The 144,179-nt window shown below is 35.7% G+C and overlaps 3 protein-coding genes and 1 pseudogene across 3 annotated transcripts; 2 read left to right on the forward strand and 2 right to left on the reverse strand.

Moving 5' to 3' along the window:
* Positions 1-18,114: 18,114 nt before the first annotated feature.
* On the forward strand, positions 18,115-24,425 carry LOC120071498 (ethanolamine-phosphate cytidylyltransferase-like). The gene is made up of 10 exons (XM_039023813.2): positions 18,115-18,313; positions 18,954-19,383; positions 19,760-19,995; positions 20,524-20,678; positions 21,652-21,723; positions 22,494-22,561; positions 22,723-22,843; positions 23,063-23,125; positions 23,228-23,350; positions 23,928-24,425. Exons 2-10 carry the CDS (start codon positions 19,022-19,024, stop codon positions 23,997-23,999), a joined length of 1,272 nt encoding a protein of 423 aa, XP_038879741.1. The 5' UTR covers positions 18,115-18,313; positions 18,954-19,021; the 3' UTR covers positions 24,000-24,425.
* Positions 24,426-31,096: 6,671 nt separating this feature from the next.
* LOC120072359 (DBH-like monooxygenase) lies at positions 31,097-32,802 on the reverse strand. Its single transcript, XM_039024842.2, has 3 exons — positions 32,427-32,802; positions 32,048-32,336; positions 31,097-31,825 (listed from the first exon to the last, which is right to left on the reverse strand). Exons 1-3 carry the CDS (start codon positions 32,520-32,522, stop codon positions 31,470-31,472), a joined length of 741 nt encoding a protein of 246 aa, XP_038880770.1. The 5' UTR covers positions 32,523-32,802; the 3' UTR covers positions 31,097-31,469.
* Positions 32,803-38,626: 5,824 nt separating this feature from the next.
* LOC150037603 (uncharacterized) lies at positions 38,627-41,268 on the forward strand (annotated as a pseudogene).
* A 19,644-nt stretch (positions 41,269-60,912) lies between these two features.
* On the reverse strand, positions 60,913-74,203 carry ISA1 (isoamylase 1). Its single transcript, XM_039023323.2, has 18 exons — positions 73,555-74,203; positions 72,928-73,110; positions 72,665-72,766; positions 70,841-70,993; positions 70,207-70,298; positions 69,711-69,852; positions 69,520-69,627; positions 68,646-68,731; positions 67,601-67,672; positions 67,388-67,514; positions 65,835-65,921; positions 65,436-65,528; positions 64,378-64,536; positions 63,774-63,857; positions 62,385-62,465; positions 62,218-62,300; positions 62,010-62,127; positions 60,913-61,344 (listed from the first exon to the last, which is right to left on the reverse strand). The coding sequence occupies exons 1-18, from the start codon at positions 73,951-73,953 to the stop codon at positions 61,075-61,077; spliced, it is 2,439 nt and encodes an 812-aa protein (XP_038879251.1). The 5' UTR covers positions 73,954-74,203; the 3' UTR covers positions 60,913-61,074.
* Positions 74,204-144,179: the final 69,976 nt, after the last annotated feature.

Consider the following 144,179-nt stretch of genomic DNA (forward strand, 5'->3'; position numbering starts at 1 on the left):
ACAAAGAAAAAAGAGAAAAGCCACCATGGACGTGAACAAACCAGCTGGAAATAAGTGGTCCCTGAATATCATATGATCGCAATTTATCAGGGACGCAAGTTTTGGGAAACATCGATTCTTCAATTCTTTTCCACTATTTGAAATTTTCACTTTATCCTTTCAATCTTTACCTATCCTTATTTTACTATTTCTAAAAAAAAATGGAGATTGTGATGACAAATTTTGTTTAAAATAATTTGACCCTCTCTTTGTCTTTCTTGCAATGATCGCGCTGGATTGCGGAGATATTACGCGAAGAAGCACTTATCTTACTCCATCACCGCAACCTACAGAAGATAAATAGCTGCAAAGTTGGATGCGTCAATACACAATGCGGGCGACAACGCAAAATTTGGGGGTGTATTCTTCCTTATCTTTATTTCAAATTTTGCGCTATCACATTGTATTTTAGTCTTCAAAGTTTTATCCCCGCATCCTCTTTAATCACCACAATCATTTGACATAGATAAATTTAGTAGTTTATCGCATTTTGTTTCTTTGCCAGGTATGATTTCAATGATGAAAAATATGCTTCTATTTCTTTCGTATATACTAGAGTCAACTTAGTCTTAAGATAGTCACCTCATGAAATATTTCTAAAAGTTAGGAGTTTGCTAGCTTTCTTTCAAACTCTCTTTACAACGCATTCTATGACCATCACATGACTTATTTTAATCTTTTGGCAATGAGGATATAGTCATATTTTAAATTTGGGGGTGAGGTATTTATTTTCGACCTTGCTATTTCTAAAAGAAAATTGAGAATAACAACTCCACTGTCAACACAATGGGAAACCCATGTTGATAAGAGTTAAGTTGTGAAAGGCACTTACCCGTAGTTGGATGACTGCATGACACACGTAGGGGCAAGCCAAAACGAAAGTAAGTCACCAGGATCAACGCATAAATCAATGACCGCAACTCCACTGCCAAATCGGTATGAGTTTAGTCTGAGAAAGAGTGCATTGCTTGTAGTTGGATGTCCGCACTACACCCGTGGGGGTAAGCCAAAACGAAGGCAAGGCACTCGAATCAGTGCAAGGTCAGAAAAAAAATAGCAATGAAGAAAATTTTTGTGCAAGGATAAAATCATTTGACACCCCGGTAGAAAATTTTCTTTTTTGAAATAAATCATGCGATGTTCTAGAATTTAGTAAAATCCTTTTGAAAGGTAAGCTTGCAGTCCCTAGGTCTTAGAAATATTTTAAGAAGAGACTTGAATAAGACTTAAGGAAATTTTGGTATATAGGATTTGAATAAAGTATCCTTGAGAAGTCTAGGGAAAGAATTGTGCGGTTAACTTGCTAAAGGAATCTTTTGCTTATGCTTGAGGACAAGCATTGTTTAAATTTGTGGGTGTGATAACGGGCAGAAATGCACGTTATCATAGTGCTAAGTTCTTAAACAATGTTGGATTGCGTTGATGAAATATGTTAACTTGCGTCCATTAAGCATCAATTTCGTAATATTGCGGTCGCATGTGTTCAGCGCATTAGAACAGTTGATCTTTGTATTTTTGTGCAGAATATGCGTTAATGCAATGCAAGAATTGCGATCATAGGAAATCAGTGGTCGAGCACAACTTCACCGCAAGGATTTGCGTTGATCGTGCTCACAAACATTCGCCCGAGAAGAATCACCGCAACATGGTGGACGCATCTGGGTGAAAGGATAATTAAGAGCAATGGGACCGAAAGCTGATGACAGTCGAATCCAAATTAAGTTAACAGCCGATAACGGTCACAAACTATATTCAACTTTATCGGTGACAATTATCCGGCGCATCAGTCAGGAATTAAAGCTGTCTCATCTCTACAACCAAGAGAGAGAATCCGCCTTTCACCATGGATGCTCTATAAATACCAACGACATTCTTCAGAGAATGGGTTAACCAATTGATTAGTTCATCGTTTTTATAATCTTTTGTTCCACAAGTTCATGCCTCTGTCCATAGTTTAAGGCGGAGCAAGAGAAAAGTGGTGGCGTAGGAGATCGCTCAGGGCAACTCGAGAGAGAACCTTAGGGCATAAGAGTCGAGAGCGGGCTGACTCTCGCAAAAGTGAGATTATATTTTGAGCACGAGTAGAAACAGTGTAAACGCCTGGCAGCAAGAGATTGCCATCAGGCTCTTTATGCTATACTTGCATTGTTATTCTGTACTTCATCTTCATACTTATACAATGGAAGTTCTATTTCTACATCTGTTCACTCTCTTAATATGCATGAGTAGCTAAACTAGTCGAATGGGTTGAGAAGAACTAAGCTAACATGACCTAGGAAGTTCTTTGCTTGCGATTGTCTTATTTTATGTTGTGCAAAATACCCTTTAGAGTTACTCGAGAGAGAGCTTAAAGAAAGAACCTAATGTCACGAGAGAGCTAGGTTAGAATCTGGACTCGAGAGAGCAAGATTAGAACTGCATAAATAAGAGATAGGGACTTAGAGATAAGCTCTGTTTGTCAACCTGCATCGCATGCATCCTAGAGATGGGAATGATATTATGTGGTCACATATTTTTGTGGATGTCATGTTGTCATCGCATAAATAGAAATAGAGGTTTATGTATAGACCCTGTAGACTTATCGCATATATCGCATGCGTTCTAGCCTTAGAAGCCGTGGTATTCACACCGAGAGGTGGTTTACTGTTGTATGCATGTTGCATGATCGCATAGCATGAACACATTCTAGGGAGTGTTAGCCGAAACCCTTCTCAACCCGTTCACCGCATATTCATCGCATCTCCTATTTACCAACTCTTTTCAAACTCTGTCGTATTTATTTACTTTTCATCAACGCAAACAACAAACCTAACACTTTATTTATTTATTCAGTTACCGCAAAGTGTTTATAAAAATTACCAATACAATCTGTTTTCACAAGTCCCTGTGAGGAATTTAGACTTGAATTCCGCTGGGAAAACTTGAGTGCACAATGCAATTCCATCAACGCATATCATCCACATTTCCACTTCATAAAATACAAGCATCAATGGCCATTGACGCATGACTATCAACACATATCTTAAGAACATGCATCACATACCGCGTCCAAGGGATTTTAGTTGTCGAGTAAAATTGACTTCTAATTTCCCGTCATCACCTATACAAAGAGTTTGTATAAGATCTGAACCACGAGATGACTAGACTCTGTATATAACGTCGTTGATACTAGAGACTTACATCTCACCTAAACGACCATAGGTGGCACGACTTCAATCCTCAGTGTTTTGGGAACTCCTGCCTTTGAGGGCGGTTCTTTGATTAGTATAGGTAAGAGTGGCCAGATTGCCAACTCAACATGTCTGCCTTTTTGGGGACTTGTCTAATCTTGGAGCTGGGAACTCAATCCACAATATAGAATTCACTCCTTTCCTGAGGTAGGGATAAGTAGAGAGATTGCTCCCTTAAGGGCTGATTCCGGGGCTTGAACATAGTGGCCACAACTTCTCTTTGGAAGAGAAGACTCAGTCATAGTAGGACTATGATTTATGTTCATTAAAGAGATCAATGGTACTTAAGGAGATAGATGTAACTATAGGGGCATAACGGTTATTGGCTCAGCTGTACAAACAAGCGATCTGTGAAGCTGCTGATTGGTTAAGATGGACACATAATATATCTATAGTAAGGAGAGTTCAGCTATCGGTCTTTAGTGGAGTGTTTGGCAATTAACGGATGGTAGATCCCATGACTAAAGAGTTTAGTCAATTATTCACGTACCGTTAGAGCTTCAGAGCTATAGGTCCATGAGGTCCTTTGGTAGCTTGGATTCTGTTGAGGATCAGTTCTTGGTGTTGATTTGAAATGTTCAAATTGACAAGAGGTATTTTGATTATATATGATATAATCGGTATGATGTATGAGATACATCTAGTGGAGGATTGATGTAAATGAGATTTACATTAAGTACCATGGAATAGAAAAAGAACTATGGTTTATATGTTTAATGAGATGAAATATTAAAACTATAGGTTATAAATATAGTATGATAAGTTGGTTATCATTTATATTTATAACAATATTAATTATTGGATAAATAATACTTCTTCTTTTAAATAACCAAAGTAGTGGGTGGTTATTGGATCATGGTAACCATGAGTTTAAAAGGAAAGTGGTTTCCTATTTTGAAAAAGAAGTTTTACAAAAAGTTTGAAAAGGATTTTGAGTTTTCTCTCGCGAAAAAGAACTCACGAAGTCATCAAGTAAATACAGATTTACTAAACGACGGTTGGGCGAGCTAAACGGTCGTAAAAGTGCAAGCTAAATGATCCTGCAGTATTTACTAAACAATCATATAGCTTTGCTAGACGATCACTGGCCCAAGGTAAACGATCGTGTAGAGTCTGTACGCGACAAACTGAGCTAAACAGTCACATAACTTTTGCTACATGATCGCATAACTTTATCTAAACGATTGGGCATCGACCTATATGATAAGTCTCTGCCATCTCCCACTTGCCCAGTCGAGTAGGAGCCATTGTTCCCTCCCTTCGTCTGCCTCATACCAAGTCCGAACAAAGCTCACCCTCTGGATTCTCACACCGAGAATACCAAGGTCGCCTTGTTGGTGGTCAGACTCAACTCGACACTGTTGAGGTTTTCTGGAGGCCGTTCGTGGTGTTGTGGAGGTTGTTTTTGTTGCAGAGGAGTTCGTGACTGAGGAGATCGTTGAGGACAAGCGCGAAGTGTTCGTGTGGTGTTGCGGTCGTGTAGATCTAGCACTCGTGGTTGCTGTTGTTTGATCAGAGTCACGCAACGAAGCATGGAGACGTTTCCTCATATGTGCATAGAGTTTGATCTCTGTTTATTTGTTGTCCATGCTGTAATTTCTACATTGTAATTTGTATAACCGTTTGTATTCAAGTCGACTGTAAATATATGTTCATTCATGATTGTAATTTGGAATAGTCTTGTTCCGCTACTCATGGAAATCGCGCTTCCGATTTCCTTCACATATAAGGGAGCACAGTCCATGCAGTAAAGTCATGTTACGTGAGCTTTCCAGCGAAACTACTGAAAGTTCAACAAGATTTGTTGAAGGGTCTACTTCATCAGCAAGAGTTATTGATGATAGTTCATCTAGTAGATCGGTTCCACCTCAAGAGTTGAGGGAACCTTGACGTAGTGGGAGGGTTGTGAACCGCCCGTTCGCTATCTGGGTTTCACAAAAATCCTCGCTATGGTAGCAGATGGCGACTTGAGGATCCGTTGTCTTATCAGAAGGTAATGGAGGATATAGACCGGGATGAATGGCTCAAAGCCATGGATCTCGAGATGGAGTTGATGTACTTCAACTAAGTATGAGATCTTGTAAATCAGCCTGATGGGGTAAGACCTATAGGTTGTAAATGGATCTATAAGTGCAAACAGGGTGCTGATGGGAAGGTGCAAACTTTCAAGGCTCGACTTGTGGCAAAGGATTATACCCAGGTAGAGGGAGTCGACTATAAGGAGACTTTCTTGCTTGTTTCCATGTTAAAGTCGATCTGTATCCTCCTGTCCATTGTAGCTTATTATAATTATGAGATCTAGAAAATGAACGTCAAGACAACCTTTCTGAATGGCAATCTTGAGGAGATCATTTACATGGTGCAATCCGAGGGATTCATTGCCCAAGGTCAAGAGCAAAAAGTTTGCAAACTGAATCGGTCCATTTATGGGCCGAAACAAGCGTCTCGATCTTGGAACATTCAGTTTGATGCTGCGATTAAATCGTATGGCTTTGACCAAAACTTTGATGAACCTTGTGTCTACAAGAAGATCGTCAACGGTTCAGTAGTTTTCTTAGTGTTGTATGTAAACGATATCCTACTCATTGGGAATGGTGTAGGTCTACTGACTGTAGTTAAGAACTGGCTAATGACCCAATTCCAAATGAAAGATTTGAGAGAGACTCAGTTTATTCTGGGTATAAAGATCTTTCAGGATCGTAAGAACAAAGTGCTAGCACTGTCTCAAGCATTATACATTGACAAGATGTTGCTCAAGTAATCGATGCAGGACTCCAAACGGGGCCTACTACCGTTCAGGCATAAAGTCACTTTGTCTAAGGACATGTGTCCTAAGACGCCTCAAGAAGTTGAGGAGATGAGACAGATCTCATATGCATCTGCCGTTGACAGTTTGATGTACGCGATGCTCTATACTAGGTCAGACATCTGCTACGCTATGGGAATAGTTAGTAGGTATCAGTTTAACCCAAGCCAGGGTAACTGGACCACAGTGAAAAACATCCTCAAGTATCTTCGAAGAACGAAGGACTACATGCTCGTGTATGGATCTAGGGATTTGATTCTTACTGGATATATGGACTCTGACTTTCAGACTGATAGGGACTCTTGCAAGTCCACTTTAGGGTCAGTTTTTACTCTCAACGGAGGAGCTATAGTATGGCGAAGCACTAAGCAGGGGTGCATCGCCGATTCCATTATGGAGGCGGAGTACGTAATCGCCGATTCCATTTGGCTTAGGAAGTTCCTGAAAAAGCTGGAAGTTTTTCCAGATATGTCTAGGCTCATCACTCTCTATTGTGACAATAGTAGTGTTGTGGCGAACTCCAAGAAGCCCAGGAGTCACAGGCGCAACAAACACATAGAGCGGAAGTATCACCTGATTTGCGAGATAGTGCATCGAGGGGGCGTGATTGTCATGAAGATCGCTTCGGAGCACAATGTTGCTGACCCATTTACGAAGGCTCTCACAACTACAGTGTTTAAGGGTCACCTTTAGAGCATGGGTCTATGGGACCGCCGCGGCTGGACTAGTGCAAGTGGGAGATTTTATTATATTTTGCCTTTGTGCCCTAGTTTATTGTTTTGTACTAGTTTTTGTACATCCCACTCGCTTTAGGACAAGTGGGAGATTATTGGGAATGATGCTCTAAAGTCTCATGTCTTTTAGTTTGTAAATAGTTTGAACCAATGCTTGTGATGTATAATATATGATATTTACTTCACTTCTTGACTTTGCATATTGGATGTTTTATTTGCTTTACCACAAACCAATAAACTAAAATCCCTGATGGTCTTTATGTAACTTAAGCATGTATATGATGACTGAAGGAACTCTTAATGAAGAGCATCCATAAGCGCATTCGGTTATTTCCAATTTCATTGTGACCGAAATACAACACATACATTCTAACAGATAGTTATGCAATTTAACACTAATTAACGACATGCTCTTATAAATAAAGAACAATGGAATGAGTTCTCATACCAGTTGAAGACTCTTTTCAAAACTCAAACTCAACGTAATAGAATAACCTCTATGCACTCTATCGCCCAACAAATTAGTTGGCTACGACAGCATGATCGTCTACACGAACAAACATGAATAAGTTAGAAGTGGGGACGACACCACTAGTTGGAGCCTTTGGTAGAGTGAGAATCCAAAGTGTGGTCTTTGGTGAATTTGGTAGAGGTCGGAGGAAAAGTTGATCGTGTAGACAATAAGAAAGTGAGAGATACGAAGACAGCTATCGTATAGCAAGGATGCTTATCGTTTAAACAAAGCTACACGATCGTATAGGTTTTACTAAGCGATTGTCTAGTAAAAGGTATACGATCGTTTAGAAAACACAACATGCTAGGCGATTGTTTAGGAAAGCTAAGCGATGGTTTAGGGAAAGGCGTGTGATCGTTTAGACGCTGGTGTGCGATCGTTTAGACGATGAGACTCTATCGTATAGGCTCTCAAGCTAAGCGATCATTTACGTTTCCACATCGATTGCGAATTTTCAAACTTTTTGCCAAATGAAACAAATTTTCATTTTATTCTTCGATTACTATAACCGAACACGGCTGCTCCCACTAACGCATGATTGAGGAGAATATGTCGGTCAATTATCCCATTATTAACCAATTTAATAATAAATGAATATAATCATATTATATTCTTATCCTATAGTTTAATATCACATATTTACTATAGTAATTTCTCCTCCATTTGATATAAATAACATTTATATCTAATTTCCTCTAAAAGAATGTATATCATACATTTAGCCAATTTTATCATATATAATTAACCAGTTCAATTATATCATATATAATCGAACTCCCTCTTGTCAATTTGAACATTTCAAACTGACCCAAACACTGATTCTCGACTTTATCCAATGGTTCGTAAATAGCTGACTAAACTCTTTAGCCACGAGATCCACCATCAGTTAACTGCTAGGCATTCCACTCAAGACCAATAGCTGAACTCTTCTTACCATAGATATATTTCTGTGTCCATCGGATATAACCAATCATGAAGATGATGCCCCTTCATAGATGCTCATAAGTACAGTTGGGCCAATTTACCGTTTAGCCCCTATAGTTACATCTCACTCCTTAAGTACCACTGATTTCTCTAATGAACAATACAACATAGTCTAACTATGTGTGAACACCTCTCGAGCCAAGAAAAGGTGTATGGCGCCACATCGTTCAAGCCCTGGAATCAACCCTTAAGGGAGCTCTCTATCTACTTACCCTTGCCTCGGGGAAGGAGAGAATTCCATCTTGTATAGCTGAGTTCCCAGCTCCCAAATTAATCGAATCCCCAAAATAGTAGGTTTGAATCGGCGACCTGGCCACTCGCACCCATACAAATCAAAGGACCGCCCTAAATGGCAGGAGTTCCCAACTCATTTAGGATTGAGGTCATGTTACCTATGGCCATCCTAGTGAAGTGAAGTCTCTGTCATGAATGGTGTTATATAACGAGACGTTAACACTTCGTGATCAGGTCTTATACAAACTCTTTGTATAGGATGCCCCCGCTCGCATGTCCCCTACACGAATGATCAGGATCAGATCATCTGTGACAAGTCACAACACTTGTGATCATTCCATAAAGCAAACCACATTCGTAGCGTTATCAGGATAAGGTTTCCCTCATATATCCATATACTACAGACCATTTTGGTTATCACTCAAGACATGATCCAATTGTATGTCACCACATACATGCTTAAGTTAAATACAGATAACTAGGGATTTTATGTTTATTGGTTTGTGGTAAAGCAAATAAAACATACAACTGAGCAAAATCAAGATGTGAAGTAAATATCATATATTATACAACACAAACGTTCGTACAAATAGTTTACAAACTATAGGACATGAGACTTTAGGGCATCAATCCCAACAATCTCCCACTTGTCTTATAGCAAAGTGGGGTGTACATAAAATTAGTACAAAACAATAAACTAGTCCATAAAAGCCCAATACAAAAAAATCTCCCACTTGCCTTAGTCCAGTCACGAGCGATCCTATAGACCCGTGCTCTAAAGGTAACCCTCAAACACTGTAGCCATGAGAGCCTTTATAAACAAGTCAGCAACATTGTGCTCCGAAGTGATCTTCGTGACGATCACGTCCCCTCGATGCACTATCTCGCGGATCAGATGATACTTCCACTCTATGTGTTTGTCGCGCCTGTGACTTCTAGTCTCTATGTGTTTGTCGGTCTTTAGTGGAATACCTGGAAGTTAACAGATGGTGGATCTCATGGCTAAAGAGGTTAGTCAGCTATTTATATACCGTTGAAGCTTCGAGCCATAGGTTCATAAGATCCCCTTGGTAGCTTGGATACAAGTTGAGAATAAGTTTTTGGATCAGTTTGAAATGTTCAAATTGACAAGAGGGAGTTCGATTATATATGATATAATTGAACTGGTTAATTATATATGATATGATTGACTAAATGTATGGATACATTAATTTGGAGGAAATTGGATATAAATATAATTTATATCAAGTAGAGAAGAAAACACTATGGTTGATATATGATATCAAACTATAGGTTATAAATATAATATGATTATATTTTTTTATTTTATTAAATGGACAGTTATGGGATAATTGCCCGACATTTTCTCCGTAACCATAAGATAGTGGGAAGTTCAATTTGGTTTTCGTAACTGAAGAATAAAATGAAAATTGTTTTCATTTTGAAAAGAATATATGCATAATTACTCACGGTGTGATTTGCAATCGATCGCATAGTAATTCAGAGCCTATACAATAGCGCATCATTTACTAAACGATCGCACACACGCATGCACATTCTATAAACAATCGCTTAGCGTCTGAGCCTTACTAAACGATCGTATAGACGATCACCTAGTTTTTCCTACATGATTGTGTACCTTGCCTAAACGATCAAGCACCCTGACTATACGATAGTCGTTCCCTTCTCTCATTTGCTTGATCTTTGTACACGATACCTTTCCTCCTCACCTCTACCAATTCCCGAACAAAGCCCACACTTTGGATTTTCACTCTGAGAATACTAAGGGCTCCAAGTGGTGGTGTCGTCCCCATTTTCCTGTTGGTCATTGAAGTCGTTCGTGGTAGACGACCGGGGTGTTGTTGAACGATTACCTGACGTTTTAGCAAGAGCGCAAGGAATTCGTTCATGTGAGAGCAAGATTTGTTCTAAAGAAAGTTTTCAACTGGTAAGTCCTCGTTCTCTTGTTTATTTATCTGAAAGCATGCCAGTAATTTAGTTGTTAATGCATATCTGTATGTTTGAATGTATATGTGGAAACTCTGTCACAGTGAACTGGAAAGATCCGCTTTCACTCAAAGGTACTCTTGTATAAGAGTTCTTTTAAAGATTATCTTGGTATTCTCGGTGTGAAAATCTAAGAGTTATGGGCTCTGTATGAATTTGGATAGAGGGATGGAGGAAGTAAACAATCAAGTATGCGATGAACAATCGTATAGAAGAAGAAGTATATCGTATAGACTTGATACTCGATCGCATAGAGGAAGAAGTCTATTGTATAGATTTGATACTCGATCGTATAGGCTCTGTAAGACTATCGTGTAGTAAAACTCCTTTTACTCAGTAGAATTATATGAGATGAATACTTAATGATTTGAAGAGCAATTTTTCCTTTTTATCTCATAGTTAACATAAAACTGTGTATAACCACCCACTCAAGTCCGTTATTATCATACAATAGCTAACTTATCATATTATATTTATAACCTATAGTTTTAAATTGCATCATACGCAATATATAAACCAGAGTTTTTTTTTCCTATTTTATGGCATTTAATCTAAATCATATTTATATTAATTCATCCAATCAAATAATGTATCAAATACATCATATCAATTATATCATATATAATTGAATTAATTTAATTATATCATATATAATCAAATTCCCTCTTGTTAATTTGAACATTTCAAACTAACCTAAAATCTGATTCTCATCTTGAATCCATTGAGCTACCAAGGGGACCTTATAGACCTGTAGCTTGAAGCTCCAACGGTACGTGAATAACTGACTAAACTCTTTAATAAGGATATCCACCATCCGTTAACTGTCGGACATTCCACTAAAGACCGACAATAGCACTCTTCGCACTATAGATATATTTTTGTGCCCATTGGATATAACCAATCAACAGTGCGATGACCCTTCATAAATCGCTCGTAAGTACAACTAGGCCAAATTATCGTTTTGCCCCTATAGTTACATCTAACTCCTTAAGTACTACTGATTTCTCTAATGAACAATAAGTCATAGTCCCACTATGATTGAGTTCTCTCTTCCCAAGAGAGGGTGTGGCCATTATGTTCAAGACCTGGAATCAGCCCTTACAGGAGCAATTTATCTACTTACCCCTATATCGGGGAAGGAGTGAATTCTGTCTTGTGAAGCTGAGTTCCCAACTCCTTAATCAGACAAATCCCCAAAATGGTGGGCTTGTTGAGTTGGCAATCTGTCCACTCTCACCCATAGAAATCAAAGGACCGCCTTCATGAGTAGGAGTTCCCATCTCACTCAGGATTCAGGTCATGTCACCTATGGTCATCCTAGTGAAATGTAAGTCTCTATTATCAACGGTATTATATAAAGAGACTAATCATTTTGTGGTCCGGTCATATACAAACTCTTTATATAGGATATTCCTACTCACATGTCTCCACATGAATGATCAGGATCAGATCATTTGTAGCACTTTACAACATTTGTAACTCCTACAAAGTGAGGTTGTACCCAACCTTATCCATCTACTACAGACCATTTAGGTTATTATTTAAACAAGATCAACCTGTATGTCTTTACATACTTATTTAAATTTACATAAAATAACCTCAGATCTTAGTTTATTGGATTGAGTAAATGATTATAAAATAACACTTATTTTATTAATAACAATATATTTATACAAATTACACACTACGAGACTACAAGGAGATTTAGGACACCATTCCTAACAGCCCCACCCTTGCATTGGCCCGAAAGGGGCTCGGTTTAGTGATTGGATCACAAACCAGTTGTCATTAGAGGATCAGTGGGACTTAAGGAGCAAGATTTAATCTTGAGGGTTAAACAACTTTTGACCTAGTCGTCATTATGTGTGAAGGGTTGACTTACTTATCATGGTTATATCAAATAGATACATAATATATCTACAGTGAGGGGAGTGCAACTACAGGCTATAGTGGACAGTCCTGTTAGTTAACGAATGTTGATTAACTAGGTTAAAGAGTTTGACAGGTTAGACTCAGATCGTTGGAGTCCATGATCTGTATGTCCATCGGGTCTCCTTACTAGCTCAATACGGACAAAATTGAAGAACTAGGTGAAGTAAGAATTTGAAATGTTCAAATTCGGGTTTTAGGGAAAATTGTATTTTATATGAGATATAACTTACAATTAAATAATTAATTAATTATTTTTTAGAGCATACTTGATCATAGTATGAAAGTGCTTTTTAAACCTGATTAATGTGATTAATCAAAACTAGGTGTCATAAACAATTTAATATGTGATATTAAATTTGTTTATTTTTTTTAATTGAAATTATTTTAATTAAATAATTTCTTAATTTGAAAAATTGTATTTCATTTTTTTAATAAAAAATTAGTCAGTGGAAAAATCCAATTGTTGGATTTTCCTACTAAATAAGTGGACTTTGAAGTGACAATTCCCATGCTTGACACCTAAAGTTTACATGCTAGTGGAGTTTGAGGTGGAAGACATGCAAAATGGGATTTTGCATATGTTTTATCTATAACTGGCTTTATTTTTTAAATTTACAAGACTAATGCTTCCACAACTTTTGACCTAAACTCTTCCACCTCAACTCTCTTTTACTCTCATTCTTTCTATAGTGAAATTTCCTTATTTTCACTAACATAATGGTCCCACCACCGTGTTCTTCAACTGAAGAATAGGAAGATTTTTCGTTGGTGGTGTCGATCGAGCTCGGGAGAGGAAGTTTGCGGTGAAATCTTTAAAGGTAGTATTTTCTATCCCTTTTGCATGCTTATTCTTGTTTTTATTACAATTAGAACGTTATCAATTCTTGCTTCCGATGTTCATGTATTTTTTTTATTCCATCAATTAATAGACGCACCCAGTAGATGGTCACACATATGCTTATTATCAAGTTCGAAATCTTGCATTTGCAAGATTACTTGCTCAAATAATTAAGTTAAAAGCACAATTTCCTAATTAAGAACATTCGTCTCGATAATGCTGGTGAATTTATATCTCAAGCTTTTGATGATTATTGTATGTCAATTAGGATAAGTTTGAACATTCTGTAGCTCATGTTCATACACAAAATGGTTTGGCAGAATTATTCATAAAACTTTTGCAGTTTGCTAGACCATTGCTTATGACAACTAAGCTTCCTACATATGTATGAGGACATACTATTTTGCATGCAGCATCACTTGTACGCATTAGGTCAGTAGCTTATCATAAGTACTCGCCATTACAATTAGCTTATGACCATGAGCCAAATATTTTCCATCTGAGAATTTTTTATGTGCAGTCTATGTTCCAATTGCTCCACCACAATGTACTAAGATGGGTCCTCGAAGGAGGTTAGGAGTATATATTGGATATGATTTCCCATCGATTGTCAAATATCTTGAACCCCTGACGGGTGATGTATTTACTACACGATTTGTTGATTGTCATTATAATAAGACAAATTTTCCAATATTAGAGAGAGGAATTAAGAAGTTGGAAAAAGAAATTACATGGAATGCATTGTTATTGTCTCATTTATATCCCTGTATAGATCAGTGTGAATTTGAAGTTCACAAGATAATTCATTTTCAAAACATAGCAAATAAGTCACCATATGCATTTATAGATAGAAAGAAAGTAACTAAGTCACATATACCAATTGCACATATTCCATTAAAAATTGATATCCCAACACAACAAGTTGTCACTAATAAGTCTGGAACACGCCAGAAGCAAGGTAAACTAGTGGGTTCCAAAAAATAAAAAACCTCGAAAAACAAAAATAATAAATAGTCAAGAAGACTTGGTTGAAGATATAAATACCTATGAAAAAAATATTTGACATGACTACTGAAGAATGTGAAATACTTAAAGATAATAATAAGATTTCAATAAACTATATCATGATAGGAAAAAGATTGAATAGAATTAATGTAGTTATTGACAACATTTTTGCATATAATGTTACTCTTGATATTATATCTGAAAGTGAAGATTCTGAACCAAAATCTGTTGAAGAATGTTGACATAGAAAAGATTGACGTCAGTGGAAAGAAGCAATTGAGGCATAATTAAATTCATTTTCAAAATGATAGGTTTTTGGACCAGTAGTCCGAACCCTAAAAGGTGTCAAACCTGTGGGATACAAATGGGTATTTGTGAGGAAAAGAAATAAAAATAATAAGGTCACAATATATGAAGCAAGACTGGTTGCATAAGATTTTTCACAAAGACATGGTATTAATTATGAGGAGACGTATTCTCCGATGGTGGATGCAATTACATTAAGATGTTTAATTGATCTGACTATGCTTGAAAATCTGGACAGGCATCGTATGGATATAGTCACAACATATTTATATGGATCTCTTAGCAATGATATTCATATGAGAATCCCACAAGGATTTAAGGTACCTAAACATATAAATCAAATTCCTGGAAATTGTATTCAATAAAGTGACAAAAACCGATATATGGATTGAAACAATCAGGACGAATATAGTACAATCGCCTTAGTGGATATTTGTTGAAATAAGGATATCAAAACAATCTAATATGTCCATGTGTTTTTATAAAGAAATCACGACCAAGATTTGCTATTATAACTATATATGTTGATGATTTAAATATAAGTGGAACTCTTTAAAAGCTTTCAAAGGCAATAGAATATCTTAAGAAAGATTTTGAGATGAAAAATCTTGAAAAATAACAAAATTTTGCCTTGATTTGTAAATTGGGCATTTAGCAGATGAGATATTTGTTCATTAATCGACTTATACAGAAAAAGTTTTGAAAAGGTTTTATATGGACAAAGCTCATTTATTGAACATTCCAATGGAAGTTCATTCACTATATGTGAAGAAAATATATTTCGACCTCAAGACGAGAAGGAAGAACTTCTTGGTCCTAAAGTAACATATCTTTTGTTAATAATACAAGATTAGATATTGTATTTTCATTAAATTTATTAGCAAGATATAGTTATTCTCCAACAAAAAGACATTGGAATGGAATTAAGCATATACTCCATTATCTCCGAAGAATGATTGATATGAGTTTGTTTTATTCAAATAAATCGAATTTTGATCTAGTTGGTTATACAGATTTTGGATATTTATCTAATCCACACAAAACTAGATCTTAAACAGGTTATCTATTCACATATGGAGGAATTGCTGCATTGTCGCGGTCAGTGAAACAGAGCATAACGGCTACTTTCTCAAATCATGTTGAAATTCTTGCAATTCGCGAGGCTAGTCGAGAATGTGTACAACTAAGATTAGTGACTCAGCACATTCGTGGAATATGTGGTTTGTTTTCTAGTAAAAATCTTCCAACAATATTATTCGAAGACAACACAGCATGCATATCTCAAATCAAAGGAGATAGAACAAAACATATTTCACCAAAGCTTTTCTACGCTCATGATCTTGAAGAAAATGACAATATCACTATACAACAAATTTGTTCGAAAGATAACTTGGCAAACTTATTTACAAAGGTATCACCTACTACAATCTTTGAAAAATTGGTGCACAATTTTAGAATGCGGCGACTTAGAGATCTCAAGTGATGTTTCTATGAGAGAGAGTAAATATGTTGTATTCTTTTTAAGAATATTAGATTATGAAATATGTATTCTTTTTCCTTTACTAAGATTTTTTTTCCAATGGGTTTTTTCCTAATAAAGTTTTAGCGAGACATATTTCATATATATAATAGACATCTAAAGGGGAGTATTATAAATATTATGATAATAGATGTCCATCAGACGCTCATGCTCAGTGTCTATTAACTATGTGTTATGCCTTCATTTCCTAAAATATTGTCTATGTATCTCAAGATTACACATCACCAAATTACCTATAAATAGTGGTATTTGGTGAGTTTTTTAAGACATGGGTAAAGTCCATTAAAATTGGAGAAAGTGGAGAATTTAGAAAATTTTTTATTTTTTATTTTGTTAATTTATATATTATGTTTAATTATATTAATATTTATCTATTTTATTATTATATTATATTTATTATAATATTATATTTTATTCGTATTCATGTTTCCGTTGTCTTTGTCAAGTTCACAACAAAATAAACTTATTATAAAAAAAATGATTAAACTTTTTAGGACCCGTAACACGCAAAAGACACACGAACGTGGCTTAACCCTTAAGCAAAGTCGACGTCATCAAGTCAAGTGGAAATATCAAATATGCAATATGCATCCACATAAAGCGTGTTAAATGAGATGGCGACACGTGGACTAACGGGAATGTAAACAAAAATAAATCGAATTTGTGAAATTTAAAATGATAAATAAACATTAGTATCATTTCTTACACGACAGTAGATGCCCCAACCCCAACCGCCTAGAGAAAACGTGGTGCACGGAGAAATCACGTGAAATTGCTGAAAATTCGTCCAATTACAAAATTGCAATATATTGATTTATTTTAAGATACAATTTTATAGTACTTGTATTATTTGAAAGTTGCTCGTTCAGAATTATTTTTATTTGTTTTTCATGGAATAATATTAATTTACCCCTAAACTTTCTTTTTAATCTTTTTAGATTAAAATAAGATTCGTTAAATTTTAATAGATATACATTTTACTTTTTATTATATATCAATATTTTTTACTATAGAAATTAGAAACGTATGCACACACAGTATTTTTTCCCCTAAAATTATAGTTATTATTTAACTAATTTTCACAAAAAAAAATAATTTCGAAGAACTAAGTTTAAGATTTATGTAAAGTATAAATACTAAAAATGAAGAAACTCTAAAGTATAAGGACTAAAATGACATCGAAGATTAAAAATCATTCATGTATTAATCAAAACCATTAATATTCATTTGATTTTCAACATTTATCACTAATATTTTTTTTAGCACAACAAATGTGAAGATGAATGATCAAATGTTCAACTTCAAAGTAAGGACTATATTTCAATTACGGTCGAGTTAAACTCACTCTAACCTCCCCTTAATATTACATTATTAATTTAATGAACTACTTTTTTCTATTGACAATATATGAGGTGAGGGAATTGAATCTACAACTTTAAGATTAGTAATATAAATACTATGTGAGTTGAACTATGCTCCTTTGACGATTTAATGAACTTTAATAAACATGTAAAAACGGTTAACAATTTAGTTTTCATACTATGAAAATTGTTCAAATTTTAATTTCTATATTTTTAATTATCTGATTTTATTATTCCGTATTTTCAATAAATATTAAATTTAGTTATTCAAATTAATTTTTATCAGAATTGATTAAATAATAATAATAATTTTCATAAAGAAAATAAACTATGTGCACATATTTTCAAACTTTACAGTAAAAATGCTATAGATAAACTAACAACTAAAATGGAACATTATATTTTAACCTAACAATTTTTAAATAATAGAATTACATTTACTCGAATGAGGTTTTAAGTGGCAGAACCCGGAGTTTGGGTTTATTAATTGATTTATTTTCCTTTTTTATTTTCGATTTTTGTTGGTTTATTTTTGTAAAATAATTTTTGTTTTTATAAATAAAGAAATATATATATATATATATATATATATATATTGGGAGCTCACCGGCAGATCTCATATCCCGTTGGGACAGGTGACAACAGCCGGATATTTTTGGGCGTTGTCCATCTTGGGAATTGCGAGCGAACGAACGAACGAACGAACGAACGAACGGAGAGTCCCATTTCGTTCTTCTATTCTGAGCTCACCATCAATCAACCAAGGGGAGACACAGAAAAGAGGTTATAGATTATTTCTAGTAATTTATTCTTTTAAATGCATTTCTCTTTTTATTGATCCTCTTTTCTTCTTTCTTCGTTTTTTAAATTTCTTGATCTGCTTTTCTGCTGATTCTCTGACGCATCTGGAACTATGAGCTTCCATTTCCCTCCATAGATTTTGTTATATCAATCACCTTCCTTCTTCACAGGTTTCGTTGTTGCTGCTTGTTTTAGATCCCAATGATTTCGATCCATTTTTGTTTTGCATTTGTATTTGTAACTTGTTCAGATTTGGGATTCGATTAATCTGGAAATTCTGGGGTTTCTACGCGCTATTTCTTTAATTTCTGAGCTTGCTTGGCCAGCATTCAGACGAATCTGCATCATTATGTTATCAGAATGTTGCGTTTTCTTTCCATATTCTCTATGTTTTGGTTGGTATCGAATTTCGTTTGTACTTTGGATTTATAATTACTGACTAGAAGATGCTCGACGGTTTATATATGTAATTGTACTATATGTAGTCAAGAATTCGACTATCCATTGACGACTATGTTTTTTGTTGATTGCTAATTTGATTCTTGCTGAAAACATAACTAATTTGCAAAATATTTCCCTTATTAGAATTAGTTGTTGATGAAGTTGATTTGCTTGTTGACAGGTTGCAGTTTTTGTGTCTCCTCTTCGAAGCTTAAAAAGGAAAAAGGTGTTTAGAGAATTTAGAAGCATATGGGACCGATGGATTACGAAAGTAACAGTTGGATATGGGATGGTGTATACTACTACCCACATTTGTTTGGTGGTTTAATGCTCACAGCGGCCTTGCTTGGATTTTCCACGAGTTATTTTAGTGGGATCGGAGTACCATCTTTGCCATTCTTCTGGTCTGATTTTGGGATTTTCCACAAAAGAAAGAGTGAAAAAAAGCGCATTAGGGTTTACATGGATGGTTGTTTTGATCTCATGCATTTTGGTCATGCCAATGCGTTGAGACAAGCTAAGGCTCTGGGAGATGAATTGGTGGTGGGTGTTGTAAGTGATGAAGAAATCATAGCAAATAAGGGCCCTCCAGTGTTACCAATGGAAGAAAGGTATTGGCGAAATCTTAATTATTTTGTTCTACCCATCTCCACTCCTTATAAATTCCAGCAAAGCATATAAAAGATTGTGCTCTTTCCTGCCAGTGTAATCATGGGCAAGATACTAGATGATCAAAAGAAAACACGTTATGAATTTGTAGGTTGCCTTGTTCTACTTAAATCTTTGGCACATTAGACCCTTTACTGAGAATGTTTGGGAATGGGTTTTGTTTTATTTTTGTTTTCTGTTATTGGAATTATTTTTAACTTTTCATTAGTTGCCTCGTGCAACCCACTCTACTGAAGTCACAAAATTTAGAATGTGTACAGAACTAGAAATTTTCCTCAATAGTTTGCTCAGTTTCTTCTAACCGAAGGCTCCTTTTAGGCTGGCTCTTGTTAGTGGTTTGAAGTGGGTGGATGAAGTTATTGCCAATGCCCCGTATGCAATTACTGAGCAATTCATGAACAAACTCTTTAATGAGCATAAGATTGACTATATTATTCACGGAGATGATCCATGCCTACTTCCAGATGGAACTGATGCTTATGCCTTAGCTAAGAAAGCTGGCCGGTACAAGCAGATCAAGCGTACTGAAGGAGTCTCCAGCACCGATATAGTAGGTACTGTGTTTCTCAGTCTTCTGTAAGCAGTTTCTGGTTCCCCCCCCCCCCTTTTTTTCTTGCCATTCTCTCTCTCTCTTGCTATCCCCATTCATCTCCTTGGTGCATATGTAGGTAAGTATCATGAGAAGCACATGTTATGATATATAATTAAATATGCCTTTACCCATGAACTTAAGCTTTTGGATCAATTGGTGATTTAAGATGGAAATCAGAGCAGGTTGGTTTAGGATGTTCTGTGTTCAAGCCCCTACGATATTTGTGTCTTCCTCAATTAATATTGATTTCCACTTGTTGGACTTTTTTCATATTTCAAGCCCACAAGTGAGGGGGAGTGTTATGATAAATAAATAAATATGTCTTTACCCATGAGCTTAAACTTTTGAGTCAATTGGTGATTTAAGAGTACATACTAAATTTGCTTGCTTTTTGAGTTCTTGAATGTAATTGGGTTTTGCATTTTCTTATACTTCATTTTAAAAAAATTTTCACAGAAAAATTTAACCTGTCATTAATTTCTTGGTGTAGGAAGGATACTCACTTCCATGAATGATGCTACGAATTCTGAAGATCATAATGAAACATCCCAGAATGGAGATTCTAGGAACGGAAGTCCATCCCATGGTGCTCTTTCTCACTTTCTACCAACATCACACCGTATTGTACAGTTTTCAAATGGAAGGGTATGGTTCTCTAGTGACCTAACTATTCTTGAAGCATTACATCAGACCATTGCTTTCCAATGCATACTAGTTCTCCTATCTGGTCAATTAGGTGTTTGTTGTGACAAAAAATTGGCAAGCCCTTGATTGAGTTAGTAACTGATGGGTGTGATAATCTAGAATTCTCGTGTAGAGAGAACTTATTGCAGTTATGCTTTTACTTAGGTTGTGGTAGTCTGGTTGTTAGGGAAACATAGGGGCTCGTTAAATATCACGGAAGCTGTATTTGTGATAATATTCTGAAATCTAGGAGATTCTATCATTTAGTTTGCATGATGTGGGTCTAATATTTATTATTCATTTTCAATAATATCAAATTTCTAATTATAATCCAACGTTTGAACTTTATATTTTATAGTTTATCTATTCATATATAAAGAATTTGATAAACTGGATGACAGAAAAGGTCAATTCTTTTGTAGAAAAGGTTTGTGGACAGTAGACAACACAAAAATGCCCTAAAATGTTGTTTTAGTAATGTTTCAACGAATAAATCACTTCTTAAAAGAGTACAATGGAAGTGAGGGAGTACATGCAATGTTTCAAGTACATGAAAATTTAGAAATGCATGCTAATCCTAAAAAAAAAAACATGCAAGATAAAAATGTTTCGAGAAACCATTTTCAAGAATTTTGCATGCCAAACTCTAGTCCTTATGTTAGTCTATCTATTTTGTAAATTTTGGGTGTTTAAAAAATTAATCTAGGATGATTGTGTTCCTTTCATGCCTCTATGAATACATTTTTCCAGATTCTGATTGTGTTTGGCCTCTGTATTAACCTTCTCTATGTCCATGTCCTGTGAGTAAAAATAGTATTCTTTCCTCTCTTCGAATTTTTCTAGCTAGGGTGGTTTTCTCACCCCTGCTTTGTGGTAAATTTTCTGTTTTCTAGCCAATCCATTAATGCTGACAAATTATCATCTCCAATGATAGGGGCCTGGACCAAATGCTCGTATTGTGTACATTGATGGGGCTTTTGATCTTTTTCATGCAGGTCATATTGAGGTATGGTTCTTTACAAATTCCACAATCGCTTCTCTATCCATCCTTCTCTCCAGACTGCTTTTATGTTTAACTTACCTTGGTTTGGTTTTTGGTATTTCATGATGATGTGTGTGTGCCACCACAATAATTGATTTGTGTTATGGAAACTTACTATTTTGAATAGTATTTGTGTTTTCATTTAGCGTTGCACATGCCTTGTCAGTATTTCAATACGCCATAATTTTAAACTATTAGGATTTAGCTGGGAAAGATTATGTCACTTAGGATACTGCTCTCAGAATTGTGCAAAGCTTTTAAAGTTTAGCTAAGGGCCGTAAAGGTTTATGACTCATAGAGGTCAACTTTTTCTGTTTGTAAAAAATCCTTCACGATTAACTCATAAACATTGCAGAGGTTAGTAGCTATGTTACACCTGTGGTGTGACGTGTGAGTCTGACACTGATTAAAGGACAGCAGGAATATGAAAAATTGTCTCAGTTTAATTTTTGAAGGCAGAATTTGCATGAGATCCATCGCGCTTAGTGTGCTTTATTTGACAGCTGCAGATTTCATTATGAGCTTGTATCATTTGTTAATGACCTCATGCCAATACATTTGCATCATTGCTTTCTTTTAAAGTGAACAAGTGGCAATTGAATATTCTCTGCATTCTTTTCCCCAATTTCAATTCAATTTTGTATGAATTTGATTTGCGCTTTACATGCTCATTAGTAATAACAGAAGTTTTTCAGACTATCATTTTGTGATCTTATCATCTTTTCTCTTTTCAGATTCTCAAGATTGCTAGGCAGCTTGGAGACTTTTTACTAGTTGGCATACATCACGATCAGACTGTGAGGTACCTTATTTTTCTTCTCAAGAATTGACCTAGTTGAGTTTCTGGCGCATTTCTCTCTTCCAGATGTTTTGAATACCTTTCCTGAGATTATGGATATGGCTTTTGCCTTAGATGTTAATGAGTCGGAAAAGTAGAAGTTAATAACTCATCTTCTCCTGCAGTAAACTCAGAGGGAAACAATTTCCAATTATGCATTTACATGAACGCAGTCTCAGCGTCCTGGGTTGCCGGTATGTTGATGAGGTGATCATCGGCGCACCTTGGGAAATTACAAGAGACATGGTAAGTTGTATGCTCATGCTCCTGTTTTGGTTTTGTTTTTCTTTAAACATAATACGGGGATGTCATCCTCATTGCTCCCCCCTCCCTGCATGGGTGAGGAGCAAAGAAACAAATAGAATTTAGAATTTAGGCCTGCACCGATTGATTACTTGTTAGAGTCATCGGCTTTGAGCATCATCTGTGAAGTTCTAATTAACTGAAGCACTCTTTTGCTGGCAGATAACTACTTTCAATATATCTTTAGTTGTGCATGGGACTGTTGCTGAACACAACTCTTTTGCTGTAAGTACATCTATTCTTACTGTTGATGAGATGGGACTTTTCGTTGTGTTTCTTTAAGTTCATATTTACAAAACCGTAACAAGGTGAGCTCGTTTGTATCAGGGCGACAGTGACCCGTATGCCATTCCAAAGAGTATGGGAATTTTCAAGTTGCTTGAAAGCCCTAAAAACATTACCACTACTTCAATAGCCAAAAGGATAGTCGCCAACCACGATGCTTTTAAGGTACTCACTCTATGCTCCTTTTATTCTTGACCCTTACCGTCAGAAAGGAATCTATGTACTATGGTTTTATAGAAAGTGAAAACACCACTCTTGAAGTATAGTGGTAAATGTAATTACATTCTCAAGCTTTTAATTGTAAAAATTGAGCCCTCAAATTTATGCAAGTGTTAAAATTGGACCCTTAAACTCATTATAGTCGTAGAAATTAAACCCCCAAATGATAGAAATTGAACTTACAATCTTCTACCATTGTTACAATGCCTACAATTACATAAGTTTGAGGGACTAAATTTTTGCAATTGAAATTTTGAAGGTACAATTGCAACTACTACCATATTTTAGAGGTGACTTCTGCAATTTACCCAAATATAAACATGCTATTTGCTGTCAATAAAGAATACTTTTAGAAGTCTAATTGAGAATGCATTTGGACGTGTTTGCATGACTTTTGAAATGCTTTTAAAAAGTGTTTTTAAACACTTACAAAAAACCCTTTATATTAATCAGACACTTGGACGCCTTTTTCTGCTTTCTAAACTTTTTAGTCTGATGAACTTGTTGGACTTATATACCGCAGAAACGCAATGCCAAAAAAATGGAAAGCGAGAAGAAATATTACGCAGAGAAGAAATACATATGTGGGGATTAAATGGTTTTTACTTTTTACAATTTACTGTTCGGCGTTTAGTGTTGGTAACTCTTGTTTCTGAAGATCTTCAGTACAGAATTTTCCCATGAAGATAGGTTTTAGAATATGGAAGGAGTTACATCCTTTTTCGAAGAATACTTCACCAGAATTTGACATGGCAATTAACTTTGTAATTTCATTGTAGGCTATAACCTGCAGTTAGAATAGATAAAAGTGGGACACTCAAAACTGTGAACTACACAATGATTTGATATTATGCATGTAAACATCTAAATCGTATAGGTATCATCTTGTGCCTTTAATGGCATTGTTTTCTTCTTTTCCTATTTTTTTCCCCCCAAGTAATGTAGGTGTTGTATTGTTTGAAAGAAGCAAAAGCTATATTTATTATTTGATTGCTATGGGATTAACATTCATTTCCCACAACTCATACTTTTTGCTGCATATTTGATTTGTGTTTGTCCTTACACCAGATTTTTGTATCTAAGAACTCATGGATATTTATACAATCTATAAAACAAATCCTGATTAAGTAAGGTCGTTACACCAGATTCTTGTATTATTTAATTTGTTAAGGTTTACAAGTTTAATTTTTGAACTTTGATGTTTGTTATTTGGTTTCTGAATTTTCAAAGTTTAATAGTTCTATATTTTACGACAGGGAAGTTCTCAAACTTTGAAAAATATCTAATAAGTCTTTATATTTTTAATTTTGTGTCAATAGATTTTTGAATTTTCAATTATGTGCTTGATAACCTATTGAGCTTATGTACATAGATTACATAGATCAATCGATCAATTAATTTTTAAAAAATGTACATAGATTACATAGATCAATCGATCAATTAATTTTTAAAAAATTGAATATGACAGAGATTATTAAACACAAAATTGAAAGTCACATTAGACATTTTCTAATTCACAGGTCTTGCAATCAAAATTTCAGGACTGAAACTTCTAATGCAACCATCTGTATGCTTTTGGAAGTTTTTGAGTTATGTCAACTTTATAAAGGGGTTTCTCAATTGGATAGCAGTAACTAGTCTTTTTTCTGGGTTGAGCACATAAATAATTAGATAAATAACTAAATGTTGATGGCTGAATTTCAAAAGAACCTATAATATAGTTTCTTTGTAAAAATACCTAATACTTCATTTTAGTAAACTTTGTTGGATTCATGATATTATGCTATTTTTTAGCAACTACTTCAATGCCTATAAAAAAGAACTAACAAAAAATTCTTATAAAAAATAAAACAACATAAACAAAAATTTTAATTGAATCAAATAAATTCAAATACTAACAATCCCTACTAAACACAATTTCACATTCAAAATCACTAATTTCTCTCTATTTATCTTCAAACTCAGACATATATGTGCATGTTGTGCATATGCATCGATAAAATGATACTAATGTTATTTACTATAATACAGTAGAGATGTATATATACATAAATACAGTTATATCCAAATACAACTAATAAAAAAATATCAACTATCGAGGGATAAATAAATAGTCGAAAATTATTAATTCCCCCCTAACTATCTCCAATCTTACATACAACTTATAGGACCTATCAAGGGGTAAATAAATTTTTGGAAAAACTTGTCTTATGGATGAATTCCACAAAGTATATATGCATGGATATAACGGGTTAGATTATAAATAACGTGGAGTATATATGTAAACTTATAATAATATTCAAGAAAGTGGGATTACAATGGTATATATAGACGACTTATAAAATTTATGTGGCTGCGTTACAATGGGATATAGAGAAAAGATTTTTTTAGTAATGATTGCATGCAAGAATTAAAGCTAATCTACCTCAATGGCTTCGTAGAGCGCACTCCTCCATTTGAAATTAAAAATCCACCTTACCCTCCAATCTCAAACCCTTTAATTTGTTTCCATGACTACGATTGCAATTGGAATGTAGAACTTCTACTAGAGTTTTGTAGTAATGAGGTTGTTGTTGGGGTTGATGCCCTAAATCTCATGGGTTTCGTAGTTTGTTATTTTTTATACGAATTATTTATTTAATAAAATAAGATGTTATTTTATTCAACATTTAGTTGGCATTAACCCAATCAAATAAACTAAAATCCAAGGTTATTTCATGTAACTTAAACATGTATGTGGTTGACATACATGAATCTAAACGGCCTATATTATATGGATAAGGTTGGGTACTTTATCTTTGTGACATTACGGATACAACCCACTTTGTAATTGTTAAAATAGTTGTAAAGTATTATAAACGATTTGATCCTAATTGCTCATATCGAGACATGTGAGTGGGGGGTATTCTATACAAATGTTAGGTGACTTTCGGCAATTAATGAATGTTGATTAATTTAATTAAAGAGTTTAGTTAATTAATCTCGTATAATTGAAGTTTCTAATTTATAGATCCATAAGGTCCCCTTGTTAGTTCATTAAGGATAAAACAAGGAATAATTGCTTTTGGAATATTTTGAATTATTCAAATTATTTAAGGAAATTAAAGGTATTAATTATATTGATGTGATTAGTATAAAATATAATATATATTGTTACATTATAGTATACAGTTAATTATAAATATAATTTATAATTAAAACTATATAACATGTAAGAGATAAATATTTAAGATTCAAATATTATTTATATGAATAAGATTCATATAAATACTATAGGTTAAATTTAATGTGATTAAGATGCATAATATATGGTTAATTAATTAGTGGTTAGTTAATTAATCATATATTATATTATTAATATTATGTGATATTTCAACTCCCCTAGAGGGGTTATTGTAACTCCCTTCCCTATTCTGTCTTATCTGTGTTTTTGCACAGAACTACCAGGTAAAGAGCAGAAGTAGAAAACACAGAAAAATATAGAAATCTCTCCCTTAACAAAAAGCTCTCAAGATTCCCTGCAATTTCACATTCCTTCTCCCAAAAACTCTAAAGGAGACCACACATCTTTATTCCTTGTCCGAGAATAGCAAGATCACTGTTTGAAAGTGTCATGAGATTTGATTTTAGTTCTTTGAAGTGTTCGAACGTTCGTGGAGAGGATTTGTACATGATCTTGGAGGGAAAAATTTTGTGAAGAAAGTATTCTACAAAGGTGAATCTTCACTTCTTTTTCTTCGATGTAGAAATGCATGCGTATAGGTTTTAATTAAATGTTTATGTATGTTTTCCTTCTCTATATTCTGGTAATTTCTAAATTGAAAATCAATTCCACGAAGTTCACACGCTTCTACGAGGAATTCAATTCCTCCAGTTGCACATAAGATATGATGAAAGGTTCACAACGTCATGCCTAAATATATGCACAAGTTCTATTTCTTTCAATCTAGTAGAAGGCACAATTGAGGTAGATCCGAAGGCAAGAAGAGAACGAAACTTCATCAAGACACTGTACTTTTCTCTCACTCCTTCACCCTAATCTACCCCATTTGTTTTTGTTTTGTTGTTGTCAATGAAGTAATTCTGTAGTATAATTAGAGGACAAACAAATGGTAAACAGAAAAATAAAAATGAGAAATCTCAACATAAAATATAGACAATAATAATTATTATATATATAAATATATTTGCAATATTCCGTTGATCTTGGGTTATGGAGAATATATATTATTTAAATATTCCTGAAAATCTCTTACTTCTAATAGAAATAATCATATTTCTACTGTGGCACTATATTTGTAACAGATATATAGAGGTATAACTAGAAAATCTGATACGTATTTTTGGAATATTACCACCGTTTAGTCGTACCTCAACGATGGATATTTTAAGTAGGTATTTATTATACTTTTTTTTTTCTTTTTTTTCCCTTTCTTTTCTTGTGAAAATGGCCCAATAAATTATGGGCCATATCACAAAGAAGCCCATCCATATAGCTTCAAGTGTGAAGTCCCATGAAAATTAGAAGAGATGATTTTTGGTGGAAAAAGTAAGATGCAATTATCTATTGAGATTTGGGAATAAACTTTACTTTGTACTGCCACACCATGCATTATCCTGTCTGCCACATTCAATTTAACCCTATCTGCAGTGAGTCATAAATCACACAACATTTATTATACCTTTATAAACAAATACATGATTGACACTTATCTAAGGAATATAACCGTCTTTTTTCATTGAAATCAACTACTTTTAAAGTCAAAAGCCACAGGTACTGAGTTATTTCCCAAGACTTTCCTCTCTTTTTTAAGGACAAATGTCTTGACATAATTATTATTCTCTATTTCCTTTTAATATTATCGTTCTATACTATCTTCATTTATTGCTTACGATAAAAAAACGATATTTAAGAATTACATAAAATCTATAAAGGGAATACAAACTATTATTGAATTAAATTTTATCCTAATCCCTTACGTAGCATCACTTATCAGGCATTACATAAGTACCCTTCTTAGTATTTTTACAACACTTCCCCATATGCTATGACTTAATTTATATATCTATATATGCATATAAACCTTAGTTGAAGAATGAAACTCTCTTTCAAATAAGAAACTAACAAAATCAAAAGATTACTATTGTATTAGATACCATATCAAGCATTGTTAAAAGTAAAACAACAGCAACAGCTTGCCACGTTGAGGGATTGATGGGTCCTATACAAATTTGTCTTATTATCATCTATGTTCCATTTTATCGTGGATTGTTCAAAGTAAGGCATAGGCCACATGTATGCCCAAGCTCAAGGGCATCTCAGGACTACGTCTAGAAGTCCACACATACCTAAATGAAAAGTTAAAGGCTCGAGTGTTGGATTGGTCGTGCCACTCGCCAAACTTGATCCCTATCACTTAAGGGATAATAATTGAGCTGAGCTTGTTGACTGAAAACATGTAGCATAGAAGATTACAACTAACGTCACAGATATTACACATATACCAAGTGGATATGAGACGATGGACTCCATAATAGTCCCATTCATTCCCATCCAGGGGTAAACAATATTCTGAGTGCTTAGCTAAACTAAACACTTCATGTACTAACTTAGACATCGCAGTATGATCAGGCTCAGCAGTACACCAGTACGAGTTCTTTTGCATGTCGGTCCAAATGTATTTGCAAGTCTAAAGGAGCTCCATTCGTGGACCTCAATGAGATTTGCATGCCAGCAATTTTCAATGAATTACTAAAACTCCATTTGCTAACTATTTAAATTTTAGCTTTCAGGCTTTAAATTTTATTTTTATTTTCTCACAATTTCGTAATCATGATTTTTATATTTCCAAAGTGAACATTTGAGTTCTTAGTCAAACTAAAGAAATAAAAGTTTTTAAAAACTATCACTAACACTCATTTTGATAACCATTTGATTTTTTTATTTTTGAAACTTAAGCTAATAAACACTACTTACATCCATAAATTTCTTATGTTTTGTTATCCATTTTCTACTATAGCCAAGTTTTAAAAAACTAAAAGACGAAGTTTCAAAAAATTTGTTTTTCTTTCAAAATTTGACTAGAAATTCAAACGTTTATTTAAGATAGATGAAAACCATAATAAAAAAAAATCTAAAGAAAACAAGCATAAATTTTAAAAACTAGAAGTAAAAAAATAAACCAAAACCAAATTAAGCTTAAGATGAAAAAAAAAAAAAGTAGCAGTATTTTTTTAGGCTTAATTTTTTAAAAAACAAAAAATCAGAAATAAAAATCAAATTATTATTAAAGAACAAAATCCTAAAATATAAATCGAAAGAACCTTTGATTTTTGATAAGATAGACTTATTCTTTATGAGTTCAACAATTACAATTGGAGGGACGAAGAATATAATAATCACATCTTATCAATTCAACTATGCTTGGATTGGTGGTGAAAAATCCTATCTTAAAATTACTAAATCAAACTTAAATGGTTACATAAGATATCTCAAACTAAATCCCATCTCAAAACAAATTTTATTAAAAAGAAGAAGGGAGGAAACAGCCTTTGATTGCCTAGTAAATTTGTAAAACGAGTTCTTTATAGAATTTCTTTGAGAAAATATTATTTAATAGAGCATCTCTCAAAATGACAAATGAGGAACTTCCATTTTCAAAGCGTTCAACCCCCCACCTAGGAAATCAGGTTTTTTCAAATAATTTAAATAATTAATTATAAAATTAGGACCCATAAAACTATCACAAAAAAAGATTACTAACTAGACATGGTAAACAAATTAGATAATTTGTATATCCCATTCATGAACACATTAATAAAACGTGAACGCGATACACAATTTAAAAGCAAGTCATGTACTATGTACACAAATTACATTACTTGGACAATATCTCTATCATGTTTGTGCTTGACAAACATGTATATAGTACACGATTTACACCGTTCGAGAAAAACATGAATGCGTACAAAAATTTCGTGGCCAACCAACATGAAACTAGGTGATGTGGATTGGTAAATTTGTGTACATGGTATACAAGTATCCTACCCAAATTCCTGGATAATTTTCTCCTTCACAAATCACAAATTTATTCATTTTTTTCGCATTATTGAAGATATCCTTTACATAATTACCTTATATTTATCCTTTCTTAAACTGAAAACAAATAAATAACATTACCTCATTGTCATTTCGCATGATCCCACCCAAGTTCGAACTAGACTGTAATGATAATTGAAAAGTGATTTTTTGACAAATTCAGCAACACTCCAAAAAAAAAAAATCCTAATCATTTAAAATTGTCCATCAATTATCCCTCAAACATTAAGAGGTGCGACAATAATTTTGTTAAAACTCTACTCGATAACAATTTCATTTTGAATTTAAGACGTGCGATAATAATTTTGTCCTATATACTTGATAAAATTTTGAACCTAAAATAAAGACTCTACTCGATATCAATTTCATTTTCAATTTTTTGTTTCTTAATTTATGCTGGTTTTATTCTATCGTCACAATCTTGGTTTTCACTTTTGAAAAAAAAAAAAAAAAACAAAAGGATGTTCATAAACTTAATTTAAAAAATAAACATCCAACCAAAATAGTTGCCAAAAAAAAAAAAAACTCTAGTTTTCAAAACATTTTTTGAAGAAAGTGGACAACAAATCTAGTGAGACAAAGATACACATAGGTAGTAGTAATAGTGTTTACCAACTTAACTTTCAAATACTAAAAACAAACCATTGTCAAATTAGACAAATTAATTTTGAGTAATATAACAAAAAGTGATGCCAACCCTTTCAAAATCACTCCCCCAACCCCAACAATGCCCTAAAGCAATTAGACAACTCTGGTTCATTAGAATCCAACTAGGAAGTTCTTTTTTTTTTTTTTTTTGGGGGGGGGGGGGGCATGATGATGAACAAAAGAGCAATGGCAACAGGGCAATCATGTTTATACCCAATATGTTCTTCAACTCAAATTTGCTCCAAATTTATCCTACTATCTAACAACCCCATGATATCAAAATATGGTATTCTTCACTATGTACGGATCTACCTACCATCAACGAAACCAAGTTATGGGCGAAGAAGTTTGTTGTGGCAGCTGTGGAATCATGCAGTGCTGTTGGTGCCATTGATGAATAGCATTAGCTCCATCCATTCCACCATAATAGCCATAAGCTTGTTGACTGCTGCTCAAGTTGTCTTCTTCAATCTCCATTGTTGCCTCTCCAACTTCTTCGGCTTCCATCAACTGTGGAGCTTCCTCTTGGGGGACATCCATGCTTGTGGGAGCAGGAACCTGCAAACGAGGAACCCAAGGAACAACAGCAAGATTCTTGTTCTCGATCCCCATTTCCTCATCATCTTCATCAAATCTCACCCGGCCATCATAACGATTCTCACGAAGAAATTCGCCTAATAATTGTCAGATACATGGAGATCAGAATCATTGTACATCGTCCCATTTTAAGAGAAGATAATACAGGAACTTAACAATCTCTCATTCTTAAGATAAGTTGTTCGTTCATCAATCCAACATCAGATCGGCTTAGAAGCTAAGTAGTTCAAATATAGGATTCAAAAGTCGAAACGGAAGTGAGAAAAATACAAAGAAACTAGGTGGAAATCAGTACTTACTCTTGAAACCAGATATAATGTCGGAATCGACAGATACCGAAAGCGGAGAAGACTGCAAGAAAGGCGAATTAACAGGCTTAAACAGAACAATAGCCCTCTCTTGATTGTCGCAGAAAGGACGATCTTCCATAGCATAAGCTGAAGCAGAAACAGAAGAAACATTCGGTAGTTCCTCAATCCTCAGACTATTTCCATCTACTACAAAATTCTCAGGAATCAAAGGCTCTTTACTTAAAACAGCAATTTCCGGCGGTTCTTCTTCTTCTATAATAGGCGGTAAACCAACATCCTAGATAAATCGAAGAAAATTCTCAAAACAAAGCTCCAAAAACTCAATCGAAAGAAACAACAATCGCAAAATTTTTTTTTAAAAAAGTACCAGACGGCGAATCTTCCTGGCAGGCGAGGAGAGGGAGAAATCTGAGAACTCATCGTTGATTTGATCGAGATCTTTTCTTTTCATCTTCATCTTCATCGACTCCTATCCTAAATTTCTAGTGTTAATACTTCACAGAACTTTCCTTTTCCTTACCGAACCCTTTGAAAAAATCTGATTCCCTTGCTAAAAACTTGGATGAAGCGAAAATGGATTCTGAAGGTGTTTATAAAGAAGAGAAGGAAGAACACAGAAGAATTGTTGAAGAAGAAGAAGAAAGAGGAAAAAGGATTTCAGTTTTTCTGGCTGTCTCTAGAGAGCTCTGGAAAGGCCCCACTGATAGAGAAGGTGAAGCCCAATTTAATTTACCTTTTTTTCTTTTCTTTTTTTCTTTTTTTCTTTTTTATTAATTATTGTTATTACGCGGCTAATCAGAATTTTTTGTTAACGTGGCGTATCATTATTGGAGAAGATGGGGTAACTTATTTCACTTTCCCGCGTTCTTTCCTGGGCTTCACACGTGCCAGTTATTAGCACAATTATCTACTTCTAATTAGATGCTCGACTCATTCGATGTTTGTTTGATTTTTTTTTCAATTTTTAAGAAAAATTAAATATTTAGGCTATGTTTATAATAAAATTGGTGTAATACTATTCCATTTATGGATTGAGTCTAAATCGCAAATGTGATTGAATTGTTTTTCATCTGTTGTTACTAATAATTATGAATGCGACACATTTATTGTTACTGTTATCATTTGACCTTAATAGTAACGATAATAGTAACATTTAACAATAATAGTAATGATAAAGATAAATGTGACAAATTCATAATTTTCATATTGTTATAGTAACAGTATCTACAATGGGAATAATAACAGTAAATATAGTGGGTTCCAAGTAATTTTCGAACAAAATCAGATTGAGCACCCTTCGTTTCTCAATCAAATTATGTGTTCTAATTACAAATTTGGAGGAATATAGGTAAACAACAACAAAACATAATCAAATGTGACCCATTTTTTCAAATTACCATTGATGGATTACGTTTCACTTGCTATAAACATGACCTTGTTTGAAAGAAAGAAACACATAAAAAAAAAAAAAATTAAACATGAAAAAAGTTGTTTCACATTATTTTGATTTTATCTACAAGTTCTACCCAAGGTTCGAAATATCGTTATCGATGGAAATATCGAGGTTCCAATTTTATAGAAATATCAATATCGATAGAAAATTCAGGAAACTTTATGACGATATTTGACATTTTTTAATCATTATTTCTATAAAGTAAGACAATATTTAGAGGCATAGTGTAAATATCTGTGTAAATGTCAATTGGAGAGTAGAAATTTAAAAAATAAATGGAAAAATAATTTCAAAATAATGTCAAATATTGGCAATTAATTGCAAAATTAAAGGACATGAAATGTTCCATACAAAATAATTGTAAATTATTTCTTATAAAACCTACATATCTAATACCAAAAAGATGACCTTGGAGCATGTAATCTAGAATCTTGATAATTCTAGTAGAAACTATATTGATCCAAGGTCATTCTATATTGAAAATGTTGAAGATAGTTACTTAAATGAAAATGATAGAACTTGTATGACCAACATATAAACCCTATTGGTAGATACATCTCATTGGTCGATGATCTTCCTTCTTCAAATGGATAGTAACTATCCGGTGGAAAGTTAGGCTGAAAATTATTATGGTCAAAGTCTTAAAGGACCATCATAATCTGAGTAAGAATAATTACCTTGATCATAATCTGAAAAAAGTTTGAATGAAACTAAAAATAAATATATTTCCTTTTTATTAATTTTGGTTTCTTAGAAATGAAAGCTTTGAATGGAGGAAAAAAAAAAACTTACATCAATCTAATTTTGAGGTGAAATGATGTGAAAGTTCAATGGAAAAGAGTTTGAAGTTAAAAATAAATATATGTTATTATTTTTCCCAGTTTTGGTTTATTGAAAATGAAAGCTATGGTTGATAAAAACAAAACTTACTTCAATTCAGTTTTGATGTGAAATGATGTGAAAAATCAATGAAAAAAGTTTGAATGAAGTTAAAAATAAATATATGTTATTATTTTTCTCAATTTTGGTTTCTTTTGAAATGAAAGCTTTGGATGATTAAAAAAACAAAACTTAGGCCACGTTTATATGGGGGAATAGGTATAAATTAATCACAATTCGTTTTGTGGGCCCCATCAGATTACTTTAGAATTTGTATACACATTCATCTGTAATAGTAATTAAAAGCGGGGTCCACCATACCATCCGTAATGAAATTTTGTAATCTGATTGAGCTTCGGAAGTTCCTCAATCCAATTGTGTTCAAATATGCAGTGGGACCCATATATTTGGTAAGAATATTTTTGTGTCAATTTCCGTATTTTCCCTTTGAAATCAGGCAATACCGCTTTACAGATGAAAGTATTGATAGTGGTTTCGACCGCTTTAACTGTTTTATAACCTCCTTTCCTTGGTCTTACTGATCTACCGGTTACTCGAAGTATCGATAGCGATTTCAGCTGCTTTAACTATTTTATAACCCAATTTCTTCGTCTAACTGATCTACCGGTTATAATGGTGAAGGCGATAGCAGTTAAGAGCTTGATGCTTTTATTAGTTTTATTTTGTTTCTACGGTCCAAATGTTGAATTTTTAAATTCTTGATATAACCACATTAATGCTTTGATTATCGATCTACCATTATAATATTCTGTCGATAGGAAAATTTTAACGTGGTTGATCGATTAAGCCTCATGCATATGGATTTACCAGTTCCTTCATACTCATGCAATCCCACAAACTAGATATTGATGAACAAAAGAAAAAAAAATAACAGACAATCAAAATAGAAATATTAATTCCATTTCTAGAAAAAAAAATTATCACAAAATTAGTAGATGATCATATAAAAGAAAGTTAATGAGGTCGGATTCGCTATTCACTAAACCAGAAAAAAAAAAGAATATGCAAACTCCGACCCCCAGCCCCACCATAAGAAGGACCCTAATCAAAGTCACTAGATATAACCACCAGTGTTCATTTGGGTTTCTTCTTCTGGACATTCGTGTCGCTTGGCCCTTCTCTGGTACGAGTCTTCCTCGCCACCTCCGCGTTCTTTCCTGGGCTTCTCTTTTCGATCTTCAGGCAGTTGATCGATATCAATGATGTTTTGCGAGGGGATGACTGGTTCACACTTGGTTGTGAACCAATGAAATTAGTTCCCATTTTCGGAGGAGTGGGACTTTGTGGAGGTTGTCCTTCTATGGTGCTCGCATTCCTTTCATTCTTGTCCGCTAGTTCATCACCTTCACCGGTCTTTTCTGGCTTCGGCATGGTGAGACGGGTGTGAGTGTTGAATTCGTCTGAACTCTAAGTCCATTGTCAAATGGGTAGTCCGAGAAGCGACATTCCGAGGAGTCGTCATCTTCCCCAGACAGCTCCTCCGTTGGTGGTGTGATGGGGCTTGGTGGGTCAAAATTGGGAAGATCAGTAATCAAACCAGACATTCCCGTCCGAATTATAGCTTTAATCGAACCACATTTTCCTATTTTTTCGACTGTAAAAAATTGAAGAAAAATTAAGACGGAATATGAAGGGTTAGTGATGGATTAGGATGAAGATGGGTTTTAATATATAGCCAATTAACTCGTCTCTTTAGTTTATTTTACTAGCCTTCAATGTAAAGATTGGCATGAAGCGTGCATTAAATACTATTGATCAAAAATCGATTTCATCAGCAATAAATGCAAACGTGTCTGATGCGCATGACAGACACGTCATCATTTTTACCAATTGCATGTTCTTCACATATCACATAATTTTGGTACGTTTAATGGTCAGTAAAGTTGCCGAGAAATTAATGTGCCTTCAGGTTTTCTTCTATTGATGCACAATAAGCGGCACGTTATGATCATTATAGTGAGGTCATTGTCAAATGGGGTTTTAAATGAGCGGTAGTGATGTCGGTAATCTAATCAGTAAAGGAGTAAATTTCAACCAAGCTTCCAATGCATACTATTCGACAGTAGCGATAAAAGTATAGATTGAGTCATTGGTAGAAGTAAGCTCGTTGATCGACATATCAATATCTGTCACACTTAGGGTCATTCGATCACTGTCTACTAAGGTTTTAAATGATTGGTACAAATCGATAGCCGTCAATAATCACCATTCTCACAATTTTTAAAATAATTATTTTTAAGAATTATTTGATTTTCTTTATCTTACGTCAGAAGCTGTTGTTTCTCATTTGACATTGGTTAGACACATTCCTTGCTTCCGCCATCCACGGAAGTTGAGAGGTATAAATCTTGAATCACTAAAATTTCATTTTATTATCGACTCTATCACCTTTGGCATATTAGACCAATATTATTCTGGTTTAGACTTTTCGAAAATGAAATTTACATTGGAGTCGTATATGTATTTGATTTTTTTTTTCTATGTTCATTTTTCTATTAGTTTGTTAGATGTTCGTTTTCACTATCTAAACTTGTCCTATTGCTTGCACTTTATATATTTTTTGGGTTGTCAAACATAGTCTCCCATGGCTGACATTAATGGTAAAATTTTGTTCATACAAGTTAGAGTAAAAATGTCTTGACTTATTGATCAAAAGAGGGAAAAGGTATTATTGTTATACAAGTGTGGTATTCCTACTCCAAGCCGGATTTGCAGCTTGTTGTGCTTTATGTTACTACATTCCAGGTTGTGTGTTATGAACTAGATTAGACGATCAATTCCTTAGGTTGACTTATCAAATATGCCACTTGTAATCTTTAATTGAGGTGAATGACGTTAATTGTGTGAATACTCTTAGTATGGATAGACAAATGTTCCACAAGTTATGTTGTATTTTTGTTATAAGAGGTAAGTTAAAGATGAATAGGAATATTTGTGTCGAGGAGATGGTTGCCATCTTTTTGCATATATTGGTGCACCATGTCAAGAATAGAGTTGTTGGATTCACCTTCAAGAGATTTGGTCGAACTGTTATTAAATGTTTTAACGAATATCTAAAGTCAATTCTTCGATGTCAATGACTATTTTGAAAGATCCCCGTTCCCATCCTAACAAATTCAACTGACTCTCGATGGAGGTAATTTAAGGTAATTAAAAAGTACTAGTTGAGATGTCAGTTGGCATTTGTAGGTGTTTGTTTAGGAGGGTTTATATATTCTTCATTAGGGTTGCCTAGGTGCTCTAGATGGGACACATATCAAGGTTCGTATCCCAGAAAGCGTGAAACCTAAATACATAACCCAAAAGAATGAGATTGCCATAAATGTATTGGGAGTTTGTTTGCCGGATATGCAATTCATATATGTCTTATTTGGATGGGAAGTTTGGCACATGATGGTCGTGTTCTAAAGTACGCAATAACTCGGAGACATGGTTTAAGAGTCCCGCGAGGTATATTATGGGTTAAATTAGATTAATTTCTCTATTTTAATATGTTCTTACACTAAGTAAAATGGAAAAGTGTTCATGTCTTTATAATGGATAGGAAACTACTATTTAGTTGACTATGGTTACATGAATAGCAATGGATTTCTTGCACCCTTTAGAGGACAACGATATCTCTGAGAGAGTGGTTGGATGGTTCCATGCCTGTATCAATTGAGGAGTTCTTCAATATAAAACATGCATCGGTTAGAAATTGTATTGAACGAGCATTTAGGTTGCTTAAGATGCGTTGGTTCATATAACAGAGTCTTTCTTTCTACGATATCATCATGCAATGAGGATCATATCGATATGTTGCATGCTCCACAACTTCATTCGAACAGAAATGCCAATGACCCAATAGAGGACCTATGCAATATGGAACAAGGTCCTGTACTTGAAGACGAACATGGTGACGATTACATTAACTCAATTGATAAATCTGATGAATGGACGGACTGGAGGCAAAACTTGGCAATTCATGTTAGAGTAATCATGCAATATACGGAAGCTAACATAATCATTAAGCAATCTAATTACATTAGTTTAAGTAACAAGTATGCAAACTCATAGTTTCAAAACAATAGGGTTTCAATATTACTACCTTTGTAGATTTCCACTTAATCCTTGCAAGCTCCACAAAATTGGCCTTCAATCGCTTCCTTAGACTACTAAGAGTGTCTTCTCTACTAATCTCAGCCTTGGATTGAGTGGTGAAACTCTTAATTGAGATGGAATTGGAAGTGGTTTGGAGAGGGTTTGAGAGAAAAGCAATTGCAGCAAAATTTTCTTTCAAAATTCAGTTGCATCCACTTTTACACTGATGGATTCAGCCTTTTAATCAGATTAAGCATGCAAGTATTTCAATAAACAGCTGATTGACACTTCAAAGAGCATTATACAAGTGGGCTAGGTGTTAATTTGTGGATAAGTTTATTATGAAAGTGAATTTAGGGTAAATTCACTATTATAAATAATTTCCAATTTCAAGTACATTTAATTTAAAATTAAATTAAACATAATTTAAATTCAATTTCTGAAAATTAAATTTCTTTTAAAATTGAATTGAATTTAATTAATTAAAAAAAACAATAATTTAATATCAAATATTAAATTGATTAAAACACCTAATTCAAACATGGATCCCTATTCATGTAATCAATATTTAAATCTTTATTTAAATATATTCAACTCTCCAAATATGCTTAATTTCAATAAATTTAAAAGTTTAATTATATCCAATATAATTATCCGAACCCTAAATTGATTTTAAACATTTCAAATTCACTCAATATTCTAATCTAAGGTTTAATCTTTTAGGAGCTAGTAAAGGGACTGACCTACAAATCATGAGCTTCAATGATTTTAGATTAATTGGCTAAACTCTTTAAATCGAATTAATCAATATTCATTAACTACTAAGACATACCACTATAGCTCAATAATCGCACTATTCTCACTATAGATATATTTTTGTCCATTTGATTTAACCATAATCAATAAGTCGATCCTTCACAGGTCGTTCATATTTATAACTAGGTCAAAATTACCGTTTTACCCCTATAAATACATCTTGCTCCTTAAGTCTGATCCTCTATTGAACAATTGGTTTATAGTCCAACTAATAAACCATATCCCTCGCTGTCATGAAAGGGCAGAGCCCCTTTGTTCAAGTCCAGGAATCAGTACTTAAGAGAATAACCTATCTACTAACCTTAAGACGGGTAGGAGCAAATTCCTTCTTGCAAGACTATGTCCCCAGCTATCTATCCGGTTTTATCCCTAAAATGGGAGGTTTATTGAGCGGTGATTTTGAACCACTCACACCTATGCATAGATTAAAGGATAATCCTGAATAAATAAGAGTTCATAGTTAGCTTAGGATTAAGATCGAGTTACCTTAGGTCATCAATTTGAAATAGTCAGTTTTAACAATAAACGGTTTTTATAAAGAAAAGTGACTATTTCGTGGTCCAATCTTATGCAAACGTCTTTTGCATAGGATGTCTCTACTTGCATGTCTCCTCATGAACGATTTTGGGATCACATCGTTTGTATCAATATGCAAAGTGAGTCGCATTCATAATGTCCCCAAGATGAGGTGCCCAACCTCAACCATATACTTATATAGACCTTTTTGGCTATGTACTAAAACTTGATCCTCTTTTATGTCTCTACATAAAGTTCAAGTATTCATAGTATAGTTGTGAGTTTGTTTATTAGATTTTATAACAAAATGCAATTTCAATAACACCTTTATTGAATGAAGTCTCAATAATACTTTTATTGAAATAATAGAATATATTTAAAAATTACGAACTGCGAGTTTTAAGACATTTCCAACCGTTCAAATGTACAATTCGTGGCGGTCTGGAGCATTGGGTTGGCACATGACCAATGCAATACGTCTTTTCATTCAATAGTCCTATCATTGTTTGCTTATAAATGGAATTCAATTTTCGTATTATCTCTGTACACAAATTTTAGAGTTATGCTATTTCAAAATGTCTGATCACTAGTGTTTTCCATATTTTTTCTTATCTTGGTTCTTTATTATTTATTTTTATAATCATTTGTGTTTTGCATACATGAATAAATTTTTTTATACCTCTTAAATCATATTTATGTTTCTGTTCTTTGTTATATATATATATATATATATATATATATATATATATATATATATATACTTTGGTTTTTTTCCTTCGTTGTTTATATATTTTTTCACGAAATAGAATGGATGTAATTAACAGTTCGACAAGAACACCAAGAGGGAGGATCTAAACAAACATTTTTGGACTATGACTGAAGATGCAATACTAGTCCAAGCATTGCAAGAGATTAGTACAAGCACCCATTAGAGAGCAGACAATGGAATTCAGAATGGTTATTTGAATAAAATATAATGGATACCTGGTTGTACACTAAAAGCTTCACCATACATTGACTCTCTATTGTGTACAATGAAATTCAAATATAATGCAGTCACGGATATGCGGAACAAAAGTGGGATATGATGGAGCGATGAGACCATGACGTTTCAATATGAGAAGCCGGTGTATGACGAATGGGTTAAGACATTGAAATATTAGTTACATTGTTTTGTAAGTTAATATATGCATATAAAGTTTGAATGTCCTCTAACGTTCCTTTTTTTGTCATACAATCACACAAGGACACGACTAGATTATTTGGTAAACCTTTCCCCCACTCCCACATGCTTAGCGAAGTATATGGTTGAGATAGAGCTACAAGTTTGAATGCAGGTGCAACTAGAGTGGATGAAGAGGTTATTCGCCAGGACGATGCAACATCAGGGTATGATGGGAACGAAGTTGACTTGAACACAAAATTTGATCAATTTATGTCATAGACTGACGCGGTGATGGTACTGGATATCTGATACCCTAGTTTATAGTATTTATTCTCTCATTACTAAATAAACTGGAGTTTTAGTTTAAGTGGGAGTTTGTTGGGTTGTATGTCCTAAAACTCGCAGTTTATAAAGTTAAACATATTCTATTATCAATAAAAGATGTTATTGACACTTATTCAATAAAGTTGTTGTTGAATATGTAAATTGCACTTGTAAAGACTAAATCTAGTAAACTAAAGATCCATGACTATTATATGAATACTTGAACTTTATGTAGTGACATAAAGATCGATCAAGTTTGAGTAAATAGCCAAAACGGTCTATAGTATATGAATAAGGTTGGGTGTCTTATTCTAGTATCACTATCGGATGTGACCCGCTTTGTAGATAGTACAAACGAAGTGATCTTGATTCGTTCATGTAGTGACATGAGTAGTAGGGGCATCCTATGCAATGAGCTTGCATAAGATCAAACCAAGAAATAAGTCACTCTTATTTTGTAACGTTGTTTACTATTTAAGACTGACTATTTCAAGTCGGTGACCTAGGTAACTCGACCTTAATCCTTAGTTAACTGTGAACTCCTGTTTATTTAGGATTATCCTTATATTTGCATAGGTGAGGGTTGGCTCAACAGCGACGGCTCAATAGGCCTCCCATTTCAAGGGTAAGACCAAATAGATAGCTGGGAACATAGGATGCAAGACAAAATTTACACCTACCCGATTTAGGGATAGTAAAAAAAGTTGTTCTCTTAAATGCTGAATCCAGGTCTTGAACAAAAGGCTCCAACCTCTCATTGGCCCTAGAGGGATTCGGTTTAGTGATTGGATCACAAACCAATTGTTCATTAGAGGAGCAGTGGAACTTAAGGAGCAAGATATAACTTCAGGGATAAAACAACATTTTACCCAAACGTTATTATGAACAATCTGTGAAGGGTCGACTTACTGATTACAGTTAAATCAAGTGAACAGAAATATATCTACAACGAGGAGAGTGCAACTATCAAGCTGTAGTAGTGTGTCTCGATAGTTAACGAATATTGATTAATTCGGTCTAAAGAGTTTAATCAATTAACCTCAAATCGTTGGAGCTCATGATCTATAGGTTCATAAGGTCCCTCTACTAGTTCGTAAAACACGAACACCTTGGATTAGTGAATTGAGCGATTTTGAAATGTTCAAAATCAAAATTAAAGTTTTTAATTTGAAGTATTCAAATTGAATATGAATTTGAATTTGAAATATTCAAATTGAATTTAGGGCTTGAATTTAAAGTGTTCAAATTGTAAATTAGAGTTTAAATTTGAATTGTTCAATTTCAAATTAGGGTTTGAATAATTATATTTGATATAATTAAACGTTTAACTTATCGAAATTGAGCAAAATTGGAGAGTTTAAAATATTTAAATATTGATTTAAATATTAATTACATGAATAAGATTCATGTATAAATTAGCTGTTGAATTAATTAATTATTTAAATAAAATCAATTTCAATTTAATACAATTTTGGAAATTGATTTTTAATTCAATTTTAATTTAATTATTTATAATTAGAATTTGAAACTTAGTAGGGATTCTTTGGATCCCAATGCTTAGCCCACATGGTTCTTCCATTGAAATGTCAATTGGATATCTCTTTCAGTGTGCATGTACTAGTTACTTAAAAGGTAGAAAATTTTTGGGATTGAAGGTGTTGTAAATTGTTTTCTACAAAAAATTATCTATCTCTTCAAAAACCCTCTCCATCTTCCTTCTCAATCCACTTCAAATCAGAGTTCCACCATTCAATTTCAAGGCTGAGAATAGTAGGGAAGATCTCTTGGTGATTCATTGTAGATTTGAAGCTGAAATTTGTGGAGAGCAACTTGGATTTGGAGAATTCACCAAAGGCACAAGTTCTAAAACCCTTTTATATTGAAAATTTGTTTTTGCATGCTTTTAGAACTCAAATTAAATGTAATTAAGTGCTTATTGATTCTGATTGCTTCTGTTACTTTGCTTGTACAATCCATCAGAGGGAACATCTGAGCATTAAGCATATTAGATCAACTCGGCAGAACTTACCTCCACCATCATCAGTATACGAAAATTGCAAACGGAAGAGGGATTTGATATCAGGACACATATTGATATGGCAGACTCTATAGCATGTGCATTACCTAAACTAGATGGACATATACACGCTTTAACCACGAACAATACACATGACACAACTGATATGCGAAATCGCCTTATGAATGAGTTAAAGTGCATACAAGGAATTTCACTTCCCAGTGCTTCAGACTTATAAGCATATTAGGAAAGGAACACCACATATTGTGGGCATTTTTTTCTTTGGATGGGATGGAGAGGATGGCATTTGTGGCTGATGTACTCCAAAACCAACTACCTTGACTTCCATCACTATTCCTTGATTCACTTTAATATGTTCTATTATGATTGTATTCATTCATATTGTTTTTAGGAAAGTATTGTTTTTTATGGTTAAGAGTAAAAGCATCGTTTAAATTTTAAATAAGTGATATATATTATTCCTTGTCTGAATAGTAAGGGATAATTGCCCAAGTTGACATACATATTGGAATCTAGTTTTTTTAACATGATCCACCAACAATTCGGACACGTCTGAATGAGTTACATGATACTAAAAAAAAACTTACAACAATAAATATTGTTATCCAATCGACTTAAGACCTCTAGATCTAACTTACTGACTTGCTTCACACTCTAGGGTGGCCGTTATTGTGCTTAATTCTTACTGGAACTGCAACAAAACTTCAAAATAGACGACAGTGTGTGAGTAAGTGGAACTAGATTCTTCAATAAATCTGACATTTCAATGTGGGAAGGCATGGAATAAAAATTGTCAACTTCCCTCTTTCTTCCGTCTACCACCAACAACATCTAATGACCCCATATGGTGAATGGAGCATACAGGAAATCTACATTGCACCATGCAGGCTTGTATTGACTGAACACTCATAACACGTACTCGACCAACAACTAGTCCATTTCTCAAGCAGAACTAACCTTTGACCATGATTTTCGGACAATGTCTTTATACATCCCGTAAAGCTTGTTAAGGTTCTCATGCGACAACGACATGGAATGGTTTGGGAAGTGTTCATAAAGCAACAATATGATTTTCATGAAAAAAATGGACAATTCCATTGAGTAATACAAACCATTGTCGGGTATGGAACAACTAAGAAAGAATGTCGATTAAGGTCTTTTGACTAAACTGTTTGCCTTATTAGCAACATGATCATGTCCATCACCTGCATCACGTACATATATGTGAGATAATAAATTTATGTATAGAACGAAAACTACACATAAGTATGATTTAACACAGTAAACAAGATGTCATACATGTAAAAAAAACTTAAAGTTGTAATTAGAAAATGACATACATCACTATGGACCCAACTGCCAGATGTGTGCAGATCCTCCAGGGTTGATTTCTTAATGAAACCACTCATCTGTTGGGATTGATGTCCTAAATCTAGTGTATCTCGTGGTTCGTAGTTTTGTAAACAAAAATTATTTATTTAATAAAATAAGAGATATTTTATTTGACATTTAGACTGTTGGGGTTGATGTCCTAAAGTCTCGTGTCCTGTAGTTTGTAAACAGTATGTACGAACGCTTGTGTTGTTAATATATGATATTTACTTCACATCTTGTATATTTTGCTCAGTTACTTGTTTTATTTGCTTTATCACAAACCAATAAATATAAAATCCCTGGTTATCTGTATGCGACTCAAGTATATATGTGGTGACATACAAGTGGATCATGTCTTGAGTGATAACCAAAATGGTCAGTAGTATATGGATATAGGAGGGAAACCTTATCTTGGTAACACTACGGATGCAGCCCACTTTGTTGAATAGTCACAAGTGTTGTGACTTGTCACAGATGGTCTGATCCTGATCATTCGTGTTGGGGACATGTGAGCGGGTGCGTCCTATACAAAGAGTTTATATAAGACCTGACCACGAAATGTTAACGTCTCGTTATATAACATCGTTCATGACAGAGACTTCACTTCACTAGGATGACCATAAGTAACATGACCTCAATCCTGAGTGAGTTGGGAACTCCTGCCATTGAGGGCGGTCCTTTGATTTGTATGGGTGCGAGTGGCCAGGTCACCGATTCAAACCTACCATTTTGGGATTCGTCTGATTTGGAAGTTGGGAACTCAGCTATACAAGATGAAATTCATTCCTTCCCCGAGGCAGGGGTAAGTAGATAGATAGCTCACTTAAGGGCTAATTTCGGAGCTTGAACGATGTGGCGCCACGCACCTTCTCTTGGCTCGAGAGGTGTTCACACATAGTTGGACTATGTTGTATTGTTCATTAGAGGAATCAGTGGTACTTAAAAAGTGAGATGTAACTACAGAGGCATAACGGTAATTTGGCCCAGTTGTACTTACGAACATCTGTGAAGGTTCATTGTACTCATGATTGGTTATATCCGATGGACACAGAAATATATCAGTGGTAAGAAAAGTTCAGCTGTTGGTCTTTAGTGGAATACTGGCCAGTTAATGGATGGTGGATCTCGTGGCTAAAGAGTTTAGTCAGCTATTCACGGACCGTTGGAGCTTCAAACCACAGGTCCATTAGGTCCCCTGGGTAGTTTGGATAAAGTCGAGAACCAGTGTTTGGGTTAATTTGAAATGTTCAAATTAACAAGAGGAAGTTCGATTACATATGATATAATTGGACTGGTTAATTATATATGATATAATTGGCTAAATGTATGAGATACATTATTTTGGAGGAAATAAGATAAAATACTATAGTAGATATGTGATATCAAACTATAGGATAAAAATATAATATGATTATATTAATTAATTAATTAATTGGTTAATTATATGATAATTAAGCCAATTTTCACGTTTGGACGTGGGTTAGTGGGCAGCATCAGTTATTGTAACCGATGAGTTAAAATGATATTTTCATTTTTGAGTCATTTGATCAATAGCCCAAAAAGATTTCGTGAAGCGGGCGTTGGAGAGTTCTAAGTGATCGCCTAAGAAAATCGAGAGACTATACGATAGCTCTTCTCTACCTAAACGATCATCCACCTCGCGCTAAACGATCACACACTGTTGCCTACACGATCAGATAGCTTCTCTAAATGATCGTATAGTGTGTCGTTACTAAAAAATCGTATACCTTTTCTTAAATGATTGTTCAGTAAATCCTACACGATCGTGTAGCTTCTCCTAAACGATAAGCATTTCTACTATGCGATAGCGTTTTCTTCCCTCCCACTTGCTTATCGCCTATACGATTTGTGTTCCTTCTTCTTCTACCAAATTTACCAAAGCCCACCCTTTGGGTTTTCACTCCGAGAATACTCGGGGCTCTTTAGTGGTGGTGTCGTCCCTGTGGTGTTCGTGTTCGTGCGGTTGTTCGTGCTGATTTTGTTGACGCTGCTGCTGGGCGTTGGTAGATCGCTTGGAGGGTTCTGCTGCGTTGGAGTTCCGAAGTGTGAAGAACGTCTTCAACTGGTATGGAACTCTTTCCCTTGTATTTATCTTGTTCTTAGCATGCCATTAATTAGAGTTTGTTTGCATAACTGTATGTGTTGAATGTATATATTTATATTTTGGTTACTATGAGATCGGAGCAATCTGAACACGCTCATGGAACTCTTAGATATAAGATCCTTCAAGACAACATTAATTCAATCCAATAAACTAAGATCTAAGGTTATTTGATGTCACTTGGATAGTATGTGGTTGATGTACAAGTGGTTCACGTTCAAGTAATAACTTAAAAGGTCTGCAATGAATGGATGAAGGTTGAGTGTCTTATCCTGGTAACACTATGGATACGACCCACTTTGTAATTGTGATGTAAGTGTTACAACAATATGAACCATATTGTTCATGTAGAAACATGTGCGTGGGGGTATCTTGTATAAAGGAGTTTATACATAGACCAGACCATAAAATAATTAGTTTCTCTTTATAACACCATTACTTGAAGATACTAATATTTCACTAGGATGACCATAGGAGACTTGACCTTAATCCTGAGTGAGATGTGAACTCTTATTTATGACGGCAGTCCATTGATCTGTATGGGTAAGAGTGACCAGGGAGCTGGGAACCCAGCTATACAATATGAAATTCACTCCTGCCCATTCCTTGAAAAAGTAAATAAATTTCTCCCTTAATAACTGGTTCCGAATCTTGAACAATGACGCCTTAACCTCTCAATGGCCTGAGAGGTGTTAGTTTATAATTGAACTATAAACTGTTTATTCATTAGAGGAATCAGTGGTACTTAAGAAGTTAGATATACTATAGGGGTAAAACGGTAATTTGACGTAGTTGTAGTTAGAGCGATTTGTGAAAGGTCAACTCACTGTTGATTGATTATATCCATGGACACATAAATATATCAAAGAGTGCAACTATCGGTCTTTAGTGGAGTCATTAGTAGTAAATGAATATCGATTAATTGGATTAAAGAAGTTTAATCAATTAATCTCATATCATTGGAGCTTCTAGTCTGTAGGTCTATAAGATCCCCTTGTTAGTTTACTAAAGGATAGTAATGAGGAATGATTAAATTGTTCAAATCAAATGAGAAAGTTTTATATTAATGAGATTAATATATAATGATTAGTTATAGATGTGATCTATAATCTAAATTATGTAAAAGAGATATATTTGAATAAGATTCAAATATTAGATACATATGAATTAGATTCATAAAGAAATGTATACATATAAATATTTAATATTTATATGTTAATTAACTCCATATTAAATATGATTTAATACAGTTACTTAATTAATTAATTAATGGTCAATTAATTGATTAAGAAATAATGGAGATTGGAGGTTAGCATAAATATATGATATTTATGATGATTAATTAAATGTATATTAAATGGGATTAAATATATAGTTATTTAATTAATGTGCCAATTAATTAAATAAGGATTATTTAATTAATTAGAACTTAGGACATAAAAGAAAATTCTTGGAGAAGGGGTTAGCCCTTCTCCATATATATACATCCTTATAGCCACTTTAGGAAAAGGTTTTGTTATCACACAAAAACCTAGCCTCCACCTTCCCTTTAACTTCTCTATAGTCTACCATTTTTCTCCTCAAAGTTCTTGGATACCACACTTCTAAGTTCTTTGAATCCTAGAGAATAGCAAGGTAATCTCGTTGGTGGTGTCCATCTACGTTGGAGAAGTTTGAGATTATTGACAACAATGGAAGAAGAAAACTAGAGGAGTCAACAAAGGTAAGTTGTGATTCCTCTTATTCTTCATTTTTCAAGCATGCCTATGTTTTTTGAATGTTTATGTTACAAATGCATGGTTTTTTTTCCTTTTTTTTGTTTTTTTTTTAAATCGATTATCTAAATGCAAGACGTTCACACGCTTCTGCGAAGATTTGATCCCTTCAATTGGTATCAGAGTCAGTTCTTGCAATTTTGATTTTTGATTTTTATAAACAAAAAGTAGAGAACATGGTGGGTGCATTTGTATATTGTTTTGTAAATTTCATTTGGATATTTTTGGCTTAATAGATATTTTCAGTATTTGGCACATAGACTTGTTTACTTGATTTGATCATGTAAGAGCTCATTGTTTTTAGGCATTTTTACTGTAAATTGAGTTTGTAAGCATCATTCATGGCAAAAAGATGCTGTGAAAAGAACCCAGGAAAATAAAGGAGAAACAAGAAAAAATGGAGAGAAATAGTGCAGGTCAGTTTTTCAGGGACAACTTTTACTAATTTGTTGATTTTTTTATTTCTAACCATTGGATCATGCTGAAATCAGTATATTCAAGACACCCAGGATCTTATTTTGAACGGTTGGATCGTCGTTTTGTGTTCTAGTGTATCCGTCGTTGCCGTCAAACTAAAGAAGTTTTTTTTTTCTCTCTGTTTTCTTTTAGAATTTTCTAAAATTTAAGGTTTTAGATTTTATTTTTTTGTAATTAAATTAGTATAACTCAATTATATTAATTTAATTATTTTATTAGGATGCCAAATATCGGTTTGTTAATTTCTTTTATATAATTGAATGTGCATGAGATGTATGTTTAATTTGTATGATATATATATATATATATATATATATATATATATATATTGCATATTGTATGCCATATAGATTATTAAAATCCCACCTTAGGATAAACATGTTCATGCATCATATCTAAATATAAATGTTATAGTTTTAGATGCATGATTAATATGAGCATGCTCATGCATTATAATATAATTGTTATATTATTTGGATGCATGTTTTGGGTAAGCATATTCATGCATTATAAATGTTATAATGTATGATGAATATGCATGTTATTTTTCATGAATGATAATTATAAGCGTTATAATTAAGTGAAAAAAAATGAACTTTGCTGCCTGTTTCTATGCAGCGGAGAGAGATTCTTTAGAGTTTATGAGGCAGGTCCTGGCAGATTTTGCAAGGTTGTCTAGTTTAGTTGCAAATGTTAGGAAGAGTTCCATATTTATTGGGGGTGTGGAGTCTGGGGAGCCGGAGGAACTAGCTGCGTTTATGGGTTTCTCTCTTGGTTCGCTGCTTGTTAGGTATCTAGGTTTACCTTTATTGGCGGGTAGGTTGAGGGTTGTGGATTGTGCACCTTTGATTTAGAGGATTACAACTCGTATTAGAAGTTGGGCAGCACGGTTCCTCTCATTTGCTGGGAGGTTGCAGCTTGTTAGGTCTGTTTTACAGTCCTTTAAGGTTTTTTGGTGTAGCATCTTCGTGTTGCCTGCATGTGTAACTCATGAGGTTGATCGTCTTTTACGTAGTTATTTATGGAAGGGTAGTGCGGTGAGTCGGGGTGGTGCACGGGTGGCATGGGAAGAGGCGTACTTGCCGTTGGGAGAAGGGGGGTTGGGTGTGAAGTATGTGGCCTCTTGGAACCAGGCTGCTATTATGAAGCTGCTCTGCCTTCTTTTAATTAAATCGGGATTATTATGAGTGGCATGGGTGGAGCCGTATGTTTTGCGTGGGCGGTCTTTGTGGGCTGTTCGGAGTGAGGTTGAGAGGTCTTGGTGCTTGAGGGCTATCTTGCGTAGTAGAGATAGATTTAAGCATCGGTTCATTTGATGGTCGGCGATGGTCGGTATTGTTTTTTTTGGTGGGATCCTTAGCTGCCGGGGGGTGCGATTTTGGATTCATACGGATCTACGGTAGTTTATAATGCAGGGAGTAGTTTGGAGATGCGGTTGTCGGAGTTCATGGATGGTGAGAGAGGTTGGAGGTGGCCCACAGTGTCTTGGGAGTTGCTTGAGATCTGGGGTCTTCTTCAGACAGTGGGGCATAGGGTGAGGGGGGAGGATTATTGGGTTTGAGTGCCAGATGCTAGTGGTCGGTTTTCTATCGTTAGTGCGTGGGAGAATTTATGTCCTCGTTGTTATAGGGTGGCTTGGGCTAATATTTTGTGGGCGAGGGGTGGTATTCCGCGTCACTCCTTCTGTGCGTGGTTAGCTGTGAGGGACAGGTTGGGTACGCGGGATTGGTTGAGGAGTTGGGGAGTGTTGTCCTAGAGGGGGTGTCTTTTGTGTGAGGGAGGTATGGAGTCGCGAGATCATTTATTTTTTGAGTGTGGGTTTGGGAGAGAGGTGTGGTCTGAGGTGTTTCATCAGTTGGGTTTGTCGCATCGAGTGGCGGGTTGGGATGTAGAGCTGATGTGGTTGTGCTGGGTGGGGTCGGGTAAGGGGGTGCATAGTAAGTTGTTATGTGTTTTCTGGTGTGCTTCCATCTACTACATTTGGCAGTAGCGTAATCGGCAGCTGCATGAAGGTCAAATGAGGTCGGTGTCAGCTCTGTTTCACCTTATGATCTCTGCGGTTCGTGCTCGTGCTGCTTCCTGGCGGGTTGACCTTCTTGGTCTTATCTAATGTGTTTACAGATGTTTTTTCTTTTTGATCTTTACGTTGTTCTTTGTTTTACTGCTATCCTTAGTTTGTGGGATTTTGGGTTCTTTTCTCTGGCTTTCTCCTTGGTGGTCTGCGACTTTATTTTTATGTGTTTGCCCTGTCTTTGCTTGTGCTTTGTTGCTTTGATGCCTTGATCCTGGACTATGGGATCCCCCTTGTTGTTGTATAATAATATCACTTATTCTAAAAAAAAATGAACTTTGCATTGAGCATGACATTACTTAGATTAATATAAACGTTATATTTAATCAAAGTCGTCCTAATGCAAACGAAAAAGGTTTTCGACAAATTCATTGTTTTATAAAGGTTATAAGTTCAATGAATTAGAATTAAAATTGATAATCAAGAGTTGCATGCATACGTAGGTCATAATTAATTTTAAATGGTTTAAAATTAATTCATCTGGACTTGTATTAAATGGGGTTCTAATGAGATTAGAAATATGATAATTTTTTAATTCATTTTAATAGGATTAAAATGAACTTGGTTAAAAGATTAAATTTATACAATAATTACCCACAAGGAACCTTTGTCTAAGAAACATTTTGTCCAGGCTAAGGTATTTAAGCTGAGGAAATTGAACACCTCTACCTGGGAACGGTCCTAGAAGGTAAATGGAGCAAATATTTTATAAGTATGCAATAAGTGATCAATTTTATTACAGAGTTTAATGAATGAGATCACATATTGTTAAATATTTAATATAAGTGTTATATTGAGCAAATTAACAAAGAACTTAGCTGAAAATTGATTAGCCGGATTTTACTAGGTTAATAAACCTAAAAGGTAAAACACTTGGTGGGAGGAAAAAAAAATGTATATGATATGTAATTTTTCCACCTACGCTCTCCCTAAAAGTTCATAGGGTGAGATTCATGTTCAGCCCCATGGTACCCTGGGCATACCCTTCCTTTAGGAAGGTATTTACATGGGTCAATATCAAGATGAATGGAGAAAGTGTTTATAGTGAGGGGGATAAGGACGTGTGACAATATATCCTACGGTCTCCTTTGTTAGTTTGTAATGTTTCTTTCATGTTCGACCTCGTGGTGCCTTGGGCGCACCCTTCCTTAGGAATGTATTTGCATGGAGGAAAGACATTACAAACTCTAGAAATGATTTAAATTGTTCAAATCAAATGAGATAATTTTATATTAACGAGATTAATATATAATGGTTAATTATAGATGTGATCTATAATCCAACTTACGGAAGAAAGATATATTTAAATAAGATTCAAATATTTGATACATATGAATTAGATTCATAAAGAGATGTAAACATATAAATATGATATTTATATGTTAATGAACTCCATATTAAATATGATTAATATAGTTAATTAATTAATTGATTAAGAAATAATGGAGATTGGAGGTTAGCATAAATATATGATATTTATAATGATTAATTAAATGAATATTAAATAGGATTTAATATATGAGTTTTTAATTAATGTGTCAATTAATTAAATAAGAGTTATTTAATTAATTAGTACTAAGGGCATAAAAGGAAATTCTTGGAGAAGAGATTAACTTTTCTCTATATAAATACATCCTTATAGTCATTTTAGGAAAATGTTTTGATATCACACAAAAATTTAGCCTTCACCTTCTATCTAACTTCTCTCTAGAATTTTCTACCATTTTTCTCCTCAAAGTTCTTGGAGACCACACTTCCAAGTTCTTTAAATTCTAGATAATAGCAAGGTAATCTCATTGGTGGTGTCCTTCTACGTTGGAAAAGTTTGAGATTATTGACAATAGTGGAAGAAGAAAACTAGAGGAATAAACAAACGTAAGTTGTGATTTCTCCTATTCTTTCTTTTTCAAGCATGCCTATGTTTTCTTTGAATGTTTATCCTACAAATGCATGATTTGTTTACTGTTTTTTGTTTATTTAAAAATAGATTATCTAAATGCAAGGCATTCACACGTTCCACGGGGATTTGGTCCCTTCATCATCAACCACTATACTTGTGAACCTCTTTTTTTATTTTTATCATCAGCCAACTATCAAAGAACTTTCACTCTAATAGTAGTCGAAAGATTGTGTAAAGGATGATATATCATTTCTAAACTAGACTTACCATGCACTTCAGTTATCTTACCTACCGCATTGTCCACTAAAAGAACGACATCTGTACTTTCGTTGATGGTTGGCTCTGATGATTCTGTACTGGTGGGTGTTATCTTAGTCTTTTTACATCGATCGTCATGTTTCGTCGACAGTCATCTACGAATAACCTACCATAAACGATTATAGTAATTGATTTCAAAGGTCAAATATGAGATATTGCCTTCACAGAACAAAATTCACTAAACAAATGTAACTCAATCCATATATTACCTTTGGTGGGACAAACAACATAGATGTTGTCTTGGAATGGAGGTTCGACGATCCCAATATAGGTTTGTTCCCCTTCGTGAGCTTTGTAGGAGGTGTGTATACTTTACGTTGCTTAACCATTCTTTACTCTTCCTAGTCATCGACACCTATAAATATAATGAGTGAGGCAATGTTCATATACTGAAAGAAACAACTTAACATTACCTGAACGTATAACTGAAAAAACGAAAATCCTTACAGCGCATGCCACATCTTTGGATTGAATTGTCGTCTCTTGAATGGCCACATACTTACTTGAATGTGTGTGTTGTGGGTTAGAATCATTAGAGGCAAGTTCAAGCATTGTATCTAAAGGAAGGGAGCATACGTATTTAGTATTTTCACACAGACCTACATGTGGTTTGGTTGGTAGTAGGTTGACTAAGGGAACTGTCTCCGGTGATTTAACAAAGGACATATCCTGGCTTTTATAAAGTTATGAAGTTCATCATCATTAGGTTCATTCATCTGAACTTCGGGTCCAATTGTGAGGTCATCCGGTTGTTAGCATTGTGTATTAGTGGGAGGGAGATTTACAATGTCCAATATTTGAAGTGAGTCTATGATATGTGATGGTTGTGACTCGAACATTGTTGTACTAACATCTGATTCAAGTCTCAGCACTATGGGACAATCTCTTTCTTGTGGTCCAAGCCTACTCGATTCAGTTGTAGGTGACAGAAGTTAAGCATCTGAATCGGTTGAGGTTCAATTTTTATTGTGAATGGAATGGATTGGATCACATCTAACCTATGAATTGTTGTCAAACTCTTGTGAAAGAATGAGATTATTGTGTGAAATGGATTGAGATTCATATGAGGTAGAAGGATCTTCTATAGTTGAGAGAATCGATTCTACACTTGTATCAATGGGCAGATAAAGAGAAGGTTGCAGCTGTGGATCAAATTCTTCAACAGAACATAGGGGACTAGATTCATTACGGGGCTGACATAGATTTTTAATAGGGCTTTCATCACTATTATGATTGGAAGAAGCTTTACAGGGATTCTGGATCATACGGGGATCAACGCATTGAAGATTATGGCTATGGCGGAAGAATTCTTCAACCTAGTTACAATAATGCCACATATTAGGACCTTATTAATAAAAATAATAATGTATTCAATAGTTCAACATCCGAAGATATAGTATTAAGGTTACCTTTGAGATTGAGTTAATAAATTCTTGCATCGACCATATGCGACTGAACATATCCGACATCATGCTTGTCATAGCATTCATTTTATCATTCACCTCATCCTGCCCGCCATTGATAATACAAAGGTGATACTCTAAAGCAGTGAACCTATTATCGTCAGAGGCAAATGTCGATGGCACCCACTCTGTAGATGGCTGCTCCATGCCACCACTACTTGCTAGCATGGAAGAAGGCGCAGTGGTAAGGTTGATATGTGGAATGATCTAACAAGTCTGCATCAATGTTGACTGTATTATGTAAAGAAACATAAGGATTAGGAAGAACAAATTCAGGTACAACACCCTATTGGCCGCACTGTATGTTCAACAAGTTCTTAAGGCACATATAAATGTCTCTCGTGCATTGGCATGCCTACATACACTCACTCTTGATCTGACATGTGTATGACATTCATAACAATAGTCTATCATCATGCAAACTAAAGTGTAAGTACTATAATATGATAGTGAAATGAATTTATGTTGAGTAACTAACTAACCGATGCACACTTGAACTGTTAGCATAAATACTTTATATCTATATTGAATAGATAAACCCTAGAATCATTCATGTCAAATTGTCAATAATATATACATACCGGATTCCATTGAAAGATTGATGATGATTAAGTGGCGGCTATTGTCTTCCTCAACTAAAGCTCCAAATGCCCTAAGTAGGATCTCTCTCTAGATGAGATTCAAGAAAGACTGAGTGCTTATTGCTTTGGTATATTGGGGACCATAGCCCTAAGGTCTCTTTATATACTAGTTCAATTAGGGTTCTCATTAAACCCTAATTAACTAGGAATAGGCTTCTACCCGTTAAGTCCATACTCAATTAGGAATCTAGGGCCTTAATTAATTATATCACATAATAGGGCCCAATCTAATAAAATAACCCAATATGATAAATTATTAATCTACATACATAACTCATACTTTAATTAAACATATTATCATTTAAATATGTCTAACAATCTCCCACTTGGGCTATGTCTGTGTACCTAATATAACTAAATCACATAAACCTTAAGTGCGCATAAACAGGTTATTTCAATAATAGAATTTCCCTTTAGTTCAATCTGGTCCATTTCCTGTATTAGCACGGAATCAAGGCGACTTTCGTCACTACCCTTGTAACTAAACCTTCCTTGATCACCAATTCCAATACATTCAATGACATAGATCAAGTATGGATGGATAGCATGGAAACTACATGCAAAGTGATCTAGATCATGCCTATTTTTGACTGATCCAAATTCTTTAATGAGACCATTCTAAAAAACTTTATGCTAAACTGCATGCATGATAAACGAGTTTAGATATAAAACATAAACCATCAACTTTATTCTATATAGAAAATAAACAAAATAAGGTCAAAGAACATCCTCAATAACAAACTCCCACTAAACCATGGAATCAGAAAAGTGACTAACACCCATGTGAGCAACATGCTCATGAAAAACTTTAGGTAGTAAACCTTTAGTCAATGGATCTGCCACCATACAGTTTGTTCCTATGTGTTCTATCGAAATTTGACCATTCTGAACTCTTTCTTTAACAACCAGAAACTTCACGTCTACATGCTTTGATTTGCTTCTGTTGTTGTTGAAATACATCACAGCCGACTTATTGTCACAAAATAATTTTAATGGTATTTCTATGCCAACCACTATCCGCAGCCCAGTGACAAAATTTCGTAACATATTCCATGATTGGATGCCTCATAACATGCTATAAACTCCACAGCCATGGTAGAAGAAGTCATAAGTGTTTGTTTAACACTTTTCCAGGATACAACTCCTTCAGCCAACATGAAGATATAGCCCGAAGTGGATCGCAAAGTGTCTTGACATCCAGCATAATCAGAATCAGAATACCCAATGATCTCCAAAACTTCTGATCTCCGATAATGAGCATATAATCTTTTGTTCTCTGTAAATACCTCATAATCCGTTTGGCTGCTTTCCAATTTATCCATCCCCGGGTTACTCAAATATTTGCCTAACACTCCAACTATTAACGTAATATCTGGACGCGTGCATACTTGAGCATACATTAGACTTCCAATGGCCGATGCATAGGGAACCTTCTGCATCTCCTTAGTCTTGAGTGTGGTCTTGGGGCATTGACCTAAATGAAATTTATCACCTTTAACGATCGGGGTATCTCCCGACGCACAATCTTTCATGCCAAATCTACTCAAGATCTTTTCAATGTAGTTCTTTTGTGGCAATCTCAAAATACCTTGAGAACGATCTCGCAGTATTTCAATTCCTAATACAAAAGAAGCATCACCAAGATCCTTCATCTCAAAATTTCTTTTGAGAAATCTCTTAGTGTCATGCAATAAACCTACATCGTTACTAGCTTTGAGTATGTCATCGATATATAACACCAGAAAGATTGATTTACTCCCACTGAACTTGTGATATACACAATCTTCCACAATGTTCACCTCAAAACCAAATAAGGTTATCACTTTATGGAATTTGTGATACCATTGACGAGACGCTTGCTTGAGACCGTAGATGGATTTCTTTAATTTGCACACCATAGACTTTGAATTACCAGACATAAAGTTTTCTAGTTGCACCATATAAATCGTCTCATCAATGTTCCCATTGAGAAACACAGTTTTTACATCCATCTGGTGTAGCTCTAAATCAAAGTGAGCTATCAGTGTCATGTTTACCCTAAAAGAGTCTTTCGATGAAACCGGAGAGAAAGTCTCTTTGTAATCAATGTCTTCCTTTTGAGTAAAATCCTTTGCAACAAGACGAGCCTTATATCTTTTGATATTGCCATGTGAATCCCTTTTGATTTTAAATATCCATTTACAACCTATAGGTTTCACTCCTGCTGGCAGTTCGACAAGTTCCCAAATTTCATTGTCTTTCATGGATTTTATTTCCTCTTCCATAGCACTTATCCACTTTTGAGAGTTAGAACTTTGTAAAGCTTGTTGGAAGTTGTATCAATGGAATGGCGAACATCATCAATATCAAGGAAAAATTTGTATCAATGGAAGTGTGCTTGTCTTTTTCCATCATCATAAGTCCAGTATAGTATAGAAGTGAGACCTTCACAGCATCCTCGTCGGTCTCAAACTCTAAATACAGATGCTCCTTTTCCAAATAAAAGACGGTAAGTGTCTTTCGATCAGGGAAGTACTTATCCTAAAAACGATTTTCCTCAATTGTTGGTTGGGGTACTACATGTACAAAAGGCCATAAACCTGTCATCAAAAGGAACTCTATCTTCCCAAAAGTCAGAATGGTTCCTCTTGTGTTGAACGTAATGCAGTCTTCTCGGCCGGTAACAACCTCTCGTAGTAAGGCCTCGTGAACTACACCTTATTAAAAATGATGTTTAGGTCAATGTACAGATCGAATATTGTTTTCCTAAAAGCTTCAAGCTGCACATGAGTCAACTTCCGCTTAATAACAGCATTTGCATTCTTGATATGGGATAGACTCGTATACTACACTGGAAACCATTCTTCCCCAGGAATCTTGTAACGAGGTTGTGCCATTGCTTATCTAAAATTATTTTATTCCATGGAAATTCAGTCAATAAACAATACATTTCAGAAACTTTACTGCATTTACCGATACCGATTATATTACAGTTCTACCGCTACCAATAAACTGATATCGATTTATCAATATATCCTTCTTCCTACCGATTTACTACTATATGACCTAATCGACATGATTGTCAGTGAAGCATGTCCATAAGTTTAAACATAATATATAAAAATTCAAATAGAGTCTATATGAGTACTGAGAACAAATGGACTACTAAATAAACTAGTGTGACTGGATTAATAACGACTTCGTACTGCTTGAAAAGTATCGACAGCAAACCTACAAGTTCCCGTTTCAAACAATATTGGAATGTATACATTCCTCGAAGCCCTAATTGTATGTGTTATAATAGTTATTCAAAGACGATTGCCAGTTAAAACGAAGTAAAAAAATTGAAGTAAAAGGCAGAATATGTGACACTTACATGAGGACGAGGAAACAAAGGATTGGAAATCAGAAGCGAAATGGTGAGGAAGTAAAGAAGTGTGGATTAAAACGGTTGACAGATTGTTTGAAATGGGGGTGAATAGGGGTGTTCGATGTTGTCAATTTGAAATGGCGTGATGAAGGTAGTTTTGTCATTTTCTTTCCACCTTTGAATTAATGATTTAAAATAAACAGCCCCAATCACAATCATATTGCTTTTGAAAAATTAGATAAATAAACATTAATAATCACAATCACACTGTGTACAATTGAGGCCCATTTTGATTGATGATCCAATTGGAATCAACCTAAATTACACCATTTTTCATTCCCCCATGTAAACATGGCCTTACATAAATTCATTTTTTAGGTAAAATTATATATTGATGCGTTAAACTATACCATTCATATAATCAAGACAAGTCTATAAACCTTTAAAAAATTCCATTGAGCCTAATTACTTTAAAAAAAAAAATTGAAATTTCGATATTTCACAAATTTTCCATCTAAATTTTGAGAATCAGGGAAATCAAAATTTCAAACTGGTCAAAATCTTGAAATTTCGAGATTTCGATCGAAAATTTAAACTACGGTTGTATCCATAGTTTGAAATTTCAAGTTAATATTTGAGACAGAATAAAGTTGTTTAGTCATAAGATCTACGGTATAAGAAAGCAATAAATCATGAAAATGATGTTTTTTTAGTCATAACATACATAAACTCTTTGGGTAGGGTAGAGTTAACAACTCCATTCTTACCTTCTTTAACTCCTTTAGACTAAAGTGTTGGAAAAGTTCGTAATGAAGAGATTCAGTATAGATTTTAATAGCTTCCACTTGTTCTTAAAAAAATAATTACTGAAATAAAATTGAGATGAAAAATATTTGGGACAAGAATAGGACGATTATTAAGAGAGGGTTTAAAAAAGTATTAACATTTAAGTTTAGGATATCTAAAATATAAAATGGGTTAAAATGCTAGGATTTTTATTTGGGCTTTATATATGCGTTGTTAACGAAGAAGGAAAAGTAAATTATGAAACCAAATAATTACACTACAGTTTGCTTTGAATTGACAAAGGAAATAACTTTCAACATTTGGTCTTTCTATTATTATTCATTTAGCATAATAAGGTTATGTGGTATAAATTCATAATTTTGGGATGCATAATTATGAAATCTACTTTCTTTTTACTTTTTTAATGAAATCTTTTAACTTTTCAACTATAAAAAATTGCACACTAATTGCTCGAGTCGGAAAACATATAACCAAATAAATTTAGTAAGACGAATGATTAGATATCTAATCTCATGTCTATCTTTCTTACTGCACTAAAAACAAAATAAAATAAATCAATTTATAAAAAATAAATTTGCCACATGGCATATTTCTATTGGGCTGCACCTTTTTTTCCCCATTTAGTGACATGTTACTTTGGTAGAAAATACCGAGGAAACCCTTTCTGTTTTTAGTCCAACAACCACTTGAGTGGAGAAATTCAAACGTATGTTTAACCCAATTGACATGTTGGAAAAAATCTGGAATAAAGAAAAAATAGGTTAAAATATCATTATCTATTCTAATATTTTAAAATTAGTTCAACTTTAGTCTCTTCCAATTGTTCAATTTTGCTCCCTCCACTTCCAATAAATCTTAAATTTAATACCTATTACTAATTTATTGTTAATTTTTTAAAAAAGAAAATTATATCTATTTTAGAAACACATCACGTCTTATATTTCCATACATGAAAATTATTATTATTATTATTATTATTATTATTATTATTGAACCAATTCCAATAAAAATTAGAGTGGATCCAATTTTCAAAATTGAAAATTTGGGGCATAATTGATGCTACCACCAATTTGCTGTAATAAATAAATAGAGCACTGTTTTTCTTTTCCTATACAATAAATGTGCAGAAAAGACCACTATAGCCGACAACAGCTCCTGAACGTACAATACAAATAATAATAGCATAACGGAAGGGACTATCGTAGCCCTATCACAAACCACAGGATAAAATTACTCAAATTTACAAAACCAAAATTATTGACAGTTTTGCAATCCAATCATATGTCGGTCATATAAGATATTAAGAAATAAATGTCACTGAAATCCCATAGTGTATGTAAATACAAAATATTCACACACACACACACATCAGAGGAAACAGTTATAAGGGAAATGAGATATGATTATTAGAAGATGATCAGGATGATCAGGATGATGCAGGTTCTTCTGGAGAGAGTAGAAGAATTATGGAAGAATAACTAAGCATGGGATAAAGATTGGCGTCAAGGAAGTGAACATATTGTTGGATTGCCACATCTCTTTCAGGAAGGTCACTTGTGAGGAAGTCGAATGGCGAAATCTTACCGGTGTCGACCAATGGGTCCCATCTGTATCCGGGTCTCTCGGGCAATGTCACAGTGACAGGTAAATGACTGGCATTGAAGGCAATATAAACTTCTCGTTTTACCGAATCAACCTGCCAAACAAGCCATCTCAAAGTAAGAATTAATCTTAGAGTTTATATAACAACTGACATGATCCCAGAAAGTTGAAAAGCAATATGTGATGTGTTAGAGTACTGGTGTTGGAGACGGGAGACCAAAAATATGAAGAATGAAGATAATTTTGACAACATGGCAAGTAGAGAAAAGGAGGATGGTTTGTGTTTGAGTGAGCAAATATTGATTAGAAAAAGGAATTACCTAAGATGCACGGATACAGATACGATGCCACACTGACACGATGATACATCATTTTTTAAAAATTTAGGAAAAGGTCACGGCAAAGATATGTTTATTAAAACGTTTAAAACATATATCATTTATAAACAAGAAGAAAATTCAAAGTGAATGAGTTTATTCATTTCTATGCTTAAAGAATAAATTTGATGTATTTCACTCTCAAATTTTATTATTGTCATATATGTGTTGACTTCATATATGTAAGAAGTGTTTGATGCATGTCTACCAAATGTTCGTTCTATTTTGACTTTGTACAACTAGTGTCTAACACATGTTTTGCACAAACAAGTGTCCGGTACATGTCCAACAAGTGTCAGAGTGTCCAAGTGTCCAACACGTGTTGGACACGGACACGGACACGCTAGCCAAACTAAAGTGTCCATGCTTCTTAAGAATGTACCAATGTGAAGGCCACAAAACGGCTTGCTTCAGTCCAGTCTGGCTTTCCAGGAGAATGACCATGCCATTGCAATCTCTCATCTGTTGGGAAATCATTTAAGCCAAGTGACTCACATTCACTGCAAGATCAAAGAAGGCATTCAAAGACAGGATAAATAGACATGTACAACACTGAACTTACGAAACAAATCAATTCAAAAGGCACTTACTAACGGAATGTGGTCATAAGACTACAAAATCTATGGAAGTCAGAGGATGACTCTTCCATCTTATCCCACCGGAAATAATTGAGCTGTAGCAAAGTTATCAGCTCAGGTCAACTGAATTGAATATCAGCTCAACAGAAAAAGTTCAGAAAATAAGATAAAGGAACTACATAGTTATCGTGGCAATACGTATTGTTGTTCCCCCCCTTCGTGTGACCGTATTCATCACCCATTAATATCAATGGGACACCCTGATCAGATAAGCATAGTCAGAGAAAATTTCAATAAACTAATTTTTTAAGACATCTTGTCGATAAATTGGACAAACTCTATTGTACATGTTTTTAGACTTATTATTACAGTAGGGAGCAACCATAAAAATAAATGTTGCCCCACCTGGTGTAATATACTAAAACTGTGGCCTGGGTATACTATGTGCATGTAAATATGTAACCTTACCATATTACAAGAATCTGCGTTCGCGAGAAGATAGTAGTAACCCACTCAATTAAACCACGATTTAAAGTTAAAATAAGAGGAAGAATCTACTTCAGAATTGAATTAATTTTACTATTGAAGCACAAAAAACCCACACGTTTATTTTCACCGCAGATTAAAATGTCGTGAAGTCAAGTTGTCAATTCGTATTAGGTTGTGTTCAATTTGTTGGAATCTTTCGATACCACCCACCTTCAGATTTCCAAATTCCCGTTTTTTTTTTTTTTGGCCGACAGTTCAGAATGTCGGCTATTTTAAGATATTAGACATCTAATAGGCCTTTTATCTCACCAAAATTTGAACCGGTTCCCTGGATCCTCATAACAAATCACTATTTTTTTGTCTTACTGAAAAGAAAATAAATTACTTTGTAGTAGTTCCATATATAAAATTAATTTATGTTAATTTCAAATGTCAATATTCACAAAAAATTATTTCATGTAATTTTTTCTCAAGTCAAGGCTGATATTGGGATATATAGTCAATCTTGTGACATTCCTACAAACATATCTATATTATAGAAACAACTTTCATCGAGAAAAAAAATGAAATAATACCTATGAACATATTTTTAAAAGAAACACACTAATTTTATATTAAGGTATCATCAGAATTTCGTACATGTGAACAGGGTTTAAAAAAAATGAAATAATACCTATGAACCTATTTTTAAAAGAAACACCCTAATTTTATATTAAGGTATCATCAGAATTTCGTACATGTGAACAGGATTCTAACGCAACCTTGATTTATTAAAGAATTGGGAAGTAAGCCAACATGATGGCCTACAAGGAACAAAAATAGTATTGCCGTAAACATTACAATTTCACATACATGCATGGCTAAACTTTGAACAAGTATTCTAGCTCATGAGTTATGACGGAATATCTGGCACATAACTAGAGCAATGTCTAACCCAGAGAAGTCTATGAAGAAAGAAAATATGGTGCCCCTATTATCTGATTGACACATCCAGTACGATATGGGCAAGAAATTCTTTGTGCATTAGTTCAATCAACGTAAACAATTAACAGGTCATATATCATATTAGTGGACCTTACTTGGGAAACCATAAGGCAGACAAAGAAATTTCGCATTTGTCTTTTCCTCAATTTCTTTACTGAGATGCTAACAAACTCTCCCTCCTATATAATATAAGAAACGGGCACATTAAAAAGGAAGAAAACAAAGCAAAAATAATGATAAATAAACAAAATCCAAAAATGCATATCGAGTATATGACAGGCTCCAAAAAGGTATAAGCTCTCTGAAGACACCCGTATGGAAAAACTAGCAGCCTTTAATACTTATTAGTTATTTCTTAAATAGAAAACACAGACCAGTACATTAATTGATGAAGTAGATCAAAACATAACCCAATCTCTATCTGTGAGTTACTTCAACTTGTTGAACACTAAATGGCAAAGACTTTCAGGCAAGAATACTCCTACTATCTCGTGAAAATTTGATACTAATATCTTTTTAGGAAAAAACTGTTGCAGAGGAGTCCAACAGGACTCTGAAGCCATTAGAGGAATCGAGCTTTAATAACCATCAGAAGGCATTAAAGAGATTTTGGTCTGTTTGATAAACAACACCTAATCCCAATGATTTTATGATTTTATCTTACATAACACATCAACGATGATCTTATGAGATGCATACCTGTCCACAGTTCCAGCTATTATTATGATTTTCACCGTCATTGTTGTCTTCACCATTTGCTAAGTTATGTTTACTATTGTAAGTCACTAAATCAGCCAAAGTGAAACCATCGTGTGCACAAATAAAGTTGATACTATTCCATGGTTTCCTTCCTCCTCCCTGTAAAAACGTTGTTAGATATTCAACTCAATATGCAAATGAAAAAACATTGCTAGAAATCTACTCAATATGCAAATATCCCATACAACACTAACTAATGGGGCAAACAAAAAACAAAACCAAAGTTTAGACAAAAGATCAACCAAACTGTAATTGGTAAAGAACCCCGACCTAAAGAAAGTTCATGGAAGCCTTCCAATTAGCCAAAAGATCAACCAAACTGTAATTGGTAAAGGGACATAAAATTTGCACCATTTTAGTGTGTGCAGAAAGACAGCGTACAAATATATCAAAAGAGAGTGTTGTGTCACTGAATATCCGATTGTTTCCCTCACTCCATTAAGTTTTTCTTCAAAAAATAATAATTTTAAATTTTAATATCCATATGCACAAAAAATTATTGCATACTTGTGTAATCATCAGGAAGATTTAATATGCTATATAAAAGAACTAGATGAATTAGAAAAACTAAAAGAAAATATTATGATATGATATAGTTCAATACAATAAAAAAAGAAAATTCAATTTGTAATATTTCCATCCACTAAAACCAGGCAGTATCACGCATCAACATGTGCAATACACAACTCACAGAGCTTTTGCGCGTATAGTCCTATTCCCTAACAATGTATCCCTTATGCTGATTTCTAATTTTCATGCCCCACAGGAAGCCTTGTGCCAAAGCAAACCTCCATCATGATGCCACTATGAGTGTACAGTGGTTCTTTATTTGTTACTTCCAAATCCCAACTCTATTTTCTTCATTCTAGAAAATATATCCAAAGCTATTATGCTATCCTTGTTATCCTTCCAATAAAATGTTGACAGAGATGGACTAGACTATCTGAAGAAAAGTAACCTTATTTGATCAAAGACAGGAAAGAGAAACTCAACGTAACCTGGTAAAGATTAGGGCTCCCACAAAGACATTCAGCAAAAGCTCCAGAAAACCCATCTGTGCCTTTGATGAACTGCCGTACAATGTCTCGATACTGAAATTGATCCAAAAAAGAAAAGTTGTGATCAAACATCATAAACAATAAAAACTATGCAGGTATATCTAATATAATTAGAAGTTTTAAAAGCTCGTTGAGAGTCATTGAGACTCCTGAGAAATCTTAAAGTAACTTGGTTAATTGACGATCCACCAAATTCCGGTCATTATTTTTTATTACTTTTGTATTTAGGCAATGTGGCAGTCATTTACTTTTAACTTTCAATTTGGTAGATTAGACCTCTCAATACTTGCCGTCAAATATAGGGGAATGATGAAGAAAATGGCAAATATCTATGCAGACCTGCCCGTTCCATTCTGACCAAACACCCCAGTGAGGGAATGTGCCAACTTGGTAGAGGCCCCCAGCATCCCATGCTTCTGCAATGAGCTTTCAATAAGAGGAAAAGGAATAAGACTAATCCATAATGATAGCAAAAAAAGAGGAACGAACAGAATCAATCACTCAGTTTACACACTACTAAGTACGATGAGATGGTGAGCATCAACTTCAATCAATACAAAACTCCAACCATGAGATCAGAAAGAAGACTAAATGCTTTAAACCATGTCTTTCCGGAGGGCATATCTCATTTATATCACATAAACAACACTCTACAACAAAATAGAATGCACAGAAGGAACAACATACAAATTTTGGATTTTTTTAAGAAACCGAGATTTTAATAAAAATGAAAGAATTTACAAGAGCGTAAAAAAAACCAGCCCAACAAAAAAAAACGGAAATTCTGAAAAACTACAGAAAGAGACTCCAATCCAACAAAAACAAACTATATTCGTAGTTACAAGTACGACAAGGCTTAGTGATCGATGCCCACAAGGAGGCATTAAACCTTTTGCCACATCTCAAACCTTGACATGTGTCCTAGATATACTTTTCATTCAGAATAGAATGAAAGAATACATGGACAATCAAAAAATAAGCCCACAAAAATGGGAGACCACTAAAGAAAGGGCCCAATTTTTCAAAGCACCAAACCTAACAGGAGCTGGCAAGAAACTGACTGTAACATTTTCCATCCCCTAACACCCTACCTCCTTAGGCCCGATTTCCACATTGTTGAAGGCACAGCAGAGAGCATCTCTGTTCACGGGAGCAAAACTACTCATTCAAACAGCTAAACTATTACACCTTCTAGATTTTGATCTAGCGACTAATGCACCTTTCTTCCAAATAAGATATTCATCCAACGATCCAATAGCTGTCATGGAAAAGGACTTGAAAGACCGCCGTTGAATTTTATCTTATCCAGTTCAACCAAAACCACCAAAAAGGAGGAAGGGTAGGGTGCATCTGTCACCACTCAATAATTAAAAAAAATGCCTAAAAATTAGTGTATCAAATTCTAAAACAAATTGACCATATATCTTATTCAAGAGTTGATTGATAAGGTAAAAATGGGATGATATTATTCGCAACAAAATATTATCGTCAATAGAATTTTATTAACTCACAAATATACGCCATCCTCATATGGTATGTTGTAATAGGGATAAGAACATGGATGATGATTTTTTGTCAAATAATTCTCTTCACTTCTAAAAGTGTCTACACTAAAGAGTAATGATCTCACTGCATTTGAAGTTATCTATATCATTGTTAGAGAATTATGAAATCAAATTAAATCAAACCGAAGATGCAGCAACCTGCCCATTTATAGTTCTCTAATGAACTTGCAGAGTTTTTCAAAATTGTAGTTCAAACAGAGTAGCAGATTATAATAACAAACAAAAAAACAAAACAAAACAAAACAAAAACAATAACCATCTAGGTCATGTTTACAATTGTCCGTGAAGCAGACAATCAAGTAAAAGAGAGGAATTTAGGGTAAATACCTTCACTCCTTGAAGTACTGGGTCATTACTTATCATATCAATCAATGGAGGATTGCCAAGAGGAGAGCCAGTTGTGAGTACATCACCTTCAATTGGATTTCCAAACACATTTACTGCATCCCACAAACTGTCCACAAAAGAGGAAAAGGATGAATAATGAGATAAGTATCCATACAAAAATTAAGCATACAGACAGAAAGATCAGCCAATAACCTGCTACCTCTGGTCATTATAGAAGCAAGGTCGAAGCGAAACCCATCCACATGCATTTCTGTCACCCAATATCTGTGGCCAAAGGTTTGGATCTCAAAAAACAAATAAATTATTCTGAAAATGCATGATATGCAGACAGTCAAAGGGAATAGTCAAGTACAACAAGTACACTTGTGTAGTGGTCAGTTGATATATTTCTTGAAGAACAAAAATATTTCCCAAGGAGAAAAACATTAAGAAGATGAGAATGATTAAAGGCAAGAACTTGTCATCTCAACACTCCTTACATGAGGAGGGACGAATTGAGGAAATGACCACAAAGGTAAAGCCAAAAGAGTTGATAGACTAAACCGACAATAAGATGCAATAATCTGGCAGATAGTATTTTCAAATTTAGAAAGCTGGACATGCATAATATAGTCAAAGGGCAGCCCACTCCTTTGTTATTAGGGCGGCACTCTCCTTTGTTATTAGGGCTGGAATATTTTGTTCGAGAGTATTTTTGAGACTCTAGTTTTGGTTTCATGGGGCTGTCAATTTGCATACTCAATGTGAGAGATTCTTTTAGACTTTTGATGTGTGTTTCGCTTGTTAAGGTGATCTTGTTTGATGACCGAGAAGATCCTCTTTCACTCACTGTTTCAAAACAAGGGAGAGGCTCTTTGATTCAAATCCATTTTAGCAGTTTTGTGGAATATCTAGCTCAAGGGAAGTAGAACTTTTTAGAGTTGAGAGGTACATGGAAGTAGGTGTGGGCTATGACTGGATTTATACCCGTCTCTATGTATCTATCTATAAAGAGTTTTACAGTGGGGTGCCTCTCTCTCTCTCTCTAAATATATCTATATTCTGTTTCCTTCCCTTTTGCATTTTCAGTTTGTATCCTTGTTTAGTTTGGTTTATTATGCTGTTACTTTGTTAAGTTTACTGTAATTATTTCTAAAAGTATACATTTAATGTTTCTTTCTCCTTTTGATGGACCTCCTTCCATGTGTTAAACCGACAAGTGCCAGAAATATGGTATCCACGACTATAGTACATCTACCTCAAGCAATCCACAATGAACGTACGCACAGCTGGATGATTGCAGTTAAATGTGTTTCCACATCCCGAGTAATTATAAAACTCTCCCTGAAAAATCATGGTTGAGATATGAATGATGTGATTACATAAAATAATTGAAAAAAGAAGAGATAAATAAATAAAAAAATTTTAGCATGAAAGCATTGAAGAAGGAAAAGAAGAAAGAAAGAAAGAAAGAAAGAAAGAAAAAGATAGGGGGAAAAGAAGATGATGAAGAAGAAGACTAAACTGAACCATAACCGTTGCTTGATCTTCCGCTTAAATTTTAGCAAATGGGTAATGTTATTATTATCCTACTGGTTTAAATGTAAAACAGCCATCGAGTGTAAGTATGAGATATACTGAACAGCAAGGCTCTGTAATCTGAATGCACACAGCAAAGTGCCAAAGTCTTAAACATATATAAAGAATTATAAATTAGAACCAGTAGTTAGTTTCTAAACATTTCTCACTTTCAGCATTTATGAATTCAAAAGGGAGAATTGGTCTTTTCTTTTCTTTTCAACAGTAGTGATATGCTTGGTTTTTCCTTCCTCGATACTTTTAGAAATAGATTGCAGGAAATTAGGGGTTTTCATTCGATAATTAACTAAGGAATTAGTGGTAAATATAAACCCACAAATGTTTCGAGCAGTTGAATACAAAAAATCTTGTATAGTTTTTTTTTTTTTTTTTTTTTTTCTTTGAGAAACATAAGAAAATCACATAAACTTTGCAGAAATCTGAATTAAGAGAATCGAAAGAAAATCGTTTTCTTCCATCTTATAATGATGATTTGTTATTTTCCTCTGAATAAAATATGAGGGAGGAAAATTAATAATCATAGAGATACATACCATTGGTGCAAGCATGTAATACACATTATTATCAACCCCTCTGAAAGAAATAGTGGGGCCATTTTCATTCCCCTCGGCCGTGTGATTGAAAACTACATCCATGATCACCTGAGAAAAAAAAAATGTCAACTAAAAAAGTGAAACATAAGTCATATTTCAAAGGTAACCACGAAACTATTTCATTCTTCCACCTCAATTCCACGCTTATGTGCTTCTCTAATGAGAAGCTTGAATTCATTTATAGCATCCTGGCCACAGTTTCCTATGCTTGCAGAAGAATATCGTATCATTGGTGAAAAGTAATTGACTGTTGAGTATCCCCAAAAGTTCATCCTGCACAAAAAAATTGAGTCCATGATGTGATCTATTGACAAGAAAAGGGCAAAAATTCTAAAAAGTTGGTATATGGATTCCATTATACTTATTTGTTCTTGAGGTGTCCATCACAAACAATCCAACATAAAAACTAAATTCTCTGTCATTGGAATGATTTTGGGTATAAAAGAGTGACAGATTATCGCTCACAGCATACTAATTAAAACCAAGCAAAGTCATTATTACAATATAACAGGTCTTCAAGAGTGTGCTCTTATAAAATAAAACTATGTGTGAACTACAAAGGAAAATTTGAAGCCATTATACTATAGCAAAAATTAGAAGTTCTCCAAGAAAGGTATCAAATAGTACTTATAGTCACCCAAGACAGAGTTATAGCTGAAGTATTCCAACTCGTTGAATTCATGGCATGGCATTAACTCTATACAGTTGACTCCAAGTTCCTGAAAGTTGATAATTAGAAGAGTTGTGTCATTGACTCATTAGGAGACAACGGAGAACATGCAATACTAGTTAAAGATAGCAACATTTGAGGTAATGGAAGGGCGAAGCCAGAGCAACCTAATTTGCATTTAGAAAGAAAACAAATTAAACGAAGAAATTATTAGAAGCTAACTGGAGTAATGGACAGAAAACCCCATCAGACCCTATCAGAAACAAAATCCAGTATTTCACTAGGAGACCCATATAATATTATATATATATATATATAACTCAAGGCCAAGGAGATAGTCTATAAAAATGGTATATCAATAAATTTAAAAATTTTCCATATTTGCACATTATTTATTTATGTGACATGTTTGCCAATATGACAACCCATGTTGCTATCCATTTCAATTATCCATTTTGCTACCCATTTTGCTCTCCCCTGACACTAGCATTTACCCTTTTAGATAAGAGCTACATGAATGATGTTAAGAAAAAGGCATGCAGAAAGGGGTAGAGAGAATTGATTTGTTATTGGAGCACTCTAGAAATGTACCTTCAAGTAATCTAGCTTCTCAACTAGACCAAGATAGGTTCCAGGAAATTCTGACTGGCTTGATTCGTGCCTGGTGAACCCCCTTACATGCATTTCATATATTATGAGATCTTTTTGTGCGTGCTGCAGAGGTAAATCCCCTTCCCAATCAAACTGAAAACATCACATCAAATATATATTATATAAGCATATTAGATGCCCTCAACATAGAAAGCAATTTTCTATTAGATGGAACTGCATTGTCTCGCAAAAGCATTAATAGGAGGAGGCTACTTTTAACGTTCCTTGGGGCCCATTTAATAATCACTTTGGTCTCTGTTTTTTAGTTCTGGTTTAAAATTAAGATTATAGGGTCTACTTAATAGGCTTTCGTCTGGGAAAAAAAACCTTTTTCTCTAAAAGAAGGAAGGCTCACCTTGATTTAATTGGTGTTCGTTGGTATCCCAAGGAAGGGTTGAAAAGGGTAACGAGAGACCTTTTGCAGGTAGGGTTTGAGGAGGAGCGAGATGAGTCACATTTAGTAAATTATATTGAAACTTTGCAAGAAGATTGGTCTGAAGATAGGGAACTTGGGGAGTGAAACTATTCGCCCCTTTAGTTCTTTTTAAATGGCTGTGGCAGTTCCTTTAGAACCACTTTCTGGACTAAAAAAAAAACAATTTCATTGATGATATGCAATTACAAAAAAAGAGGACCCCCATAAAAGGGAATCTAGAAATACTCTTTTCCAGTTAAAAAGGAGGGAAGAAAAGCTATACTAGAAGAAGAGAAGGGAGAACATACACCAAGTTACAATCGTACTATTTATAGCATCAAAAAGTTCGTTGTATGAGTGTTCCTTATCTGGGAAGATTCTGCCATATCTTTCTTGTCAAATATTCCAGCAGTAGGTTCTAATAAAATTCTCCCAAACAAGCTTCTTTTCCCTCTTGAAAGGATATGACCGCCTAGGGTGTGGGAGAGGAGGAGCTTTGGATCTTCCATTAGAACCTCAAGCACTATAGCATTAGGCAATCATTAGAAATTATGGCACTCATTCCAACCGTTGGAACTTTGATCAGGATCTATGGGCGACATTAGGAACCCCTGGAAGTTGGAAGTGCTATCTCAATGCCTTATGGGCTTCTTGTTCTTTATCATCTTTCCTGCAGGGTTGGTCGTAGCATTAAATCATTAGGGAAAATGGGATCATTCTAACAATTAGAACTTCGATCAGAATTTATGGGCAACTTTAGGGGAACCCTTGAAAGTGACACCTCTCAATGCCTTCAAGGCTTTTTGTTTATAATCATCTTTCCTGTGGGGTTGGTTGCAGAGTTTAAATTTGGGAGGATACTTGAATTCAAATGGATACCTCAAGTTGCAGTTTCCCCTTCTTATTTTGTACTCCTCTCTAACATCCTCTGATTTCCTCAACTATCTGATCAAGGGGAGAGTCTGCTCTTTTGCTTTTTGTTTTTACAGACTCTCCTTGGTTAGCTAAAAGTGGCTTTCTCTATTTGTTGTTACTATAAGGACAAGGGAGTCTATTTGTATTTTGAAACTCCGATTGTCGTAGGCTTTAGTGCTCGCCATGCTTTGGGTTAGTATCAAGTCCTGGGAAAATTATTCTACTTTCAGTTTAGCATGCTAGAGATTTCATGCAAAGATTTTTCCAATAATATATATATATACACATAGCAATAAAAGATTTATGAATCCCATCTAGTTTTAAAAGAATATACTGTAATAGTCTAATAGATGCAAAACAAGGATCGGGTAGCACTATAGAACTATATACACAGACACAAATTAAAGAAATCTGAAAGAGAGAAGCATAAATACATTTTTTATCTCTTCATTAATCGTGGGTACCATCCCAGCCATTTGGGGCCAACAGTTGTCATTGGGTCCCAAGGCACCAAACTCCCCTCTGCTAATAACGGCCTGAGAAAAGAAATAGAAAGTCAGCAACCCGCTATACATCATTTCATACAAATTACAATCTAGTCACAGACTCACAGTAAGGAGATAATGCAACTAATAAATATGGGATAAAAGTTATTATTTCAAAATGAAAACAAAAAGAAAATGATGAAGTCGCGAACTTTAGCATATGGATCTAACAAAATCCGAGAAGGGTCAAAATAGCATCCCTCCTGAGGCGAAAATTTCCCTTCAAATTTGTAGCCATAAAGCATCTCAGTAAAATCTCCCTTCAGAAATACATGCCAGACATCCCCAGTTTTATTGGTTAAGGGATCAAGTGTGATCTCCTGGGTCACGCTATTCTGCAAAAAGTAAATGGTAACCAATGCCATCAGCTACAGTGAAGTAAACGATTCAGAGTAAGATAATTCAAAGATAACACAGATGGAAATCTTTTCAAACATGTGTGCCTCAAGAGAAATAAGTTTTTCAACATAACAATCATGGAAGGGAAGGAGTCATTAAAAAGAATAAGAAAACAGGATGAGGAAAAAACACGACAAATATAAGAAAAACGCTACTCCTATAGTTTGCCATTGATAAAATTAAGCAACCATGTTTAGAGTTCCATAAAATGCATATGCTAGCAAAAGCCACCCATCTATTTGCGCTCCGGGAAATGAAGAATAAATTATAATTTACTTCTGACAATAAAGTCCCGAACAACGGCAACATCGAATAAAATGTTCTCTGGAGAAAAAACAACAACAACAACAACAATGTATTTAAGTTGATTTCTATTTTACCTCATGCAAATCAGAAAGATTTATCAAACACAGGGTAGCTGAAACCGCATTGGCAGAATAGATAGCGAAATTAACCCCGCCGTCTCGAGTTGTGGCACCGAAAGGCGTTGGAGTACCGTCGAACACTTCAAACCGATTAGAAATGGAAACCTCAACCTCTTCCGCCATGGCGATTGAAGTTCCCACCTTTGCTCCACGATTCCACGCTCTAGTCACCGAAGCATTCATCCTTGAATGAAACCAATTAACATCCAAATCGAAGCGAATATCACTTCTTCTCCGGTCTCGAACAACATTCTGCTTCGAATTCCGGCGTCGACATTCAGGAAAATTCAACTTTGAAGCACACAGAAAGGAAGCAGAAGAAGACAGTGATGCACTCCGGGTAACCAGCTCCATTTGCTTAAAGAATTATCCTCGTCGCCTGTTCATGGAAATCTAAAGAACAATCATAGCTTGGCTCAGTGAAAATGTAGGAACTCTCATTCAAGGAGTTGCAGTCGTTAACATTGAAAGTGAGCAAACAGGGAACTCGTTGCTTCAGCCATGGCCGTTCTTTTCAGAGAAGTTGGGTCCACACTCTACGGCTATCGTTTTCGTCCATGGACGGACGCGGGTAAGAGATCGAACAGATTCTAAAAGCTTTGATGATACGATCCATTGTTGATTTGGCGTATTGAAAATTCTTGGGATTTTTTAACGTATTCATATTTTAAGATGACCAAATAAAATCTATACATCTAATCATGTTTGATAATGGTTGAATGAGAAATTTTGGACTAATCACTTGAATTTGATCAAATGTCAGACCTAAATCTGATTAATTGGATCCAAAGGTCAGACTCATGGACCAACCAAGCGCAAGTCCTTTGGACGGGTCAACATTTTCTACATTTAGAGAGCATCAACAAGCAGAAGACTCCCAGGATCAAGTATTAAAGATCGAACCACATAGCATCAACACCAACTCAAGTTCAACTCTACGATACACGTTTCTTCGGAAACCTCGTGTGAACAAATTGGCACATCCAATGGGACATCTCTATCTCTCATCTCTCTCTCAGCATCCAAACAAAGCAAATGGCACCTAAGAAGATGGCATCTAAAGCTTCCTCCACAAATGGCTCGTACATGGGACCTGTCACCTGCAGCCACTCAAGAGAAGTCACGCAAGAGTAGAGCTCCCTCATCGCCTACAACATCTTAAGGAAAATAATGGAATCCCCACAAGGCGGGGTTGTCATCAAGGAAAACCCCCTGTTTGACAACTCCACTTCCGCTTCCAGCAAGCCGAAAAGAGATTCACCGCCAGATGTGATTTCTGTCCTAATGGCAGATGTGACGGTGGAAGTGGCCATGGCAGAAATGGAAAGGAAGATTAACTTTCTGATGAAAGCCATTGAGGAGCGAGACCATGAGATCATTGCCCTGAGAGAACAAATGCAGTCTCGAGAGGCTGCTGAATCAAGCCAAGCACCCACGGTCAAAATCAACTGCAACAGTCAGCCTCGGTGGCCTCTCTATCGATCCAACAATTGCAAGACATGATCATGACCTCCATAAGAGCTCAATATAGAGGGTCGGCTCAAACTTCCTTCATGTATTCCAAGTCATACACCCAGAGGATCAACAATCTGAGAATGCCTGCAAGGTATCAACCCCCAAAGTTCTAGCAATTCGATGGAAAGGGCAACCCAAAGCAACACATCGCCCACTTTGTGGAAACATGCAAGAATGCGGGAACAAGGGGAGATCTACTAGTCAAGCAGTTCGTCATAACCATCAAAGGAAACGCTTTTGACTGGTACACGGACTTAGAGCCTGAGGTGATTGACAGTTGGGGGCAGCTTGAAAGAGAATTTTTGAATCGTTTCTACCGCACTAGACGCATCGTCAGCATGATGGAGCTGACGAACGCCAAACAACGGAAAGGGGAGCCAGTCATCGACTATATCAACCGATGGAGAGCTCTGAGTCTGGACTATAAAGATCGAGTCACCGAATTATCCGCTGTAGAAATATGCATGCAAGGTATGCACTGGGAACTCCTCTATATCCTACAGGGAATAAAGCCCCGTACCTTTGAAGAATTGACGACTCGCGCCCACAACATGGAGCTAAGTATCGCTAACAGGGGAACGAAGGACTTCCTAAGCCATGAACCGAAGAAAGACAAAAAGGAGGTGAAGGGCCCCGAGAAAATTTTGAAAGGTGCCACAAAGGAATCAATTGTTGTTAATATGGCCCCGTTGAAGTTCTCCTCGAAAGGGAAAGAGAAGAAGATAGAAAAGAAAGATGAAGGAGGCAAAAGACGTCGCCTAACCCTGAATGAACGACAGGAAAATGTCTACCCGTTCCCTAACTCTGACGTTGCGGATATGCTTGAGCAACTACTAAAGAACCACCTTATCCAGCTACCAGAATGTAAGCGACCGGAATAGGGCGGCAAAGTGGACGATCCCAACTACTGCAAGTATCACAGGTTCGTTAGCCACCCAGTCGAAAAATATTTTGTACTGAAGGAATTGATCCTCAAATTGGCCCATGAGAGGAAAATAGAGTTGGATCTAGACGAGGTGGTCCAAACGAATCATGTTGCGGTGACGGTAACCCCAAGCGTGTTGGCACCAATCATATATTATGAAGAAAGGGAGAGCTCGGTTCAGTTTGGGACCTTCGAACCTGTGGTAGTGCGGTTTCAGCAGGAGGTCCAAGCCACATATCCTCAAAATAGAGGAGACCACATTGACGATGACGATAACGAAGGCTGGATCCTTGTGGCGTGTCGTAAGAAGGAAAGACTGAACTCTACCCAAAAAGAGTTACGCCCCTCATAGAAGCTACAGGAAAGGGAGCAAAACACGAAAAATGAAAGGTAGAAAGAAGGCCTGGAGGCCCAAGGCTGCTGACGAGAGAGACGAGGATGTTTCTCATCCCAGACGACTAACGTTAGCAGATTTCCTCCCAAATAACTTCTGCAATTGGGGTTCAGAGGAGATGCCAGAGGTTGCTGCATGGCATGCTGTCAGTACCATGGAAGAAGAAGATATCATTCCAGACCCATTAAAATCGACAGGAGAACCAAAGGGTTCGTTCCCATTCAACATAGACGACATGCTCTCGTTCTCGCGAGAAGCTAAGACAACCCTTATTGAGGCACTGTTAGAATCCAACGCATCTGGTGCATCAACCTCCGTAGCACGTGCTTATGCCTCGTGTTACACATCCATAGGCTTCTCAGACGAAGATCTGCTACTAGGATCCAAATTGCATAATATGTCTTTGTACGTCTCTTGATACATTCGAGAACAAAGAGTGGGTCGAATCCTCATCGACAATGGATCCGCCGTTAATATAATGCCTAAGATGACTATGAAACAATTGGGCATACTCATGGAAGAGCTATCAAACAGCAAATTAGTAATTCAGGGTTTTAATCAAGGCAGCCAAAGGGCGATAGGCATGATACACTTGGAGCTCCCCATTGGCGATCTGAAGGCTGACGCGCTATTTCATGTGATAGACTCAAAGACCACCTACAAGCTACTATTGGGACACCCTTGGATTCATGGGAATGGTATGATTACATCGACACTACATCAGTGTTTCAAGTTTTACCAAGATGGGATTAAGAAGGTTGAAGCAGATTCTAATCCATTTTTCGAGCCCGAGTCTTACTTCGCAGATGCAAAGTTTTACCTAAAGAGCGGGAATTTCGGTGAGACTATGACGGCAGAGAACTTGCTGGCAAAAAAAGCAAGTGGATCCCGATCGAGGTCGCCAATAGACACAGAGAAAGAGGCGGGTAGCAAGGTACACTCGTGGTGAGTAGAACATCCCTCGACGTTGGAGAAACACCCGTGGTGAGGGGCGAAAAAGCCTCAAAACCTTTGATTCAGCGCTATGTCCCTTTGTTAAGACGAAAAAGGGTTACCCTTTATGGAATGCTCAAAAGGTTTGCAGGTCGACAACATATAAATTCTAAAGGAGAGTTTCGTCACACCCCTCACGCCAATAGTGAAGCAGGAAGTCCACAAGCCAGAGGCGAAAGTGACGGGGTTAAAGTTGCCCGAGAGGCGAACTGAAGACGAATTCGATCCCAAGGCTTACAAACTGTTGGCGAAGGCAGGTTATGAGTTCACAACTCACACTGAGTTCAAGAGTTTGAAGATTTATGAGCAACCTTGATTCTCGCCGACTCAAAAGAAGCTTTTGCAAGAAGGACGCGCTATACCCACGTCAAGGGCAGGACTCGGATATGAGCCGTCAAAGCCAGTCCGCATAATCAGAAAGGCGAAGGGGAAAGTGGCTAACAACAATCATATCATTGCAGAAGAAGTCGATGATACAGGAGAAAAGGAGGGCAAAGATAAAAGAGCCTCAGCCTTCAACCGTATTAGACGTCTGCCACACGCGTCTTGGTTTTCGAGAGGTTAAGCATGACAGAATCAGAAAGGGGAAGCCTACATACTATTCTCCGAGCTATTCAACGCTCAGTCTTTCGAAGGTTGACTCTGCCGAATGAAGGAAATGAGGAAATCATTTGTCAATTGCCAGTGCTGGTGCGACCGTCAACCTTCGAAAGACTAGGCACAGTTCCAAAGAAGAACGAAGGAAAACCCTGCGCTTCCATTTTTTATCACCTGAAGCACGAGAGGGTTGAAGATCCCCTCAACCAATATGTCCCTAGTAAGACAAAAGGGAAGGGAAAAGCCTGCGCTGACGCCCCCAAAATGACTATAAGAAAGAGGGGGTCGATACCCCGAGCGTTCATTTGGCGATGAATCGACCTTAAAAACGTTGAAGGGTCATCGGACCATAAGCCATTAGGAGAGGCAAGAAGTGATGGAGAAATTCGTAGTACCGTCCCCTCACGCATGAAGAGAAAGACCTTCGTTACTCTAAACACAAGTGAAGGCTCGCTCAAAGTAAAAAGGCACGACGTCATTTTCACCAATCCTCAGAATGGAAATTTAGAGCAGGAGGAAGGCGAAACTTCGTGCCATCACATCACCATCACCGAAGAATCCGAAGAAGGTATGACCGAAGAGGAAGTGGAGGACGCTCCACAAGGTCTAGAGGACGGTGGACGAGCTAAAAGAGGTGAATTTGGGCACAATAGAAGAACCACGTCCGACTTTCATCAGTGCGTCCCTCTTGGAAGAGGAAGAGGACGAATACATGAGTTTGCTCACCGAATACAGAGATGTCTTTGCCTGGTCATACAAAGAGATGTCGGGACTAAATCCAAAAGTAACAGTCCACCATCTCGCGATCAAATAGGGGTGTCGACCCGTTAAGCAGGCTCAACGACGCTTTCGGCCAGAACTTATCCCCCAGATTGAGGTTGAGGTCAATAAGTTGATTGAGGCCGGGTTCATTCGCGAAGTTAAATATCCAACGTGGATAGCCAACATTGTCCCAGTTAGAAAAAAGAATGGACAGATTCGTGTCTGCGTAGACTTTCGCGACCTAAATAGCACATGCTCGAAAGATGATTTTCCATTGCCCATCACAAAGATTATGGTCGATGCGACAACGGGACATGAGGCCTTATCCTCCATGGATGGATCTTTTGGGTATAACCAGATATGAATGGCCCTCATAGACGAGGAAATGACGACATTTCAATCCCTAAAAGGGATATATTACTACAAGGTAATGCCCTTCGGGTTGAAGAACGTTGGTGCTACTTATCAACGTAAGAAGGTGTTTGACGATATGTTGCACAAACACGTGGAGTGCTATATGGATGACCTTGTGGTCAAGACCAAGTGACGACAGAACCATTTGAAATATCTAAGAATCGTGTTCGATCGCTTGCGAAAGTACCGGTTAAAGATGAACCCCCTTAAATGCGCGTTCAGCATAACTTTAGGAAAGTTAGGTTCTTCAATTTATTCGGAAAAGAAATGAGAGACAAGAAAACAACTTTGATTACGATTAAAAGGAACAATCTCAAATAGACCAAGATCCAATTCTGAGCTTCATTGTGAGACATCGAGGGATAGAGATAGACAAATCCAAGATCGATGCCATACAGAAGATGCCAAGACCAAGGAATCTACATGAGTTGAGAACTTTGCAGGGACGTCTGGCCTACATTCGTAGGTTTATTTCTAACTTGGCAAGGCAGTGTCAACCCTTTCAAAGACTGATGAGAAAGTGAGAGAAATTCGAATGGGATGAGGCCTGTTATAATGCTTTTGATAGCATAAAGAGGTATCTGATCAGCCCTTCTGTCTTAGGAGCCTCAGTAGCGGGCAAGCCATTGATACTGTACATTGCAGCGCAAGAGAGATCACTGGGGGCATTGTTGGCACAAGAAAGAGAAAAGGAAAAGAACGCGTTCTCTATACTTGAGTAGGACCCTGAATGGAGTTAAGATCAATTATTCCCCTATAGAGAAGACGTGCCTTGCGCTCTTTTTCACCATAGATAAGTTGAGGCGCTACATGCAAGCCTTCACAGTCCACTTAATTACGAAAGCTGATTCTATCAAGTACGTCCTATCCAGGCTGATCATCTCGGGATGTTTAGCCAAGTGGGCAATCATTCTTCAACAGTACGACATTATTTATGTACCACAAAGGGCAGTTAAAGAGTAGACATTGGCCAACTTCCTGGCAGATCACCCAGTTCCATCGGATTGGGAGTTAAGTGAACACTTCCTGATGACGAAGTTCTCTTCACAGAAACCTTAAGGTTGTGGGTCATGTTCTTTGATGGTGCGACACAGAAAAGTGGTGCGGGGGCAGGTATCGTCCTCATTTCGCCAGAAAAGCACATGTTGCCTTATAGCTTCACACTTGCTGAGTTATGCTCGAACGTCGCTAAATACCAAGCCTTGATAATTGGTCTCCAAATGGCCTTAGAGATTGGGGTAGCTTGTATAGAGAACTTCGGTGACTCAAAGTTGATAATCAATAAACTCTTATGCCAGTACGAGGTGAAGCATGACGACTTGAAACCGTACTTCACTTACGTTCGCCAGTTGATGGAAAAGTTGAAAGTGTGACGTTGGAGCATGTCCCGAGGATGGAGAACAAGAAAGCGGATGCCTTGGAAAACCTAGCCACTGCCTTAACGGTCCTGGATAATGTGCCCCTTAATATATCGCTTTGTCGGAGATGGGTTGTACCTCTAGTCGGGACTGCATGTGGGGAAACGAATACGATATTAGTCTACTTAATCGATGAGGAAGACTGATGGCAGCCCATCATAGATTATCTTGAGCATGGAAGGCTTCTGGACGACCTCCGCCGTAAAATCGAGGTTCGAAGGAGGGCCGCGCATTTCATTTACTACAAAGGGGTCCTATACCATTGATCCTTTGAAGGACTTTTCCTTCGATGCCTCAGTAAAGAGGAGTCAACAAAGGCTTTGGAGGAAGCACACTCAAGCATATGCGGCGCGCATCCAGATGGACCAAAGCTACAATTCCAACTGAAAAAAATGGGTTACTATTGGCCTGGAATGATCTAAGACTCGATGGATTATTCAAAGAAGTGCGAAGCCTGTCAATATCATGCGAATTTCATTCATCAACCGCTCGAGCCTCTGCATCCGACCATAGCCTCGTGGCCTTTCAAAGCATGGGGGCTTGATCTGGTCAGCCCTATAACACCTAAGTCGTCAACAGGGCACTCCTACTTCCTCCCAACCACTGACTACTTTTCAAGATGGGTTGAGGCTATCGCTCTAAGGGAAGCTAAGAAAGACAATGTGGTGGATTTTATTCGCACTCATATTATTTATTGGTATAGTATTCCCTATCGAATCGTGATGGATAACATAGACAATTCTTCAACAGTTTGATGGACAAGTTGTGTGAAAAATTCAAATTCAAGCAGTATAAGTCATCCATGTATAATGCCGCCACAAACGGGTTGGCAGAGGCATTTAACAAGACATTGTGCAACCTGCTGAAGAAAATTGTTTCCAAGTCGAAGAGAGATTGGTAGAAGAAGATCGGTCAGCGTTGTGGGCTTATCGCACCACTCATCGTACTCCTATAGGAGTCACCCCGTACTCTCTCGTTTATGGGGTAGAAGTTGTCCTTCCTTTGGAAAGAGAAATTCCATCGCTAAGAATGGCAGTGCAAGAAGGGCTAACTACAAAGGACAATGCCAAACTACGACTCCAAGAGTTGGAAGCACTAGATGAAAAATGATTAGAAGCTCAACAAGCGTTGGAATGTTACTAGGCGAGAATGTCTAAAGCCTTCGATAAGCATGTAAAGCCTTGGTCCTTTCAAGTCGGTGATCTAGTGCTCGTCGTAAGGAGACCAATCATCATGACAAGCCATACGGGAAATAAGTTTACACCTAAATGGGATGGGCCCTACATCGTCAAAGAAGTCTACACAAAAGGAGCACACAAGATAGTTGATCAAGACGGGCTAAGAGTCGGCCCAATCAACGGAAGTTTCTCAAGAAGTTTTACGCTTAACAAATGTAAGAAAAAAAGAAACCTTTGTACGAACTACGTTACGACTTGATCCCTATCATTATAAAGGGTACGTAGGCAACTTAGAGAAATTTAAGTTCAGTTGTATATAAAAAAAAAATCATTCTTTTTTAACTACATTATAACTTGATGCCTATCATTATGAAATGTATGTAGGTGTTGACAATCATTTGAGTTGCACAATGCACGCGCACGATTGAAGCCCATGATATGCAATAATGACCCGACTTGACACAATTCATGCAATACTACTTCTAGATATGTGTTATGCAATACTACTTCTAGATATGTGTTATTAATGGATGTTCTTGTAGTATGTTATGCGTTGTCACAAGTTTCCTTATGTTGGAACCAAGTATAATTCCACCCCAAGTTTTTCGGTGTAATCCGAGGTCGAACATAGGGACTGTTTGAGGTTATTGCGTTATGTTTATGATACATGCGGCCATGTTTTTCAATCTTTTAAAAGTATGGTTTGTACAAGTATTTAAAATTGTGTTAAAGTAAAAGAAAGCAATAAAATGCGATAGTAAAATAAAGTGCAGTAAACATAAGCTAAGATGGTACAAGATACAGGCTTCATGGTACAAGATTCAGGCTTCATGGTACAAGATACTGAGGTCAAGGCTAGCTGTGAAGATTATACAAAGAACATGTAATGTGATGGCAAGTCTTATGTATGAAACAGAAACAGAAAGATAACTAATATAAATATCGCAAGTTTTTAATTGCGTTGAAGTGATAAGTACGGTTCCGTTTTTCCCTTAGCGTACACTTTTCAGTGATCGGCCGCGTTCCCACATGTCCGTGGTGAAATAGAGACGAACGTAATGAACATAAGGTTGCTTCCATGTCTGGAAGTACTACTCGCCCTAGTTAACGCATTCTTCTGATCTTCTCTCGATAGATCAGAATGGCATCTTCACTTCTGCTCCCACAGGTGAAGATGTCGTCTAGCATGCCTTAGCTAAACGCAATTATCTCTTTAATACAGGTTAAGTACTCGTTTAGTTCATATTAACTACCAGGGGATTAAGAACACGTTATGAAGAAAGCGATAAACAGAGGAACGAAAATAGACAGAAAAGTGGTGATGAAAACGATCAAGACATTCAATATAACTATTTAGCGTCTGATACATGGTGTGTGAATGAAGAGATAAAGAAGATGAACTACAATGATGAAAAGAGATAGAACAGATATAAATAGCGTCAACATCTCGACACCGATTTGGATGGAGATTTGCTTGCCGGTCAGGATGGATCGTGTGGAAGTATGAGCTTTCCTCTCAGGCTTGCTTCACCGGTACCAGCGATCTGAGTAAAAGAGCTTCGCGGCGGGGATCTGGCAAATGAACACTGAGACTCACCTCTCGGCCTTGTCTCTTCTCCTTCCCGGATTTCTTCAGTTTAGCACTCAGCTCAGCCTTTCTCTTAATATACTAGCAGCAATTAGCCCCGTATCAAGTAACATCTTTTTTTGTGAATTTGATGGGTTATTTATAGGTGAAGATCTTTGACTCCGGCCTTGTGGTCCCCACTTATTGTTATGGAATTCCAAAGATGGAGGGATATTATTCCTTCTGTTATGCAATCAGACCGTCGAATCTACACAACCGTTAGTTGTACACGTGTCAACATCCTCTGCTTTTGCTATCGTTTAGTGAATCTTATTCACTTGACAGCTAACTGTGAGTTTTCTGAGAATGGAAAATCTCAAATCTTACTAAATTTAGGAAAAAAAATTTCATTTTATCTCACGGTTACCATGAAACCACTAATAACCTCCCACTCAATTAGTTATTAGAGAAAAAAAATATAATTTTCCAATAATTAATATTATTATAAATATATATGATAACCAACTCACCATATTATATTTATAACCTATAGTTTTAATATTTCATCCCATGAAACATATAAACCATAGTTCTTTTTCTATTTCATGGTACTTAATGTAAATCTCATTTACATTAATCTTCCATTTGATGTATCTCATACGTCACACCGATCATATCATATATATCGAATTTCCTCTTATCAATTTGAACATTTCAAATCAACACCAAGAATTGATTCTCAACTTGAATCCAGTGAGCTACCAAGGGGACCTTATAGACCTGTAGCTTAAAGCTCCAACGGTACGTGAATAACTGACTAAATTCTTTAGTCATGGGATCCACCATCTGTTAATTGCCAAACACTCCACTAAAGACAGATAGTTTCACTCTCCTTACTATAGATACATTTTGTGTCCATATCAATCAATCAACAGTGTGATAACCCTTCATAGATTGCTCGTAAGTACAGTTGGGCCAATAACCGTTATGCCCCTGTAGTTACATCTAACTCCTTAAGTACCACTGATCCCTCTAATGAACATAAGTTATAGTCCTACTATGACTGAGTTCTCTCTTCCAAAGAGAAGTTGTGGCCACTATATTCAGGACCCGAAATCAGCCCATAAGAAAGCAATCTATCTACTTACCCGTACTTCGGAGAAGGAGTGAATTCCATCTTGTGTAATGAGTTCCCAGCTCCCAGATCAGACAAGTCTCCAGAAAGGTAGGCATGTTGAGTTGGCAATCTGGCCACTCTCACCCATACTAATCAAAGGGTCGCCCTCAAATGCAGGAGTTCCCAAAAAAATTAGAATTGAGGTCATGTCACCTATGGTCGGTTAGGTGAGATGTGAAGGAAATCGGATGAGAGGATTTCCATGAGCAGCGGAATGATAGTTCCAAATTTCATTTGTATTTGAACAAGCACAATTACAATCAAGAAATGGAAACGTACAGGCTATGCACAAAACAAAATTACAGCATGCTTTATATAAGATCAAGGGATAGAATTATACATACCTTTGAAGACTTATCTTCAACACTCTTGATCACGAACACTCGTTCAACCAGAAAGACAATAATCACGGACGCTCGAACACTTTGACTGCAATACAACATGATCACAACGACCCCGAACACAATGATCTCCAAGATCACGAACACAGCGAACGGCCTCCAAAAACCTTGAACTATGTCGAGTTGAGTATGTCACCACCACAATGGCTACCTTAGTATTCTTTGTAAAACCCGAACCCTAATTACTTTAAGTAAGAGTAAGTAATGTGATGTCTTCTAATGAGTTAAATGAAGCCATGTTTTAGGAGGGATAGAGGATAGAAGCAAGAAGAAATAAGCTCTTGTGTAGCTAAGTGTAAACCCTGAATTCTAAATTTCATAGACAAGTATGTTTAGCCAAAGAAATGATATATTAAATGTCTAATAAGTGAAAATCCATGTTATTTATAGGAGTTGTAGAGAAATGAAAAAGAAAATATATTAAATAAGGAAGCCCATTTATTGGCTTGGGCTGGAGGCACTAAATATGGGGTGACGTGGCGGTTAATCCTTGAACTCGGGAGGCGGCAGGAAGATTAAAAGGTAGAGGATCGGCAATCTACATGAGAAAATTTAGTGAAATAAATACCATTTGAAAGCTGGGAGAATCTAGTTTTCGAGGTTGGCTTGCCAGAGAAAGATTGTAGGAGAAGAAGAACAAAAGTGAGGAATTTACAGAGGAGGTAGAATCTCAGATTAATCAGGGCTCGAGGTAAAAAATGGAAGCTCTAGGACAAAATATAAGGAAATTTTGGCTGGAATTTTAAGATAAGAAAGTTAACTCAATTCTAAAATGTTTGTCGAAGGAAGTTTCTTCAAAAGAGGTCTGTATTTTGAGTTATGAATTTTTGAAGTTGTAACAGAGAATCTGTGCATAAGCAGACAGCTGCTTGGGAAGAACAAGCAAACAGCTTACCGTGGCGAGTTATAGCGAGTTATGGAGAATGAGGATCTCAATAATGAAGGAAATCTCACTAATTTTGTGATGAGGATCTCACTCAATAAGGAAATCTCACTAGAAATTGGGCTGAATCTTGCTGGTAAGGTGAGTATCGCTAGGATGAAAGTTTGCCAAGAAAAACTTGATCTCGCTCATAAGGATCTTGCTCATGAGGAGGATCTCGCTCATGAGAATGGATTCACTCAGAATGGTTGTCTCGATAGCAATGTGTTTTTGTTGAAGAAAGTTCTATTAGTAAATGAACTATTATTTTGCTAAGAATTCTAAGTAGTTTAATCGAGAATTATGTCCTTTCAGGCCAAGAAGAGCTAGGAGAGGCGTATAATTCGTTAAGAGGCCAACGAGCTGTGAGTGACTAAGATCATATTATGCCTCACCCAAATATTTCATTTGGAACTAGGCAGCTAGCCACTTTTAATGTCAGTTAGAAACCCTACATCATTCCCAATGAGTAGGATATCATCCACATATGGTACTAGGAAAGCTACTGAGCTGTTGATGATCTTCTTGTAAACACAAGGCTCATCAACGTTCTGATCAAAGCCAAACAACTTGACCACACTGTCAAATCTAATGTTCCATGATCTAGATGCTTGTTTCAGCCCATAAATGGACCTATTAAGCTTGCAAACTCTTTTCTTTTGATCTGGAACTACGAATCCCTCTGGTTGAGTTATGTAGATGGTCTCCTCAAGATTACCATTAAGAAAGACAGTCTTGACGTCCATTTTCCATATATCATAATCATAAAATGTGGCTATAGATAGGAGTATCCTGATAGCCTTCAACATGATAACAGGTGAAAAAGTTTCCTCATAGTCAACTCCCTCAACCTGGGTATAACCGTTTGCCACGAGTCTAGCCTTAAAGGTTTACACCTTTCCATCTACACCTCACTTTCGCTTATAGACCCACTTACACCCTATAGGTTTTACCCCATTAGGCTGATCCATAAGCTCCCAGACTTAATTGAAGTTCATAGACTCCATTTCTTGGTTCATGGCCTTAATCCACTCATCTTTGTCAACATCCTCCACTGCTTACTTAAAAGACAATGGATCCTCGACCCCATCATTAGAAATGATGTTCTAGACTTCAATCAAACCCATGTAGCAATCCAGTGGGTTCACAACCCTCCCACTACATCGAGGCAGTCTCAACTCTTAAGTTGGTTGACTAGATGGATCGACCTCAACAACTCTTGTTGATCTGTCAGTCTGTTCAACAACTCTTTTTGAACCCTCAGTAGTCTCAGTCTCACTAGAAATCTCACGCAAAACAAGCTTACTTCATGGTTCATGAACCGTTATGTGGTCTTCTTTCAAGAAGATAACATTTATAGATATAAACAATTTGTTCTCACTCAGATCATAGAAGTATCCACACCTTGTTTCCTTGGGGTAGCCTACAAAAGAGGCAAACTTTCGAATACGGTTCCAACTTCTTTGGGTTAGTCACAAGCATGTGGGTCGGATACCCCCAAATCCTGAAGTGGCGTAAACTACCTTTATGACCTCTCCATAACTCAAAAGGTGTTTCAGAAACACTTTTCGAGGGAACGTTGTTCAGAATGTAACATGCAGTCTCCACTGAAAACCCCAAAACTAGTCTAGAAGATGAGCATAACTCATCATAGACCGAACCATGTCCAACAAGGTTCTATTTCTCCTTTCTGATACATCATTCTGCTAAGGTGTACCTGGGGCCGAGAGTTGGGACGTAATTCCATGTTCTATCATAGAGTTCTGGAATTGGAGGTCCATACACTTTCCACTATGATCAGATCGTAGTGTTTTTATCTTCTTACCTAACAAGTTTTCAACTTCAGTCTTATATTCTTTGAACTTATCAAGGACTTCAGACTTACGTTGCATTAGGTAGAGATACCCATACCTTTAATAATCATCTATGAAAGAGATGAAATATTCATGCCCACCTCGAGCTCTAACACTTATCGAACCACAGAGGTCTGAATGTACAAGCTCTAAGGTTTCCTTGGCTCTGTAACCTTTTCCAATAAAAGGTCATTTGGTCATCTTGCCTTCAAGGCATGATGCACATACCGATAAGGAGTTTTCTTCTAAACTCTTTAGAAGTCCACTTTTCACCAACTGCTCAATCCTATTGAGGTTGATGTGACCTAACTTTAGATGCTAAGGATGGGCGTTTTCTGATAAATGGTAGAAATGCTAGTTATTATAAGCATTTTATTTAGAATTATGAAGGCTAACAAGTAGAAAATGCGGTGATAATACTTAGAATTTATGAAAAATTGAGTTTTACATCGTTTAGCACCTAAATCCTCACTGATCCCAATATTATGCGATACTCCATGCCAAAGTGTCTATTTTTGTAACTATTGCAGGAATCAAACACAATCAAACGTATGCGCTGAAGCTAGGAGACCGCAAAGACAAATGCATGCGCTGAAAGACGAGCTATTGCATAGACGAATGCATGCGGTGATCGCATGCGTCTATCGCATGAAAGTTGTAGTAATCGAATACGTCCATCGCATGGAAGTTGCGGTGATCAAGTGAATGCGGTAATCACTTGGAGATTGCGGCCTGGAGTGATAACCTTAAATAGAAGGGTGATCATAAGATGGGTAGAATGCGTTGATACTTTAGTTGAATGAAGCTCGGACGCATACTTTGGGAGTATCAATAAGATAAGATGATGTGACATTGCCCATACCGTGACAAAGGCAGCAGTGATACATAACACAATCATGATAGCTGTCGGTGTTTAAACTCTATAAATAGCCCATTGGACCTTCATTTCAAGACATCTGAACTTCTGCCTCAAGGCATCGGTTTGCGATCACAGATGAGAGCATGAGCGAGATTTTCAGAGAGAATTCTTCATCTCCACAAACTAAACCAGGTGACGACTAGAGCTTTCGCCGAAGATAGAGCTCGAGAGAGACATCTCCACCATTCATCCAAGGCACTACCAGCAACCTTGACACAGAGTCTTTCATTTCTTCTCTAATCTCTGTATTGTATTACATTTTAGCTTAAGATATTAAGACATTTTGTAATTAATGCATAATTCGATTCCTTCAATGCCATCTTCTTCACCTTCTTTATCTTTATCATCGTTTACCTTCATCTTTTATTTATCAAATGCGATCGCATACTCAATCGTGTAGCCTAGAGATAGGACGCATGTAGCAACCCACCGAGAGTTGTGCATTGTGCGAGTATAGTGAGTTAATCCTCTTTGCTTGATGAAAGACTATAGCAACGCTTTCGATGGGTTGTTGCAATACTTGTCTATGAGTTAATTAGCCGCATCTAACTGCCTGAGAAGGTAAGAGATGGAACGCACTAAGCAAAGTATGCATTGTTCCTAGAGATAGGCACGATCTTATGCTCGACGCACCCATGCACTATAGAGATATAGTCATGCGGTTGACCACCGAGAGGTGTGTGATGCATTAGTATGATGAGCTGGGATTACTCGAGCGATTTAAGATAATAAACATTACTATGCGTTAACAGTTGTTGTGTATCCACCAATTCTCATCGCAAGTCTTCCATTACTCAATCTGTTTAGTTAGGTGTAGGAGTAGTGTGTAATCCATTAAACTTATTCAAGAGAATAAGGTATTTGTATCGACAAATGTCACATTCTTAGAGGAAGACCACATAAGAAGTCATCAACCTCGCAGTAGACTAGTATTGAATGAAATTTCCAAAAACATTACAGATATAGCTAGTTCATCTACTAAAGTAGTAGATAAAACTAGTACATCTGGTCAGTCACATCCTTCTCAAGAGTTGAGAATGCCTCGACGTAGTGGGAGGGTTGTTCATCAGCCTGATCGTTACTTGGGTTTAATAGAAACACAAGTTGTCATACCTGATGACGGCATAGAGGATCCATTGACCTATAAACAGGTGATAAAAGATATAGACTGTGATTAGTGGGTCAAAGCCACGGACCTTGAAATGGAGTCTATGTACTTCAATTCGGTCTAGGAATTGTAGATCAACCAAATGATGTAAAACCAATTGGTTATAAGTGGATCTACAAGAGAAAACGAGACTAAGCCGGTAAAGTACAGACTTTTAAGGCTCGACTTGTGGCAAAGGTTTATACCTAGAGAGAGGGAGTGGACTATGAAGAAACTTTCTCTCCCGTTGCCATGCTTAAGTTGATTAGAATACTCTTATCCATTGCCACCTTTTATGATCATGAAATTTGGCAGATGGATGTCAAGACAGCCTTTCTAAACGGCGATCTTGAGGAGAGTATCTATATGGCTCAACCAGAGGGGTTTATTGCACAAGGTCAAGAACAAAAGGTTTGTAAGCTTCAAAAATCCATTTATGGGCTGAAACAAGCTTCTAGATCTTGGAATATAAGATTTGATACTGCGATAAAAACTTATGGCTTTGAACAGAATGTTGACGAGCTTTGTGTTTACAAGAAGATCGTCAATTCTACTATAGCGTTCTTAGTTTTATATGTTGACGATATTCTACTCATTGGGAATGAAGTAGGTTACCTAATTGACATCAAGAAATGGCTAGCAACGTAGTTCCAAATGAAAGATTTAGGAAATGCGCAGTATGTTCTCGGGATTCAGATTATTCGAAACCGCGAGAACAGAACACTAGCCATGTCTCAAGCAACTTATATAGACAAAATGTTGTCTAGGTATAAGATGCAGAATTCCAAAAGAGGTCTGTTACCTTACAGATATGGAATTCATTTGTCAAAGGATCAATGTCCTAAGAAACCTCAAGAGGTTGAAGATATGAGACGCATTCCCTATGCTTCCACAGTAGGGAGCCTGATGTATGCAATGTTATGTACTAGACCTGACATTGCTACACGGTAGGGATGTCAGTAGATCAGTCCAATCCTGGATATGATCAATGGACTGCCGTTAAAAATATCCTTAAGTAACTTAGGAGAATGAGGAACTATATGCTCGTGTATGGTACTAAGGATTTGATCCTTACTGGATACACTGACTCTGATTTTTAAACCGATAAAGATGCTAGAAAGTCTACATCTGGATCGGTGTTCACTCTTAGCGGAGGAGAAATAGTGTGGAGAAGTGTGAAGCAAAACTGTATTGCAGACTCCACAATGGAAGCTGAATACGTAGGTACTTGTGAAGCAGCAAAGGAAGCAGTATGGTTGAGGAAATTCTTGACAGATTTGGAAGTCGTTCCAAATATGCATCAGCCTATCACCCTATATTGTGATAATAGTGGTTCAGTTGTAAATTCAAGAGAACCAAGAAGCCACAAGCGCGACAAGCATATTGAGCGCAAATACCATCTGATTTGGGAGATTGTACATCGTGGAGACGTTGTAGTAACCCAGATATCTTCTGAGCAAAACATTGCTGATCCTTTTACAAAGGCCCTCACGACTAAAGTGTTTGAAAGTCACCTATAGAGTCTAGGTCTACGAAGTTTGTAAATTAGGACAAGTGGGAGAACTTTTGGGTATATGCCCTAGTTTATATATTCATATGTTTATTGTACTCATATGTTTCTCACTTAAATTCAACATTGTGATACTCCACTAGGAGTTTTAGTCAAAATGGGAGTTTGTTGGATTTTATGTCCTAAAAATCGTAGTTTGTAAATTAATAAACATATTCTATTTTGTTTTTTGATAAAGTTGTTATTGAAATTGTAATCTTGAATCCAATAAGCTAAGGTTCTGAGGCTATTTAATGTAGTTTGAACTTTATGTAGTGACATAAATGTGGATCAAGTTCAAATATATAGCCAAAATGGTCTATGTATATGAATGAGGTTGTGCGCCTTATTCTAGGGACACTATAGATGCGACCCACTTTGTAGTTAGTACAAATGATGTGATCCTGAATCGTTCATATAGAGATATGTGAGTGGGGGCATCCTATGCAATGAGTTTGCATAAGACTGAACTATGAAATAGTCATTTTTTACGTTCTAAATGCCGTTTTATGTATAAAACTGACTATTTCGTTAATTGATGACCTAGGTAACTTAATCTTAATCCTGAGCTAACTATGAACTCCTGTTCACTCGGAATTATCCTTAGATCTGCATAGGTGAGGGCAACTCATCATCACTGGCCCAATAAGCCTCCTATTTTAGGGGTAAGATCGGGTGGATAGCTGGGAACATAGGGTGCAAGACGGAATTCACTCCTACCCATTATAGGGATAGTAGATAGGTTATTCCCTTTAGTACTGAATCCAGGTCTTGAACAAGGGGTCCCACCCTCTCCTTGGCCTGAAAGGGATTCGGTTTATAGGTTGGACCTTAAACCAATTGTTCATTAGAGGATCAATGGAACTTAAGGAACAAGATGTAGTCTTGGGGATAAAACGGTTTTTATGACCCAGCCGATATTACGAACAACCTGTGAAGGATTAGCTTACTAATCATGGTTATATCAAATGGACACAAATATATCTATAGTGAGGGGAGTACAACTACGGAACTATAGTGGAATGACCCGTTAGTTAACGAATGTTGATTAGCTCCGTCTAAAGAGTTTAGCTAACTAATCTTGGATCGTTGGAGCCCATGATCTATAGGTTCATTAGGTTCCCCTACTAGCTCATATGGAATAAACTTAGAATAGTATGATAGAATAATTCGAATTGTTCGAATTAGGTGAAGAGAGAGAAACCGACAAGTAGATGTGATATAGTGGTCGGGTTTTTCAGTTTAGAGATACAGCTTTAATATTTAAATGTGATTTAAATATCAAGAATATGAATATGTTCATATTCGGAAGCTCGAAAATAATGGAAATGGTCAAAGATGTAAAAACTCAAAGAGTTGACTTTTGACTTTGAAAATTCAAACTTTGACCGACCTAATATTCAAATGTGATTTGAATTTCGAGAAAATGAATGCGGATTCAAGCTCGGGAGGTCAAAATTAGTCAACACAGAAAAAATCATAAAAAGTCAAAATGTTGACATTTTGGTCAAAGTTTGACTTTGACCAAATGACTATTTTGCCCTTTGACTATAGTTAATGGGAAAATCCAAACTTTTGTTGGATAATTTCACTAACAAAATAGTGGGCTAGGTGTTGGCTTATAGTGGAGACATTAAACCCACTAAGATAGTGGATTATAGGTGTTGGGTTTTTATGGATTTGGTTCATGCAATTATTGTATGACTTTTTTTTATAAATTGGTCTTTTCAATTTGGTTGAAAAACTTTTGCCATTTTGCCAAAAGATTTCTAAATTTGGGTTGGAAAATTCTCTTTTCTTTGAGTGAAATAAAAACCCAAACCCAAATTCATTCTTATTTTCCGTCCTCTTTTCTCTCTCTCGATTTTCTTCATCCACCGGGTCCCACAATCCGGTTCTGAGTCCAGAGGATAGTAGGTCAACTCTAGTGGTGGTCCAAAAGAGTTTGGGTCGAGATTTAGTGAGGAAAGGTGTTGTTCGGGAGCTTCAAAGGTTGTTTTCTATCCACTTTTATTTACTATTTTTTTTCTTCAATTTGCATGTTTTTTCCCCTTTAAATTAAGAGCAATTAGAGTTAATTAGGTCCTTTTTCCGTTGCGTATGTCTCGAGTTCTATTATTTATGTCCTAAAACTCGTAGTTTGTAATATCATATTCTTGTGCAATAAAGTTTTTATTGAAAATCTTTAGTAAATTTAAATTCTATATTCATGAATCCAATAAACTAAGGTTCTGAGGCTATTAAGTTTAAGTTTGAACTTTATGTAGTGACATACATGTGGATCATGTTCAAATATATATAGCCAAAATGGTCTATAGTATATGAATAAGGTTGGGCACCTTATTCTGGGGACACTATGGACACGACCCATTTTGTAGTTAGTACAAATGATGTGATCCTAAACCGTTCATGTGGAAACATGAAAATTGGGGCATCCTATGTAAAGAGTTTACATAAAACTGAACCATGAAATAGTCACGTTTACGTTCTAAATGCCGTTTAATGTATAAAACTGACTATTTCGTTAATTGATGACTTAGGTAACTTAATCTTAATCTTGAGCTAACTATGAACTCCTGTTCACTTGGAATTATCCTTAGATCTGCATAGGTGAGGGCAGCTCATTATCGCTGGCCCAATAAGCCTCCCATTTCAGGGGTAAGAACAGGTGGATAGCTGGGAACATAGGGTGCAAGATGGAATAGACTCCTACCTGTTATAGGGATAGCAGATAGGTTGTTTCCTTCAGTATTGAATCCAGGTCTTGAATAAGGGACCCCACCATCTCATTGGCCCGAGAGGGGTTCGGTTTATAGGTTGGACCTTAAACCAATTGTTCATTAGAGGATTAGTGGAACTTAAGGAATAAGATGTAATCTCGGGGATTAAACGGTTTTTATGACCTAGCTGAGATTACGAACAACCTGTGAAGGATTAACTTACTAATCATGGTTATATCAAATGGACATAAATATATCTATAGTGAGGGGAGTGCAACTACGGGACTATAGTGGAATGACCTATTAGTTAACGAATGTTGATTAGCTTTGTCTAAAGAGTTTAGCCATCTAATCTCAGATTGTTGGAGCCCATGATCTATTGGTCTATTAGGTTCCCCTACTAGCTCATATGGAATAAAATTAGAACAATATGATAAAATAATTCGAATTGTTCCAATTAGGTGAAGAGAGAAACCGACAAGTATGTGTGATATAGTGGTCGATTTTTTAGTTTAGAGATACAACTTTAATATTTAAATGTGATTTAAATATCAAGAATATGAATACGTTCATATTCGGAAGCTTGGAAATAATGGAAATGGTCAAAGATGTAAGAAGTCAAAGAGTTGACTTTTGACTTTGAAAAGTCAAACTTTGACCGACCTTATATTCAAATGTGATTTGAATTTCGAGAAAATGAATGCGGATTCATGCTCGGGAGGTCAAAATTAGTCAACACGGAAAAAATCATAAAAAGTCAAAATGTTGACTTTTTGGTCAAAGTTTGACTTTGACCAAATGGCTATTTTGCCCTTTGACTAAAGTTAGTGGGAAAATCCAAACTTTTGTTGGATAATTCCACTAACAAAATAGTGGGCTAGGTGTTGGCTTATAGTGGAGACATTAAGCCCACTTAGATAGTAGATTCTAGGTGTTGGGATTTTGTGAAGTTTTTTCATGCAATTTTGCATGGCCCTTTTCTATAAATATAGGCTTGTGTTTTTGGATTAAAGACTTTTAGAAATTTGCAAAATTAGTTTTTAAAATTGGGCTGAAGAAAACCAAACCCTACCCAATTTCACTATACTATTTCCATCTCTTTTTCTCTCTCTCGGGTTCTTCATCCATCGGGTCGCACAACCCGGTTCTGAGTCCAGAGAATAGTAGGTCAGCCTAGTGGTGGTCCGTTCGTGTTCGGGTGGAGATAGACGAGTTTCGGGAGCTTCAAAGGTATTATTTTAAAATAACACTAATTAATTCTTTTAGGGTTGCATGTTTATTTTGGGCAATTAGAGTAAAATTGATTCTCATTTCCGTTGTGCATGCCGACTTTTCTTGCAAATGCATACTTGTTATTCCAATGCATGACCTCATACGCATGGGCATAAATGCATAACTTAAGACATACAGCACACAACAAATAATGCGTTTACACCCCATAATTTTCATCCAACATTTTCCTTAGGAGAAACCTTTGGTCTTTTAGCTGTTGTCACTGTATTGAACATTTCAGTATTAAGCAAGGCTTTATGACTAACGGTCTTAGTATATATAAGTTACTTTCCATTGAACCAAAACCAATCTCCATCCCATTCTTGAAAATAAGCACTTTACTCTCAGAAAAGAAGATGGTATAACCTTGTTCAATGAGACAAGAAACCGAGATTAAGTTCCTCTTAATATGAGGAACTACAAAGACATTATCCAGTAACAGATAACGTTTCTTGTCCAAAAATAACTTCAGCTTGCCTAACAGCTGAAACAACATCACTAGTACCGACTCGAAGAGTCATCTTTCCCTGTGGCAACGTTTGCCAAGAATAAATCCTTGGTAAGAGGAACTGACGTGATTAGTAGCACTCGAATGAAGGATCCAGGTAGAATCATAATTCTCTACCAAACACGTCTCTAAAACCAATAAATCATTTTTACTGTCTTTAGACATCTTCCTCTTTTGGAGAGTAGTGGGATCTGTATCAGAACCTAAATAAGCTCCAAGTTCTATGTCAGAGAATACTTCTCGTCGATGAACTTCAATAGAGTCAGCAACACTTGCTTCCTCTTCCTGAAGTTTAACATGGGAACTGACACTATTGGTGTTTTTGTCATCCATCCCTCTGTGCTCGAAAAGTAAGAACTGACGTTCAAACAAATCTTGCAACGAGTCCATAATCTCATATGTAATGACCATGTTCTCTACCCTTTTGGCCAAAACATCAGGTATGCTAGCCAATATGTGAAGTCGGGCCAATGAATTAGCCTTCATCCATAACTCATATGCATTACAAACACCTCGCGGTGCATTAAAGGTCGGGACTTGAGGACATTCCTCAACTATGACAAACTCGAGGTCGTTTACCACGAAATACGTTTTACAAGACTCTGTCCACTGTATGTAATCAGTCAAACTAGAGGCATTAAACAGAAAATCAAACATGTTGTTGAAAACAAAAACACATTGACCTACGTTAGGTTTTAAGCAAATACCCATTGAAAAACATACAACATCCAATACGGATTAGCAAAACTAACATGAACCTCGTGTGACATCTAGTTTTGCAATGAGGCTTCAAAGGTTTAGGACAAAAGCTGCCGAAGGGTGGTCAATTTATCCCTCCTATGAATTGAGACATTCTCAACAAGTCATTAATATCGAAACAACTCTTGCTCCTATAACAACTAGCCATCATTGATGTGGTCAAGAAATCATTAACTTACTTAACAATTTCTCGTAAGTTTGACCCACCATTTTAGGCCATAGAGTTCCGCTCTAAGTAGCCAATCCGAAGGGAAAAAATCCGATTGGGGCAAAAACTAAAGTGACCCTATCCATTTTTGGACTTCACCTTGATATTGACCAACTACATAAAACCCATTGGAAGGGGGACGCTCCCAGGGCGCCATGAGGGAGTGCAGAATGATCTCACGACGCGAACCAATGAAGGAGACCGTAGGACGTGTTGACACACACCATTCACCCACTTACTATAAACACTCTCTCCGTCCACCTTGATATTGACTCATGCAAACACTATCCGAAGGGGGATGCTCCCAAGGCACCACGAGGCCAAGCATGAATCTCACTGTGTTCAGGGAGAAACATGAGTGGAATCATTGACATATCAGATACATTTCTTTCTCCCACTGTTATTTTATAACTTAGGGTTTAGTTTACTTAGAAAAAACACGGCTAAGAATTTTAACTAAGTGACTTTTTAGGTTTGCCCAAGAGTAACTTTTACCTTGGATAGTTGAATAACTTTTGATCATCATCCATTAAACTCTTTAACGGAGTCTTTGACCAACTGTCGCATGCTTGCAGAAAATCTATCTAATTCATCTTTCTAGGTAGGTTCCCAGGTAGGGGTATTCCGTTTCTATCAGCTTAAGTACCCTAGCCTAGACAGAACCCGCCTTAGACAAAAGGTCCCTTATAGATAGATTGAATACAATTTTAATCGTTTATGCCAATCAATTTAATCATATTAAACCGATTTAAAAGATTAAACTAGGTTGCTAATCCCATGAAGGAAATAAGACATGAGGATTTCCATGAGCAGCGGAATGATCTCCAAATTCCATTTGAAATTAAACGTAAACAATTACAATTAAGAAACAGAAGCTTACAAGTCATATACAATACGAAATTACAACATGCTTAATAATGAGATCAAGGGAAAGATCATACATACCTTTGAAGACTCATCTTCAAACTCCCTCGATCATGAACGCTCGTTCAATCTCCAAGACTACAACACACGAAGGCTCGAACATAGTGATCGCAACACAGCACAAACAACAACAAACTCGAACACAACAATCTCCAAGATCACGAACCCAACGAACAGCCTCCAAAACCTCGACTCAGTCAAGTTGAGTAAGACACCACCACAATGGCTACCTTGGTATTCTCGGTGTGAGAATTCAGAAGTGTGGGCTCTATGTGGACTTGGTTAGAGGAAGAGACCGGAGGAATAACAATCGTGTAAATGATTGAGCAAGTGGGAAATGACAAGAGTCTATCATATAGATGAATGACCAATCGTTTAGAAGACGACAAGCTATCATACAACAAAAGCCCCGCGATCGTTTAAAAGACGACCAACTGAGTGAACTATCGTGTAGTGTCACTCCACGATCGTTTAGTCTCTCTTCAAGTAGTGAATCCTATTCACTTGACAGCAAACCGTGAGTTTTTTCGAGAATGGAAAATCTCAAATCTTACTAAATTTAGGAAAACATTTTTTCTTTTATCTCATGGTTACCATGAAACCACCAATAACCTCCCATTCTATTGGTTATTAGAGAAAAAGATATAATTATTCAATAATTAATATTATTATAAATATATATGATAACGAACTTACCATATTATATTTATAACCTATAGTTTTAATATTTCATCTCATGAAACATATAAACCATAGTTCTTTTTCTATTTCATGGTACTTAATGTAAATCTCATTTACATTAATCCTCCACTTGATTTATCTCTTACATCACAACAGTTATATCATATATAATCGAATTTCCTCTTATCAATTTGAACATTTCAAATCAACACCAAGAACTGATTCTCAACTTGAATCCATTGAGCTACCAAGAAGACCTTTTGGACCTATAGCTTGAAGCTCTAACGGTACGTGAATAACTAACTAAACTCTTTAGTCTCGAGATCCTCCATCTGTTAACTGCCAGGCACTCCACTAAAGACCAACAATTGCACTCTCCTTACTACAGATGTATTTTGTGTCCATATCAACTAATCAACGGTGCGATAACCCTTCACAGATTGCTCGTAAGTACAACTGGGCCAATAACCGTTATGCCCCTATAGTTACATCTAACTCATTAAGTACTACTGATCCCTCTAATGAACATAAGTCATAGTCCTTTTATGACTGAGTCCTCTCTTCCAAAGAGAAGCTGTGGCCACTATGTTCAAGACCCGAAATCAACACTTAAGGGAGCAATCTATTTACTTACCCTGCTTCGGGGAAGGAGTGAATTCCATCTTGTGTAACTGAGTTCCCAGCTCCCAAATCAGACAAGTACTCAAAAAGATAGGCATGTTGAGTAGGAAATATGGCCACTCTCACCCATACTAATCAAAGGACCGCCCTCAAAGGCAGAAGTCCCCAAAACACTCAGGATTAAGGTCATGTCACCTATGGTCGTTTAAGTGAGATGAAAATCTCAAGTATCAACGGCGTTATATAAAGAGACTAGTCATCTCGTGGTCCGGTATTATACAAACTCTTTGTATAGGACACCCCTGCTCGTATATTTTCACATGAATGATCAGGATCTACCATCTGTAGTAGTTCACAACACTTGTAAACCTCTACAAAGTGGGCCGTATCCGTAGTGTTACCAAGATCAGGTATCCCTCCTTAATCCTTATGCTACATACCTATTTAGGTTATCACTTAAGGCATGATCTAGTTGTGTATCTCATATACATGCTTGTTTACATACAATAACCATGGAGCTTTGTTTATTGGTTATGAGTAAATGTCAAATAAGATAACTCTTATTTTATTCATAACATTGTGTATAGTTTACAAACTACGAGACTCTGGGAGAATTAGGGTACCAATCCCAACTCGAACAAGAGAAGCAGGGTCAGGAGCAGGTTTAGACTCCTCAGGTAAGATAGATGACAGATCAGGATTGACAAAGACGGACGCAGATTGCTCTAGCTCAGTATCACTAGAAGATGCAAGTGAAGGGAAAAGATCAACGAAAGCATCAAGAAGAAAGAGAAGAGGACCTGAAAGAGAAGCATGAAAGATTGAGAGACTAGAGAACATTTTATGGTCTTAGAAAGTGACATGATGAGAGATGCACAATCTGTTAGAAAGAGGATCCAAACAACGGAAACCTTTGTGCTCGATTCCATAGCCATGGAAGCAACAGAGATGCACACGTGATTCTAACTTTGTATGTTAATGGGGGTGGAGAAGAACAAAATAGGCATAGCAAAAAACCTTGAGATTGGAGTAATCAGAAGAAGTACCATACAATTGTTCAAAGGGAGAAACATTTTGAAGAACATACGAAGGAAGACGATTGATTGTGTAGACAGAAGTAAGAGCAGTCTCTCCCCAAAATTTTAAAGGATAGGAGGCAGACAGGAGATGAGCTTGAATAGAATCCAGAATGTGGCGATGTTTACGTTTCGTTCGCCCATTCTTTTGAGAGGTATGGGGACAAGAGCATTGGACAAGATTGCCTTACTGGGTGAGAAAAGAAAGAAGACCGAAGTCTTTATACTCCAATGTGTTATCTGTACGAAGAGTTTTGATTGTACGAGAGAATTGAGTGTGAATCATATTAGCAAAGAATATATAATTGAGACATGGCATAACGGTGTTTAAGAAAATATATCCAGGTAAACCGAGAGTAATCATCAATAAACATAAAACAAAATAACGATATCCAATGACAGTAGAAGTAGGAGTAGGACCTCAAATGTTAGAGTGAATTAAGTAAAAAAGCTGATCACATATAGAATTGGACTTGGAAAAGGATAATGCAGGCTGGTTAGCAAGTTTGCAATTCATACAATCAAAAGGAAGAAACTTGGAAACATTATTCAATATTTTAATAGAAATTAAATGACAGAGTTTGTTAGAAGCAACATGACCAAGACAAAGATGCCACTGATATATATCAGAGTCAGTGGCAGGAGCAGAAAGCGAACAAGAAGGTAGCTGAAGTGATGTGAGCTCAAACAATCTTCCCACTTTGCTACCCGCACCAACTGTCTATCCCATCTGTGGGTCTTGAACCTGACACCTAGTAGAAGAAAAAGAAACAGTTAAGCCAAGATCACACAACTATTCGACTAAGGAAAGATTAAAGGTTAGGTTTGAAACAATAAGTATTGGAGAGCTGTAACGTGGGAGTTGTTGGGAATGTCCTAAAACTCACATTTCGTAATCATGGAAACATATTCTATTTATCAATAAAAGTATTATTGAAGAATTTATTCAATAAAAGTGTTATTGAAATTGAAATTACATTATGTTATAAAATCTAATAAACGAATCCATGGCTGTATGAAAATTGTAACTTTATGTAGAGACATAAAAAGAGCATCAAGTTATAATATATAGCCAAAAGGTCTATAAATATATGGATGAGATTGGGTACCTCGTCCTAGGGATACTATGGATGCAGCCTACTTTGTATCCTGATATAAACGATATGATCACAAAATCATTCACGTGGAGACATGTGAGTGGTGGCATCCTATGCAAGACTATAAAATAGTCATTTTTCTTTATAACGACCGTTTACTGTTAAAACTGACTATTTCAAATTTGATGACCTAGGGTAACTCGATCATAATCCTGAGCTAACTATGAACTCTTGTTTATTCAGGATTATCTCTTGATCTGCATAGGTGAGTTATTCAACAACACTACTGAACAAGCCTCCTATTTTGGGGATAAGACTGGATAGATAGCTGAGGACATAGTCCTGCAAGATGAAATTCACTCCTACCCATTTTAGGGTTAGCAAATAGGTTGTTCCCTTAAGTATTGATTCTTGGTCTTGAACAATGGGGCCCCACCCTCTCATGGCCGTGAAGGACATGGTTTATTAGTTGGACTATAAATCAATTGTTCAATAGAGGATCAGTTGGAGCTTAAGGAGCAAGATGTATTTACAGGGGTAAAATGATAATTTTGACCTAGCTATAAATATGAATGACCTGTGAAAGATCGACTTACTGATCATAGTTAAATCAAGTGGACAGAAATATATCTACAATGAGGAGAGTGCAACCATAGAGCTATAGTGGTATGTCTCGGTGGTTAACAAATATTGATTAATTCGAGTTAAAGAGTTTAATCGATTAATCTCAAATCATTGGAGTTCATGATTGTTGGGATTGGTGTCCTAAATCTCTTGTAATCTCGTAGTTTGTAAACTATGTATAAACATATTGTTGTTAATAAAATAAGTGTTATTTTATAAGCATATACTCAATCCAATAAACTAAGATCCAAGGTTATTTCATGTAATTTACACAAGTATATAGAGACATATAAGTGGATCTTGTTTAAATAAGAACCTAAACGGTCTGTAGTAGATAAATAAGGCTGGGTACCTTATCCTTGTGACACTATGGATACAGCCCGCTTTGTAGGTGTTACAAGTGTTGTAAAATACTACAAATGATCTGATCCTGATCATTCATATAGAGACATGTGAGCGAGGGTATCCTATACAAAGAGTTTGTATAAGATTGGACTACAAAATGATTAGTCTCTTTATATAACTCCGTTAATAATTGAGACTTATATTTCACTAGGATGACCACCATATGTGACATGATCTGAATCTTGAGTGAGTTGTGAATTCCTACTCATGAAGGCGGTCCTTTAATCTGTATGAGTGAGAGTGGCCAAATTGCCAACTCAACAAGCCTACCATTTTGGGGATTCGTCTAATTGGGGAGCTGGAAACACAACTACACGAGACGAAATTCAGTCCTTCCCCGATGCAGGGGCAAGTAGATAAATTGCTCCCTTAAGGTTTGATTCCGAACATAGTGGCCACACCCTTTCTTGGCCCGAAAGGGACTTGGTCATAGTTGGACTATGATTTATTGTTTATTAGAGGGATCAGTGGTACTTAAAGAGTTAGATGTAACTACAGAGGCAAAACAGAAATTTTGGCCCAACTGTACTTACAAGCAATTTGTGAAGGGTCATCGCACTATTGACAGATTATATCCAATAGACACAGAAATTTATTTGTAGTGCAGAGAGTGCAACTGTCAGTCTTTAGTGGAATGACCAGCAGTTAACGGATGTTGGGTAATTTAATTAAACAGTTCAATTAATTATCTAAGTACATTGGAGCTTCAATCTACAGGTCCATAAGGTCCCCTTTGTAGCTCAATAGGGATTTAATTGAGAATTATTTTTAGATTAATTTGAAGTGTTTAAATTAATTAAGGGAATTAATTAAATTAATTATATATGTGATATAATTAATATAATGTACTTGATACATTGTAATATAAGGTAATACGAGAGGAATTTGAATATGATTCAAATACTAATTATATGAATGAGATTCATGTAATTAAATTTAATATAAAATATAAATAAAATGAGAGGAACTAAATATTTGAATATGATTCAAATATTAATTATATGAATGAGATTCATATAAGTGAATTTAATATAAATGTGATTTATGTTAAATGTCATGTATGGTTGAGAGAAAATACATCTATAGGTTATATTGTATTTGATACAATATGTAACTATAGATCATGTGTTATATGAGATATAACATATAGTTTATATACATATAATAAGGTTGTTATTATCTTGTTCTTGTTTAACTGTAAAACTTATATTCAACGAAAAATGGAAATTGAGACGATCTTACTTCCGCTCACGGTTCTCTCTTCAGTTAGAGTTCCTTCAATGATCTGTAGGTCCATAAGGTCCCTTTACTAGCTCATAAAAGATTAAACTTTTGATTAGAATATTGAGCGAATTTCAAGTGTTTAAATTCTAATTTAAAAGTCTGAAATTGAAGTTTCAATTTCAATTCAGGGTTTGGACAATTATATTCGATATAATTAAAGTTTAAATTAAATATTTTTGGAGAGTTTAAAATATTTAAATATTAATTACATGAATAGGGATTCATGTTTGAATTAGGTGTTTAATTTAATATTTGATATTAAATTATTATTTAATTAATTACAATTGTTTTTAAAATAAATCAATTTCGAATTAAGAAATTCAATTTTGTTTAATTTAATTAAATTGGATTTTGAAATTGGGAAATAGGTGTATTAGTGAATTTATTCCACTTCTTCAATTTGAAATAGATTAATCCATAATTCAACACCTAGCCACTTTAATATTGCTCTTCAATCAGCAATCTTGAGAAAGTGTTTGCATGTTAGAGCTGAAAATATACTTCAATTTTTAGAATTGAAGGGGACTTGCATGTTGTTTTTTTGGAAAAATCTGAAGTTCTTGAAACTCTCTCAAACCTCTCTAATCCCAACCTTAATCCATCTCAATTGAGAGATCTACCACTCAAATCCAAGGCTAAGAATAGTAGAGAAGCTCCTCTTGGTAGTCTACTACATATTTGAAGATCAATTTCTTGGAGTTCAGTAAGAATCAAGAAGAATTCTACAAAGGTATACACATATGAAACCCACTTACTATTGAAACTGTTTTTAGCATGTTTTGAACTCAAACTAAGTGTAATTAGAGTGCTTAATGATTACGGAGCTAACATGGAATATGGTCATACAATTACCATCAACAACATAAATGGGAGGAAGAGATTTGGCAGGAGGGGATGTAATCAGAAGAGAAAAATCATAAGTCATATGGTTACAACAAGCAGAATCAAGAAGCCATCGATTACCTAGGGAAACCACAAGAACTGAGGAATTGGATAAAATCACCTGTTTAAGCAAGTCCTGTAAGTCACTCATTTGAAAGGTAGATAGAGAAAGTTCAGACTCTATAGAGGAGGCAGCAGCCACAGCAGAGGCAGAACCAGGTTTAAAGTGTCTTGACTTCAAAGAATGTTCTGGAGGTCGAGATGGTCATGTAGGTCAATTATCCAAAATATTGCCATGTTTCTGATAGTATCTGCACTCAGCTTTTGGGCAGTTGACAAATTTATGCTTAGTAAATTTCCAGTTTTTATAGAAGGAGCTCCAGAAGTACTAGGCATATGAGTACTGGCAAGAACAACCTTATATTTCTTGGAAGAAGCGATGTAGAGGCATCTTTCCTCAAACAAAATTTCTTGAATTGTTGTGTACAGTGATGGAAGAAGACTGCGGTGTAGCAAAACAACATAAACAGACTCGTATTCTAGACGAAGCCCAATAAGAATCTTAATAAGATGGAGATGATCAACACTGACTTTAGCTTGATCTAATTGTGTCCAAATTGGCTGAAATGTGGCCAAATAGTCATTAACGAATTGACCAATCTACTGAGTAAGGCTAACAAGAGTGTTGTGCAGTTGATAGTAAGGGTCTAAACCAACAGATTAAAAATGCATAGACAGAAGATCCCACAAACTCTTGGCCTCATCAAACGCATCAATCTGAACATCAATGGTTGGTATAGACGTATTACCGAGCCAAGTGATAATATGATGATTTTTACTATCCCAATCCTCTAATCGTTCAACAAATTTCTAATAATCTTCGGTGGGTAACCTGACTGGTTGAGGAATATCACCTGTGACAATGCGTCATAGTTTATGCCCAATTAGAAAACTCTTCATTTGATGGACCCAAGTAAGATAATTTGTCCCATCAAGGATAGTACTAATAGGGCAAAATACATGATCTTTCTCCATGTGGCTCAACAGTTGGGGGAGAAGTCTCAACTTAACGGTAAGGAGAAAAAACTGACTCAACGACTTGGCTTGGCAGAATTAGCTCAGCTCAAAATTGCCTCAGCAGCTCAGCTTGACCAAATTGGCTTGGCTCAGTCTCTACGGATCGACTCAGCTCAACTTGAAGAAATCAACTCGGCTCGCCTCAGTTAGATGGAATGGCTCGGCTCGGCTTGACAAAAATCGGCTTGGCTCAACGTTAATTGTCGACGAAGTTAATACGACGCGCTCAGGATATCGACTTAGTTGGACCTGCATTAAGTGACTGAGGAATGGTGAATCAACGACTGATGATGGGGACTTGTGCTGGCCAATAGAGATTTGATGCACAGACCCAGGTACACGGATCTGGGCGTGGCTCGACTTGGCTTTGGATCTGATGCACAACTATCGTCCGCTTACCTGGTACAAATTGCTCTGAAAATAGAGACGCAACTGGAGTGGTGAATCAAAGAATTGAAAGGCATGATGAATTAGCTGTAGTGGTGAGTGGGTTCTGATCTGGGCGCGAATGGAGAATGGAGACGTTGTTGGGGTTGGTGCCCTGAACTCTCGTTGGGTTCTGTAGTTTGTAAACACATGTATTGAACAAACGCTTGTGATATAATAATATTAGATATTTTCTTCACTGTTGTCTACGAAACATGAGATATTTTATTTGCATTTATCACAAACCAATAAACTAAGATCCCTGGTTGTCATTGTAACTTAAGCATGTATGTGGAGACATACAACATCATGCCTTGATAACCAAAATGGTCTGTAGTATATGCATATAGAAGGAAAACCTTATCCTGGTGACATTAAGATAAGGCCCGCTTTGTAGATAGTTACAAGTGTTGTGACATACTACAAATGGTCTGATCCTGATCATTCATGTGGAGACATGCAAATAGGGGTGTCCTATATAAAGGAGTTTATATAAGATCGGATCACGAAGTGTTTAGTCTCGTTATATAACGCCGTTCATGACAGAGACTTCACTTCACTAGGATGACCATAGGTAACATGACCTTAATCCTGAGTGAGTTGGAAACTCCTGCCTTTGAGGGAGGTCTTTTGATTTGCATGGGTGCGAGTGACCAGATTGTCGACTCAAACCTACCACTTTGAGGATTCGTCTGATTGGGGAGCTGGGAACTCAGCTACATAAGATGGAATTCACTCCTTCCCCGAAGTAGGGATAAGTAGATAGATTGCTCCCTTAAGGGCTGATTCCGGGGCTTGAACGATGTGGCGCCACACATCTTCTCATGGCCCGAAAGGTGTCCACTTATAGTAGGACTATGATGTATTGTTCATTAAAGGGATCAGTGGTACTTAAGAAGTTAGATGTAACTACAGGGGAAAAACGATAAATTGGCCCAGCTGTACTTACGAGCATCTGTGAAAGGTTATCGTACTGTTGACTGGTTATATCCAATGGATACAGAAATATATCTGTGGTGAGAAGAGTGCAGCTGTCGATCTTTAGTGGAGTGTCCGACAGTTAACGGATGGTGGATCTCGTGGCTTAAGAGTTTAGTCAGCTATTCATGTACCATTGAAGCTTCAAGTTATAGGCCCATAAAGTTCCCTTGATAGCTCAATGGATTCAAGTTGAGAATCAGTTTTTGGGTCAGTTTGAAGTGTTCAAATTAACAAGAGGGAGTTTTATTATATATGATATGATTAAACTGGTTCAGTTATATATGATATAATTGACATGATGTATGAGATACATTAACTGAAGAAAAATGATATAAATATGATTTATATCAAGTAGAGGAGAAAAGAACTACGGTTTAAATGTTGCATATGATGTGATATTAAAATCATACATTATGAATATAATATGATAAGTAAGTTATTATATTTATTTATAATTAAAACAATTATGAGATAATTGTTGGTGGTTTCTCCATAACCGTGCGTGAAAGTGGGAGGTTGTATTTAGTTTTCATAACTGAAGGATAAAATGAAAAATGTTTTAATTTTATAAGAATCGCTTCTTTTTTTAGTACATTGCCTATCGTTTAGCTCATGAGAGACTACATGACAGCTTCATGTATTTTTCTAAACGATCGTGTACACGCGTTGTTGATTAAACGATCATGTAGTTTTACTAAACGATCGCGCGCCTAAGCGAGCTTCACTAAACGATCACACCTGATTTCCTAAACGATCGTATACCTTTACTAAATGATCAAGCACAAAGTCTATACGATAGACTCTATATTCTCCCACTTTCTTGGTCGTTGAGTACGATCATTGTTTCCTCCTTCCCTCCTGGACTCTCATTCCGAAAATACCAAGGTCACTGAGTGGTGGTGTCCAAAGAGGTTACTTGTTCGTGGAGAAGTTTGTTCGTGACCAGACGATTGGGTAAACGATTGCAGCGACAGCGAGAGGTGCTGGTCCAAGACTCCACGAGGGCGAGAGAAAGTTAGAAGAAGAGTTCTTCAAAAGGTATGCCTCTCATCCCTTTGTATTTATTTATGGAAACATGCCCTAATTTGTTCTGAAATGCATAACTAGTTTGTATATTTGTGAATGCTTGTTACAATGAATTTGGAATGATCTTGCTTCCACTCATAGGTTCTCTTTGATAAGAGTTCCTTTAGACGTATGGCTTGGTGAGCGGAGTTGGGCGGGTTCTGATCAGGTTGCACAAACAGGATCTGGCATGCACGGGATGCACAGATCTGGGCATGTACTGATTGGGCTGTGCAAACCTTGAGTGAATGGTGAGCAGACCTTGAGGGCTGAAGTGCGTTTGATAAATGGACGGAAAACGAGCAGAGGCTGGGCAGTTGCAAGAATGGACGATAATAATTCTCTAGTTGGGCTCTGATACCATGTTATGAATGTATTTCCATACAAGTTATATTGTAGAGGGAAGTATGGGGTATAAATATAGCTTCAAGCGGCTAAGAATAGACCCTAGAAACACTCCACCAATCCTAAAGACTCTTCAACCTCTCTGTCCACACAGACTAAAGATATATACATTAACACCAACAAAAAAAATAAACATAAAAAATACTAAACTCATTTGTCAATTGCAAAGGTTGCAACAAATTGACAACATTTTGTATGTCAAGGGATAAGATATAAGAAAAAGGATAGATGCCAATGTATCAACTAATTCCAGAAGACAGATATCAAACTGACAAACAACTAAATATATTAATTAAGAAATATGTATATGAAGAAAAATCTACGTGCCTTCAGAAAGTGGAAAACCTCTATATATCTCTTTTAAGGCTAGGTAAATGTTAGCATATTATTTATTATAAATAATATTTAGCATATTTCTAAAATAATTGTGTTTATTTATTGAAAATATAGCAAATACCAACTATCTTTCTGAATGACGAAGTTTATGCGAAGTTGAATAATTGAACAAAATTTTGAAACTTAGAGAAAGATTTCTTATATTTAATAAAAGATGATATAAAGGAATACTAAGTATCAAACTCAACCTAAATCTCGTGGACAAAAAGTATATTAAAAAGAGAGATTATGGAGAATAATTTTTTTTCCCTTCTTTGTTGTCCCTTCTACTTTATATGAGCACAATTTAAGTTAGTTATGACTATGGTGTTCTCGAAGATATTTTAGAATGGAAACAATAGCCATATTTATGTTGAAGACTACCAAGCGAATAGGGGAATAGAAAAGAGAATGTTTCCATTCTTTAAAAAAAAAAGAAAAAAAAAACTTTGTTGAAGAACTAAATTTAAGATTTATTGAAACGACACTGATTGAATGGATTATTCTTAATATTTAACCATGTAATCTTAAAAATTAATCGAACTTGTAATCTTAAAAATCCAAATGGTATATGACATCGTTATGATCTTTTAATAGGTGATGTTGATCAGTTCCAACCCAAAAAAAAGGCGCCATTGAAGTAATAAGTGCCATCGGTTTGGATGGAAGTAGGGAGAAAATCAAGAGGATGAAGACAAGGACGAAGCGTCTCAAATGCATAAATCTTGATCAAGGTTGAAGATTGAGAAGGAGAATGTTTATATGTAAATCTGACTATTTTGAACTGATTTGTGTTAAGACTAAATCCAAAGTCGTAAGAGTAATTTTATTTTTCACCTCTATGGCCAGTATAGGAGGAAACAAGGAGATACTTATTTGTGAAGTGATTTAATATGTAAATTTTTGTTATTGAATATTCTCTTTTATCTGTGAAGCTTGATGAAGCTAAAAGAATACAAGAGGAGTCCATGGCAGGCACGGAGAAATTTGGGAAATTGTCAGAAATAATTAGCATTTTTCTTGAAAACTCATTACAATAGTTTTTTTCGGTTCATCTCGTCCGAGATCGACCACCGATATTTATATAAAAATTTAATTTTTTCTAACTCATCTATTGTTTTGGGCTTTCTGAGTGAAATCAGAAGTCATTAACATTGAGATTCTATCACTTTTTCTAAATATATAATATTTCCAAATTTTATATCAAAATTTACCTAATTTTTCAAATCTTTCCATTCAAAAATCAAATTTGGCCAAAAATTAGGTAAAATTTGGGATATATTAAGAATCTTAGTGTATCTTGTACACAATTAATATCAATATGCTATATATTTGGGGTTTCTCGACGAAAGCTTGGGCAAATTAACACTAGATTCTTTATATTTTTCTAAATCTTAATTTTTAATTTGAAAATTTTTATTTTTTACGAAATTTAGAAATCATAGTGCGCATCCATTTAAGAAATCATAAATGATAAATTCATTTAAAATTTTGAAAATTTGTGTAATTGTGGAAACCAAAATTAGGGTAAAGATGTGAAAAATTATGTAAAAAATTGATATAAGATTTGGTAAAAGTAATCTAATTTGGAGAAAATTTGAAAAGATATAAGATTGATAATATTTGGAAAATTAATAGAATCTCGATGTTAATAAATTTGACCGAGAATGCCCAAAACAATGAAAAGTTAGAAAAAGTTAACTTTTTAACTAAATTTGGATGTTGGCCTAGCTTTAAATGGACAAAGAAAAACTAGTTTGACAAGTTTTCAAGAAGCGTGTTAGTTTGAATAGTGAAAACTTGATAATGTTAATTTCGACCATTTTTCAAGAATTTTGGAGGGGGAAGAATATTTAGGATGGAAGGTAAATGAGGCAAGGTTGTTCATCACTGCCACATGTTTAGGGCCGAAGTCCATACAATAGATGTTTTTACGGCGGGAAGAAGTTTGAGAAAAAAAAAAAAAAAAAAGAATGGAATCAAACTGAGCAACGCTAACAATATTCTTCCATGCTTTACATACCTGGCGGCAAGCGAGCAAACCGAGGATGTACAGTTTCGAGAATATTAATTGATGAAGAATAACGGGTGGAATTTCCCAATTTATGTTGCTACTCTTTATTTTCTGCTTCTTCTTCTCCATCTATCATCTCAAACTGTAACAGAGGAATTTCAAAGAAGAAGAGAGTCTAAACCCTAATTATACTTAGATCTGACCTTTGCCGTCTTGGAGAAGGAAGCAAAAAAAAAAAAAAAAAAGAAAAAGAGGCGAAGCGAGGTGGCTGCAGCTGTTGAGGCAAGGAGTTGAGGCTTCGTTGCAAGACTTCTTGAATTGTATTTCTCTAGCATGTCTATTTCATTTATTTATTGTAGTTCTTCTATTTTCTTTTCCAAATCGACGCTATTTTGTAACAATGGTTTATGATCTAATAAAATTTGTTATTTTATTATTTATAATGGGCTAAATCTTCCTAAGGGTCCAACAATGTGGATGCTTTGGAGTTGTCATGACTTAAGTTATGTAGCACATCACACCACCTTGTTTTTGCATATTCTCTTTGTTGAATTTAAAATATAAAATTGATAAGTTAAACTGCTACTTAATTTAACGATCTAGTGGAGCTCTAATGTTGAGAAGGATAGGACGTAAGTGGATGTCACAAAGGGAAACGAGACTAGGAGCTTAGAAATAGGAGGGTCAATTGTGTTAGAAATAAGGGACATCGTAGGATGAAGAGATTGAACTTGAATTAATCCAAGATCCAACTAACTATGAAAACATTAGGCATTAGTTGCTTAAACCACCTAAAGAAACTTGACACAAGACTGAATAGGTCTAGATTTATGTTCATGTGTAATTCATTGTTGAGGTTTGATGCGGCCACATCACTTAAGGCATCATTTCAAAAGGTTGAAACATTGTTCCTGCTCGATTATAATTATTAGCTATTTTTAGTTTTCTCTCCTCAACTACAATCTAAACTTTGTATTGGTTATTTTGGTTCCCATTGGTCTGCACTCATAATTAATCTAAAATTTAAAATAAAAAAGAAAAAAAAGAAAGAGAGTACAAACCACATCAAAGATTAGAAAAAATAATGTTGTACAAAATTTTTCAAAAAGAAAAAAAAAAGAAAAGAAAAGAAAAAAAGAAAAAAAAGACCGAGTCTAAAACATTACCATGATCCTTCTCAAGAATCCAATAGATTTCATTAGACCATCGTATTTTGAAATATTTGTGTTTTTTCCATCTTTTTTCAATTGATGATGAAATCACACGATCACCCACACAAATACATTGAATCTTTCACAGTCTTTATTTGTAACTTCATCTCACCAATGAAACTTGGTTTGATTACACTCTCATTTTGGTTATTTATTCGTTAGTTCAAATATTATTTTTGGTCCACATACATTAAATTTGATTCCATTTTTGTCATTATCTTTTTAATTGTCCAATTTTAATTGATGTGATTTCAATAAATTTTAAAATTAGTTTACGTCCCGAATTTTGAAGAATACATATACTTGATCCTTGAATTTTCAAAATGTACATTTTTAAAATAAATTTAAAAAAGATAAATTGGATCTGGTTACAAATTCTTTAATCTTTATAATTAAAGTAAGATCACCCACGTATATAAAGACTATAACCATCAAATAAAAGGAACAAAAATGAATTTCAAAATTTCTTTTTAAGCCCTTTCTAAATAGTGTAGATAGATTATGTCACACCCCGCACCAGATTACCCTCCTAACCTGGATGGAATGGTGACTGTAGCAGTTACTAACCCTTTTGCTGGCACTTAATGCCTATCTTACTTGTTAAATTTTGCTCACCCTGAATATATACATATTAACTCAGAACTTAACACATTTACATGATAGGGTTTCGCAGCATTGTTTATACATGGATATTACAACTTAGTGAGCCCCATCAAGAATACTAGTCTCTAGACAAACACATATGTACTAACTAATACAAGTCTTCAAATACTCTTCCTTCAACCTATTCCTTTGAGTGGCAGAGCAGCAACAGAAAAGTCTTTTGGGAACTGACCGCTACCTGAAAGAAAAACATTTGAAAACATGAGCTGGAAGCCCAGTGAGTGACTTAATAAAACATAAATCTCATGCTTAAACTAAAAGCTCGAAAACATAATACTGGAACTAAAATATACCAAGCAAACGTGTACATAAAACCTTTAAAACCATTGTATCTGAAACCTGAATCTTAGCTGAGAATGAACATTCATCACTCTAATTCCCAGTGCCAAATCATGGTCAAATGAGACATCGACTTCGATCTCTTCATACTGAACTATGGCTAGGAGAGATCCATACGTCGATTTCTTTAAATATACCGATGGGCATCTCAAGCAACTTCCTCTAAACATTAGTATCGATAACTACTATTAAATACCATTAAACATCATTATTCCTTAGTTGAGAACGAGCATACCTCGCTCTAGCTCTCAACGTCTGTTATTGGCCACGAGACCCATGCTTCGGCCTCTCTTTACTGGTTTATGGCCTAGGAGACCCATACTTCGGCCTCTCCTTCAAAACTACCTACGTGTATGTGGAAGTTTCTATGTACCGTCAACACCTTAGGTATATTTATTCAGATGTCTTTCTTACCTTCAGTACTCCTCTTCATTATGTTTAGAAATATCAATGTATGTACTTTGGCAATCTTAGGTATATAAACATAGTACATCAAGCTTCACCCAACCTTAGTTTTAACCCTAACGCATGCTTCATACTTTATAAAAGTTGGCTTAAATCGTGTTGAACTAGCTTGTAAAAACTATTAGCATGCGTTAGATATGGAAAACATACTTGGAAACTCATACATTAGTAACATCATGCGTTGATAAACATTCCTAAGCATTAGCAATTCCAAACTATCCTTCTAGCCTAGGAGAAGATATGACTGCCTATATCCTTAGTTGAGAGTGAACTACTAGATCTAACCCTCAACGTCAACCTTAGTCAGGGAGAACCCTTTTGCTCAATCCCTTAACGTTGTATTACCTACGTGTACGTGGTTATAACTGAATACCGTCGTACCTTAGGTACTTAACTAGGATACTTTCTCATTGTCCTTCAGTATCCTTAGGTACTTATCTAGGATACTTTTTTCATTGTCCTTCAGTATCCTTAAGATACCTTCTCATTATCCTTCAGTATCCGTCGTATAACTAGTTATAAGCATTTAGCTGAAAGCTAAGGCTTAGTGCTCAAATCATCATACTAGTTCATCCATCATACTAGTTCTTCATAAAAATGGAGTTACTAAAACATGCTGAAAGTATTTGGACAAGATAACATATTTAAATCATGTCAATTTTTTTGGAAAACATGCTTTACTTAGCATGAGAAATAGCTTCAAATATATGTTGCTTGGCACCTCATTTAAACATTTAGCATGAGAAATAACTTCAAAGACATCATAGTTTCTAAATCATTAAAATATTAAATCATCACATAGTCACTCACAGCTCGTTGGGGCTCTTAACGGGTTATACGCCTCTCCTAGCTCTTCTTGGCCTGAAAGGACATAATTCCCGGTTAAATTCCTTAGAATTCTCAGCAAAATACCTCAAACAGTTCATTTACTAATGGAACTTTCATCAACAAAGACAACATTTCTAGCGAGATAATCATTATGAGTGAATTCATCCTTCATGAGCGAGATCCTCATAAGGAAATCAAGCTTTTCCTAGCAAACTTTCATCCTAGCGATACTCACCTTACCAGTGAGATTCAGCCCAATTTTTAGCGAGATTTCCTTCTTGAGCGAGATCCTCATCACAAAATTAGCGAGATTATCATCTTGAGCGAGATCCTCATCCTCTTCATCTTGCTCCCGCTCTTCACGGTGAGCTGTTTGCTTGTTCTTCCCAAGCAGCTATCTGCTTCTGTACAGATTCTCTGTTTCAATTTCAAAAATTCATAACTCAAAATCCTGAACTCTTTTCAACAAACTTCCTTCTACAAACTTGTTTAAAATTGAGTCTTTCTTACTTCAAAATTTCAGTCGAAAATTCCTTATGGTTTGGCCTGGAGCTTCTAATCTTCACCTCGAGCTCTGATTAATATGAGATTATATCTCTTCTGCAAAATTCTCACTTTTTGCTCTTATTCTCCTGCAATCTTTCTCTGGCAAGACAACCTCGAAAACTAGATTCTCCCAGCTTTCAAATGGCACTGATTTCACTAAATTTGCTCATGTAGATTGCCGAAACCAAGCTTTCAAAGTTTCTCTTCCTTTTAATCTTCCTACCGCCTCTCGAGTTCAAGGATTAACCGCCACATCAACCCATATTTAATGCCTCCAGCCCAAACCAATAAGTGAGCTTTCCTATTTAATATGTTTTTCTTTTCCTTTCTCCACAACTCCTATAAATAACATGTATTTTCACTTATTAGATATTTAATATATCATTCCTTTGGCTAAACATACTTGTCTAGGAAATTTAGAATTCGGGGCTTATAGGGGTGTACATGGGTTGAGTTGGATTGGGTTGGCAACCCAAAGAACCCAAATAAAGTCTCTAACCAAACCAAACCCAACCCGAATTTGAAGGGTTGGGTTGGGTTGTCGGGTTATAATTTATTTTTTTCTTTTTAATTAAAAATATGTAAATTTATATACAATACATGACTAATAACTAAAATCTCATAAAATTCAAATGCTAAATACCAATTATATTTAAGATATTTATTGCAAACTTCAAATAAAGACAAATATCATAACAATTTTAAAATAAAAATATTTAAAATTCAAAAATTAATTAATATAAAGTAATCAAAATTTAAATATATATAGTATATTTTATTTATATATATAAGATTCGGGTTGAATTGGGTTAATCCAAATTTTTTTAGCCAACCCATGACCCAACCAAACCCAACAAAAATAGAAAAAATTTAACCCAACTCAACCCAAAAACAAAACTAACCCAACCCAACCCTTATATTTTGGGTTGGATAGTCCGAATTGTTCGGATTGTCGGGTTATTTAAACACCCCTAATTATATATACTTTTAAGTTAATTTAAAAACTTATTTCTTCATTGTAAAATTATTTCTAATTTAAAATATCAATTTCAAAAGATAATTTTTCCAAATTATTATTATTATTTAACAAATTTTAAAACAAGTATCGGCTCAATTTTTTTTAACTAAAATTATTTTTGAAGAACTAAATTTAAGATTATTGAAACGACGGATTATTCTTATTATTTAACCATGTATATTTTTCCTTATTATTATTATTAACAATGGTAAATCCTAAACCATGCTTGCAAATTTCTCTGTGTTTATCTCCTGATTCTTGTCCTCGCCCTAACCTGATCCTACTCCCTCTGTCTGTTTTCTTCATGTTTTCCGTTGGGAGGCTTAGTGAGTGTGCTTATTTACTGTTATCGATTTGAATTAAACGAAAATTCTCGCCTTTGTAGTTAGAGAAACTCCCAATGTTTTTGAGTGGATTCACTTTACAAGATTGATCATCTAGCACGGAGAAGAACAAAATGTGGTAGTTGGAATAAAAATAAAGTACTTCTAAGGGAGTGTAGAAGCCGTTACTGTATGCATTGGTCGGTGCTTGATCGTCGGATCTAACCTATTTGGCACTCTTGGGCAACTCCAAAATTTTGTAAACATTGTAGTCTTTCGTTTCGTTGGATTGAAGACCGAGTCTCGCATCCAAGGTCTTTCTCTAATTTTTGGCCTTCAAATTAGATCTCAGAAGATTTGCTGGACGTCGTCTATGCCATGGCATGTTTGGAATAGGGTAAACCTTCAATAAATTAAAATTGAGGTTGCGGAGGCATACATAGCCTTCAAATTTGGATGGCGTAACCTAGAGTTGCTATTGCGATTCGTACTTTTAAAAGAAAAATCCCTCTTTATTTTTGTCCATTAGGTTTATTTTTGTTTTGTGTTATGCTGAGCTCTATTTCTTTTTTTCAAGGGTTTCTCGTATTATTATGTGAATATTTTGCAATGTTCTATGTATCTTAGTTTCTATGTGTAACTCTCTTTTCTATAACGTGAAAAAGAAAAAAAAAAAACTAAACCAATTATATGAACCTTCTAGAATTCGTTCATGGTTTTTCACGGAGATACACGTAGAAAGTAAGAAACAGAGAACATAATCCTTCGATGCAAGAATCCGAGAAACCTTGAAAATTTGAAATTAAGAAAATAAAAAATAAATCAATAGATTTCGATTCAAAGTAAACCTAATTGTCAAGAGTAGAGAAAAAAAAAAAAAAACCTTTTAAAAAAATACCAATCTTCACAACCGCGCCAGGTTACAACAATCATATATATGCCTTTGCAGCCTCCATTTTAATTGGTTGAGGGTGGAAAAAGAAAGAAAAGTCATTTTTCCATTTTTTTTAGAGGTATTATAATTAAAGTGAGGGTGGAGGAATCGAACTTCAAAGTTACGCTCTTATTGACCATAGTAATTAAATAGTATGAACATTTTCCCATATTTTATCATTTCCTCACTAACAGTATTTATACACCAATAATGTAATGAAAAATCAAAACTAAGAAAAGTATTTCTCTCTCTTACTTTTATCTTCTCATTTTATTTGTTTTTCTTCTATGTTGATATTGTATAATTTATTTAATTTTTATAAATATGTTTAAATTAAATTTATAATTGACATATATAATTAATTTTAATAATAATAATGCTAATATAATAATTTATTCTATTATTATGAATTACTATGTAAAACCATAATCTTTTAAAAAAATATGGATAATCATAATTATATTTATTTAAATATCTTTTTATTGGTAATATATATTAACAACATAAATTATTTATTAAAATTATTAATTAGTCTTTTAAAAAACAATTAATTAACTAATAATAAAATAAATTAGCTTTTTTTCCCAATTAAATGATCATGTACACTTGTACTTCTAATTTTAATCTATAGTTATAGTTATTTTTTTAAAATTAAAATTTAAAAATATTGTTTGATGAGTTAGAATCATTATTTTATATCAACTTCTTTTGTATATATATGAGGCTTATAATTGACATTAAACAATTAGCTAATTAACTTTTCAATTAACAAAACTATAGGAAAAAAGAAAAAAAATAGATATTTAAATTAATTACCAATATATTTTTAATGAAGATTAATAATATAAATGTACAATATAAAAAATTTAATTGATAATAAATATATTAAACTAGAGGGTGAGTGAGTAAGTATAATTAAATTTTAATGGCTTAAAATTGATTTAATAACTTAATGTAATGAAAATAAATTAACAAACAAAAATTAATTATTGAAATTGATTTTTATTATACTTTATAATTGGATAAAAAAGTATAACACATTCCCAGATATCATATTCCCATTCTCATACCTAACCAAACATAATCAAATAATTACAAATCTCTCATTGAGAATTTTTCATCACAAAAAAGCTACAACTAAATAAAATAGTAGGCTAAATTATTAAAAAAAATGCCTTTAAACTGTATACATTATGTCAAATATATCCCTAAATTTTTAAAGAAAATATAAAAATATTGTTAAACAGAAAAAACTCTTAAACTTAAAAAAAAAAAAAAAAAAACCCACTATTAGTTTTAGATTGTTAAAGTTTTATTTCAAACATACTCCTAAACTTTCAAAAGTTTCGAAAAATCCCCTTAAACTTAAAACAATTTTAAAAAATAACTCTAAACTAAAAAAAATTAAAAATTCTCCTACCGTTAGTAGGTAATAAATTTTTGTTTGAAATTTTATTGAATTCGAAAAGAACCAACTTTAAAATAAATTATATACAGATATCTTCATTCTTTTTTTTTTTTTTTCATATAGATACTCTCAAATTTCTCAAACTTTCCAATTCTTACACAAATTTTCTCAAAAACCAAATAAGAACCAAGATGTTAAGTTAAAATATAAAATCACACAAAATTCTAAAATCAAAATTTCCCCTTGAAACATATCAAAATGATAAATAGTATATATATATATATATATATATATATATATATATATATATATATATATATATTTGGTTATTAACACACACTTAACTACTACTAATGTCTATGTAGCACAGACACAGATACGGCTACACGATACGGATACAATCGGATACGACAATTCATCAATTTCTAAACAATTAAGATACGGATACGTCTAAGGATGTGTCATTTTTTTGTATATTTTTTAATATATATATATTTCTTAAAAAACGAGGATACTGATACGTTGAAAATACATTTTCTTTTTCTTTAAAAAAATCTAGGATATAGATAAATTTAGCATACAAGTTAATAACAATAGCATAAAATAGAACACAAACATTAAAATACAATATAAAAAAAGCAACATCTAAGATGTTGAAGTACAATAGCTAATAAAATGTAATAGAAAAGTGACTCATATTACAAAGAAGAAGAAGAAGAAGATTAAAAGTATGAAGATAAACGAAGAACTTTTTCATTGAATTGTTGAAGATATCCAAATGGTTTATATTTTGATGAATTTTGTGGGGACTCAAATGTGAAGATGGAGATTAGATGATTCTAGTCTAAGGTTTGATCAATTATTTTTTTTTTCCTTTCAGTGTTGGACTCGAGTAGTGAGCTTTTTAAATATGTTGCCTAGTTTTAGATGGAAAAAATTATGAGTTTTTTGTTTTTTTTTTTTTTAAAAAATACGCATAGAAATAGATACGTCAAATCACGTGTTAGATACGTATGTGAGAAGTATATGGAAGTATCGGTATCCGATACGTGTCTGATACTGATTTTTTGCCTCACATGAAGTATCTGTGCTTCGTAGACTAATGTATAACTTTGTTAAAACATTAAAGTTCTAAAATCCTTTGTTGCTTTTATTATACTCTTTATTCTTATTATAGTCCACTTACCATTAAGTGAAATGTGCAATTTTATTTTTTTCTTAAACTTTGATAAGTTGGAGGTGAAAACTTCCAGAATACTGACGTGGATGATCATAATACCTCAGATTTAGGTCAGGAAGAACAAATAGTATAATCCACGATAAGACATCATCATCTTGTTCCATCTTCCAGACTCAGTACTAATCTCGTGAAGATTCGTTGAAGCGAAAGGTGGTTAGATAGAAAGCGCCATTAAGGCTCCAAAGAAATATGCACAATAGAATTGGTTGTGTTGGGGAAGAGAAAATTGATCCAACTTCTAATCTTCTAAATCCAAATAGAATATGATAGCGGTATGGTGTGTCTGTAGTTGATGTAGATCAGTTCCAACCCAATAAAGGGTATCATTGGAGTAATAAGTGCCCTTGGTTTAAATGGTTGTAGGGAGAAAACCACAAGGGCGAGGACGAGTCAATCTCAATCAATGTTAAAGATTCAGAAGAAGAGTCGTTATCTACAAATCTAACTATTTTGAACTGCGTTGTCTTAAGACAAAATCCAAAGTGGTAAGAGTAATTTTCACCTCTATCGTGTCCTTGTACGGCGGTAAAAGAAACATGCTTTTTTGGAGAGAGGAAGATTCTCATTTGTGAAGGAATTTAATATGCAAATTTTTGTTCGTGAATATTCTATTTGTCGATGAACCTTGAAGAAGCGAAGAAAACACAAGAAGAGTCTACGGTAGCAATAGAGAATTTTGGAAAAGGTGGAAGAATATTTCGGATGGAAGGTAAAATGAGGCCAGGAATGTATGTGTGTGTATATATATATATATATTCCAAATATCTCATTCAGGATTTTTCAACACAAAAAAGCTGCAAGTAAATAAATAACGAATACACAATCAGTTCAAATCTTAAAATGGGATATAATCATTATATTATAATAATAAAAGGCATCTTACCATAAGGATGAACATGTTAGCATAAATACTTTATATCTATATTGAATAGATAAACCCTAGCATCATTCATATCAAATTGTCAAGAATATATACATACCGGATTCCATTGAAAGATTGATGATGACTAAGTGATGGCTATTGTCTTCCTCAACCAAAGCTCCAAATGCCCTAAGTGTCTCTCTAGATGGGATTCAAGAAAGATGTTTATTGTTTTGGTATATTGGGGACCATAGTCCTAAGGTCTCTTTATATACTAGTTTAATTAGGTTCCCATTAAACCCTAATTAACTAAGAATAGGCTTCTACTCCATACTATCTAGGGCCTTAATTAATTAGATCACATAATAGGGCCCAATCCAATAAAATAACCAATATGATAAATTATTAATCCACATACATAGCCCATACTTTAATTAAACATACTATTATTTAAATATGTCTAGCAATTTCCCACTTGGGCTATGTCTGTGTATCTGATATAATTAGATCACATAAACCTTGCGCGCATAAACAGGTTATTTCAATAATAGAATTCCCCTTTAGTTCAATCTGGTACATGTCCTATATTAGCACGGAATCAAAGCGGCTAACTAAACCTTCCTTGATCACCAATTTCAATACATTCAATGATATAGATCAAGTATGGATGGATAGCATGGAAACTATATACAAAGTGATCTAAATCATGTCTATTTCCAACTGGTCCAAATTCCTTAATGAGATCATTCTAAAAAAACTTTATGTTAAACTGCATGCATGATAAACGAGTTCAAATAATATAACATAAACCATCAACTTTATTATATATAAAAAATAAACAAAATAAGGTCAAAGAACATCTTTAATAACAAACTCCCACTAAACCATGGAATCAGAAAAGTGACTAACACCCATGTGGGCAACATGCTCATGAAAAACTTTAGGTAGTAAATCTTTAGTCAATGGATCTGCCACCATAGAGTTTGTTCCTATGTGTTCTATCAAAATTTGATCATTCTGAACTCTTTCTTTAACAACCAGAAACTTTACGTCTACATGCTTTGACTTCGTATTGCTTCTGTTGTTATTGGAATACATCATTGCCGATTTATTGTCATAAAATAATTTTAGTAGTCTTTCTATGCCAACCACTATCCGCAGCCCAGTGAAAAAATTTCACAATCATATTCCATGATTGAATGACGCTATAAACTCCGCAGCTATGGTAGAAGAAGCCATAAGTATTTGTTTAACACTTTTCCAGGATACAACTCCTCCAGCCAATTTGAAGATATAGCCTGAAATGGATCGCAAAGTATCTTGACATCCAGCATAATCAAAATCAGAATACCCAATGATCTCCAAAACTTCTGATTTCCGATAAGTGAGCATATAATCTTTTGTTCTCTGTAAATACCTTATAACTCATTTGGCTGCTTTCCAATGATTCATCCCCAGGTTACTCAAATATCTGCCTAACACTCCAACGATGAACGCAATATCTGGATGCGTGCATACTTGAGCATACATTAGACTTCCAATGGCCGATGCATAGGGAACCTTCTGCATCTCCTTAGTCTTGAGTGTGGTCTTGGGGCATTGACCTAAATGAAATTTATCACCTTTAGCGATCGAGGTATCTTCCGGCGCACAATCTTTCATGCCAAATCTACTTAAGATCTTTTCAATGTAGTTCTTTTGTGACAATCTCAAAATATCTTGAGAACGATCTCACAATATTTCAATTCCTAATACAAAAGAAGCAACACGAAGATCCTTCATCTCAAAATTTCTTTTGAGAAATATCTTAGTATCATGCAATAAACCTACATCATTACTAGCTATGAGTATGTTATCGACATATAACACCAGAAATATTGATTTACTCCCACTGAACTTGTGATATACACAATCTTCCACAATGTTCACCTCAAAACCAAATGAGGTTATCACTTCATGGAATTTGTGATAACATTGACAAGAGGCTTGCTTGAGACCGTAATGGATTTCTTTAATTTGCACACCATAGATTTTGAATTACCAGACACAAAGTTTTTTGGTTGCACCATATAAATCGTCTCATCAATGTTCCCATTGAGAAACACAGTTTTTACATTTTGGTGTAGCTCTAAATCAAAGTGAGCTACTAGTGCCATCCTAAAAGAGTCTTTTGATGAAACCGGAGAAAAAGTCTCTTTATAATCAATGCCTTCCTTTTAAGTAAAACTCTTTGCAACAAGACGAGCCTTATATCTTTCGATATTGCCATGTGAATCCCTTTTGGTTTTAAATATCCATTTACAACCTATGGGTTTCACTCCTGATGGCAGTTCGACAAATTCCCAAACGTCATTGTCTTTCATGGATTTTATTTCCTCTTCCATAGCACTTATCCACTTTTGAGAGTTAGAACTTTGTAAAGCTTGTTGGAAGTTGATTGGATCATCTTCCATTACGCCTACATCATCTTGATGTTCTTGAAGAAACATAATATAATGATCTGGAATTACACTTCTTCTCTCTCTAGTAGATCTTCTTAATGAAACTTCTTGATGTTGTTGAGTTTGAACTTCAGGTTCAACAACGGGGACTTCAATGTTGTCTTGTTCTATAATTGGTTCAATAATGAAGTCAGGAATTGAAGCCTGAACATCTTTTATAATCACATGAGGAAAAGAAACCAATTCCTCTTCAAAGACAACTTTCCTTATGTTATCTTCCCCCCCAAACTCAACATCCTCAAGGAATCTAGCATTTCCTGTCTCAAACAATGATCTAGAAGTGGGATCATAAAACTTGAAACCCCGAGAGTACTCAAAATACCCAACAAAATTACAGCTAATAGTTCTTGAGTCCAATTTTCTTTCATTAGGCCTATAAGGCCTAGCCTCAGCTGGACAACCCCAGATGTGAAGATGCTTAATACTAGGCTTCTTTCCTGTTCACAGCTCATAAGGGGTTTTAACTACTGCTTTACTAGATACCCTATTAAGGATATATGCTGCAGTCTTTAGTGCCTCACCCCAGAGGGATTCTGGTAGAGAAGAATGACTAATCATACTTCTTACCATATCCTTAGGTGTTCTATTTCACCTCTCCGCTATACCATTCATGTTGGGTTTGCTCTGCATAGTGTATTGTGGGACGATTCCACATTCCTCTAGGTATTTAGCAAAGGGCCCTGAACGTTGTTCATCTGATCCATCATATTTACTGTAATATTCACCACCACGATCAGATTTGACAACCTTAATTTTCTTTTCAAATTGAAGTTCGACTTCAGCTTTGAAAGACTTGAAAACGTCCAAGGATTGAGACTTCTCATGAATTAAATATAGGTACCCATATCTTGAATAGTCGTCTATGAACGTAATAAAATATTGTTGTCCATTCCCAGAGACCGTAGGAAATTGACCACAAATGTCTGTATGTTAATGTTCTAAGACGTCTGAGCATTTGTTGGCATATAATTTTCTTATGTTTGTCTGTTTTTCCTTAATACATTCCATACAAACGTTGAAGTTACATAAATCAAGGGAATCAAGAATTCCATCTGACACAAGTCTCTGAATTCTCTGTTTAGAGATGTGACCTAAATGCTTGTGCCATAACATAGCAGAATTCTCATTTAATTTATGCTTTGTACAACATGAATTAGATAATAGGATCTTGTTAAATGAAGCAGAAGAATCAAGCATATATAGATTATCAATTAAAGAACCGGTACCAATAAGCTTAGAATTTTGAAAAAAACTAACTTTATTATTTTCAAAAGAACAAGAAAAACCAAATTTGTCTAAACTGGAAATAAAAACTAAATTCCGTCTAAATGACGGTACAACAAAAGTCTCATTCAAATCCAAATAACAACCAGTTTTTAAAAGTAATCTAAAATTTTCAATAGCTTCAACTGGAACTGCTTTGCCATCGCCCACATAGATGAATCTTTCAGCATCACTTGGTAGCCGGTTGCACAGGCAACCCTACATTGATATACTTATGTGAGTAGTAGCACCAGAATCTACCCACCAAGTATTTGTAGGTACAGAAGCTAAATTAACTTCAGAACAAACCAAAGTAAGAAGTTTACCCTTCTTTACACGCCACATGGCATACTTGTGACAATTTTTCTTGAAGTGATCTTTCCTTTTGCAGAAAAAACAAGGATTTTCAGTAGCTTGTTTCTTGTTTTTATTTTGCTGAGATATCCCTTTTGCAGCATCCACAAAATTCCTTCTCTTCTTATCACGAGAGCATATTGCCAAAAGAGCACTTTCTGTCCTTTCTCTCTTAATCCTATCTTCTTCTTGCACACATTGTGAGATAAGCTCATCAATACTCCATTTATCCTTCTGAGTATTATAACTTGTCTTAAACCGAGTGAATTATGCAGAAGAGAGATAAGTACTAGATGCACGAGTAAATTTTCATTTATCTTGATATCAAGTGCCTTTAATTTACCTGCGAGATTGGACATTTCCATAATGTACTCCCTTATGTTTCCATTGCCCTTATACCTTATAGAAGTTAAAGAAGTCAAAAGACTACTTGCTTCCCCTTTCTCATTTTTTAGAAAAATATTTCTCAATTTGAGCAAGGAACTTATCGGCATTTTCACTTTCCGTGATAGAGCCTCGAAAAGACTCCGGAATGGAGTGCCTAATGATCATCAGACACATGCGATTTGACCATTCTCACTTCTCTATATTAGTCATATTTGGCTGTTTCTTAGTAGGAGTAGGTTTATCGGTCCTTAATGCAAGGTCCAAATCCATACACCCGAGAAGTATCTCTAGCTTTCCTTCCAAATCTTGAAGTTCGATCCATTCAACTTAGGGATTGAACTCAGATTTTCAGATATTTGAGTAAGACCAACTGAAACAATAAACAACAAAACATATGCTCACAATTAAAATATGACAAAATAATTTCACATATGTGGTGGGCCCCTTTAACAAGATACCTAACACAACATTGATATCCAGCCTTTGGGCAAAAACACCAACTGTAAATGGTACTCTCAACGTAGTAATCAAAGTACTAACAATTAACTCTGTAAAAAAAATAGCCTTTCTTTGGACTGACTATTTTTCATATGAGCAATCCTTATAATTGCCACATACTCATTACCACATGCATATCAACAATTTGGCCAAATAATTATCTTCCTTTGGACCGATAATTATCAGCATAAATTCATGAATATGCACATCTTATATTTTAGAATTAAATTAATCTAGATAACAGAGGCTACTTTGGTAACATATTATTTTGACCAACTCAATCTAAAATATAAGACACAATAATATAATAATATTATTGTACAAAAATAAAAGAGGAAGAATACCAAATAATTTTTACCAATATTCATTTAATAATTACATACACATAATACAATTAAAGCAACAAAACATGTTAATATCGCTAAATATCATTAATCAAATTTAAATTTAAATTCACCACATTATCAATCATATTTAAATTTAAACAATAGCATGATCAATTAATCTTGAATCCACAACATGATTATTCAAATCTTGACTTAAATCACTAGTAAAACTTTAGAATCAAATTCAAAAACCTTTTTAATTTAAAAGCTAGATTTAAATTCACTAAATTATCAATAATCAAGAACAAGAATCACCGGCAAAATCAAACAGGAAATGCCGACCAAAATGTCACAAAATTATTCTCTTTCTCTGTCGCAAATTTTAATCTCCAAACAACAGTCGACACAGTATTCGTTTGCGGATTCCGTTGACATAATTAAATGATAAAGACATAAAAAAATGGTTGTTTCTGCACTATTTTTTTTTTATTTTTTTTATTGAAACCCACGAAACCAAAAGAACACATGTACTTTAATTATTTTTTTCTTTATAGCCAATGAATCTTGATTACTTTTTTGAGAAAATCTACCAAATTCATTGAATGCTTAGCCGGATTCCATTATTAACAAATTCAAAATCTTCAATCAAATTTAACCTTAAAACCCAGTTAATATCACATAATTTATGCAATTAAAATCAAGTGAAATTCACCAAATTTATCCAATTAAGAATTAAAGAGAAAAGAGAAGGAAAACTTGAATGGGTTTTTAATGGTTCCCGACAATTTCTATATTTGAAAACTCATGAAAGGCAATTGCTACAATACCGATTCATAATGGGTTTTCGTGGTGTGAGGCTCGTGTTATGTGTTTCGACACAATGAGGGATTCATTTTTTTTTTTTAGAATTTTATTCTTTAATTCTTTAACTAAAATCAAAATTGAATCATAATCTCAATGGAAAACAAATATAAACCAACAATGTAACATGAAAAAGATACCACTTATTAACATAAACTTTATATCTATATTGAATAGATAAATCTTAGAATCATTCATATCAACTTATCAAGAATATATACATACCAGATTCCATCGAAAGATTGATGATGACTAAGTGGCGGCTATTGTCTTACTCAACCAAAGCTCCAAATGTCCTAAGTGGGATCTGATGGGATTCAACAAAGACTGAGTGTTTATTGCTTTGATATATTGGGGACCATAACCCTAAGGTCTCTTATTAGGAATCTAGGGTCTTAATTAATTAGATCACTAACCCAATGTGATAAATTATTAATCTACAGTTCATACTTTAATTAAACATATTATTATTTAAATATGTCTAAGAGAACATCCACCTTACACCTTACAGTTTGTTTGAAAAAGAGAAGTACTCCATAGTTGATCTCACATTTAATTCCTTGGTTTAAGGATTCCCAACAATAGAAGAAAATTCATTAATCTATGACCTAATATTCCAATTTAAAAAGTCTATGAATACCACACTTAACAAGCAAGTACCGATGTGTTAGAGATCAAGAAGTTGGTAGTCGGTAGTCGAATCCTCCACTCCTCTCCCATATTGTACTACAAAACTGAAAATAGGAATGTGGGTTATTATTATTATTATTATTATTTTGCTTCTTTTTAATTTGTGATTTATGATCGTGGTTAGTTTTAATTGATTTACTTGTTAATCAATTGCATGTTACTGTAAATCAGCAAAAATCTCCAATGTCTCGGAAGCCTTTTTATGTTCAAATCATATTTACAACCTGGGCAGATAGATCTCACATATCACAACAAAGTTTGAAAAGTTTTGACCAAAAAAATGGATATAGAGTTGAAAATGACCAATACTTTATACCAGAAATGTACAGGAAAATGGCAGATAGATAACCTGATCTTTGTTTGAGCAGATAAAGTCAGGACATGAGATCCTTACATTTTTTCCTTTTCGTTTGCCTTCTCTTTACCGTCTTTTATTTTCTTTTCTTTTCTATGGTTCATTTTTATTCTCCACCCCAACTTTTCACCTCCGAAGACAGACCTGCAGGAAAATACCTAGGTAAGGTACATCATTTTCCAATCCCAAATCTCTAAATACCAAGGTATGCTAAGTAGTAAGTTCTTTGTTGTTGTTCATAGCCATAGGTAGCAAATCAAAGATGAAATAAACTATTATTCATTAGAGAGATTAGTAGTGGTACTTAGATGTAACTACATGGACAAAATGGTAATTTTGGTCCAATTGTACCATTTGTAAAGGGTCATCACACTGTTCATTGGTTATATCCAATAGACACAGAAATATATATGTCGGTCTCTAGTGGAGTGACCGCTAACTGTCGGTCCCCTCTGTAGCTCAATAGAGATTATTGAGATTTAATTTTGGATTAATTTGAATTGTTCAAATTAATTGAGAGAATTAATTATATATGATCATATAATTAATATAATGTATTTGATACATTATAATGTAAAGTTTATTTTGAGAGGAATTAAATATTTGAATATAATTCAAATACTAATTATATGGATAAAATTCATATAATTAATATGAATTGGATTTATATTAAATGTCATGCATTATTGAAAGAAATACAAACTATGGATTATTTTGTATTTGATACAACATTAAAATTATAGGTTCTGTGTTATATTTAATATAGCATATAGTTCAATATGTACTATATGAAAATGTGGTTATCATATATATATATATATATATATATATATATTATATAATTTGTTATTTATTAAATTATTTTGAATTAAGTTAAATTAATTTTTGAAATTAATTGGGGAGGGAGTACTCCCTCCCCTGGTTTCTCTCCTCACTCAAAAATATAGAAGTGGGAGTTTATGTTTTGAAATTTATTCATCTTCTTCACAGAAGATTATAGATGGTCTTCTCCCAGTGTAATTTTCTTCTGTAAAATTCCATTCCTCTCAAAATTTCCTCTCTCTCCCAAAAGATAACAGAGTCCGCACACTCTTGCTTATTCTTATCCCCTAAAGAGAATACAGAAGGTTCTCTTGTGGTGGTGGCCATTTGGGATGCTGCAGGTTTTTGGAGACCGAAGTGTTCATGATCAGATAGAGAAGAGTTTTTCATGAAGATTAATTTGTTCTTCAAGGGTAAGCATAAATCTAACCTCTTCTTCTTCCTTTCAAAAGCATGTTGTAAAAAAAAAAAGTGATTATGCATAATTTAAGTTCTCAGTATCTTAATTCTGTCAAACTGAAGATTTGGGAATGATCCCGCTTCTGCATTAGACCTTACAGTCCTTCATTTGGTATCAGAGCCAGGTTATAACACTTATAATATAGTTGCATGATTTAATTTTATAGCATGCTTATGTATCATATAATATGAGTGTTATAATATATGTTTTAATACATAATAATATTGTCATGTATCATTTATATTATAAGAGTTATAATATATAGCTAGATGTATGTATGAATGTTATTATTTGAATTTCATTACTTTATTATATAAGTGTTATATATGTTAAGTAATGAAATAGAGATTGCATGAAACATGACACTACTTTAGGTAATTTTATAAATGTTATAATTTTACTAAATATGTCATGAATTGCAATGAATGATTTTAATTTGTTTTATTTATTTTATAATTATTATAATTAAATGAAATTAGAAATTTAAATCAATAAGTCAGAATTGCATGGAAATTTAGGTTCAATTTTTTTTAAATAGTTTAAAATATGATTCACATAGACCTAAGTTTACAACATTTCTAATGAGATTAAAAATTAGTTTAATCTTTTTAATCAGTTTAATAGGATTAAATTGGTTTTAATAAAATATTAAAATTGTAGCAATGTATCTATAAGGGATCTTTGTCTAAGGTTAGTTCTGTCTAGGCTGGGGTATTTAAGCTGATGGAAACGAAACACCTCTACCTAGGAACTGACTTGGAAGGTGAATTAGATAGATTTACTAGAAGCATGCAATAGTTAATTAAAGTTTATTAAAATGTTTAATGAACATTAATCAAAGTTGTTTAACTATTCAAAGTAAGTGTTACTTTTGGACAAATTTAAATAATCATTTAATAAAAATAATTAATGGTATTTTTCTAAGTTAAATTAACCCTAGTTAAAATACTCAATGGGAGAAAAATGGGGTATATGGTACTTCATTTTTCCTTTTCACGTTTCTCCTTCATAGTTCACACTGTGAGATCTATACCCGGTCTCGAGGCACCTTTACTCGTGTCCCCCTATGGATGGTGTTTGTATAGGTCAATACCAAGGTGAATGGAGAGAGTGTTTATAGTAATTGAGAGGGGGACGTGTGTCAATCCCTAGGTCTCTCTCATTAGTTTGTAGTAAATTTTCATACTCGGCCTCGAGGCACCTTTGCTTGTGTCCCCCTACAGATGACATTTGCTGACTCTTTACTCAAACTCCATAAATGGATAAGATTGCTTTAGTTTTTGCCCCTATCGACTTTTCCTACAATTGGCTTGTTGAGGCAGAACTCTAGAATCTAAAATGAGGGGTTATACTTACAATAAAAATGTTAAGCTAGTTAACAGTTTCTAAACTGAACAATGGTGATTGATATTTACAGGAACAAGGAGTTGTTTTGTATATTGATTAAGATGGTCTCATTTTAGTGAAAGGGTACTTGATTATCTTACGATGGTTTTTACCCTGCCTCACTCAAACATCATTACAAAGTAGATGTCACATAGGATGCATTAAGTTATTTTGCTAAATTTGATTGGTTTTTCAATTGGGTAATGCTTGAATACTAATATAAATAAATTGTATGTTTTAAAAAATTTACAAAATTACGTCCGGTACATTGCTCTCGTTGATAAGTTAATAGGCGATAATTACATCATGTGGAAAAACACGATTAACACAGTTCTAATCATCGATGACCTGAGATTTGTCCATGCCCTTCAGTCCCAGCTCAAAACGTTGATTGAAATGTTGGGAGGCATATGAGCGTTTGGTACGGGCAAATGAAAAATCCCGAGCGCATATCTTGGCAAGCCTTTCTAAAGTCTTGGCCAAGAAGCATGAGCCCATGCTCACTACTCATGAGATCATGGAGTCCTTGTGGGAAATGTTTGGACAACCATCTACACAACTCACGTACGACGCTCTTAAATTCATCTTCAATGTCTATTTCCAAGAGGGGCCATCTATTCGAGAATATGTTCTCAACATGATGGTCCACTTTAACGTGCATGAGATGAATGAGTTTGTCGTTGATAAGGCCAGTCAGATTAGCTTCATCTTGGAGAATTTATTTGAAAGTTTCCTGTAGTTTTGTAGCAATGTTGTTATAAACAGGATTGACTACAAGTTTACCACCTTGCTCAACGAGTTGCAGACTTGCTAGTCCTTGATGAAAGTCAAGGAAAAGAAGAGTGAGGCAAATGTTGCTTTTTCCTTTAAAAAGTTCTTCAAAAGTTCGACCTTTGAAACTAAGTCTATGTCTTCCACTTCTGGTACAAAAAAGTGGAAGAAGAAGAAAGGTGGAAAGAGAAAGCTAAACCCACCAACTACTATTCAAAAGGGCAAGAAGGCCAAGGGTACAAAGAGTTTTGTTTTCATTGCAACCAAGAGGGACATTTGAAGAGGAATTGTCCCAAGTATTTGGCAGAAAAGAAGAAGGCAAAGCAAGGTAAATGCGATTTACTTGTTTTGGAGATTTGTCTAGTGGAGAATGATGATTCGGCCTAGATAATAGATTTAGGTGTCACTAACCATGTTTATTCTTCATTTCAAGGAATTAGTTCCTGGCGGCAATTTGAGGCTATGGAGAGGCCGATGCATGTAGGAACTAGGCACATCGTCTCAACTACGGTAGTGGGAGGACTTTTACTTCGTTTATAGAAATCATATATTTTATTAGATAATGTATATGTGGTTCCAGGCTTGAAAATGAACCTTATTTATGTAAAATGCTTGCTTGAACATAACTACTATTTATCTTTTAATGTAAATAAAATATTTGTTTACAAAAATGGAGTATATATTTGTTCTGCAAATCTCGAAGATAATCTTTATGTGCTACGATCGTTAGCAACTAAAGCTCTTCTTAATACTGAACTGTTTAAAACTGCGATAACTCAAAAAAAAAAGGTAGAAAATTTCTCCTCAGAAAAATGTCCATTTTTGGTACCTTAGATTAAGATACATAAATCTCAATAGGATTGAAAGACTGATCAAGAATGGAATTCTAAGAAAGTTAGAAGAAAATTCTTGACCTGTATGTGAGTTGTCACAGCCCCTCTCGAGTTCGCCTTTGAAACCCAAAATGAGGCATGAGGAAAACAAATACCACCCTTTTGTGATACCTACTGCCTGAATCTTTTCTATTCACTTTAATTTAGTTTAGATCGGGATTTAAGAAAACAATTGGAAATACAACTCATTTGAAAATCATCAGTTTATACAAATTTCAGTAGGATTTTTACAAATATTTGCCCAATCTCGATTTCAACTAATTTAATAACATTCTAACTCATGGCAGATCTCGACTTTTTGCAGCAACCTGGACTTTTCTACTATCTGCAAAGGAAAACATAAGAGAAAGGTGTGAGCCTTAAGCTCAGTGAGTGGTGACATCTTAAAGAGTCTCTTCCAACTTATAAACATAAAAGCATATCACAATACAAGGCTACTACTCAAGCCTCTGTCTTGAATGAGTCTATTTTCTACTCTACCTACACGTACGGTAGATAGTCAAACTCATTTCTCATAATCTCGTCATATCTACTCTGTCTCCTATGTGTACATAGATCCTCTTTTTATGGGCTCAAAAACTAAGCTTATTGGCCCTCTGACTATCCCATACGAGGTTTCTTCCACAGACTCAGGAACTAGGCCTTATGGCCTCTTGACCATCCTGGTATTCTCATACTCATTTAAACTACTTATGCTACAACATAAACATGGAATCTAAAGGATGTGCTTAAATTTCTTAAAAGAATACCACTCACAGTTTAATTGCAGGAACCTTCTTCTCCTTGCAAGTTCCTTGGTTTCCCCTAGTTCCTTCTTAACTCTTGAGCCTGAACTAGTTCATAAGTCAGCTTAGAATCTCATGGTTAGGGTTAGAATAATCTTAGAATACCTTACTGACCCTCAACTTAGCTTACCAACTTGTATGAAACTAGGCCTCTAGACACCTTTGGATAACAGTTGGACGTAAGGCAAGACTCCTTTAAGTAGTTAGATGCATGGTAGCACCTTCTAGACCCCTGAACAACACCTAATCAATGCATGGGCAATGTTGGGCACATGGCCTGCTTCTGATCAACGTATCTCTCTTGTGGTCAATGCATGACCTTCCCCCAAAAACTCTAATTTTCCCTAAAACACTCCCTTTTGAGTCACCTTTGAAGGAAAATGTGTTATGAGCTACAATGTAATCTTGTTGGGGTATTTATAGGTCTTCAAAAGCACCTCTATCATCAGCCACAAGCCTCCAATGCATGCCACATGTAATGCATGAAAATCCTAAGTGTCAGCACTATGTAATGTTCAGCATAAGGGTCCATGACACCACCTACTTGTATGAGAGCTTGAGATGTCCTTTCCATACCATGTCCAATGCATAGGCCTCCTCTGAGTGTCACTCCGGCCTCTTGCATGCCCTAATATGCATCCATCTCCTCCTTAGCTCATCCGGTGCTTCATTTGGTCAAGCCACATACTCTATTTGCTGTCAATCTGACCTTGTTCTCCAAGTTTCCTCCCATTAATGCATATGGCCTCGGTTGGGCGCATGGTTGCATCAACAACCCACCCCATGTCACACCCCCTCCCCAGCTTACCTCTTTCACCCGGAAGGAGGCGTGAGGACAGTGGATACCACCCTTTCGTGATACCTACTGCCTACTCTAACTTATTTTGCTTAAAAACCTCTTAGCCAAGGAAATATATTAATAACTCTTGGCTTAACTTATTTTATTAAAAATGGTATAATGTTTACACAACTCTAGCTCTAACGTTAGATAACTCTAACTCCTAGGTTACAACACTCATAATAACAAACTTAAGTCCAAGAGTCCATAGACAACCCAAATTTACCTTTGGAACCTCAAAGTTCTTCAAAATTTAACATTTACGAGTGTTAACTTTTTTTTAGGTTTACTTTGACCTTGGCTTTGACTTTGTTTCTGACTTTGACTTATCACAAACATATCTCCTTCGCCCAAAAATTTCCTTTATAAGTGTAACGAGGTTTGTTACCCTCAAATGACTCCTCTAGTTATTTCCTTCTCTTCCTTGGTGAAACCAACGTTGGTCCCATTTTTGTTTATTTGCAAATAATCTCTTAACTAAAATTTCCAAATTAAACTTAATCTAGCATTTACAAATTCAATCTCAAACTATAAAATCTCAAATATTTCCAAGAGAAAAGAGGAGAGAGCTTACAATTACCACCTGATAACTTGTAGAAATACAAGTTATTTATACTGTTTTATTTAGATATTGCGGCCAAAAGAAAGAAAAGTTGTGTCAATTGTACAGAAATTAACTAAAAAATGCGAGAACTATAAATTGTCGTCAATACACACACTAACATCATTGCGATGGTAGAAAAGAATGTTTTAGTTCTGTTTTGCAGGAAATCAAGTCACTGCATGCGTTCATGGCTCAAGATAAACTGAACAACGCATTTACGTCGCATTGCGACCATCATTCAGAAATGAATAGACGATCAACGCAATGACGGCACATGCGACAATCGATCAAGAGCTTTGCAATCAACTGTCACACCCCGCCCTAGACTATTCTCCGAGCCTAGGAAAGGACGTGATTGCAGCAGTTATCAACCATTTTGTTGACACTTACTGCCTAATAACTCTTGCGGAAATAACTCTGATACCAAATTCAACAACCAACTGATTAAGTCAAGGAGGCAAACAACAACCGATTAGGTAGGCCCATTTTATTACAATAATATAACGTTTATACAACTCCAAGACTTAACAACAAAGTCTACAACAATAATTGTAAAACCCCGGAAGTGTAATTGTGGCTTGTGGCAGACCTTGACCTTAGCAGCACCCTGTAACTCCTCACCATTCGCTACCTGGGAAGAAAAACATGAAATAACAGAATGAGCTTTTACAAAACTCAGTGAATGGTAAGCAACTTCTAGAGTCTATTTCAACTCATTAATAATAAGTATATCACGAATACGAGGTTACATTCAAACCTCCGCTTTGAGTGAGTCTGTTCTCAACTCTATCTACACACACGGTAGATAGCTAAACTGATAACTAACTAGAATGACTATGCTGTCTACCCACACACACGATAGATAGATAACTGTTACTAGTTACAACTGTCACACCCCGCCCCAGACCATCCTCTTAGCCTAAGAGAAGGCGTGACTGCAACAATTATCAACCTTTAGTTGACACTTACTGCCTAATAACTTTTGCAGAATAACTCTGATACCAATAAACAATTTCAACAACCAACTAATTAAGTCAAGGAGGCAAACAACAGTGGATTAAGTAGGCCCATCTTATATTACAACGATATAATGTTTATACAACTCCAAGACTTAACAACAAAGTTTACAACAACAACCAACTATAAAACCCTTCAGACTGTAGCTTGTGGCAGACCTTGACCTTAGCAGCACCCTAGAACTCTTCACCTTTCGCTACCTGGGAAGAAAACATGAAATAACGGAGTGAGCTTTCACAAAACTCAGTGAGTGGTAAGCAACTTCTAGAGTTTAATTCAACTCATTAATAACAAGCATATCATAAATACAAGGTTACATTCAAACATCCACCTCGAGTGAGTCTATTCTCAACTCTATCTACATGCACGATAGATAGCTAAACTGATAACTAACTAGAATGAGTATGTTGTCTACCTACACACACGGTAGATAGATAACTGTTACTAGCTACAATGCTTACTCTTTACGTTCCCTCTGTATCCTATGTGCACATAGCTCTCCGCTCATGGGCTCAGAAGCTAGGCTTATCGGCCCTCTGACTATCTCATACGAGGATCCTCCCACAGGCTCAAGAACTAGACTTCTCGTGTCCCCTGACCATCCCGTGAGGTTTTTCTTACGGGCTTAGGCACTAGGTTTATTGACTCCTTGACCATCCTGATCACATAATCTCATTCTCGAGCTAGATACTCATTCATAACCTAAGCATATACAATTTACTCTAAAATATATGCTTTAATACTTAAAGGAAAGTACCACTCACCATGGTCGTTTAGGGACTTTTCTCTCTAGAAGTTCCTTGGTCTTCTCGGGCTCCTCTTTTGAACCCTAAATTCTAGATTTAATTTAAATCTCAAACTACTCATAGTTCTAGGATTTATATCGAGCTACTTCCTTCTACAAATATGCTCTAAAATGTCTCATGAAGCTTACCTCAAAATATTAGCTCATAACTTCTCATGGTTTGGCTGGAAACATCAAAACATCAAGACTGGCCCAGCTTACCCGACAGCTCGACCTTTCGGTCTTATCCTCCTTCTTCAGCCCGATTCCTTGTAGCTTCTTCTCCGGCAGCCCCACCATGAAAACTAGACTCTTTTAGATTTCAGATGGAATTTGAATCACATCAAACGCACGAGTATTCTGGGAGAACTCCTCTTCCCATGTTGATGTTACTTTCTGACCTTTTTGTCCAACAGCATCTCCCCTCTTGGAATCTCTTGACCAATGCATGGTCTTACCATCAACGCATAGCCTTTTCCCAAAACACTCTTCTTTATGTCCTTTGAAGAGAATTGAGTTCTCATCTGAAGTCCTTAGCCCTATTTATAGGCGTCCAAAGGCCGACACCTCCTCCTCTATGTTTTACTCTTAAAGATTGTCAATCTTCAGCCCCTTCCACCTCTTGCTTGAGGTGTCTACCAATGCAAGGTTTGATCCATGCAAGTGCTGGATGTCTTTCTTTTACATTGCCAATGCATGAGACCACATTTGCATGTCTTCTTAAGCCTCCACCTCAAATTCTTAAGTTTGAAGGTTTCTTCTCAACGAGCCACATGTTAAGATGACGTCTTCCTTATGAGCTCAGCCTTCTGATGCCTTCATTCCCTTCAATATGCGTTCACTAGGGTGATTCTCAATGTATACAACTAGCCTAAGGTATCAACACATAGTAGGTCCTCAACGCATAGTATGATTCCAATGCATAGCAATCCTTAGTTTCCCTTAATTTCCAACATAGCACCACCGCAACCCTTAACCATCGCAAGAGCCAACACCATGCGTCTAACCTAGTCTATCGTATGGCCTATGCCCAATGCATCCCTTGTGCAAGCCATCACCAACCTCCAATGCATCGCAAGGTCGCACGGCTTAAACGCATGGCTTAGCATCAACGCATGGCTCACATGGATCGCATGGCATGAGTGCTTGGCCGGTAGATTGGCATCGACGCATCATTCGGCAGGGCTTGCTCGTTCGCTCGACGCATGGGTGCTTCCATCTATGCATCGCTTGGCACGATAGTTTGGCATCGCTCGCAGGGCTCGCTCGGCCACTCGACGCATGGGCACTTCCATCGACGCATCGTTTGGCATGGCAGCTTGGCTCGCTTTGACGCATGGTTGGGCGATTGGCCGAGGTGCTTCGACGCATGGCTGGGCAGTTTGGCCGAGGCTACTCGACGTATGGTTGGGCATTTAGTCGAGCCTACTCGACGCATGCCACCCTTCAGCCTTCATGCCATCCCAATGCCTCATCCTCGGCTGTCATCCTTCAATCGCCTGCCACCCTTCAACGCATCCATTACAACTCTTCCAACGCATCCCTTGAGTCTAATGCATTGGTCTAACCTCCAAGACATGTGTCACTCCCACTTTTAATTCTCCCTTTGCCCAAGTAATCTCTCTAAGATCTTGTGGCCAATGCATAGCAATGCCTAGTACAACACTTAGTCAATTTTCATCAATTTAAGCTTAACTCAAAGCTACTCAAGGAAAAATCTATCTAACACTTAGAAATTTCCTTCACTTCAACATAGGATTTAACTTTCACCTAATTAATCCCTTAATCATCTGCTTAAGTAGAAAAAATGGAAATCCGGGTTTCACAACAACGCTTACTCTTTACGTTCCCTCTGTCTTCTATGTGCACATAGCTCTCCGCTCATGGGCTTAGAAGCTAGGCCTGTCGACCCTCTGACTATCCCATATGAGGATCCTCCTACAGGCTCAGGAACTAGACTTCTCGTGTCCCCTGACCATCCCATGAGGTTTTGCTTACGGGCTTAGGCACTAGGTCTATTGACCCCATGACCATCCCGTGAGGTTTTGCTTACGGGCTCAGGCACTAGGTCTATTGACCCCCTGACCATCCCGATCACATAATCTCATTCTCAAGCTAGATACTCATTCATAACCTAAGCATATACAATTTACTCTAAAATATATGCTTTAATACTTAAAGGAAAGTACCACTCACCATGGTCGTTTAGGGACTTTTCTCTCTAGAAGTTCCTTGGTCTTCTTGGGCTCCTCTTTTGAACCCTAAATTCCAGATTTAACTTAAATCTCAAACTACTCATAGTTCTAGGATTTATCTCGAGCTACTTTCTTCCAAAATATGCTCTAAAATGTCTCATGAAACTTACCTCAAAATCTTAGATCATAACTCCTCGTGTTTTGGTCGGAAACATCAAAACATCAAGACTGGCCCAGCTTACCCGACAGCTCGACCCCTCGGCCTTGTCCTCCTTCTCCAGCCCGATTCCTTGGAGCTTCTTCTCTAGCAGCCCCACCATGAAAACTAGACTCTTTTAGATTTCAGATGGATTTTGAATCACATCAAATGCACTAGTATTATGGGAGAACTTCTCTTCTCAAGTTGATGCTACTTTCTGACCTTTCTGTCCGACAGCATCTCCCTTCTTGGAATCTCTTGACCAACGCATGGTCTTACCATCAACGCATAGCCTCCTCCCAATACACTCTTCTTTATGTCCTTTGAAGAGAATTTAGTTCTCATCTGAAGTCTTTAGCCCTATTTATAGGCATCCAAAGCCCTCTTTGTCCGATACCTCTTTATCCAAGTGTTTCCTCCTCACACTATCAATGCAATGTTCAATCAACGCAATCTAAGGTGTCCTTCTCCTACATAGCCAATGCATGGGACCTAATTTTGCATGTCTCCTCATGCATCCACCTTAAATCCTTAAGACTTAAGATTTCTTATCAACAAGCCACATGTTAGGATGACGTCCTCCATATGAGCACATCCTTCATATGCATCCACAAACCCTTGGATGTTCAACGCATAGTATGCCATCAACGCATAGTAGGCCATCAACGCATAGTAACCCTTGGTTTCCCTTGATTTTTAACATAGCACCATCACAACCCAACTCACGCAGTCATCGCAAGCCTTAACTATCGCACGAGCCAACCACCATGCGTCCAATCTAGCCCATCGCATGGCCTTTGTCCAATGCATCCATCGTGCAAGCCATCGCCAACATCCAACGCATATCAAGGTCGCCCGGCACCAACGCATCACTTGCATGGGTCGCTTGGCACTGCTCACATGGGCGCTTGGCACCGCTCGCATGGGCACTTGGCCGCATTGACGTATACTCGCTTGGCATGGGCGTTTAGCATCGCTCGCAGGGCTCACTCGTCATCAACGCATCGCTTGCATGAGTCACTTGGCATGGGCGCTTGGCCAGCAGCTTGGCATCGATGCATTGCTTGGCACGGTAGCTTGGCCTCGCTCGCAAGGCTCACCCGGCCGCTTGACGCATGGGCGCTGTGCATCAACGCTTACCACCCTCCAGCACATGCCTTGCTCATGTCCTCGCCTACCTTTGCGTCTGTATGCCTTCTGCACAGTCGACCCTCATGTCATCCAACCTTCCAACGCATCACTTCAACTTTCTTCCTTCAGCCGCATACCACCACTAATGCATCTATCACTACTTTTCTAACGCATCCATCGAGTATAATGCGTTGGTCTAACCTCCAAGGCATGTGTCACTCCCACTTCAACTTCTCCCTTTGCCCAAGAAATCTCTCCAAGTTCTTATGGCCCACATGGCAATGCCTAGTCCAACACTTAGTCAATTTTCATCAATTTAAGCTTAACTCAAAGCTACTCAAGGAAAATCTATTCAACACATAGAAATTTCCTTCACTTCAACATAGGATTTAACTTTCACCTAGTTAATTTCCTTAACCACCTGCTTAAGTAGGGACAATGGAAATCCGGGTTTCACATCAACGCAATTTCAACCGCATGCGGTAATCAAAAAACAACACCGCATGCGGGTAAAGATCGAAGATGTGAAGAGCAACGCAATTGCGGAGGATTCTGACACGTGTATAGTTGACCGTTGTGCATTTCTGACGGGATTGATTGTGTAACAAAAGGAATATTCACTCCACCATTTCAAGAACTGCCTTAACAATAAAGTGGGGACAACAAGTCAGAGAGTCAAAGCTTTGCCAATAAATAGCTCTAGCCATTCCACATATACAAGAGGCTTGAATACATAGAAAAGTGTATATACTGATCGGAGAGAGAGGCTGGTTGAGCGACTAATCAGAGTAGATCCGGGAAGAATTAAGAGACAAGGCCGAGGGGTGAGTCTCCGGGCAAATAATCCTTCCGATCCCCGTCGTCAAAGCTCCGTATGAAGGTCACTTCTACCAGACGAGCAAGCCTGAGAGGGAAGCTCTTCTCTTCATCCATTCTATATGCCGGCAAGCAAAACCACCGTTCAGATCTGTGTCAAGACGTTGACACTCTTCTATATTTGTTTCTATCTCTTTATCATCACTTGTACTCACCTTCTTAATCTCTATCATTCACACCATGTATAAGATGTTTAATCTTAGTATTGAATGTTATGATCATTTCCATTATCACTTCTCTGTCTATTTTTGTTCACCCATAATTCATTTTCTCCATGACGTTTTCTTAATCCCATGGGTAATTAATAAGAAATAAGCAAGTAAATTAATCGGGTTAAGGAAATAATTAAGTTTAGACATCCTAGACGACATCTTCACCTGTGAGAGCAGAAGTGAAGATGCTATTCCGCCTATCGAGAGAGGGTTGGAAGAATGCGTTAACTAAAGCGAGAAGTACTTCCAGAGATGGAAGCAACCTTTCGTTCATCACGTTCATCCCTGTTTCACCTTAGAGATATGGGAACGCGGCCGATCATCGAGAGGTGTACGCCAAGGGAAAGTGGAACCTTAGTTACATCTTTAACACAATTAACAAACTTGCGACGTTTGTATTAATTATTCTTTCTCCTTCTGATTCATCCATAAAGACTTGTCATCGCATACCACGATCCTTTGTATAAACTTCACAGTCAATCTCGAACTCAGCATCATGTATATCATGTGTCTTATATCTTGTATCACATTAGCTTAGGTTTATTTTTATCGCAATTTATTTTATTAATGCAACTTTAGTTTATCTGCACAATTTTACTTTACCGCAATTTACTTTCCTGTACAAACACACAATCTTTATTAATTGTAAAAATTGGTCGCATATATCACGAATGTAACACATTAACAAAAACAATCCCTGTGTTCGACCTCGGATTACTCTGAGAAATTTGCGTTGGAATTATACTTGGTTTCAGCGCAAGGAAACTTGTGACAACACATTACTCCATGGCATACTACAAGCATATAGTTAACAACGCATAGTTAGAAGTAGTATCGCATAAAGTGTGCATCATATATCATAGTGCGCATGCTTAAAATAGAATCATCAAATTTATATCGTGCACTTCTCCCAGATCGCAAGGCCCCTAAGTGCGCTCCTTAAGGCTGACTGCGAATATGATTTTGATGATGCATGCATTGCATTCCACACACTGAAGAATGTGCTCATTATCGCAACCATTCTGATTGTGTCGGATTGGACGCAACTGTTTGCGTTGATGTACGATGCTAGTGAATATGCTGTGGGCGCAATTTTGAGTTAGCGCAAGGACAAGGTATTGCATCCTATCTATTATGCTAGGAAAACTTTGAATGATGCACAGGAGAATTATACAACCATAGAAAAAGAAATGCTCGCGGTGCTATTTGCACTGGAGAAATTTCGACAGTACTTAATCGGAACAAATGTTGTGCTGTATACTGATCATTCTATGATCAAATATCTTATGACAAAGAAGGATGCGAAACCGAGACTGATACGGTGGGTGTTACTCCTCCAAGAGTTTGACCTAGAAATTAAGGAGCGGAAGGGCACCGAGAACCAATCGCTGATCATCTGTCAAGATTGGAGAATTGCGAGGTTCAGGAGAAAGAAAAAGACATAGAAGGAAGATTCCCTGATGAGCTGCTGATGTCAGTAGGCATTAATGTTCTCTAGTATGCGGACATTATGAACTTCATCATTTGCGGCCACGTTTCAGAGGATTATACTTACCAGCAGAAGAACAAGCTGAGACATGACATCAAGTTTTATTTCCGGGTTCTGTATCAACTTGGACCTGATCATATTTTACGTCGATGGGTCCCTGAGTATGAAGTCAAGCACATTCTGGAGCTTTGTCATGAGTCCCCTTATAGAGGACATTTTAGGGGGCAGCGAACCGTCGCAAAGTTCCTACAGAGTGACTATTTTTGGCCAACACTGTTTAAGGATTCCCATGCTCACATTGTGCAGTGCGACAGATGCTAGAGAACGAGGAACATGTCTAGAAGAAATGAAATGCTTTTGACGTCAATCTTGGAGATTGAATTACTTGATGTATGCGGAATCGACTTTATGGGCCCATTTCCACCATCAGAAGGTCATCAATACATCCTAGTCGCGGTTGATTACGTATCGAAGTGGGTTGAGGCCATCGCGTGTGCTAAGAATGATATGGCCATGGTGGCAAAGTTTCTCAAGAAGAATATTTTTGCTCGATATGGAATGCCACAGGCCTTAATCAGCAATGAGGGCTCACATTTCATCAATCGTATAATTACCAACTTGTTGACTAAATTTAATGTCAACCATAGAGTTGCTACCGCTTATCACCCACAAACTAATGGGAAGGCAGAGATTTCTAACCGAGAGATCAAAACTATCTTGGAGAAGGTAGTCAGTACCTCCAGGAAGGATTGGTCACCCAAGCTTGATGAAGCGCTGTGGGCATATAGGACTACCTTTAAAACTCCAATCGGCATGTCCCCATATGCCATGGTCTTCAGAAAAGCTTGTCATCTGCCTCTCGAGTTGGAACACAAGGCAATGTGGGCATGCAAGAGGCTGAACTTTGATCTAGCAAGTGCGGGGAAAGTCCGGAAGCTGCAACTAAACCAGCTGGTCGAATGGCGAAAGGATGCCTACGAAAATGCCAAGATCTATAAGGAGAGAACCAAGAAGTGGCATGACGACCGCATAAACAACCAGACATTTGTCGAAGGTCAACAAGTATTATTGTTTAATGCACGTTTGCGATTGTTTCCAGAGAAGTTGAAGTCTTGCTGGTCTGGGCCATTCTGCATCAAGACTATATTTCCCCACGGCGGAGTGGAACTGACAACTAAAGACGGGAACAATGCATTTAAAGTCAATGGTCAACGAATTAAGCCTTACTACAGGGGCGATGTGGATCAATGCATGGAGACCATTAACTTGGGCAAGCAGGATTAACCACTTGCAGGGGATGTTGTTGCAATAATTCTAAAAACTCTTTCAATTAGCACCCCTACATCTATGTTTAATTGCTTTCCTTACAGCTTTTATTTACTACTTTCTAAAATTATTTTATTTACTGCTTATTAAAATTAGCCTTTAATGCTTTATGTATTTACCTTCAATTTAATTCATTTGTGCATTTCCATGTCTTGTTTAATATGCATTAGTAGCACTAACTTTCTGTGAATGACTGAATAAAATGATGAACATCGCAACGTCCTCTTGACTTGTGTTATTGATGAATTTAAAAGGAAAAAAAATATTTGGTTTGCAACGCGTGATGGGTGCATTTCATGATAACAGATACACTTTGCGTCCATTATACCCAAATGCATTGCATTGAGGGGTGTGTTGCACTCGTATGTATTGTTAGCCTGTTCTTAGCGAAAACACACTATGTTGAGGTACTGTTGCACTGGTAGAAATACCGTGCGCCCGTCCTCCAAAAATGTGTTGAGTTAAGGGGTGTGTTTTGATGATACATGCGTTGTTGCCCGTCCTCAGCAAAAATGTATTTGCATTAATGGAAGCGTGGTGTTATTATTAATTTTTTATCGTGCACCCGTCTGAATCAAAAACAAA

This window comes from Benincasa hispida, chromosome 2, assembly GCF_027475165.1.
Source record: "Benincasa hispida cultivar pf3 chromosome 2, pf3_genome.v1.1, whole genome shotgun sequence".
NCBI classification, from domain to species: domain Eukaryota; kingdom Viridiplantae; phylum Streptophyta; class Magnoliopsida; order Cucurbitales; family Cucurbitaceae; genus Benincasa; species Benincasa hispida.

What these genes read in the sequence shown, in the direction of transcription:
- LOC120071498 (XM_039023813.2), top strand. Translation starts at nt 19,022, where the DNA reads ATGGGACCGATGGATTACGAAAGTAACAGTTGGATATGGGATGGTGTA. An exon ending in CATCACGATCAGACTGTGAG is followed by an intron (nt 22,562 to 22,722) that starts GTACCTTATTTT and finishes CTTCTCCTGCAG; the next exon opens with TAAACTCAGAGGGAAACAAT. An exon ending in CCAACCACGATGCTTTTAAG is followed by an intron (nt 23,351 to 23,927) that starts GTACTCACTCTA and finishes TATATACCGCAG; the next exon opens with AAACGCAATGCCAAAAAAAT.
- LOC120072359 (XM_039024842.2), bottom strand. Translation starts at nt 32,522, where the DNA reads ATGAAGATGAAGATGAAAAGAAAAGATCTCGATCAAATCAACGATGAG. An exon ending in CCAGGAAGATTCGCCGTCTG is followed by an intron (nt 32,337 to 32,426) that starts GTACTTTTTTAA and finishes CGATTTATCTAG; the next exon opens with GATGTTGGTTTACCGCCTAT. An exon ending in CATTATATCTGGTTTCAAGA is followed by an intron (nt 31,826 to 32,047) that starts GTAAGTACTGAT and finishes GACAATTATTAG; the next exon opens with GCGAATTTCTTCGTGAGAAT.
- ISA1 (XM_039023323.2), bottom strand. Translation starts at nt 73,953, where the DNA reads ATGGAGCTGGTTACCCGGAGTGCATCACTGTCTTCTTCTGCTTCCTTT. An exon ending in TTCATTGTGGATTGCTTGAG is followed by an intron (nt 67,673 to 68,645) that starts GTAGATGTACTA and finishes CTTTGGCCACAG; the next exon opens with ATATTGGGTGACAGAAATGC. An exon ending in GTTTTGTGGCCTTCACATTG is followed by an intron (nt 61,345 to 62,009) that starts GTACATTCTTAA and finishes CTTGTTTGGCAG; the next exon opens with GTTGATTCGGTAAAACGAGA.